At 35.2% G+C, this 144,179-nt stretch overlaps 1 pseudogene; it reads right to left on the bottom strand.

Moving 5' to 3' along the window:
- Positions 1-29,116: 29,116 nt before the first annotated feature.
- Positions 29,117-116,720, bottom strand: LOC149568240 (disease resistance RPP13-like protein 4; annotated as a pseudogene).
- Positions 116,721-144,179: the final 27,459 nt, after the last annotated feature.

Genomic DNA, 144,179 nt, shown 5'->3' on the forward strand with positions numbered 1-144,179 from the left:
TCTCCACCCTCTTCTCCATGTCCCCATGTCCCCTTTGTCCCCACCTCCCCTTTTCTCAGTTTCCACTCCCCCTCCATCCCCCTTGCCACTCTCTCTCTATCCTCCTCCTCCCTCCCTCATTTTCTCTTGGTCTCTCCCCCCTTCTCCATGTCCACATCTCTCCTTTGTCCCCTCCCTTCCCCCCCTTTTCTCCCTTGCCACTTTCTCTCTATCCCACTCCTCTTGCCTCCCTCATTTTCCCCCGGTCCCTCTCCCCTTTTCCATGTCTTCATCTCCCCTTGCCCCTCTCTCTCTCTCTCTCTCTCTCTCTCTCTCTCTCTCTCTCTCTCTCTATCCCACTCCTCCTCTCTCTATCATTTTTGCTCAGTCTCTCTCCCCTTCTCCATGTCCCCATGTCCCCTTTCTCCCCTCTCCTCCCCCCTTTTCTCCATTTCCACTCTCCCTCCACTCCCCCTCCCTATCCCTTGCCACTTTCTCTCTATCCCACTCCTCCTCCCTCCTTCATTTTCCCCCAATCTCTCTCCCCTTCTCCATGTCTTCATCTCCCCTTTGTCCCCTCCCCCCTTTTCTTCATTTCCACTCTTCCTCCACTCCCCCTCCCCTTTTCTCGATTTCCACTTACCCTCCATCCCCCTTGCCACTCTCTCTCTATCCCACTCCTCCTCCCCCCTCCATGTCCACATCTCTCCTTTGTCCCCTCCCTTCCCCCCCTTTTCTCCCTTGCCACTTTCTCTCTATCCCACTCCTCTTGCCTCCCTCATTTTCCCCCGGTCCCTCTCCCCTTTTCCATGTCTTCATCTCCCCTTGCCCCTCTCTCTCTCTCTCTCTCTCTCTCTCTCTCTCTCTCTCTCTCTCTCTCTCTCTATCCCACTCCTCCTCTCTCTATCATTTTTGCTCAGTCTCTCTCCCCTTCTCCATGTCCCCATGTCCCCTTTCTCCCCTCTCCTCCCCCCTTTTCTCCATTTCCACTCTCCCTCCACTCCCCCTCCCTATCCCTTGCCACTTTCTCTCTATCCCACTCCTCCTCCCTCCTTCATTTTCCCCCAATCTCTCTCCCCTTCTCCATGTCTTCATCTCCCCTTTGTCCCCTCCCCGCTTTTCTTCATTTCCACTCTTCCTCCACTCTCCCTCCCCTTTTCTCGATTTCCACTTACCCTCCATCCCCCTTGCCACTCTCTCTCTATCCCACTCTTCCTCCCCCCTCCCTCATTTTGGTCTCCCCCACTTCTCCATGTCCCTATCTCCCATTTGTCCTCCCCCTCCCCTTTTCTCGATTTCCACTCCCCCTCCATCCCCCTTGCCATTCTCTCTCTATCCTCCTCCTCCCTCCCTCATTTTCCCTCGATCTCTCTCCCCTTCTCCATGTCCCCATCTCCCCTTTGTCCCCTCCCTTCCCCCCCTTTTCTCCATTTCCACTCTCCTTCCCTCCCCTTGCCCCCACTCTTCTTCCACCCTCCCTAACTTTCCGTCTCTCTCTCCCCTTCTCCATGTTACCATTTCCCCTTTGTCCTTTCCCACTACTCCCCCTCCCCTTTTCTCGATTTCCACTTACCCTCCATCCCCCTTGCCACTCTCTCTCTATCCCACTCCTCCTCCCCCCTCCCTCATTTTGGTCTCCCCCACTTCTCCATGTCCCTATCTCCCATTTGTCCTCCCCCTCCCCTTTTCTCGATTTCCACTCCCCCTCCATCCCCCTTGCCATTCTCTCTCTATCCTCCTCCTCCCTCCCTCATTTTCCCTCGATCTCTCTCCCCTTCTCCATGTCCCCATCTCCCCTTTGTCCCCTCCCTTCCCCCCCTTTTCTCCATTTCCACTCTCCTTCCCTCCCCTTGCCCCCACTCTTCTTCCACCCTCCCTAACTTTTCGTCTCTCTCTCCCCTTCTCCATGTTACCATGTTACCATGTTACCATTTCCCCTTTGTCCTTTCCCACTACTCCCCCTCCCTCCCTTACTTTCCCTTGCTCTTTCTCCCCTTCTCAATGTTACCATCTCACCTTCTCTCTCTCTCTCTCTCTCCTCCCTCCCCTCCCCCTTTTCTTTTCCCTCTCCCACTGCTTCCCCTCCCTCCGTTACTTTCCCCTACTCTCTCTCCCCTTCTCCATGTCACCATCTCCCCTTTGTTCCCCGACCTTCTCTCTCTCTCTCCATTGTCCCCCTTGTTCTCTCGTCCTCTTTAATGTTCTACGTAGTCTTGTCCCCCTTGTCCTCCCCTTCCTCCCTATTCTCTCTTTTACTTTCTCTCTCCCCTATTCTCCCTCTCACAATGCTCTCCCTACCATTGTCCCCTTGTACTCCACCTTCTCTCCTCTCTTGTACTCTCTCTCTCTACTCTCTCTCCCACTTGCCCCCTCTCCCCTCCTCACCATCTTCTTACCTCACCCTCCCTCCACTCCTCTCTCCCCCTCTTGTGCACTAAGATATTTATACCTATCTTAGCTCTAAATATAGTAGTTGTACTAAATGAATACATAAATTTATTGTAAACATTTCATAACTATAATTAATATAAAATATATAAATTTCTTTTGGAGGGATAAAAATACCTCTCTACAAACTCTTAAATGATAGCACTCTTTGACTTTGTTCTTTTGTATAATGAAATGAACCCTACACATTTCATATGATAATCATCATATAAGTATTTTTCTATATTGACTTCAAACTTTAAGAAACTATATATATATAGAGAAGGTTAATTTTTTCTATATTGACTTCAAACTTCTCACTCCTTAGCATAAGTAAGGAAACCACGCATCAAATGACCGAACAACGCTTGGGCTGTGGAACACCTACCAAATTGCACTGTCAAATTCCAAGTTATCAGTTTCAAAGCAATTAATACAGAAAACCAAAATTGTTCCTGACTCTTTCAAATTCATTTAATTTTACCATACCAATGTATTCATTGGAAATTAAAAAGAGACAACTGGAGTTTTCATCTCAATCAAATTTGTACATTCACAAAGTTGTTACTATTTTTAACAATTAAGTTGCAGATTAAATCGCCATACAAAGGCTCTTGTCATTCGACAATACCCTTCAACGGTACATCTCATCAGACAATGCACTCAAAATGATGGCAAAGAAATACAATGTTATAATTCTTGAAAAGAAGCTATGCACTCTAAATTTAAACGATGCTTGACATCACTGGAAGGAGCAAAAAGTGGCGTTTGAAGATAAAGAATATAAAGATCCAAAGAAGGCAATGAGTTCAATGTGGAGGAGTAGAAATGTTGAAGTTAAATGACATACAAAAACAATTGAATGCAACGGAGATGAAATGGAGACAAATATAACAGTTCATAGCACGTAGAAAACTGAGAGTACTGGAGTTGATCTTGAAATGCAGACAAATCCAATAGATAAAAAAACAAAATTTGAAATGCAGAAAATTGAAAGCAATCAAGGCTAAATGCAAATTAGACTCTGTGAATAATCAGAAGGCAGAAAATTGAAGACCATGAAGCTGAAACACTAAAAATACAAGCTGGAATGGGGTATGAATTCAACATGCACCAGACTGAAGGAATATGAACCTGAATTTGAAACGTCCAAACTTCCAAAGGCACCAAAACATATAATGTCATAAATATTGAGACAGACTTGGTACAAAATCGAGCAAGGGAATCGAACCCTCCTAATCTAAGCACGGGATTACATGGTAAAACAAAATTTGAAACATTACCTAAGTGCTCGAATGGCAAAATATCACGTTACAGGATATATATATTTTTATGGGTTTCGTTATACAGATGCTCTTTACCTCTGGAGGCATTTGAATATCCACTCAACTCAAATTAGTAAATTACCAAACATTTTACAATACAGTAAATAAACTTTAGCGATTGAGACACTATAAGAGAATCGCACACCATTAAGTTGAGGATGCTTGCAGGAAGCAGCTGCCCAAAATTGTACACCTCAAGAGACACAACATTTTAAGAAATGTTTGCATGCCAGAGCTCTTCTCATCAGACGATGCCCTCAAAATGATGATGCCGAGTTTCTTAAATTTCGAAGGAGTAAATGAAGAAATAGCCTTCAATAGCACATCCAGAGCCATGGAATGGTCTCTGAGTAAGAAATGATTTATGAAGAGGTGAAGAAAGCGTCGAGAGGAGGCTGATGTGAAGTGCTATATTTAGGGAATTTGGGGAAACTATGCTATTGTGAAAGAGACATTAGGAAAGGAGCAGTGTATCAGAGGCACCCCTTCTCTCAAACTTCAAAGTATCCATCTGTCATGTAACCATGTTGCCATTGGTATGGGTATTTGAATTTCTATTTAATTTTAATTTTTGAATGTAATTTTTGGGTATGTAATATGTTACTATGTTGATGTTGGAGTTAATGTTCAAATGGTAGTCAATAATAATTGTTGCACATGTGACAAGCCTTGTTGAGCTGCTGGCAACACAAGTTTAGTTTAGGATTGAGTCAAAGAGTTTTAATTTGAATCAAGTTCTTATTGTAGATGTGTTGAGTTAGGTGTCCATAAGTTTTAGTCAGTGTCAAGTTTATGTGTGTTGTGTCAATCATTAAGTAGTTTGTTGTCAATCTAATTAGCAATCATTTAGGAATGTTGTTGAGTCAAGCTATCGTATAAATTGACATCTATTATTCAATAAAATTACAAGCTGAAAGTTCTTTCTTCTCTTCTTTTTTACTTCTTTTCTATTTTCCAATAGTTGAATGTCGGATGGTTCTAGTTCAAGTTGCAATTTTGCTATGTTTAAGTAATTTAATTTAGTATGCTCTATCGAAACATTATTCCATAACTAGCATTTCAAGTTCTATATGTATACTATACAACACTACTCTCTACTCCATCCCCCCTATCGTCATCCCCAAAATAAGGCCCATTTTCCCCGCATCCCAAAAACTTTTCCCGCTGTCCGATACACCCAGTACTGATATTACACTGAAAAGGAGTCACTTGCTATAAACTTTGAAGGAGTCCATGCTTGATCTACATTTCTACAATGGCCTTGACCCGAGAGATCCCTAGCTAGGCTGATGACTTGCAGGATCAAAGCATTTATGGAATTTGTTAACAGGGGCTCAAAAGAATATCTGAGCTGGTCTTGATTGCGAGGATTGGGGAAAAAGGCACTACTAGGGTTTCACACCACCTAAAGAGGCCAAGCTAAAGTTCCAAGTCAAAGCTGAGGGACAAAAGGATTACATATCCTATTAAGTTATCAAGTCTTTGAAAACCAAATTGCATTTATGGAAAATACTACACGAATTTTGTAATCAGTAAAATTGATCAATATTTTCCTCAACAAAGCCGATTAGAGTTGGACACCATCACTCTAAAACACTATGATTATATAATTTCTCCCTATGCACTGTCGTTTCATATTGCTACCCTTTGTCCTAGTGTTATAAGCTGGATTCCAAAATCAAAGATAGCCTCCCTCCTCTTCAGTCTGTAAACTATTATCAATCCATTACAAATGTATAATGTATCCGAAGTTCTATGAGTATAGTTCTCTAAGATGTCTTCACCAGATTTCTGTAACTTAAGAAGACTTATTGTAAGGTGCTATGGAGGGGAATTGTTGAAAAATTTAGTGGGTGCTGATAAGATGTTTTTGGATTATTTTAATATAGATGTCCTCTCAAATTTCTATTTTAGTTTATGCTTAATACTTTAAAGCTCCTAAATTATATCAGATGTTGCTCTTATGAATTGCATTATTTAGCATATTGAGTAATAAAAAAAAATCTAGTAATAATTGAAAAATTTGAGATGATTGACACGTGACAGACAAAAGTCTAAGTTGGTAGGACAATTTCTAACTCCCCACCTTTTTGACCCACATAAGTTTGCATACTAAAAAGTAGAGACTACTATCTTTTAAGAAAAGATTTTAATTAATCTTGTAGCATTTTATTTTTGTTCCTTCCATGTGACCTCATGGTTCTTAAAGTTAGATCCTAAAGCCCCTCCATAAGACTGCACCCTTAAGATCCCAGAGTTACGTAATAGCCTCCCTCCTTTTCAGTTTGTAAAAATCAGTTTATAATAGAGGAGACTGCAGGAACAAAACCCACATAATTGCAGATGTTGATGTTACTCAGATCTCCATAAGTTCCCCCACCTTTAGTCTCCAAAAGAGCACATTATTTTAAGCATCATCTTCTATAGAATCCAATTATAGATCTCTCAATATTTTGTTCAGCCTCTTAAGAAGCTATCCTCCTTAGGTGATGATCAGAGACCAGGGATCCCATTGATAAGCATTCAAACATTTTATATTGCATGTTTTTGTGCTGTAGTACTAATAAGCATTCAAGAATTCAATAGAGGAGATAATTGAAAAGTGATATGTAGGCAAGCAACTTTAATACTAATGAGTAATGTTCAGGAATTCAATAGAGGAGATAATTGAAAAGTGATATGTAGGCGAGCAACTTTAATAAAAATGAGCAATGGACTATGGATTCACAGTCAAAACTCCACAGACAAAGTGAATAAGAAAAGAAAACCAACTCTCTCATTATCATTCTAGTTATATTCCCTTCAACCACTCACTTGCATATCATTCTGGTTTTATTCTCTTCAACCACTCCCTTGCTCCCTTGCAATGTGTTGCATGTACCAAGAGGTTTTCCCCATCCTCATACCTACTCATTACCCTTCTCATTGAGCCTCTTCCCACATTCACTTTTCAACATTGAGTTTCCACTCAGCACCATATCAGGACAGTTGAGTACAAGGATATGGTTATGGCCCCATCACATCAATCTTTCAGGTTTGACTGAGCTCTACCCATTCATCCAACCTTGAAAAAAGTGTTCAGTAGGACTAGTCACTTCTATGACATCACTATCAGGATTTAACTGTGTAGTTTTGAGTCAAATTTATTGACCCATGTTTCATGAGTAGTCATACTCATAGTTTGATTTACCATAGAAATTATCTCTTCCTTATCACTAGTCACTCCAATTACCTCTGGAATCAGTTCTTTCAAGATTATATAGCTAATAAATTAATTGATTCACTCTACCTGCCAGTTCATTTCAAAAGAAAGTCCATGTTTAGTATTTTTTAATATACACTAATGGCCTTGATGAGTTTAGCAGTTTAGACTCGTGAGATGACTTGAAGGAACAAGAAACATAGAGGGAGGAAGAATAACAACCCCTTTACAGATCCATTAATATGATGAAAACACTCTCCCACCCCAGTCCGGAGTATAAAATTTTAACATATATAAGGTAAATGAGAATCAATTTAAGTCTTGATGATGACCTAAATACTACAATACCTTTCAATAATGGATCTTTTTTAACTTTATATTGCTAAACCAAATGTCATTGTAGACTGTGTGTCACTTACTGAAGTGTTTCTCTGATTATTTTATTCATTAAAAATGCCTATCCACACTTCCTATCCCTCTTGAGATAGGCCATTATGAATCTCAGACTCGAGTCTGCTTGAATACGTTCCCCTGTGAGTGTCTTCTCCTGATCATACGTGGATGAAATTTAAGGGATAGTGTTGTCAAAATGTTTTTGGATTCTTCTTCTATTCTGAACTCAATTTTAGCTTAGTTTTTGATGGAATTCATTAAGGAACAAGATGCTCTTTGACCTAATATTATATACCATGTTCAATTTGTTTTTTAGTCATTGGATTTCTATCTCATGAAAAAGTTCTATGGTACGGCAAATCTTAGAAGCTAACTGAGCTTTGCCAACTAAACTGCACTATGACTGTTGTAAGATGATTCAATTCAGTCATTTCTTGGACAGTTTATTTTATGTCATGTTAGGCAACACTTTATGGGATCCTTTTGCGGAAATAATTTTATTCTGTGGGACCTAATCCATGAAACTAATGAAGCTTCTAAAATAGAAAATGATACTGGAGAATAATTCTTCTCAGCTAAAGGTCACTAAAGAAGGTGGGCTCAAAAATTTGATGATACATAGGGAAAACCTCACACAATCAATTATAAAAATAAACTACACAAGTATTCCTTTTCAGCTTGGCGGATCTTGGTTAAAGTTATGGGTCCCTGTTTAAGTGGAGTAAGGTGAGCTTAGACCTGTGATAAATCTAACTTCTTCTGCGGTATGAGATCATGTGAATTTGAGAAGTCCTTCTATCTGAAATGTGAATTCAAAGAGATAAGGATAGACATGAATTAACATTCAAAAGTGATGCATGTGCCAACCCTTTTCTAACTGAAACTGGATCAACTAGGTGACTGAGAAACATCTTTTCTTAAAAAAATAGATTAGCCATCTTTGCCCTTTAATGTGCAATCAATTACCAAAGCACACAGATCAGACCGTGCAGAGGCAGATGTAAAGAATATGCCTCAACAGAATATTGGATGCCAAATTAAAAATAGTTTCTAATCTTGCAAATTTTGTAGATATAGATTTCTTGCAGAGATCCTCTTCCAAGCAGTGTCTATAAATCGAAGTTAACAAAAATGAATTGGATAAAATATAACAAACTAAATCTGCAGAGTTGGTGGACAAGGGAGTAAAGCTTAAATAATTCACACCAGCTCCAAGATTTTGCATAAACAGACCAGTCCATAACATGGAATGGAACAAGTATGAACATAAGTATGAACTGGGGAGGAATGCATGTCATGGCAGGGTTTTACACTATGAATTGGGGACGAAGTCAGACAATGGTAGGGTTTTATACCCTGTAGAGAGGCTTATTGATAAGCTAAAGGTGAGAGAAACAAATATTACATATTATATGCTAATGAATTTGTCTAATAAATTTGTATATCTGTTAATAGGGGCTGAAAACATACCCCTTGTTACCACTTATAATGACTCCATACTCTTAACCAGCCCGGCCCAGCTAATCAATGGAATGCTTAAATTGCATCATCCACAAATATACAGTCTTCGTAACTAAAATATCTTTTATAGACTATAGTCTTTGTTAATAACACGAAAGCTGATACATTGGTATGACAAGGACCTGAAGTGAAGAAATCTCCTAGTAGGACCTTTCTATATGTTTGGAAGCAGTTTCCATCTCAATAAGCTGTTGTGCTCGCCACTTGTGATTAAGCATTTCAGCTTTTGCTTCGCTCAGTAATGGCAACTCCCTCCCAGACCACATTCCATTAATCATCGAGAAATCAAGCCTCGTCGTGGCTCTCCAAGTGTTAGAAGAAGGCTCAACTTGTTTCTTTCTCGTAGTCACAATCTCTTTCTTGAAGCTGTACTTATTCTGCCCATTCTGCTCTGCTTTTTCCTCGTGATTAGTTGTTGCTACCATCTTTCCCTTCGGAGAAGCTCAGCTCAAATTCTCTCTAATGACCGCTTCATTGAATCTCACTGTGCTGAATGATCATCATCAGTAGACTCAGTAGATTCACTCTCCTCAGACGAATCATCCCCTTCTCCCCCATCATCATCATCATCATCATCGTCTCGCTCCTTCTCCTTCCCCTTCCCGTCACTTCTCTCATCTTCAGAGATATGAGCAATCTCCTCCTCCTCCTCCTCCTCCTCCCTCTTCTTCTTAGTCTTCATTACATCCACATTTTGCTGCCCTACCCCTTCTCCCTTTTCCTTGTGCTCCTTCCGAGCCATGTTCACCTCTTCTTCTTCTCTTCTTCGCTCCAGAACAATTAACTTATTATTATTATTATTATTATTCTTCCCAGCTCCTGCATCAGTAGCTCCCTCACTCGCTTTTTCTGTACCAGCCAACTCCTTGTCGTCTTCCTTATCTCCCCATATTTGGTGGGAGAAGCGCGCATTCTTAAACCCTACACAACCTAAATCTTTAATCTTATCCGTGGTCACTCTAAATCTATTCCGGAGACCCCTATACTTGGTATACAACTGCTCGTTACTGTGAGGAAGATTACTTGGTATAAAAACTTTATCTCTCCGTCTCTATGCAAACCTTTGCTCATTATGTTCCATGGACATTCTGTCAGACATCTTGGTGGATATCATGCCTATGGAGTTCAATGCGGCTGCTTTTATGGAGACTTCACCTCAAACCTCAGGTCATGCAATGATTTCTTTGTGATCCTTCCTTTGGGTCAGACAAAAATGGATTTAAAGCCCTCGCTTTAGCCTTTTAATGACATGGACATTTGGTTAGACAATTGGCATGAGTTTTCTATGTATTCCATTTTCTTGAGCCTAGGCCTGAACCAAAGCGCAAACTCTATTCTTTGATTGGCCGCATTTGAAAGTCACTTTGCTAGATCGAAGACCCTTCTACAACACATGCTTAGTGCATTGAAGATGTGGTGACTAAGCATCTTTCAAGTACATGCTTTCTCTTTCCACAGATGTGCAAGCCACATGTATATTAAATGGTGTGTCTATTACATAGAGTGCCGATGACATACTTTTTTTATTGGCCATGTCTATTACATAGAGTGCCAATGCCTCTTTCTTTATCAGGTGGCTCTATATGTCAAATACGACGAGGTTTCTTGCAACTGTATCGAGCCTCTTCGAAAGCTTTAACCTTCTTCATCACTTTCCAAGGCTTACCATTAATATCTTTAAAGCACTTGTTGGTCTTCATGATGTTCTCGGCATGTTAACATAATGTGTCGCTTTGATATTTGAGATTGCTGCGAGGTGAATTGAGTCGTTCCTTACTTCTTGAACCTATTATCCATGTGGCTTTAAATAGATAGTATAAGGTAACAGGCTCGAGAAGTAAGGAACGACTCAATTCACCTCGTGGCAATCTCAAATATCAAAGCGACACATTATGTTAACATGCCGAGAACATCATGAAGACCACCAAGTGCTTTAAAGATATTAATGGTAAGCCCTGAAAAGTGATGAAGAAGGTTAAAGCTTTTGAAGAGGCTCGATACGGTTGCAAGAAACCTCATCGTATTTGACATATAGAGTCACCTGATAAAGAAAGAGGCATCAACACTCTATGTAATAGATATGACCAATAAAAGGTGTGTCATCCGCACTCTATGAAATAGACACACCTTTTAATATACATGTGCCTTGCACATCTGCGGAAAGAGAAAATATGTACTTTAAAGATGCTCAGTCACCACATCTTCAATGCACTAAGCATGTGTTGTAGAAGGGTCTTCGATCTAGCAAAGTGACTTTCACATGTGGCCAATCAGAGAATAGAGTTTGCGCTTTGGTTCAGGCCTAGGCTCAAAGAAAATGGAATACATAGAAAACTCATGCCAATTGTCTGACTAAATGTCCATGTCATTAAAAGGCTAAACTGAGGGCTTTAAATCCATTTTGGTCTGACCCAAGGAAGGATCACAAAGAAATCATTGCATGACCAGAGGTTTGAGGTGAAGTCTCCATAAAAACATCGGCATTGAACTCCATAGGTATGATATTCACCAAGATGTCTGACAGAATGTCCATGGAACATAATGAGCAGAAGCTTGCATAGAGACGGAGAGATAGAATTTTTATACCAAGTAATCTTCCTCACAGTAATGAGCAGTTGTATACCAAGTATAGGGGTCTCCGGAATAGGTTAAGAGTGGCTATAGATAAGATTAAAGATTTAGATTGTGTTGGGTTTAAGAATGTGCACAAGGAAAATTTGTATAAATTCTCCCACCAAATATGGGGAGATAAGGAAGATGATGAAGAGTTGGTTGGTACAGAGAAAGCGGGCGAGGGAGCTGCTGATGCAGGAGTCGGGAAGAAGAAGAAGAAGAAGAAGAATAATAAGTTTGTTGTTCTGGAGCCAAGGAGAGAAGGAGAAGAGGTGAACATGGTTTGGAAGGAGCACAAGGAAAAGGGAGAAGGGGTAGGGCAGCAAAATGTGGATGTGATGAAGACTAAGAAGAAGAGGGAGGAGGAGGAGGAGATTGCTCATATCTCTGAAGATGAGAGAAGTGAGGGGAAGGGGAAGGAGAAGGAGCAAGATGATGATGATGATGATGATGATGGGGGAGAAGGGGATGATTCATCTGAGGAGAGTGAATCTACTGAGTCTATTGATGATGATCATTTAGCACAGCGAGATTCATTGAAGCGGTCCAATGTTAGAGAGAATTTGAGCTGACCTTCTCCGAAGGGAAAGATGGTAGCAACAACTAATCACGAGGAAAAAGCAGAGTAGAATGGGCAGAATGAGTACGGCTTCAAGAAAGAGATTGTGATTACGAGAAAGAGACAAGTTGAGCCTTCTTCTAACACTTGAAGAGTCACGATGGGGCTTGATTTCTCGATGATTAACGGAATGTGGTCTTGGAGGGAGTTGCCATCGCTGAACAAAGCAGAAGCTGAAATGCTTGATCACAAGTGGCGAGCACAACAGCGTATTGAGATAGAAGCTGCTTCTTCGTTAAAAAAAGGTATGAAAAATAATGTTGGTGCAGGTTTTATTTGTGTTTCAAAGACAATCTTCACCTGGAGGCAATGAAATATCCACTCTGCCTAGATCGGTAAATTTCCAAACGTTTTTCTTAGCTGCCAATACAGAGGTTGCCCAAAACTTGGGTTATGGAAGGGTAGAATCTAATTGTCTTGTCAAATTGCCATCAAAGACAGTGAAATAAACAGAATTTTGTAATTGAGAAAACAAAATGTGATACAAAACTATAAGAGGATCGCATACCTTTAAACTGACGATGCCTGCAGAGAGTAGCTGCCCAGAGATCTTCTCATCAGACAATGCCCTCAAAATGATGGCGCTGAAAAAATGCCTTCAACAGCACATCCAGAACATTCCTGGGCTGTGACAAAACATTATGGTGCAAAGACAGTATAAGAAATCGCACTAATTTGAGCTGAGCTTTACGCAAGGCCAAATCTCGTTTTGCAAATACAATAAACAATAACAGTACAAAACACAAAGTAAAAGAAATTCTCCCTACTAGGGATTTAAATATGCAAACCCAAAGTTCCAAGGCATAGGTGAGGGATAGAAAGATTACCTATCCTAGGAAACTTGCGGGAACAAAGCATATTTGTTCCTTCCAATTGTAAAGAGTCCGTCCTATCTGCACAGAGAAAATCTTGTAAAGACTCCTTCATATCTTGTTAACAGTCGAGTCGAACCGATCCTCTTTCTGAACTACTTAAACATCACACTTCCCATGCTCTTTCACAAGATTAATGCAATGCATCATCTCACAAATATAGCCGTTTGTTTTTTCTTTCCTTCCGTTGAACGGGCCTATTATTCGAATTTTGGAGCGGCCTCTATAGGAAGATTCGAATATTGGAAGAACTATGAAACTAAACAAAATAATTCAACGTAAGGAAATTTGAATATCTAACGGGTATAATATCTATTTTATTAGTCTATAATGCTCATTAGAAGTTGTGTTCATTAATTTTTTATAACATTAATTTTATAAAATATGATAAATTTATAATTTTCTAAAATATAATTATTAATATTATTACGGGGTTGCAAGAAAAGCGGGTTTAATCATGGGGAACTCTTTAGTTAAGTTGGAGTAGGAGTAGTATTGGGATGGGTGACTCCTGGGAAGTCTCAATGCTTCCCCTTTCAAAGCATCACCTTGATCCAATGAGTGCTAAGTGTTCCATTTATTCTCATGAGAGATGGATTCATGCGTGAATCACTACTCATGTTACATGGGTCAATGAATTTGACTCAAAAACTACACAATTATTAAATCTTGATAGCAATATCACAATATTATTATGGTTAATATCAATCTATTTCAAGCTTGTCTTTATGTATATCAATATTAGTCTATTTTGAACATTATCTTACACAAATTAATGTTTCAAGGTATTTTAAACAATTGCATTCTTATACATCACCAGAGAGAAAAACTAATAACCAACTAGATCATAAGAACTTACATTGAACCAATTCAAAGCTAAATTTTAAAGGTGAAATTTATGTGGTACAAAATTGATTTGAAACCATAAGATTGACCCACAAAGATTTCTAGCTTTGTGTAAAGATCAAGAACAATAAAAATAAAATTATGAATTAGTAATTATCATTCTTCGTCATAAGTTGAAGGGAAAAGTATTCCTTCCCTTTACATTTAATTTCCTAAAAGAAATTATTTACCAAACTTAGTATTCAATTTAATGATATTTTTATTGTACTTGTATATAATTAACTTAGATAGTTTGAACTAGAACAAATATTTTCATTTTGGGTAAACTTGTTAGATCTTACACCATCGTAGGGTTTTACTAAATATGGTATATGTTTTCATTAATTTGGGATTTTACATTTGCATTCTCACTAGGATTCACATTTATGCATCAATAGTTATTTCATTGTTATATATTTCTTTAAAAGGTTAGAGATACATTGTGAGACATCCATTTTTCCATTGTTCCCACCCTTGAATATCGTATATTTTTATCTCCCACAAGATACATTGTTTTATTTATGCCACAAGTTCTACTTGGAACCCTAAGATTTCTTTGACGAGTGCTTGTCTACAACCCCTTATGGATTGGACCACTCTAATGATATTGATGCATATATATATTTTTATGCTCATGTTGATAGTAACTTAGTTGATTCAATTATGATCATGATGCTCATGTTAAGGATTATAGTTATTAATATTGAGAATTTGACATATGTAGTAGACATGATTTATTACATGTTTACATACAAGCCACATGGGTTAGAGTTCTACATATTTTAGTACTAATATTTCTTTATCTACCTCTTTTCTTGGTGCATAAAATCATCTATCTTAATTCATAATTACATTCATTATTGTTTCTTCACATAGTAATACTCCATCCAAAACCATCGTTCCATCCCATAACATTAATCTTGATTCCATTATCGTAACATCACTTACTTTTTGAAATTTTTCTCATTATACTACTCTCATTGTACCTACATCCCACACAATTATCTACAACTTTACTCCTCTCTCATCCATGAACTTTCATATTCTGTCATTCTTCCTTAGCCACTAATCCCTACTGGATGCATTCCTATTTTCACATCTCCATCCATTCCCATGTTAACCCTTTATAAACCATAAAAATGTTATAAGTTAAAGAATGAAGAGAATGTGTGTGGCATATTGGGATAATGAAAGGTCCTTTTATAGTCCATGATACTAGCCATATATTTTTTGGTCTACAAATAATGACAACAATATGAGATTACAAGGAAAATACATAAATGAAATATTTGAAGTGTCGAAAGGCTTACATAAGAGGAATGGAAATAACAATAGTTACAAAGAATAGATACAAGGCACAAAAAATAAAGGTCATTTGATTGAGAAGAGTAGAAATATAGATGAAAGAAAAATAGACCATGTATATATATATATATATATATATACATATACACATACATATATACATATACATATACATGTATGTATGTATGTATGTATGTATGTATGTATGTATATATAGTGTCGAAAGGCTTACATAAGAGGAATGGAAATAACAATAGTTACAAAGAATAGATACAAGGCACAAAAAATATAGGTCATTTGATTGAGAAGAGTAGAAATATAGATGAAAGAAAAATAGACCATGTATATATATATATATACACATACATATATACATATACATATACATGTATGTATGTATGTATATATATATATATATATCTTTCAAGAAGAGGTTAAAGTGGGCCATGAATAGGACCATGATATACTATAGGGGGTTAGGTATTTATTCCTTATTTCCAACACACTACAGTGTCTCCTTTAAGGAGTATTTAGTAGTCCCATATTACTATCACCATATGTACATCCATAAAATGATGACAAATATTATGGACTATAAAAATATCATTTCCTTTTCTTCATTCTCTCATTTTGGGAATGATATTGGGAAGAAGTAAAAAATAAAAGGCTTCATAAAGAATTAAAGAGGCTTAGTATAGAATTGAAGAAAGTAGGCACAAAATTGGATTCCCTTGAGAGTGGAAAAAAAAGGATCTAAAATTGATGAGAAAATGTATGTGAGGGAGCCACAAGTAGATGATTAGATCTAGTATATGAGGAGTGTGAAGTTTAATGGCACAAACAGAGGATGTAATACTATCCTATGAAGGATATTAGAATTGGAATGAGCGTGAAGAAGTAAATATCTCTTGTGAGGTAGATATAAATAGAAAGGAATAACTTTCTCTTCAAAGAATCCACAACAAAAAGAAAATTTGAGAGAAGGCGTCTTGCAACCCTTTGGTAAGGGTTGAATGGAGGGATAAGTATTTGGGAGTAGTGTGTACAAGTAAAGAATCTAAATAGAAAGTAAATGTTGTGGGTTAAGTTAAAAATATGAAGAGTATTTGTAGAACAAATTCATCGACATTAGTGGTCCTAAGTTTGATAATAAGGTTGAAAAAAACCCATATGTAACCTTACTAAGGAAGAGATGAGGACAATCCAATATTTATTGGATGTTTTAAAGTTGAAAGGTTGATGGGGAAGAAGAACCTATTTACAAATAAAATATGGAGAAGAAGTCCCCATGCAAGATGACAAAAGTGTTAGTAATCAAAGTTCACAACTCACAACTAGGTGGGGTGGGGGTTGAATCAATTGTGTGTGATAACTATAAACTTCAAAATTCTTAAAATAATGACCAAAAATATGTATAATAATGCACAATAATATGAAGGATAACATTATAAAGAAGGGATTTTTGTTCTCAAGGAAAATCTTGTCAAGGAAAAAAACCCTGGTGGGGATGATACCCAAAAGACCACACATGAATACGAAAATATCCCTTTTAGAGGAATTGGACATATTAGGAGTTGATATAATACATTTTGTACATATGTCCCTATTAAACAACAAGTCCCTATCAAATGACATAACCCCTCTTAAAAGTTCCCAACCTTATTAGAAGTTGATGAAAACAAAAAAGATCATTGCCCCAACACACTTTCTAAAGAGAAGATTAAATCCACCTTCAAGAAGACTCACTATTTGAGATGTGAAGGATAAAGACACCTTCAAGGATTTATAACCAACAACAAGGCTTGCACACATAATCTCATTCCCATATCATTATATACATTACAAATGAGGAAATTACTTTCATTTATACAATTTATGACCAAGCAATTAGATCATCCTGTTAGGACCTCCAATGCACAAATAAATGAATAAACCCATGCCAAGACATACATAAGAAAATATAAATAATTATAATTGATAAGATTTATGCTAAAATTCATAATTAATTCTTTCCACATTAATTAAATTGCTACACCATCATGTCAGCTACCAAAAACAATGTTCCCCATGACACATACTAGAAATCAATTGATAATGAACAAAATGATCTAAAAATCCAAAGACACGCACCAATCCAAGTCTTCTATCATCCTCTATGCTCACAAACCTTAAGTCCATCTTGAAAACATGTCATCTACCCAAAATATAGTAACTAGCTCTGGTATAATTATCTATTAGTAGGATTTTACTAATCTTCACCAAATCAATTTTAACTCACTGAAATAAACACATAAAGAGATGCAACCATAGATATAAGGTTTAGATTCATCCTAAAATATAGATCAATGCTCACATACTCAAGACTTCCATGCACCATTCATACTACATTGATCAATAGTCTATAAAATATAGAACTTGAGTCCATCTAAGCTCATTTTGAACTATAGAACATATATTGACATCAATGACAAAAATTACGATCAAAGCATCATGCCAAAAACCACCACTAGTACATTTCCCCTTGTTCTTTTACCAAAAATTTTGACCAAAGGCCATATTGGCCTATGATTTCATCTTTTTTTTGTTTTTATCCCCGCATTGGTCAAAATTTTGACCAAAGTAGGGTTTTATGCCCGAGTTGGTCAAAACTTTGACCAAATTAGGGTTTCCCAAGTTGTTCAAAATTTTGACCAACTCGGGTTCATAACAAAAAAAGAAAAAAAGTTATGTTATTATATTTCACATCGATTGGAGGAGGTTTAGTTTGCATCGCCGCAGGAGCTTTTTGAGGTAAAATGTTTGAACACTTGAAATTCAATATAATTTACCCAAATTGATTGATAGAATGCCACATAATATATTTAAGTTTTTCTAGTGGTTGAGATTGAACAAGGTTTTTAAATTCAATATAGTTTACCCAAATTAAAGAACTTGCTTTGTTCTTCATAAGCGGCTAGATCAACGACATAAAATTGTAGTCAAAATCATTCACAGACAATCATCAGAGGTGGAGTTATATTGATTTAATTTTGCCGGATCTCCATTTAAAAAAAAAAATTATTTATCAAATTTAGGGTTTTATTCCCCTGAAACCTGTATAACATGAGTTCTTTCAAAGTTAGAATGTCTACAATGTTATATCTATAATTAATCCATATGAAAGTTAATGTAATGCCCCGCCCGGAGATCCTTGGAAACAAGGATTCAAATCAAGCCAAGATATTTTTTTTTTTACAAGTATGAGTGCACAAGACAACATCATACAGGGATCACAAAGATCACAACGAAAGACTTCAACGCAATTCCGACAACCAACGAATCTTCGAACGCCACTACCCAACTTACACACCCAAACAAAAGCCAACAACCACCACAACAAGATGAGGGCACAAGAAAAGACCACTCATCAACAAAACACCAAGCTGGGGTAAAATGCAGAATCCCAAAATTTGGCTAAGCCTGAAATCCTGAAGCTTTGAAAATTGGCTAAGTCTGGATTTCTGAAGCCCTGAAATTTCCTAGAATCCATAACTTATCTCTGAGAGATCTAAAAAGAAAGACGGGAAGGACGGATTCTACACGAATCCCAAAGCCAATAAAATCATACATCATGAAATCACTCAACCGGCCTCAATCTGAGAGTATGGATTCTACACGAATCCCAATGATGTAACAAGACCAAACATCATGAACTCACTCAATCGACCTCAATCCGAGAGTATGGATTCTACATGAATCCTAGCGTTCATGAAACAAAAGTAAAGGTCCAAAAGAAACCATAACAAGTATAAAATCACTTAACCGAACACGTCGGGAGTATGGATGCAATACGCATCCCAATGCAACATAAAAGTGCAATAGTGGTCTGACTGATATCCAAATGGATCATCTAGGTCCACGAACCATAATGTGCCAAAAAAAACTCTGAGAAAACAGGGCGGCACGCAAAACGAGGTAAAAATTCCAAATTTTGAAAAACTTTCAAAATTAAAACCCATTTGGCCTTTGGGTTCAAAAACTCCAAAAATTCAAAAATAAATGGAATCGGACACCATATGCAAAAACGGCCAGCATAACGGCGTAAAATCCCAAACCCTCATCCCAAAAAATAGGGAAATGTTCATACCCGCCCAACCGGGTAGAACTAGCATACAGAAACGGAGGGGAACACTAGTTCTCAGCCTCCAAACAAATGACTACCAAAAACAGAAGCAGAAACAATAAAACAGGAAAGCCCTACCTCACAGCCAAAAGGGCAAAACGGGAATCTGAACCATAAAATAAATATCTCGCAGAAGTAGCTGAAAATCGTGGCAATCCAAGGTTTCCCCGAGCTGGATCCAACGAGCCCAACCTTGCGACGATCCCACGCCCGTAGCTCCCACAACGAACAAAACAATTAATCCTCATGAAGAGGATTTTGGGTTTTACTCTCCAACTTTCCAATTTGAAAGTGAAAAGTGAGGAATTAAATTCTTCTTTGGATACTTATTCACTTTTCGGGTGAATAATCGATTAGGGCATTTAACCAACCAATCTAGTTAAACCCCGAATCGACTCAGACGAAAACAGGCTATTCCTATAAATATGAATTCATCTATGGAAAAGCTGCTAGAAATTAAAATAAATCAATTAAAAAGCCCGAAAACCCAAAAACACATAAAACTCCTTAAAACAACTTTCGTGACAATGCGAACCTCTAAATGCACAAACACGCTTACTGGTCTAATCACATAATGCAAATGAGTTCGGATTTAATAATCACCGAAAGGTTTAATTAAACATTTTAATAAAGGATACGTTGACCATATAAGGATGACATTGGTAAAATATGAATGGCTGAATCACTAACTCCATGTGCCACTGCCAGGGATATAATCCTGCACACTAAACAACACGATCAAGTGCAATTGCATATGATAACATAGCCGAAGCAATAAATGCATTAAATCACCTAATTTAACCATTTATTTAATTATATTAAAATAATCTATTTACATCACTCACGTTTGCATAAAGCATAACAACGTAGGAATGAAGTAAATAACCATAGCATTAAATCCATCACATAACATAATCAGAGGTATGTGCAAATACCAGATAACCAAATATCATCATAAAACACACTGTCATCTCAAAATGGCATCATCATGCAATATGATTAACTGAACAACATAGTAGTCTAAAATCTTATGATACTAGAATCAAGATGTAACATCGGACCCTCGAGTCCTCTGAAATGTAGAACATCACATAAGAACAGATATCTCTCATATCAAAATAAAACAAGGTAAATGTCCGCAGCACATAACCAAATAATCCAACAAGAACAATCCATTCTAATTACTTAAGCATTTAATAATGATTGATTACTCTACATTAAAAAGACATTTAAAACACATAAGCAAACATAGTCATAAACATGACTAACCACTGCTACAGGAACCTAGTCCAATGTAGGATGGTAAAAGAACATAGTGCAATCTCTACACACATCTCAGGGTAATCACAGAACAACCTCATGATACCACATTGATCCTGGTAACCACTGGCACAAACCTCAGTGAACCAAAAATCACATCATAATCTCAAAGATCAGTCAAAAGCATAAACAAAGCAACTGATACAGAAACATAAATCCAAACACCCCAATGGTGTAGACCACTCAGGGTCACAATCATGATCCATCACAACAAAAGATCATCAAAGTCGCATCCATCAGGACGACTTACAAAAGTCAAATGGGAGAGGCACTACATCATCCCCCCCAAAGACTAGGCTTACTCCTAGAAGCCTGCAATCCAAGAAAAGAAACCAAAACACACAAGAACCAAAATCAAAAGCGAGCAATAGGAATAACTCAACAACTCTCTACAAGTCAAACCCAAATCACTCCAACACTCTCAAACCATCACATTAACCCCCAAATAGGTTAACCACAAGAGAATGGGTGTCACACAGACACAAGGTCCTCCAACAAGGATCCTTCTATGCGCTAGGAAAAAGCCATCTAGCATAGAGTCAACAATACAAGGTAAGGAACAAGCCCCTCTACCTCATCTACAGGTGCCCAACAAAACATGCACCTACCAAGAGACCGCAAAACCAGGTCAAAACACTAAGCACTTCCAACAAAAGTTGGAATCATGGGGAATAACCATCCCAAACTTCCCAAGAATACTATCATGTCACACATGATCATTCTGGAATCCACGTAAACTCACCCTTAGAACAAAGAGGATGAAAGTTTACCAACAAAAGGACACACTCCAAAAGACTGCTCACCACCAAGCATAGGAGCACAACACCTCACCAAGGCACAAAAGCTCAACTATCACTAAGAACTAGGGTAACACAACCCAACCAAACAAGATATCACCTTCTCACAAGGTTCAAAGACTTTCATCAGTGGACACAATCATGAAATGTCAGCATACCAACTCACGAGATGGTAACATGTGTCCAATGATACCATGTCCCTCTAGCACCATGCTAGGAAAACTGCACCCAAACTACCGCTAAACTCAATCTCTAGCCTCCAGTCAACGGTTAATGAGAAAATTTGACCGAGACAATCCACATGAAGATATAAGCTTAGGGAGAAGGATACTACAGAGTATTAGGACTGAGAGGGAGTCTCTCTCAACCTCTACACTAAATCAGCCCAAGACGCGTTAGGGAACTCACAATTTCCCCAACCATCAACATACTCACAAGAGAACACTACTGAGCTAGTGGCATAACCACACTAGCCTACTCTCTCAAGAGAGAAAGAATATGGAGATGTGCCAAGATCAACATCCAGAAAGGAGAATGTAGACTCATCAAAGAACTGAGTCACTCCCAAACGATAAGGCAACATCATCCACAACAAGGAATGCTCACAAACCACACTACACCTCACAAGGGTGGGTCAGTGCAATAGGAAACACAAAAACCCAAGCACGAACCCCAACAGGTACCTAGTAGATTATGAAGACAAGATAACTCTTCCGTTATGAATAACATGAGGAGTTAAACTTCTCCAATAGCCATAAATACGATATGTCATGATTGAATTGGCCTCTACTTGAAAAGGTACTCAAAACATTGATCAACAACTCCAAAAGCCATAGCCTTCATGTCCGAACTCAGATTGAATCCATTTGAAAAGCGTCGAAAAGATATCAACAAGGACTACAACATGAAGAAGCTAAGAGAGACCTAAGACCTACGATTTGAGCCACCACTCAAATCAAACAAAAAAGACAAAACCAACAGCCTTGGTCACCAAGACAAGCAATGAACGAAATGTCAAAATCCACACAAGAGCACACATGCCCAAAACAACATAAGGCATGGAATGAAAGGTAAATCACACATTGAAACCATCATTACTTTTCTTTCATAAATTCATTAATTAAGCATAACATAAGCACTAATGCATAATGAACTAAAAGATTTTCAAGCAAGGGTCCAAGAGTCACTATAGAACTAGTACATACCTTTCAATTTCTTTCAAAAATAACATTAAGTTTAATCACCATTTAAACCATTCAGTTACAATAACAAATTTAGATCTAACAAAGACACACTAGCATGTTCTCCATGATATTATCCCTTGAACGTACTACCAGAGGTTCAAGATGAACATGATAGAGTCAGAACACACAACTAGGCAACAGTAAAACACATCCAGAATAGTCATCATGAAACAAAATAAAAAGCCCAAATGGGAGAATTGCCAATTCCAACAGTAAGTACCAAAAAGAGCTCATTTCAACAATAAGTCAAATGTGACAACTGCCACAAAGAGAGCGATAGATAAAATTTGATGACTACTCCAAGAGAGGAAAATACTAAAAACCAATGCTAGCCCAACAACATGAGGAAAGTACCTCCAGCCCAATAAAATAAGGCATCAAACAAATCACATTACAGGTGATGACTGAGTACAGTCACACAAGAGGGATAAATCACTAGACAATGCTAAGGAATACATCATCCTAGCAATGTTAGAGAACACACTCACACACATCAAATAGTATACCATCAGTAATCTCATGCATATGCAAAAAACAAAAATTTCCATGCAATGCAACATTTAGATATCCATCAAATTAATACAGTTTTACATAAGCTTAAGAAACAATCAGATTGGGGACTTAAGTCATTAACCCAAATATATAATGCAAAACTACAACTTTGCAATGATTCACAATAAACACTCATTTTCAATGAAAGGAACCATTTTATCACCCTAAAGATAAAACATAGAATCAAAAATAAGATTCATTCATCAACTTACAATCAGGAGAAAACAGGGAAACAATGCACCTAACCCCACAAGGAGAAACAAGAAGAGGCACACAAGCCAACACATGGAAAGCAATCAGTGGCTCCATCCAAAAAGGGTCACACACGCAACCAACCAAACAAGGCACAAAGATCTCGCCTACAAAGCCAGGAAGACTCACTTCCTTCTCCACACACTACTCTAGTTGCCTCTACTGGACAAGCAAGTCCATCGCGAGTAGATACCAAAGCAACAAAGATCACGAGTTCTCACCAAGACACTCGCACTCAACCAACACATCAACAACTACAAGGGCAACATAAAGACAGAGATCCCACTGTTTGAACATGGGCTTTGATACCAGATGTAATGCTCCACCTGGAGATCCTTGGAAACAAGGATTCAAATCAAGCCAAGATTTTTTTTTTTTTACAAGTATGAGTGCACAAGACAACATCATATAGGGATCACAAAGATTGCAACGGAAGACTTCAATGCAATCTCGGCAACCAACGAATCTCCGAACGCCACTACCCAACTGACACACCCAAACAAAAGCCAACAACCACCACAACAAGATGAGGGCACAAGAAAAGACCACTCATCAACAAAACACCAAGCTGGGGTAAAATGTAGAATCCCAAAATTTGGCTAAGCCTGAAATCCTGAAGCCCTAAAAATTGGCTAAGTCTGGATTTCTGAAGCCCTGAAATTTCCTAGAATCCATAACTTATCTCTGAGAGATCTGAAACCTATCTCAAATGATTTGTCGCATATATTAAAATATATCTTAAGTATAAGTTGACGTCAACTTATACTTAAACGATATATTTTAAACCCCAAGAGACTAAAACAGAAACATGAAAACTCGATTTCAAGAGAAACTGACAGAATTCAAAATGCAACAACATAGGGTCAAAGAACGCCCAAAAGGGTATCCAAAACCACTCTAAAAAAGATCGGATCACGAAGAAAATTTCTCGCTGATGGCACGCGCGGGTTTTTCACAAAAACCGTGTGACACTTTTTACTAAGGGAGGGCGATACTTCTCCTTAAGGTGTGCGACACTCTTCCAGTGTCGTACGACATTTCTCAAGAAGGCATGCCATACTTTTCAACATCGTACGACATTTCTCAAGAAGGCGTGCGAAACTCTTCCAGTGTCGTACGACATTTCTCAAGAAGGCATGCGATACTTTACAGTGTCGTATGACATAGTTTGCATGGGCGTGCGATACTTTTTAAAGTGTCGCACCATGCTGAACAAATGTTGCCCATAGAAACACGAAAACACTCCCAGAAGCAAAAAGGACCAAAATTAGAGCAAAGAACCTCCACACCAGGGAGTACCGGATCCATAAAGGCTCGAGGAATGAACACTCGAGTGCAAGAACAACACAGAAAGGAGAACATCCATCCATCTAAACTATAGCAGCAAAGAACACACTGAATAAAAAACATCGCAGAGAACAAAAGCAACATTGCAATGTACATAAATACATCTCAAGAAAAAAACAACCAAACTAAGTACGCGGTTCCTCCCAACCGTCAATAGCATCATAAGACCATCGTGGATAGCCATCCCTCGCGCGTAACATCCCAAGCCACCGACCAAATCGTCAGTACTGTCGTAATAGGGACGTCACTACTAAAACATGCATAATAACAGCATAAGAAAATCTAACATGCTAGTGATAACGCATAAGATAATCCTACAGTAGATAACATCACCTATCACATGCTAAATAGTAGTAAGCAACAGATATACTACTAAAGCAAATCACATCATCTAATCATATGCTAAACATCATAATAAGGGAATGCGTCAAATAAAATAACATCATCTAAACATGATATAAAAGCATCCCAAGGAAAGCATAAATCACAAGAAAGCATACTCCGGAACCCAAAGTACCAAGTGAAGACATCCAACAACGGTCGCACTAGGACAAAAGATCGTCTCTGTACACTGATCCCTAGCAGTGGTGAAGGTAGCTATGCCTCCCAACCACGTGGAACCCGTAGGTCCACACCTACTGTGCTGATGGAGATAATGATCCAACCACAAACACACATAAAGCACAACATCCAAGGCTAACACTCATGCTAGACAATATGATGGCTGAACCAAGAACCTAAGACAATGCAAGGAGTAAAGGTCCTGGTCAAACACTCAATAGGCTACTATGTAGGGGCTGACATCCTGGAGAGTTGCTTGGCATCAAAAAGCCCAAGCTCGAATCGTGTGTCCTTAAACTTAAACGGGTGCTCACACATTGTGTCCTCGAACTTAATCGGGTGCTCACACATTTTACTTATCTTAAGTTTTATTAACAATTGCACATTTTATTTAGTTATCACTTGCTTAAAACTTCTTATCCTCTGTCAACCTCCGACGCCATGAATGCCGAGCTGTGAGATAGAAGCCCCCTCCAAATGCTACCCTACCCTACCCATGCTCATCCTACAACAAGTGCCCATGGGCATGCATACTCCCATCCCAACCCCAATGATCATAACTTTCGACAAATCCACGAAAGATCGAGCCTCGCAAGTCACCCAACAAATGTACGTGCACGTACTCGTGTGTGGCGCACCACCATCACAAAGATCATAACACAAGGACAGGAATGAGAACACAATGGAAAGAAAACACCCAACTGAAAGCAACATGGGAAGGACAGATTCTACACAAATCCCAAAGCCAATAAAATCATACATCATGAAATCACTCAACTGACCTCAATCCGAGAGTATGGATTCTACACGAATCCCAATGATGTAACAAGACCAAACATCATGAACTCACTCAACCGACCTCAATCTGAGAGTATGGATTCTACATGAATCCTAGCGTTCACGAAGCAAAAGTAAAGGTCAAAAAGAAACCATAAAAAGTATAAAATCACTTAACCGAACACGTCGGGAGTACGGATGCAACACGCATCCCAATGCAACATAAAAGTGCAATAGTGGTTTGATTGATACCCAAAAAAATCATCCAGGTCCACGAACCACAATGTGCCAAAAAAAACCCTGAGAAAATAGGGCGGCACGCAAAATGAGGTAAAAATCCCAAATTTTGAAAAACTTTCAAAATTAAAACCCATTTGGCCTTTGGGTTCAAAAACCCTAAAAATTCAAAAATAAATGGAATCAGACACCGTATGCAAAAATGGCCAGCATAATGGCGTAAAATCCCAAACCCTCATCCCAAAAAATAGGGAAATGTTCATACCCGCCCAACCAGGTAGAACTAGCATACAGAAACGGAGGGGAACACTAGTTCTCAGCCTCCAAACAAACGGATACCAAAAACAAAAGCAGAAACAGAGCAGAAACAATAAAACAGGAAAGCCCTACCTCACAGCCAAAAGGGCAAAATGGGAATCTGAACCATAAAATAAATATCTCGCAGAAGTAGCTGAAAATCGCGGCAATCCAAAGTTTCCCCGAGCTGGATCAAACGAGCCCAACCTCGCGACGATCCCACGCCCGTAGCTCCCATAACAAACAAAACAGTAAATCCTCATGAAGAGGATTTTGGGTTTTACTCTCCAACTTTCCAATTTGAAAGTGAAAAGTGAGGAATTAAATTCCTCTTTGGATACTTATTCACTTTTCGGATGAATAATCGATTAGGACATTTAACCAGCCAATCTATTTAAATCCCGAATCGACCCAAACGAAAACAAACTATTCATATAAATAGGAATTCATCTATGGCAAAGCTGCCAAAAATTAAAATAAATCAATTAAAAAGCCCGAAAACCCAAAAACACATAAAACTCCTTAAACAACTTTCGTGACAATGCGAACCTCTAAATGCACAAACACACTTACTAGTCTAATCACATAATGCAAATGAGTTCGGATTTAATAATCACCGAAAGGTTTAATTAAACATTTTAATAAAGGATACGTCGACCATATAAGGACGACATTGGTAAAATATGAATGGCTAAATCACTAACTCCATGTGCCACTGCTAGGGATATAATCCTGCACACTAAACAACACGATCAAGTGCAATTGCATATGATAACATAGCCGAAGCAATAAATGCATTAAATCACCTAATTTAACCATTTATTTAATTATATTAAAATAATCTATTTACATCACTCACGTTCGCATAAAGCATAACAATGTAGGAATGAAGTAAATAACCATAGCATTAAATCCATCACATAACATAATCAGAGGTATGTCCAAATACCAGATAACCCGATATCATCATAAAACACACTGTCATCTCAAAATGGCATCATCATGCAATATGATTAACTGAACAACATAGTAGTCTAAAATCTTATGATACTAGAATCAAGATGTAGCATCTGACCCTCGAGTCCTCTCAAATGTAAAACATCACATAAGAACAGATATCTCTCAGATCAAAATAAAACAAGGTAAATGTCCGCAACACATAACCAAATAATCCAACAAGAACAATCCATTCTAATTACTTAAGCATTTAATAATGATTGATTACTCTGCATTAAAAAGGCATTTAAAACACATAAGCAAACACAGTCATAAACATGACTAACCATTGCTACAGGAACCTAGTCTAATGTAGCATGGTAAAAGAACATAGTGCAATCTCTGCACACATCTCAGGGTAATCACAGAACAACCTCATGATACCACATCGATCCTGGTAACCATTGGCACAAACCTCAGTGAACCAAAAATCACATCATAATCTCAAAGATCAGTCAAAAGCATAAACAAAGCAACTGATACAGAAACATAAATCCAAACACCTCAATGGTGTAGACCACTCAGGGTCACAATCATGATCCATCACAACAAAAGACCATCAAGGTCGCATCCATCAGGACGACTTACAAAAGTCAAATGGGAGAGGCACTATAGTTAATATCAAATTTATGAGAATGAAAACTACATTCTTTTTGATAGTTGATTTTGATTGGATAGATACTTATGAATTAAAAGAGTATTTTGAAATTTTGTACACCATGAAAAAAAAAATAGCATTCAATAGTTTTAAAACTAATAATATGTCATGTGTAAACTTAAGTGAAAACATTGGAGCCTTCCATAAAATTCTAAGATCAATCATAGAAATAGAAGTGAGAATTCCATTTAACATAAAAACTTTGTCATGTTTGGATATTTTACAAGACTACATTATTCATACTGACATGCTTAATAAACCATACAAATGGTAGTGAATGATCATTTACATTACAAAAGGAAATTAAAAAAATACACTCATCCTACATTTCACTATTTCATGATGTCACCTTTCATTTTGAGCATTGGGAATACTAACTTCTATTTTATTTTATAAATCCTCCCTTATCAAGAATATGGTTCATTGCCATATGGATGAAGTGAAATTTTTTCAGACTTTCAATGAGCTCAAATTCACATGGAACATTTTTCAGATTGTCATAGGAATTTAATTTTAGTATCTTAAGGTGTGGCATCACTACATCCTCTAATTTTGGCAACTCCTCTAACAGTGAAAAATTAAAAATAATGTAGCTGAGGAAATCTTGAAACTTTCCAAACCATTTTGGAAAATCCTCACTATTTGTATTGGTTATCATCTCTAACTTTATAAGTTAGGCATCATTTCTAGTGTAGGATATTGAGCACAATGGTACTTCTATAACTTCCATTGCATCAAATTTAGAAACCAGATATATCCAAATCGACACTACAACCTAAAGTAAGGAGAGGTATTCAAAACCCTTCATAGCTAACATTTTCTCTAATAGAGGTGGAAGATTTCCTTCATAAGAACAATTGTTATCTATTGTGAGAGCATGCATCTTCACCAATGCTTCAAGGATCCCATCTTCTATGCTTTTCAATTCAACCTTGTGTCAAATACTTATGTTCACTTTGCAAAGGTTGACCAAACTAAAATTCCCCAACCCAAAGAATTCATTCTCGTCCATTCATAGTTTGCAATACTAATCTAATTTTAGTACCTCCAAAGATACAGGCTTTGATATTCCTTTTGGTGGGGATTTCTCAGTCATTGTGCATATATATAGTTGTTCTAGGCAATGAAGTTCACCAATCCACTTAGGGAAGTGTTCTAGATTCCTACAATAAGAAATGGCAAGGAAGCAAAGATTTATTGCTTTTCACATAATTTGATACCATAGTAAAAATTTTCTTACCTTAATTCAAAATTCTAAAGATCTTCAAACTCCCAACACAATCTCACAATGATAGAATTATGGTGCCACTAAAGTCAAGTATGTGTAGTACTCTTGCACCATGAAGCAGGATTGTTGGAATATTTCAAATGTGTCTATTTTATGAAAATGATAAATAGTGTCAAGACATGATGTAGAATATAACATGTTTCTTGCCATTACATCTACATCATTATCACCTATGCTTCTCTTTCCCATAAAAAACCTATGGTACCTCCCACCCATTTGTGTAGTGAAACCTCTCTTCAAGGTTTCTTCCACACTAAATGCACATTGCCTTTCTTTTGCTATGTTATTGTTGGAATCAAGCAATAAATCATGTAATGTGAAAAATCTATGTATATGTTGATAACTGAAATCTACATCATACATATGATCTACTCTCTCTACCAAACATAAGCTATGAAGGTGAGAAATATAACTCCATCCAGTATCTTCTTGGTCCCCTCCTTGAGAAACATATCCTTCTACTAGTCACAGGTTTATTAGATATTGAACTCTATTACCTCATCTTCCAAAAAGAATAAAAAATACACAAATAAGGGAAGAGAATCATTACTCAGCTTGAGAATCTGCATAATTGGATCCTCAGTAGAATTTGTCACCCTTAGCTGCTCCAATTAAGACTCCCACTCCCTTGACAATGTCTTATTCGCCAGAGACACTGCCACTATTTTAACAGCCTGGGTAGGCTCCCACATTCCTCTTCAATTTGATGAAAAATCCATTCAAGCTGATTTGGTAGTTGATTTCAATGGAAAGTAAAGGAACAAAATAGGTTACAACTCTCTTCTTTTGACAAAGTTTGCAACTCATAAACACAAGCATTAATGTAGTTCCAAACATGTTTGCTTTATGTTGTGACCACAATTTTGCACTGGGGGTTACTCCCCCTAGAAAAGCCCAATGGTAATACAAATTTCTCATGATTGGCTTCCCTCCATGCATCATCCAACACAATGAGGAACCTTGTGCTTGCTAAACAACCATGAATCATCTCTACTACCTCCACCGCATCTACCCTCTTATTACAACCTCGTTAAAATATGGTTCCATGACCAAAGTAACCTATAAATTTTTAAAGGAGTAATTTTGAGAAATAGAAAACCATGCAAATCGCTCATATCTATTATTTATTCTAATGAAAAAAAATTGCATTAAAAATGCTTCTCTACATTGCCCATACCAATGACGCCAATGACAGGCATGTCAAGGTCATCAAGTAGGAGAATGACTTGTTCAACCTTGGACTCAATAGCCACTAGATGTGAACCACTCTCTATTATAGATGACCCCTTCTAGTTTAGATCTTGCACTATACTTATGGAAGGTTAGTCTAAATGAATTGTTAGATAATGACAACAATTGAAGAAAAGCAGAAAAAACAAGATTGTGAAAACAATCTTTTTTTCTATTTTAGAAAAAGAATAGTTTTTATCTTCAAAAGGAAACTTTTAGTTTTTGAGGAATAAATCAAGTTTTATTCTATGTTGAGAAGTTTTTCTCTTATCTTCAAGAGGTTATATCTTTCTTCTCCATGAAGGCATAAATATCAATATCTAAATAGAAATATTGTAGTAGCACAATGAAGTTGAAGATGTAATGAGCTTCTTCTAAGCAATAAGAATACCAATACTTGCCCAGTGGATGTTTCCTTGACATATTGTCAAGGTTTTACCATGTATATCTATGTATTGTCATTTCTCTTGTTATTGATATTTATTTCTCTTATTGTTTCTTTGCATCTAACTTGTGTTGTAAAGTATATTGTTTTTGGTTAATGCTTTCACTTCCATAACAAGTGGTATCAGAGCAATTTCTTTTTTATAGTAGTTGTGTTAGAAGTTTTGAGTTTTTGTAGCATCAAATGGAAAAGGTTTCAAATGCAAGATTTGAGGTGGAGAAATTTAATGGCAAAAACAACTTTGAGCTATGGAAGCTCATGACACGTGACTTGTTAGTTCAGTAGGGGTTGCATAAGGCATTAGCTAGAAAGTCAAAGAAACTGACAAATATGATAGAGGATGATTGAGAAAATTTGGATATGAGAGCTCTAAGCACAAATTGATTTTTTTTGGTAGATGAGGTTCTTTTTGATATTGTTGAAGAAGATACAACTATAGGTTTATGGAGTAGAATGGAGAGTCTTTATATGACAAAATCCCTGACAAATTGAATCTACTTGAAGAGGCAACTGTATAGCTTGCAAATGAAGGATGGTATAAAAATTATTGATCATTTAAATGTTTTCAATACTCAAATTTTTCAATTGGGTGGTATGGATGTAAAAATTGATGATGAAGACAAAGCAGTAACATTGTTATGTTCTTTGCTCGAATCCTGGAATCCCTTAGTTCTATTAGTTTTAGTACAATTGATTCCCTTGAATTTTATTCTATTGTGAGAGCTTTGTTTTCTAAAGAGTTGTGGAGGAAGTCTAATAAAGAAACCTCCACACCAGAAGCAATGGTGGCTAGAGGTTGTTCCATAGAAAAAGGGGAAGGTTTGAGAGATAAACCCAAATCCAAATCAAGAGGCAAAAAGAGTAAGGGAAAATGTTGTTATTGCAATAAAGTAGGACATCTCAAGAAAGATTGTTGGAAAAGAAAAGAAGAGAATGATGAATCGAAAAAGGAAGAGAGTCCAGTTGAGGAAAATTGAGGTACAGTTGGTGAAATGTTATCTGTCTATGATATCTTACAAAGTGAAGATGAATGGATTTTAGATTCTAATGCTTTTGATCACATGTGTCCACATAGGAGTTGGTTTTCTTCTTACCAACCTATTGATGGAGGTGTTGCTTTTATGGGAAATAATGCTTCTTGTACGACTGTTGGGATTGGGAGTATTAGAAACAAGATGTTTGATGGTATTGTAAAGAAACTAACAAGGGTAAGACATGTACCAGAACTAAAATAGAATTTAATTTCCTTGGGTGTTTTGGATTCTAGTGGTTATAAATTCTCTTGTCAAGGTGGAGTTCTTAAAGTGTCTAAGGGAATGTTAGTGGTGATGAAGGCTACAACATTTGGAAACCTTTATAAGCTAGAAGGAAGTATAGATGTAAATCATGTGATAGTGGTATTTAAGGAAAGTGACGAATCTACTCATTTATGGCATCAATGATTGGGTCATATGAGAGAGAAAGGGCTAAAGGTACTGGTAAATCATAAGTTGCTTCCAAATGTAAAATCTTTAAATTTTAATTTTTGCAAGCATTGTGTCTTTGGAAAGTAATGTAGATAGAAGTTTAAATTTGGTAGCCATACAAGCAAAGGTATTCTAGATTGTATTCATTTAGATGTTTGGGGTCCATCCCCCATAGTTTCTTTTAATGGAGCATCATATTTTGTGACATTTATAGATGACTACTCAAGAAAAGTATGGGTCTTTTTTATTAAAAGTAAAGCTGATGTGTTTGGTGTATTCAAACAATTTAGAGTTTTTGTTGAAAAGAGTACAAGAAGATCAATCAAGTATTTTAGAACAGATAATGGAGGTGAGTTCACATCTTTAGAGCTTGAGAACTATTGCAAAGAAGATGGGATCGTAAGGCATAAAACCACAATTTACACTCCTCAACAAAATGGTGTTGTTGAACTCATGAATAGGACTCTTCTAAAGAGAGCAAGAAGTATGTTCAGTAATGCCAAATTGCAACAAGAGTTGTGGACAGAAGTAGTTAATACAACATGCTATTTGGTAAATCGATCACCATCAATTGAAATAGATTGCAAGATTCCAAAAGAGGTATGTGCAAGTCATTCATGTGATTTTTCAAATCTGAAAATATTTGGTTGTGATGCTTATGCTCTTGTTTCTAAAAATTAGTGTTCTAAGTTAGACCCAAAATCCAAGAAATTATCCTTTGTTGGCTATGGTGATAGAATTAAGGGATATAGATTGTGGGGTCCTACTACCATGAAATCATCATTAGTAGAGATGTAGTATTTGATGAATCCTCTCTAACAAAATTAGATTTTGTAGAAAATAATTTGGAATAGGAAGAAGTACCACAATATCGACAAGTTTAGTTGGAAACTCATCCTTCTATAGAAGAAAAAGAGCAAGAAGATCTCTTTGAAGAAGAAGGTGCAGATTTAGAAAATATGTAGGAAACTATGGAAATACCACAACCATCTCTTAGAAGATCTACATGAGTTAAGAATCCTCCTAAAAGGTATGATGATTTCATTTCATTAGTTGCTTTGATTTCTAATGATGGGGAACCAAGTTGTTATCAGGTGCAATAAGAAATGCTAAATGGAAAATAGAAATGAAAGAAGAAATGGATGCCTTAGAGAAGAACAAGACATGGGACTTGGTAGAACTTCCAAAGGGTAGAAAGATTGTTGGCTGCAAGTGGGTCTACAAACTGAAGAAGGGTGTTGATGATAAAATTGAAAGGTACAAGGCAAGGCTGGTAGCAAAAGGATATTCTCAAAAAGAAGATATTAATTTTCATGAGGGTTTTTCACTAGTTTTTAAGCTTGTTTCTATTTTAATTGTATTAGCATTAGTTGCATTACTTAATCTTCAGTTAGAGCAACTAGACGTTAAAACAACATTTCTACATGGAGATTTGGATGAGGATATATATGTGGAAGAACCAAAAGGGTTTGTTCAAGATCACAATAGAAAATTTGTTTGCAAACTCAAGAAATCATTGTATGGCTTGAAGCAGTCAGCCAGGCAGTGGTACAAGAAGTTAAATTTTTTCATGGTGAGCCAAAACTTTGTAAGAAGTGAGTATGACCATTGTGTTTACTTTAAAAGTGTAGAAAATGGATTATTCATTATCTTGGTATTATATGTTGATGATATGCTTGTAGCAAGTAAAAGAATGGCTGAAATTAATAAGTTGAAGGCTTAGTTGGCTAGGACGTTTGATATGAAGGATCTAGGAGCAGAAAAACAAATTTTGGGTATAGAGATACATAGAGACAGGGAACATGGTAAGCTTTGGCTATCACAAAAGAAATATGTAGAGAAGATTCTCATAAGATTCAGTATGCAAAATGTGAAACCTATTAATATCCCTTTGGATTCCCATTTTAAGCTTTCTTCAATTTTATGTCCTAGTACTAAGGAAGAAAAGGATTATATGTCTCATGTACCTTATGCAAATGCAATAGGAAGTTTAATGTATGCGATGGTATGTACAAGACTAGATATTTCACATGTAGTGGGTGTTGTCAGTAGATATAAGGAAAATCTAGGTAAAGAGCATTGGGCAGTAGTGAAATGGGTGCTTCAGTATCTTAGAGGCACAAATGATTATTGTATCGCCTATAACAGTTATACTGATTTAATGTGTGGTTATGTTGATTTTGATTTTGCAGGTGATTTGGATAAAAGGAGATCTACATTAGGTTATGTCTTTACTCTTGCATGTGGAGCAATTAGTTGGATGTCAAAACTCCAAGCAACAGTTGCTCAATCTACAATTGAGGCAGACTATATGGCTAGCTCAAATGCATGTAAAGAGGAAATTTGGTTGAAGGGTTTTTTGGACAGGTTATTGAAGAAGGTGGATTATCTCTTGAAAAGGTCCATACACCTAAAAATTGTGTAGATATATTTACCATACCAATGCTGGTGGAGAAGCTAAAATGGAGTGTGGCTTCTCTTGGTTTGCAAAAGGGTTGATACATGGGCATGGACAAGTATTAGGTAAATTTTTGTCAAGGTGGAGATTGTTAGATAATGACAACAATTGAAGAAAAATAGAAAAAAACAAGATTGTGAAAATAATCTTTTTTTCTATTTTAGAAAAAGAATAGTTTTTATCTTCAAAAGGAAACTTTCAGTTTTTGAGGAATAAATCAAGTTTTATTCTATGTTGAGAATTTTTTCTCTTATCTTCAAGAGGTTATATATTTCTTCTCTGTGAAGACATAAATATCAATGTTTGAATATAAGAATACCAATACTTTCCCGGTGGATGTTTCCTTGACATATTGTCAAGGTTTTACCATGTATATCTATGTATTGTCATTTATCTTGCTATTGTTATTTATTTCTCTTATTGTTTCTATGCATCTAACTTGTGTTGTAAAGTATATTGTTTCTGCTTAATGCTTCCACTTCTACAACATGAATGACATCCCTATCAAGCTTCAACTCATTTCCATCTTCCATGGACTCATTCTATCTTTCAAGATTAATCCAACGTGCCATTTTGAGCAAAACACTAATTGAGACTAATTGAAAGCACTGACACAAGAGGATTGAGAGATTTCATTATCAGTACCTCTTGATTGAAGAGCACATTCATCCAATATATCCTCTGCACAGTAGACATCTTTTCATGGGTGCATAATGTGCACTCTGGATATTTGTATCTCTGAGAGAATCTTAAATTTGTGAGCTTTTTGCTCAGCCATTCACAGTCACTTCTAAAGTTACAGACAAGTAAAACTTACTTGTTTATGTCTTCTATCAACATCCTACCAAGCTTTTCAAGAACACCAACCACAATAGATGTCATAATTGACCTTTGCAACAATTGAGAGATTTAACCACTCTCAAATAGTACTATCAACTACACGGATAAAACTTGAAGCACTCTTAAAATTTGATGCCTCCTAAAAACTATGATCAATACTAAACTATAACAATGTGAGTAGAGCAGGTAAAATGAAGCTATTTCTAAGAGAATGGATAGCAAGGATTCTCAGACATCCAAGGGCCCAAGTTATTCAACTCACTTTTACTTTAACTATGTTGTTCTTTTCTTTCACGGTGACTATAATAACTTAAATTATTCCTCAACTTTGGCACTTTAATTATTTCCTTCATCTTTTAAATAATGCATATGATAACTCTGGACTTCAAAAATATTCCATCTTTTAATACTTTAAAAAACAAGGTAGACCCATCTTATTTGATTTATGAGGATGTTTTTTTCCTTTTTCTGAAACAATGAATAAAACCTGATCTCTTCTTATGACTACAAGTTTGAAGCAATGCACCTTGTCATAATATAGGACTATATATACATGTTTTTTCACTTAGCATTGCCCATAATCATACAAGAATGTTGTTTTTATTTGAAATCACAGAACCAGTATATGCTTTCTCCCAACAAATTTGTCTTGCAACAATCTTGAAGGTAAATTTGAATCTAGTGTGCACTGCTTAGAAATTTAGAGACTTACATGAGTAGATTAATATTTCTTTGCAATGCATAATACACGAGAATAATTGTCACAATTCTGAGTGAGTGAATGTGTAATCCATGGATGAAGAGGGAAGGGTTGAGGTTAATGGACAGGTGCTCTCTGAAAATTTTTACTATTTTTTTTGAAGAGTATTTTATTTCAAAATATTGTTCAACTTAGAAATTGATGTTTCTAAATCATGCAAAATTCATGGAATGAACTATAAATAAAAAGATAAAAATAAGTAAAGGGATATTTTTTGTGCATTTTTCCTTAACAGTAGTCTAAATAATAGAGAATTGATTTCTAGTTTGTAGATATCATGCTTTGATTTGCATCTGAATTATATTTCTAAAGTATTTTTTTTGGTTTTTAATGTTCAAGTAGTAAAATGTTTGAACACTTGAAATTCAATATAATTTACCCAAATGAATTTTTTGTAGTGATTCTTGTATTACGTGGCATTCTATCTAGGATTTTGGTTGATCAAACAACTATATCAATGTAAAGATCCAAATTTGAAGCATGTATGAGGAACCTTGATAGTACTTGGGAGAAATGAGTATTAGGAATATTTTCTAGTCCATCTAAGATAGGAACTTATAATTATTGATATCATGAGTTCATAACAAATGTTAGTTTTAATAGTAGAATTGGTCTTTAAGTAGAACATTTTGAATAGGGATCAACTTGGATTATTTGTACCATTATGCTGATTCATTAACTTTGAATTTATTCATTAGCACTCAACATGTGTCTTATCATTTTCCTCAACTTTCTTGCAAAAAATCCCTTAACAAGTGATGTGACATACTTTCTCATCCTCCATCTATATCTCATCTCTCTCACTTTCCTGTAGTAGCAACATCAGTTAATTGAGCTGTTCATTCATCTTAGCAAATTTTCTTTCAATTTATTTCAACACATAATTCCTTGACATTCTCCTACATTATATTGTAGCTTACATATGAACCCTTGTGATGAACATTAATCATTATCTTCACTCTTACTCTGTAAACTTTCCTTTTCAACTTGTGAGTAGCACTAAGCCTCTACAATAGCAATTTTGTTTCATTGTGTTATAAGTATCTCACCAATATTCTTTCCTCTCAACTTGAACTTTTGATAACATTGTCTTTCTCTTATGGAACCATTAAGCTTTCTCTACTCTATTAGGCTTATGCACTTTACTCATATCTGCAACCGTGGAGTTGCCTTAACAACTGTGACCTAACCTCCAACCTTAGATGGAAGTTGTTCTTCTCTCAATAATGCAACATCTACTATAAGGCTTACCACAATTTTTCCCCCTCTATCTATTGCTACCTGCATTTAATAAATTGTTTATTCAAAGTTAAATATAAATAATAAAGATCATGTTACTTGTTAAGTCTATAGATTTTCTCCCTCAAGAACTTTTGAGTTCTTTGCCTTCACTTTTGCAACCCTCTTTCTGCCACCAATCTTCTTTAGATGTCTTTCTCACTAGCAATACTTATGCAATGGGTGGATTTTAGATGTTAGGTACCATTGATATTGAAAAGAATTTAATTAAATTAATTTTTTTATAAAATCCAAAGCTAATGAATCAACATAATTTCTATTTGTCTTAAGTTCTATTATAATATCAACAATGGTAAAATAAAAAAAAATCACATAATTGATTTATTCATTAGATCTCTTTTTATTTTATTATACTTGAGTTAAATTTGGAGTTGTTTCTCTATTTAAGGTGATGTTCTTTTTTGTCAAAGAGCATAAAATAAGGGCAATTGTTGTGAAAAAATTTAATCCTCGCCAAGGATTTCATCAAGGCTTGCTTTTTTTCTCTTATAACGATTCAATGTTCATCATTGTAATCATCCAATCCAATCCCATTCAATACATAATCAGATTCTTGGTTGCATCAAATCAATTCTAAAAGTTGAATTGCATTATTTTCTTCCTGTCTCTCTTCATATGATGACTGTTTTGGTTACAAGTTATTTCTAGGAACTATGGGATTTAATAGTCAACACCAATATGATATCAAAGCACCAACATGTGACTTGTCCTTTGTTTATAGAGATTTTTATTTGAGGGGGAAAAATGGAGCATCATGGAGAAAAATAGACATCATCATTGCTTCTAGAAACCCAAAAAGCCTAAGATCATGATATTGCTGTCAAGTGAAGTGCACATGTGTACATGCTCTAGTGCAAAACTATCTTGAGTATCGTCTATTGGCTTAACCTACAAATTTGTAAATATGAAATATTGGTTTCAAATATAATGCATTATATCTAAGATGTGTTCTTGGTATATCGTAATGTGACATATAATTTATTCAACTTGCTTGTAGAAGCATATACATTTTAAGTGATAAATATCTTACTTGTCTATTAGGATTAAACCATGGATAGAAATAACAATTACATGCAAATATAACCAATAATAGAAAATAATAGATCACACAGAAAAGAACACAAGACACCAAGATTTAACGTGGTTCACCCAATCCCTGGGCTATGTCCACCAAACAGAAAGTTTGATATTTTTATGATCCAGTGATTACAACCCAATTACAATCCATAATCCCTTACAGCTCAATACCATTGCAATAACCAATTTCACATCACAACATCAAACAATGCCTAACCCTAAACCCTTTTATACAAGTATTAAACTACTTTAGGGTTATAATTAATAATTACAGGTCGGCCCAAAATCCTGATAAAATAGGGCCCAATTTTTTTTCCAAAGAATTTATGAAGTATGTACAGTACTTTCCTGATCAGTCACCATAATCTAACATTATCTTTTGCTATCAAGTAAAGTACCTGTGTGGGCATGCTCTACCCTCAAACTATCTCAAGTATCATTGACTGGCTTAACCTACAAATCCAAGTAAATATGAAATATTGATTCCAATTAGAATACATTGCATTGGATAACAACCTTATATTATCAATGATAAATATTACACCATTTCACTATTTTCAACTGAAGCACATGTGTGTACCTACTCTACTTTTGAGCTAAAAATATCACCCACTAACTCAACCTACAAAATTCATGTAAAAACAAAATATTGGTTTTATTTATGCAGAAACTATCAAAGGACTATAAGAGTCTGCTTTGAATTTTACAGTATAATTCAGATTAAAAATTACATACTTGTGTCATTATAGTTGGACATCGAGTACACAATATACATGTACACAAGATATTTTTTTGGTTTTAGACTCCCAAGGCATCCGTACATAGGTAAATACAGATGAATTCTATTGCAAATCAGTAGTGAGATCAACTGGTGTCCTTCCCTATAGTCAACATCACATATGATATATATAATACATCATTTGCATCTCCCACCAAACCACAATTAGCACAGTGGTGGGAGTTCCTTACATTTTATAGAGGTTTCAAATCTTAAGTTGCTGACTGTGCCCTTAACCAGTCACTGTCTACACCACACCAGTCACTCCTTGAAGTTCTCAGTAACAAAACAATACAAAAGATGACTTAACAAATAAAAATAAATACAAATAGATTTCTCACATCAACTAAACAAGAATCATGTTCTATATGATATTACCAAGTCACTATTGCCAGGATTGTTCCATGGGACAGTTAACTATAAGTATGCAGGGAATTTTATTTCTATTGATTGTTAGTATTACAAATTTGAATTAGTACAAAAAAAACCTCCCTCTCCTTCCACTCACATGGATCTCTCCAAAATAGACCTTGACTCTCCCAAAATACTGACTGAAACTACTAACTACCTTTCAACTATTTGATAACAGTCACCAAACTGACTATACTAACCAAATAAAGTTAGAATGTGCTGTCAAGTTGACAACTAAAGTTGTCAACTCGAAAAATCAACATCCAAGACCTATACCAAAGACTTCTAAAAAGGTTCTAATGACAACCTTTAACACCAAACTTAACTTATAATTCATACTAAACCCTATTAACGCTAATTAAGCCCTTGCTTAGCTTATATTGCCAATATAGGCAATTTAAAATATTATGCACTTCAATTTCTTTTGACATCATTTAAAACCATTATTATTCTTTTCCATCAACCCCTAACCTAAGATCAATGCATAACTCTACCTAGTGACCTGTAGGTACCTTATAGACTTAATAATGCCATTAAGGCTTACAATCAAAGTTTGATTACAATAAGATCAACTTATGATCAAAAAATTATTATATGACCATGAACATTCACTTTACATGTTTTAATGGCCTTTGAAGGCCATTTGACTTCCACTCCTCCCATGGATCCATTAGTGATCCTAGTTCTCTCCATGGCTAACATTGGTGCTCCTGCACCATACTCCCCAACTATGAAATTGTTCCAAGTCCTCTTGGAATGCTCTAAAAAATAAAAATTTCCAACTGAATCTTCCTGTCTTCTCATGTCCCTTACACATTTGTATTTTTTCACTGCATACTCCAAGCTTGCTTATTTTCTAGAATGCCTTGTGATTGAACCTTCTAGTTTTCTATGCTTATCCATGCTTATGCCTTGTTGTCCATACTATTTTTTTTTCATTTTGTGTGTGTGTGTGTGTGTGTGTGTGTGTGTGTGTGTGTGTGTGTGTGTGTGTGTGTGTATTTATTTTAGACCTTAGGAGGCCTTACTATGTGTGTTCTATGAAAATTGCACTTACAATCTTTTCAAAATGGTTTTATTTTTTTAGTGACACATCTTATAGGAATAATGGCTAATATATGTAACCTTATGTTTGCAAGAAGTTGGACAAGGTGGGAGTGTACTAACTCTAGACTTATTTGTTGATCACTTCTTCATCAGCCTGTAGTCACTGTATTCCAAGTTCTTGATTCTTTTCCTTGTTCTAAAAATGAAATATTCTATTTAAGATTCCTTATAAGTTTAAGATAGAGAAACATACTTTGAAAGACATATTGTAGTGAGAGTGATAATGGTAAATAAAAATAGGGTTAGGGATGAGCAAATTTCCATTCTCTGAAAGACATACTATGTTGTATTCCTTCACGTTTCATTTTTCTTTGACTAATTTTTGAGCATTTGGAGGTTCATTTGATAAGAAACATCCCTTTTCTCCATTCTACTTTATTCTTTCTAGTCCAGTGATGCCAATGAGCATAACTATTATAAAAAGATAGCATGAATCATGTAGGAACAAATTTTTCAAATTGCACTACAATGCTCCACCTCTTCTTTCATTTTTTACTCTTCTGACATCCATTATACCGAACCATTTATGGAGAAGACATTCTGCAAAATGTCTTCATCAAATTAAATACCTTTATGTCATGACTGGCTAGAAATGAAAATGTCAAGATGCATATTTATTAATTATTGATTGCATTCATGTAAGCCACTCTCTTGCTAGCATATAATTCCCCAAACTAGAATCCATTCTCTTTATCCTATCGGGCCACTATAGAGAAGTGGACTTAATTGTTGTGTCATAGGAGAAGAAAAAACTTGAATGTTCTGAATGCCTTTGATACAAAACAAAAAATATTGGCACTTCCAAAAACTGAGTATACATGTACACAAGGAAAGCCAAACAATTGCCAGAATGAATTAATCATATCGAACTATTGAAATAAATAGTCACAACTTTGATATGTGCATACTCTACACTAAATACAAACTTGCCCTATTAAATGAGCCCAAATCATGACAAACAAGGAGTAATGGAAAGGTTCAACAAATTTTTTTGAATTTATGTCAATGAAAGTTGATGATATTATAATATGGGTGAATTTGAGCGAGGTGAATAATTTTTTCTATCAAAACCATATGTGCAGATATAAACATTAAGTACATGTCCAATATTTTTGCAAATATTTACATTAGTTACACCAAATTTTTCTTTCAAAACCATGTGCAGATATAAACATTAAGAACAACATGTCCAATATTTTTGTAGATGTACACATTAGTTACGCCAAATTTTTGTTTCAAAACCATATATGCAGATATAAACATTAAGTACAACATGTCCAATATTTTTGCAGATATATTTTCCTATGAAGAAAGACCATGCCTGAGAATATGAACCCAAAACAAAATAATGATAAAATGGCTACATTGTGGTCTTGGTTCCAAAAAAAAATTGATAAATGTAATTATCCTTGCAAAAAGTGTAAGGCCTTAAAGAATCAAAGAATTTTAATCACAATAGCCCATCATTGTAGGCAACATGGTCTCATTGAAAGGGACCACAATTTTTGTTGATTGTTGAATGTGGATTTCCCATTGGAGGAACATGGAGGTGTGAATATCCAAACTGAGGATAACACTCCCATGGAAGAAGATGATAATGTTCCATAGGGCATGATTGAAGAAGATGGTATTGGTGCAGGTGATGAAGATGCTCACGATGATGGTACTAGTGCATTTGATAATGATGAAGATGGTCTTGATATACCTATGCTTGAGAAGGCACACGAGCCCCTATACGAAGGCTCCCAAAAACTTTTCTCTTTGCTATAGTGTTGTTGGTGAATTTGAAAGTTATGAATGGTTTATCCAATGTAGCAATGTCACATATGCTAAGGTATGCCATTTTTTCATCTTCAATGTTAGCATACCATTACTATTCATTATAATAATGATTTATATATGTTGTTGTTGGTTGATAGGTGAGTTTTTGTTACCACCATCAAACATTCAGCCTCGTTTGTACCAAGAATTATCTACCATTATGAATCAAATTGGAATGAAGTATTAGACAATACATGCATGTCTCAATAATCACATTTTATATCATAAACAACATGAATTTGCAACATAATGCCCTAATTGTCATATTAATAGATACTGGTTAGATCAAATAACAAAAAAGGTGCCTCACAAGGTTCTTCGGTACATTCCCATTACTCTACGTCTTCAACAATTATTTAGGTGCACTAGCTTGATACAATTTATGGATTACCATGCACACAATAGAAGTCAAGATGGCATTATAAAAATGCCTAAAAATGATTCCTCATTTAAAAAGATAGAAGAAACATGGCCACACTTTAAAGAAGAACCTTGTAATCTCAAACTTTCATTGGTAGCGGACGGTGTCAGTCCATTTGGAGATATGAGATATGTTTACTCAGTGTGGCTGGTTTTTGTTATTAACAATAACATTTCTCCTTGAATGTCCATAAAGAGGGAGCACATAATGTTGTAAATGATTCTACTAGGTATTTTTTCATTCAATAGTTATCTAAATTAATTTATAAATAGTGCATGAAAATAATCATAATATTTATGTAATATCTCTATTCATTCAATTACTAGGTAAGTACCAAGTTAAATATATGAACATGTATATTGAGACCTTCATTGAAGAGTTGTTGAAGTTATCAAATGGGGTCACTATGTATGACTTCTCTAGACTAATAGGACAAAGACAATTTCAATTTCATGCAATGCTTGTATGAATACTACATGATGCCCCTAGGCTATCATTTTTGCGGTATATTATATTGTTAAAGTCACCTATTTTTGGTCTATTATAGTGCTTACACATTATTGTTGTATGCTTAAGTTGTGCATGATAATTGTACATGATCTTTTAGGTCTTTAGACAAAAGAAAAATTTGCATGTCCAGTTTGTGGTCTAAAGATGAAATCTCATCATTCAAGAAGTTTAGGAAAGAAGGTGTTCAATGAGTTTAGGTACTTCCTCCACAATAATCATAAGTATCGAATTACTAGAAAACATCTTTTTAATGGGAAAGAAGAGACAACATCAAGGTCACGAAGAATGATACCTCATCTATGGAAGTTGGAATATGATCAACTAAATTTTCGAGGTAATGTCCAGTTTGTGGTCCAAAGTTTGAAATTTGTATTTTGATATTGTATTTTATTTAGTAATGACATAATTGATGCTTGTGAAGGTCGTTAAGGCATCAATGACCAAATTTCTAGAGGAATAAGAAGTTATCCTACTCAATTTAGTAGGTTACCGTACTACAAAGATCTCACAATCATGCATTTGTTTGATGCTATTCATATTGAAAAGAATGTAATTTAGGAACTATGGAAAATATTGGATGGAAGGCATGATAGAGAAAAAATTACCAAAATTTGTATTGACATTCATGAATCCAATCATGCACTCAAAGATTTCATTGAATCAAATAGGAATGGAGACTGCATAAATACTAGTGCCCTTCCTTACTTATTAACAGAGCAACAAAGTGATGCATTAAAAGAAGTCATATTAAAAAAAATTTCCTACAGGATTTTCTATAAATATAAGCACTCTTGTATCAAAGAAAGGTGATTTTGGGCCAAGGTTGAAAACACATGATTGGAATACCTTCATCAAGGTAAGACATGTTCTCTATTTACAATATATTTGTAAAATTGAATGTACAACCTATTGCATTAGTTTATAATATATTGAAATGATCATTTTTTAATGATTGTAGTACATCCTACCTCTATCCCTCCCACACCTATTTGAAAACAATATTAAACAAGCTATATATGTTCTTGGAAAATAAATAAAGTTATAAGTGTTATTTCTTAAATTTATTACATATATATTATATTTATGACTTGCTTTACTTTTTATGTAATCTATTATATAATTTTATCTAAAATCTCACTTATATGTTCTTGCATGCTGAATCTCTTTTAGGTGGTTATCATTTAAAGAAATTGATTAAAAAGATATAAAATATTGGAAGAGAAAAATTACATAGCTTATGTGTGAAATTCAAAAGTGTATAACTTTAACCTTTTTCAATGTTCAAAAATGCTACCTCATACAACAAGTTGAGGAGATTGAATTGTGTGGACCTATACAAACTAGGTCAATGTGGATGGTCGAGAGGTACTTGAAACTTATGAAGGGCTTGGTTTGAAAAAGAGCCTGTCCTAAGGGTTCTATAGTAGAGGGATATATGGTATACTAGACCATGGTGTACATTAGTGAATATCTTCCAAAGTTTGTAGCAAATATCCATGTAGATCACATTTGGGATCCCAACTCTATTCAAAAATTCAAAGGGGAGTACCTAACGGAGAAAGGTAGATTGAAGAGAGAGAGGTAATTATAAGTTGTTTTTTGTAGTTAATTAATTCTTATCCATCATCAATATAAGTTGTTTCTAACTAGTCTAGTTGTTTTCTTTATAGTTGGTCATGAGTGGAATGCACTACATTTGTATAGTTCAAACAATCTTGATTGGATGATGGTATGGATTCAAAAATCTCAAGAAAATGGTTGTTCACTAACATGGGATGATGTTTCATCATTGGTTAAAGAAGCTCATCATAATAGAGATCCCAATGTTATGCCAATGGTACTTGATCTGGTATATGGCCTAAGAAATAGAAAGGTACATAGAATATTACTAATCATGAGCCATAAGTTTAATATCAACTCATAGATTGATGCAAATAATCTTAACATGTTTGAATAATTGAAGATCAAACACCACAAAGCTATTTATTACCATGGTTATAAATTTTGCATTAAAAAGTTAGACAAAATAAAGAAAACTTGTCATTTTGAGATAAGTGTAGTCTTCATGGTCATCAATATTTCATCTAGAAATGACATACATTCTCAAAAATCTAAAAATTGATACTATGACATTTTGGATGATATACTTGAATGCAACTTTAATTCATTAAAAATAGTTCTATGTTTCGTCAAATGGTACAGGCTACGGCTGAATCAAAATGATCCTAATAGGACTATTATTGAACATGATAATGGATTTAAAATGATTAATACAAGGTCATTTGAGCCAGTTGGAGATGAGACCTATGTTCTTCCAAGCCAATGCAAGAAAGTGTTTTACTTTGGCGTTCCACACAAATTAGGTTGGTCATTTGTTGTGAGACATGATCCAAGAAGAAGGTCGGTAAAGTATAATGTGATGGAAGAAGAAGATACTGAAGAATCAAAAGATGAATTAAATGATGATCATGAACGATTGTTACACAATGATGTTGAAGAAGAAGAAGAAGAAGATGATGATGATGATTTTGGTCATGCTAACAATAATGGTGGTGATGACAATGACGATGATCATGATCATGATCATGTCGATGAAGATGGTGATGATGGTCATGATGATGATGGTCACGATAATGGTGATGATGATGATGGTGATAAAGATGGTGGTGGTGATGATGATGGTCACGATAATGGTGATATGATGATGGTGATAAAGATGGTGGTGGTGATGATGATGATCAAAGTGACAAGTATTATGATGGTGATGATGATGATGACATGGATGAACATGATGATCAATGATATAATCAATGAAATGTTTATCGAGGTACAATCAATGTCAAGTACGATGGGGTTATGATTTTTATTTATAGAAATTTGTTTGATTTTGATGGATGCATCATGTAATTTTGGTCTTCTACATAATTTGTAGTTTATAGAGTATTATAAGTAGACAACTTTTCATTGATTATAATATGGGTGAATTTGATGAGAAAGGTGACCAACTTTTTCTTTCAAAACCATATGTGTAGATATAAACATTAAGTACAACATGTCCAATATTTTTTTTAGATATACACATTAATTACACCAATTTTTTGGCTAACTTAAGATAAATGATTTACATATGCAGGCCATTCAATGCCTTTGACCAGGATCTTGCACAATCACATGGATTGATAGGTATATGTCAATAGACCCTATAGATACAATTTTTTATTTTCATATCTTCTCTTTACTGTCAACATCAACTTTTGTCCTAGTATGTCTCTCATTTTATGGATTGTAGGTATCACCAAATAGGTATTTGTCTAATCTTTCTTCCTTGAGTGAGGAAAATGCGAGAATAGAAGACAAAAGTGAGACATCTAATAGGTCTAAAATAGGAGATCAACTAGAGGTCAAAATACTAGAAGAAAATTCAACAAATGAATGCAAATTTTTCTTGCTAAGGGGGGGTCATGTTCTTATGATAATGAGAGTGAAGGTGATAGGAAGGTTCCCTTTAGGTACACACATCTTCAAATTGAATGGGTACTCAAGGAACTGCCTCCAGTTAACACCATTTTTTTGTTAATGAAAGGATATATCGTATAGCTCCATCTTCATTACATGGTTTGGGCCCATTTTCCATGGATGGCATAAAGGTATATTACAATAAAGTTGTTGAATTGATGGAGTATGTAGGACATTTTTACAATTACAACAATTGGATGCAGATTGTGCAATATAAAAAAAAGGATGCATAGGTGTGCATTGTCACCAAATTATATACAATGCAAAGAAAATGATCAAAGTAAAATGTTTGCTATGTATATTGATGGAAGGCCAAAAGAAATGGGGAATATTGCAGGATTTATAAATAGTTCTCAACCTATGTCAACTAATAAGTTGGTGAGTTGTATATTCAAGGCACACGAGGGAAATCATGTTTTTGTGTGTGCGTCAAATCAATAAGTGCAGGGGAAGAGCTTATGATGGATTACAATTTGAATCACATAGATACAAAAAGATTCCCTATTATGGGGTTGGTAAGTATAACATTTAAACCAATTACATCCAATTAATATTGACTCCAATATACAATCGATTTTATTATTATTAAATTTTTTTGGTAAGCCTATTACTTTCATTTCACTTTTGATTGCTAAGAATTACTAATCTTTTTCACAGGGTGACATGGATTGACCACCATCCATAAGTGGGGATGCACCATCTCACACACCTTCTTTAGCAAAGGTAAACCTTAATTATTGAAATTGTTCAAATTATATAGAAACAAATGTCATATTATTATGTTCTTTTCTTCATGGATTTGGAGTTATTTTGATGATATTTTACTAATATCAATGTCACAAATGATAGGGAAAAGCTAAAATGATTGCAAATCAAATGTGATATAAAATAAGAGCATCATTTCTATATGACATTGCCCTTAGTTTTGACCCTATGTTCATGGCCCAACAACTCAAACAAAGATACAGTGATGAAATTGTTAACATTATCATCGAGGGTGACACAAGCGAGGAGAAAGTGGCACTGAAAGAAGAATTGGCTCATAGTAGTAATTAATCTCAAGTAATAATAGAAGTTCAATAGAAGTTCATATTTTATAGTATCTTATGGATCATGATCTAAAATATTATGTGTTCTTCTACAACAATATGTGACACTTGTGACACCACATGGTGAACATGGTGAGGGTTGTAGCGCATTACCTTCGTGTAAGTAACACTTTATCTTTACAACATTACTAAAAATTACAATATTATTACACCGTTGAGTTTATTTAAGGAAATTACTTAGTGTTGAAATAGGATATCTAATGTTGAAAGTAAAATTGGTGCACCATTGTTTGTTTTCATCAACATTATAACACTTAACTTTTATTTTTGGATGCTTCTAGCTAGTATCCCATTTGATCTTCATCCATTGCAAATGTCTTTGCTAACAATATTGTATTCTTTAGGTCATGATGAAGTGCAGATGCCACCTTCAATCATCACTCTGATATTGCCGAGTGCATTGTTGGCTACAAGGAGCATGCAAACATCCTCGTCTATGCCAAGTAGAACTAGTAAAACCTTATTTTGCTATATTTTGTTGGGTGGGTTTTATAATCATTATCCTATTTTGTGCACTAATAGATAGACCTTTAGTTGATAGAGCAATAGAGACCGGTACTACTGAAGCTGATCCATTTCTTGGAGTAGTATGTGTGACTAGTACTGGTTCATTTGTGGGGACATTGTTGCTGAACAAGAAAACTATGTTTCTGTTAAAATTAAGAAAGCTTCCAGGTGCTTTAAAATTATTATTATTTATAGTGTAATTGTAGTTTACTTATACATAACTCATTTTGGACTGATAACCCCATGATGTTTTTGTAGGAAATAATGTTTTCTTTGATCATCTTTTTGATATGACATTGAGGCTATTTGGACCCACCATATGTAAAAGGTACGTAGTTTCATATCATTGCTAAAATATTTTTCTTTTCTTCCATTTATTGTATTATAAAAAGTTATTGATTGAGCAATTTTTTTTTTTTTTTTAAAAGGTGGAATGACCAGGGTCTTCAATTAAAAATTTAGCTCATTACGTCTTTTGAGGACCTTTTTAGAAAAAAACATTTTTAACACTACCCTGCTTCTCAAAAGAGCATTAAGACATATAAAGATTGTGAGGGACCAATATAGAAGGGGTCTAAAGGAGAACCCAAAGTATGATCATCCTCCTATGATTCCACCGATGGAGTGGAATGAAATAATAGAAGATGCAAAAGAGAAAAGACTATGTGATATTAAAGGAAATGAACCAGAACAAGGAAAAAGAAGGTATGTCATGATAGTATTAAGTAGAATGTAATCATGCACTACTCAGTGATCTTCATAAATATATAATCAAACATGTTTCAAATTGTTCATAGATTGAAGGACACATCAGTGGCTACAAAATCAAGACTAGAAAAGGTTGGCCAACACAAACTTGGCTCTGGTGGCTATATGAATCTTCAGTCTCGACTTGTAAGTAGTAGCAATGGAATTTCATATAATTTTTTTATATAATGTTACAAAATAAATTGTTTAATCAAACCACACATTCAAAACTGATGATATTAAGCAAAAAATATGGGGCATGGAATTCAATGTAGAGCTCATAGATGAAGATAAAAAAATTGCCTTGAAGGAAGGCTATAAAGTCATGGTTGCATGCTTACGCCAAGAACCTAAAAGCCATACCCAAGAATCTGGTGCATGAAATGAGACACTAGTAAATTGGTCAGATGAAAAGTAAATCAAATTGAATAGTTGAGAAATTTCTTTTTTGGTGTTAGTTTTGAACATAAATTGACTACACAACAATGCACATAACATTTTACTCCACCCTTCATATCCTATCACAGAACCTGGGCATGATGAAGGCCATGATGTGCATCATAGTAACAGAGGTATTAATTTATTATTGGAAATTAATTATGTAATTATGAATACAATTTAACATCTTTAATTACAATTTGATGTGTAACCTTTTTTTGAATATTTTAGAGCATGTTGAACATCACGGTGAAGGAGTGGAGCATGTTCTAAGTGTTCAGCATGTTAAGATGCTAGATGGAAATGGAAATTTAGTTGGGACTAGTAATCAAACAAGAGGTAATCTATTCTACCTAGATCTTATTGTAAATTCATGTTTCATATCTCAAGTAGAAGAAAATTGGTTATGACATAAAAAGTTGTGTCATGTAAATTTGGTTGATATGAGATTGTTTTGAAGTGAAGAACCTATAATAGAATAATCATTATTTTGTCATTGATGTTGAACCTATTACTTACTAGTAAGAAAATTGCTTAGTTTATTTAGTACTATCATTTGTTTGATTGATGAAGAGGATTTGATCAAATGAGATAACAAGAGCACCTAGAGGAAAGGTTGAGTTATGGTATGAAATAGGAATACAAAGATCATTTAAGACAATGATGATATAGTGTATTTTTTATCTACTCAAGCCTACAAAGGTTGGATATACTGATTAACTCTAGAAGAACATGTAAGAATAATTGTATCTGTCAAGCTTGATCGAGTGCATTGTAGATGCCGAGAAAAGTTAGTGCAAGCTGAGTAGAAAATCAGTTAGAGCCAAGAAAAGTGAAGATTCAGTGTATGTTGACTGAATATAGTTTAAGTTGCATAAACTTTAGTTGATACCGAGCATTAGTAAACTTTAGTGTTTTCCAAGTAAACTAGTGGAAGACAAGTGGAAGAACAGTATGGAAGCTGAGTGACATCATATTGGTGCTAAGTGCCAGTATTCATGTTAAAACATAGATTTGATGAATCTGAGCTAACAATTTTATTTTCTTGAATAATGTGAACCATGTGGAAGATAACTACGATGAGCCAATGGCACAAAGTTCAAGGTAAACCATTTTGTGGTGAATTCAAGGAAAATTGAAGAAGTTTCTAGAGGAACCAAATGGAAAGTAGGTAGATTCATTATATCCTACCTAATCCTACCTAACCCTAAAATGGATGATTGTGGTTAAGCAACAAAAGATCTTAAATCTCTCTATATAGAGAGAACTTAAGGAAGAAAATGAGTCTAGGGTATTGCTTCATTCAGTGGCCAAAAAAAAGAGACTATTATTGGAAAGCAAAGAAAGAACCTTAAGAGTATGAATTCTTGAAGGGTGAACAAGCTATCAGAGTTGAAGAGTGTGAAAGCAAAGCAGGATAGAGGACTGAAACAAAGATCTGTAATCTACAAGTGAGTTGCAATTTTTTATTAGATCAAGCTTTACTATTACTTTCTAATCATTGTATCAGTCTAGGGTAAATCTTTTGGATTAAGGTTAACCTAACAATAATTTGTAAATCCTTTAATTGGGTGAAATTCTAAGTGAATGATCTAAAGTCCTCTAACAAGCCTCACTCCTAACAGGGTGATTGAAATCCTCTAACCAGGTCACATTTAATGGTGTGTAGTGTAAATTTTAATAGGGTTGGCCTTTCACAAGGCATCACTTTAGAAGAGTGAGAATTAGTAGCATGTTACTAGTAGTTTTTCCCAAACTGGGTTTTCACATAAAATCCTTATGTCAAATGTGTTATTGAATCTTTTATATTTCATGTTTACATTTATATGAAGTTGTTTTTGTATATGAGCAATGTTAGTATGCTAATAGAAACCAAATTTAAATAAAGCTTCTACAAACTAAACAAAATTCATAAACTTCAAGATAGACTAAGATGAACTCTCAATTGAGAATATGAGCCATTAATGGGCTCTCTCAATGAGAAGCTCTCTTGTTGAGTAGCTTTGTTTAAATAGATAGGATGTATGCTCAATATGCTTCCAAAAGCTTCAATGGATGATTGTGGATTTTTGGTGTGGATATATGGCTTTAGTATGGATTTGGCTCTCAAAATAGCATTATAACTTTACTTCATGGATTGTGTTATTTTGTAAAGGGGAAGGATCCAATTTATAGGCAAGAGGCTTGAGAGATTGAGGGCTAAGATGCAAGGATGGGAAAAAGCTTATGGAAGGCTCAGATTGCATGAGAGGAGAGCACATGGATTGTGCTTCCTTATAGCCAATCAAGGAGTGACACATGTCACATGGTGAGAGGATGGAGGAAAGGGCAAGGATGAGTCAACAAAGGAGGCTCAAGAGATAAAATCTTCATAAAGACCCTCATAATGACTTGTAAGAGCAATAAGAGGGCTTGTAAGAGTCATTTATGGCCTAGTGGACTTCATAAAGTTTTATGGTTGAGATATTTTGAGGGTGATGAGAGAAAATTCGACTTGGACTTGATTAGGAAGGTTTTAAGCTTGCTTAGGCTTGTGCAAATGATTAGAGGATGGATTAGGATGGTTTAGGATTAGCTTAGGGATAGGCAAGTGGATGGCATTTAATGAGGGTGGGTGAAGGAGGAGATATTTGTTAACTTTGGCTTGGGTTAGTAAGTCTTAACCCATGTTTAGGGAATGTGACAAGGTTAGGAGGGGATTAGGATTAGGTTTAAAGACATCTTCTAGAAGAGTCTAGATTTTGGAGGAGGATAAAGACTTTCTAGAATAGTCTAGAATTTCCTAGGATGAGGATGAAGACTTTCTAGAAGAGTCTAGAACTTCTTAGGATGAGGATAAATTAGATTTTTAGGAAATAAATAAAGTTTTATTTATTTCAAGGGTTTGGGTTGAGGAGATATTTATTAAAACTTTTTTAATAAACATGAGGATTAATATTTAATTTTAATTAAATATTTTGAGTTGGGATTAAGGGTAGGAAATGATGGGATTAGCCTTTAATCAAAATTAAAGAAGGATTAGAAGATTTTGGAAGAGGTTATTGGTCATAAGGAAATTGGCCAACTTTTGGGAAAAAATAAATTTTTTATTTATTTTAGGATTTTTGGTCAATTTATTAATTAAATAATTAATAAATAAGGAAATAATGTTTAAATAAGATTTAAACATTTTTGGGAGGGATTCCTTAATTAAATATTTTTAATTAAGATAAAAGGATTTAATGGCATAAAAATTAATTAATTAATTAATTAAATAATTAATTAATTAATAAATGATGATGTCATCAGGAATTTTTCATAAAAATACTTTATTTTCTAAAGGATTTTTAGGTGTCTACATTTTGCCCCTCTTTGATGTGATGCCGCAAGTGGCATGACATCAAAGATAAGAAAATAAGATGCCCAAGGCTAGAGCAGAAGAGGAGAGAATGGACTATGAGATGCCCCCTCAAGAAGGCAGCGGGGAGAGAAAGCGAGGCTTGGTGGCTTCTTGAAAAATACAAGAATCTAGGAGGAGGAAGGAGACTCAAATTGGCAAAGAGAAGGGGCTGAATTAGCTCAAACTCTCACTATGGGAGAATGATAAAGGAGAATCAAATGCAGAAGAGGAAGCAAGCTTAAGACTTTAGGGATTGTAGAGGATGAAGGAGCGGAGCGCTATAAAAAAGAATCCAGGATAGGGAGATGGATGAGGGGATTATAAAGCTGATGCAACAGGATTTCAAAGAGTTAGATTGGCAGAAGATGGGTTTCGGAGATCCCTAGGACTAGGATTGTGGATCTCGAAAGATGAGGCTTGGTGGGTTGATTTGGATTGGTGGATCCCTAAGACTAGGATTGTGGATCAATAAAGCTAAGAGTGATGAGTGATTCAAAGAGATACTGATGCATCAGCTGGGGTAGGAGAGACGGATGCTGGATATGGATGGGGGATAATGGAGATGAAGGAAAACCATTGAAGCTTTTTGAGCGGGGGGATACTTCAAAGAGAAGTACCACCATGTAGTTGAGCACTAGATTTGCTATAGGACTATTGGTTAATTGCCAAGGTTACCAAGAACATCAAGGCCTTTTCACCAACCATCCAAAGGACTGACAAACTAACTCAAAACAAACACGCAAGGATTGCCCCAGTATCACACATGAATCCCAGAGGAAGCAGTGTGGAAACGACACTAGGTAACCCACAAGAAAAAAAGAAAACAAGCAAAAGACATGATCAAGACCTTATGCTCTAATTGCCCCATTCGCAGCATACCATGATATGGAAGATCATGGCAACCTTGAGGAGGGAACAAGGAGATTGCTTGGAAAAGATACTTCAAGACCCAAAAGGGAAGATCCCAAATCAAAAGAAAGTGAAAATCCAAAAGAGAACCGTTTGCCAACGAGATGGGTAGGACGAGGTACTAACGGACCAAGATCAGACATGAGGAAAGCTATATCCTACAAGGACCTATCGGAGAGCACCTAAGCTGGTGGATTTGGATGAGTGATGCGTCTGGCAAGCTGAACTAAGAAAGATAACACTTTGGTGATAGGAAATCTAGCTAAAGGATGCATTGGAATATCTAACCAAAGTGTGCGATGTGTGCAAGATGCTAATCAAGGAGGAACGAATACAAAAGTTGGATAGATACAACGGTACTAAGCTAAAGAGGATGTACAAGCTGACAGACCAAGATATTTACAAGCGGGCTAATCAAGATATGGTACAAGCTAACAGACCAATGATATGTATGATACAGATGGATAAAAGCTCAGGATGAGAGGATAGCGGGATGGTTCGATGTTGTGCAAGATGCGAAAGCTAAGGGTGGGATGATAGCAAAAGATATGGATTTGGCAGGATGCATCCAATGATGATGAGAGATTTTGTGACCAAGGATAGCTAGAGGAGCAAGATGAGATGGCTGGATAGGATGGTAGATAGCTAGGATTATGATGGATATAAAGAGACAACATTGGGTTTGCATGAGGATAGCCTAGAGCTAGATACCAATGACAAGGGAGGATGGACAAGAAAAGATCTCCAAGGAATATAGTGCCCCCAATCAAAAGATAACATGCAAAAGGAGGTCTTATGATGGATGTGATAGGATTGAAGCTAGGATGGAAAAAGTTGAAGGGGCTAGGGAGATGGATGATACCTGAGATGATTGGCTGAAGCTACATAAGATTAGTGGATGGTGTGAGATGGAAGCTGGAGGATGGATGATAGGTGGATAGATTGGAAGATGGAGGTGGATGTCAAGAGATGACCAAAAGCATAAGGGTGATAGGCTAAGCTAGGGATGGAAAGATTACGCATGATGCTTGTTTGCCAAGTTTTCATCATGGTACTTGTCCAAGGTGCTTGAATTGCCAAGTTTTCACCAGTGGACGCTTTATTTTTCTTTTCTTTTTTGACTTTTTGACTTTGGACTTAGCTGGAATGATTTTGGCTTTCTTCAGCTATTTTGGCTTTTTTGGGATTTTTCACTGGCTGTTGGAATGTTCAATTTTGTTGCTAGCTGTTGGTACACTGGATGTGTGATTTATGCAATAGATCGGATTAGATGGGATTGATGGTAGGAGATGGAGGGATGAAAATGTTGGAAAGGAGCATGAGATTGGGATGCTTGCAAGAGCAACATTGGCACATGTTGGAACAGGTGTGAAAAGAGCATATGGGCGATAGATGGTAGATGCGGGTGTGATGGAGGATTTGTGGAAGCATGCTTGGGGATATAGGCACCCAAGATGGAGTTAGGAGATGGGGGACATGAGTCACTAGATGGGGGATTAGCAATGGTAGATGCCATTATGCATTGGGTTTCAACTTTTTTCTTAGGGATCCACATGGTTTCGGATTTTATTTTCATAGGCTTTTGCATTGTTTTGAATTCTTTGATTGGATTTTGCCTTTTTGGAGTATGTCTTTTAGAATAGACATATGATTGCCTAGGATGTGGATTTTTAGCTTTATGCATTTTGAAGTTGGCATTCACATTGCTGTGGTAAGCTTTGGGAAGATGGTTAGGAGAAGCTTTGTGAGATGGAGAGGATATGAAAGAGCATATAGGGGGATGATGATGGATGATGTGCCCTAATATGTGCCTTTGTTGATCTTGCATAGGAATGGATGGAATAGGATTTTTATGATGGCTGATAGGAGGATGGTAGATTTTGGGACATAGGGACCCAAAATGGATTTAGCGGATGAAGGGGGGATATGGTAGGTTGTTTTGGGTTGCAAAGATGGTGGAGGGGGGATGACATAAGATTTCTTGAAGAAGTGATGGGAGGCTGGCATGGTGGGCTTGGAGATAGGCTTGGTTTGGGGGTGCGGTGTACCAACACCTTTAGATGGTGAGCCTTTGGATACATATCCAAGACCATGAAATCCTAGATTTTTTTGTGCAATAATAGGCTCTCTGATTCCTTGCTCTTGTGGTCCTAAACCTTGACCTTGATAATGCCATCGATTGAGCATTTGAACAAGCTGAGGAAACTTTTTGCTTGCAGAAAATGGTAGAAGTGATTTATTAGGTGTATTGCAATGGGGAGATACTGTTCTTAATTCTTCTGCTGAGAGAGGGCCACCATGGATGAATGTAAGTGAACCAAGAGGGTAGATTATAGATGGTGGAATAGCTTGGATAGGTGGTAAGATGGAAGCATGGAGTCTAGGAGATGGTAGGATAGGATCTTGATTTAGTTGATGGGATAAAAAGATACTTTTTAGTAGAGGAGGTATGGCTTGAGGTTTTGGAGATGGAGGGGATGGAGGGGATGGTGACTGCACTATGGATGGAAGACATGGTACGATGATATCTTCATTTATACTTTGGGGGATGTCAACATGCTTTTGGGCAGGATCTTGATAGGATTGGTTTGGAGTGGATGGTGCGATAGGAGGTGAAGGGATGGATTCTTCAAAGGCAGCGGATGGATAGATGGGAGATTCAGTAGTGGAGATGGGTGAGTAGAAGATGGATGCATAAGGGTCATTACAAGAGATTTGGGAAATGCTTGGAGGCGATGTGGATAAGATTTGGAGGGATTTGATAGGTGGTGGGATTTTGATGCTTACAGGAAGTGGAAGGATTTTAAGCAATTTGATGGATGGTATGGGGATGATAGCTATGGGAGATGGAGGTGATATTATAGATGGGGAAGCTTCATCACTGACTACTTCACATGGTTGGATTAGATGACATGGCTTATCGACTTTTGAAGGTAACTTTTCTTGTATTTCCTCTAGGAGATTCCTTGGAGACTCGTGTGTCGAAGGTGGAGGTGGATTGACAGGAATAGCTAGTGTGATGGGGGTGGAAGATTGGAAGCTTGGTTGATGGGGTGATGGAGGGGAAGCTAGAATATCGGATGGCATGACTAGATAGTTTGGAATAACTCTTGGATTTTGGGGGATTCTTGGGGGAGTGTTTCTAAGGCTTTCAATATACCCATCATAGTCAACAAGATTTTCATCATCATTGGAATAGGAGGTGGTGGGAGCAAGGACAATGCGACCAAACACATCATGATAGGATTGGTACTTCATGCTTTGATGATGAGTTTGATGGGGATGGGGTCTTGCATATGGATGAACACGGAAGCTCATGGTTGGATTTGGATTAAGCACAGATTTTGGATTGGCCGATGAAAGATTTCCTAGGGAGAGTCAAAGCTGTATGACAAACCTAAGGAGGATTGGTTGGAGATTTTTGGCTTTCTTGTGGGTGGAAGACTTAAAGGGTATGCTATCAAAAAGTGAGAGTTTTGCTTTCCTATGTGCTAGATTTGGTGGTGGCTATGTCAACTTGAGGATAGACTAATGATCCTATGGGCATGACACGAGATTGACCACTTGTGGATCCCAACCTTTAGCTCAAGGTGATGAGGGATACAAGTGACAAAGCTGGATTACCCTAGACAATTCTCTGTCAGAGGGATAACCTTGGTGAGATTGGTTGATTGGTAGGATTGATTGGATAGCAAACTCTAGCAGAGTAACAACAACTCTTTAAAGGCTTGGGTGATTTTGGATTGGGTTGCTAGCTGGCTGGGGGGATGATTTGGATGGACTTTGGATTTGGGATTGTTCTAAAGCAAGGAACTAGACAGATTTGGTTGCAGCGGGGGAGCTTGGATGATTTTCTGATGAGGCAGTGACTACGCTAAGTATGCCTTGAGCTGGGAGATTTTTGTTTTTTTGGGATTTTGACCAAAGTTGGAAAACATTCATTCAAAAGCTATGAACAAACAAGCAGACAAAAGTTTGGAGCAAGCACGTCAAACACACCAACATCCTAGGAAGCTTTCTACAAGGATGAAAGTTGGTTTAGCTAGAGAGTCCTCGATATACGCAAGGTACGTGAGGTCCAAATCCGTAGATGAAACCAAAAAGATGTCACACAGCCGAGAGGAGCAGTAACCCACTTCTCCTCTTTGACTTCTCAAGGGTATAAAGTTCCTTGAGGCTTAGCCCGAGTGACAAAATTTTGATTCCAAGAGAGGTGTCTTTGGATTCACCTCCCAATTTTTATACTCCGCCAGAACGCTGGAGTTGAGGTCGTCCCAAGGGGTGATGAAATCCCCAAGCAGGCCTCCTAAAAAGCTAAGACAAGATTTTGGATCCTAATCTTATGCACCCAAGATGGCCTTGAAAGACGACAAGGGGAGAGAAGACTTGGATGATCTTGGGCTAAAAAACAGAATTCTTTTCCAACTGACGCTTAAGTTTTTTGATCTAGACTTTGCAAGCACTCATGTTTAAGATACAATGTTTATTCCAACTTTGAAGCATCGACAAAAATAAAATCGATCGAAGAATGTGAACAAGAAGAAGAGTTAGGTTCAACAAGAAAATAAACTCGCACGCCCGGAGGCCCTCCACGTCAAGTATCGATTGATTTTTCTTTAAGGCATTCAAGATTGAGTGTGAGTTTATTTTAAGCCCAAAACAAAGGTGTGTGAGATTCGATTTCAAGTGCGCGCCCAGAGGCCCTCCACGTCAAGATTTGTCCAATTTTTATGCCCAAATAAAGTGTGAGCGAGATTAAGGTGCATTCAAGGAAAATTTGATTTTAATCCATGGCATTCAAGAGTGATTTTAGCAACATGCATTCAAAGACAAGTGATTAAACATTCAAGTTTTTTCTTTTGAGGATTCAAGATTGAGATTTTGTGTGTTGTTTTAAAAACTTTGAAGTGCTTTGTTTTAACCTTAGATCATTCAAGATTGTTTGGACTCAAAAGTGAAAATGACTCTTTGGACTTTGCTTTTCATTCAAGATTTTGTGTGCTAGTTTGCATGTTTTAAGCCCAAAAATGATATTCCTAGATTGTTTTGATGCATGAAAAACCTAAGAAACATTCAAGATTTTGCAACAAGACATTTGTTTGGAACAAATAACAAAGCTTTTTAGGACAATTTTGACAACCATTTAGGACTCTTAGTTTTCATGAGATTTTTTAAAAGAACTTTAGTGTGCACTTAGTGTTGATTTTGAACCTTTTGAAATGGAAACTTGAAGTTCTTTTTAAATTCCCAAAAATGAAGTGTTCCTAATTTTGCATGAATGCATCTAAAACCTTGATGTTGCAAGGATGCAAATGATTAGATTGGTTTAGTTTCACTTGTTAAAAGATTTTTTCTTTTTTACAAATTTTTAATTTTTCAATGGATTTAAGTATGATTTGGGGGTTCATTTTAAGCACTAAAAAGAAGTGTGTATGATTTTGCTTCCTTAAAAAAAAAAAATGGCCCAGATCTCCCACAAGAAGAAGAAGAAGAAGTAGATGGAATAAGAAGAATATAGACAAGAAGAGGAAGAATAATTCCAAGTGCTTTGTCCACCTATAAGCTTGTTAAATCTGCAAATACTATGAGATAGACTATGAGTTCCTTTGTCTTCTTCATGCTCATGTGGACCTACAAAACCAATTTATATAATCCTACCAATCACAAAAACAAGAAAAATTAGCCAAAATCAGCAAATGACATACAAAACTTGACTAAAAAAGCTAATGAAGATGACCCATGCGGGGTCCCACCGGGCGTGCCAAAATGTATATGAGCAATGTTAGTATGCTAATAGAAACCAAATTTAAATAAAGCTTCTACAAACTAAACAAAATTCATAAAATTCAAGATAGACTAAGATGAACTCTCAATTGAGAATATGAGCCATTAATGGGCTCTCTCAATGAGAAGCTCTCTTGTTGAGTAGCTTTGTCTAAATAGATAGGATGTATGCTCAATATGCTTCCAAAAGCTTCAATGGATGATTGTGGATTTTTGGTGTGGATATATGGCTTTAGTATGGATTTGGCTCTCAAAATAGCATTATAACTTTACTTCATGGATTGTGTTATTTTGTAAAGAGGAAGGATCCAATTTATAGGCAAGAGGCTTGAGAGATTGAGGGCTAAGATGCAAGGATGGGAAAAAGCTTATGGAAGGCTCAGATTGCATGAGAGGAGAGCACATGGATTGTGCTTCCTTATAGCCAATCAAGGAGTGACACATGTCACATGGTGAGAGGATGGAGGAAAGGGCAAGGATGAGTCAACAAAGGAGGCTCAAGAGATAAAATCTTCATAAAGACCCTCATAATGACTTGTAAGAGCAATAAAAGGGCTTGTAAGAGTCATTTATGGCCTAGTGGACTTCATAAAGTTTTATGGTTCAGATATTTTGAGGGTGATGAGAGAAAATTCGACTTGGACTTGATTAGGAAGGTTTTAAGCTTGCTTAGGCTTGTGCAAATGATTAGAGGATGGATTAGGATGGTTTAGGATTAGCTTAGGGATAGGCAAGTGGATGGCATTTAATGAGGGTGGGTGAAGGAGGAGATATTTGTTAACTTTGGCTTGGGTTAGTAAGTCTTAACCCATGTTTAGGGAATGTGACAAGGTTAGGAGGGGATTAGGATTAGGTTTAAAGACATCTTCTAGAAGAGTCTAGATTTTGGAGGAGGATAAAGACTTTCTAGAATAGTCTAGAATTTCCTAGGATGAGGATGAAGACTTTCTAGAAGAGTCTAGAACTTCTTAGGATGAGGATAAATTAGATTTTTAGGAAATAAATAAAGTTTTATTTATTTCAAGGGTTTGGGTTGAGGAGATATTTATTAAAACTTTTTTAATAAACATGAGGATTAATATTTAATTTTAATTAAATATTTTGAGTTGGGATTAAGGGTAGGAAATGATGGGATTAGCCTTTAATCAAAATTAAAGAAGGATTAGAAGATTTTGGAAGAGGTTATTGGTCATAAGGAAATTGGCCAACTTTTGGGAAAAAAATAAATTTTTTATTTATTTTAGGATTTTTGGTAAATTTATTAATTAAATAATTAATAAATAAGGAAATAATGTTTAAATAAGATTTAAACATTTTTGGGAGGGATTCCTTAATTAAATATTTTTAATTAAGATAAAAGGATTTAATGGCATAAAAATTAATTAATTAATTAATTAAATAATTAATTAATTAATAAATGATGATGTCATCGGGAATTTTTCATAAAAATACTTTATTTTCTAAAGGATTTTTAGGTGTCTACAGTTTTGACCTAGAATAGTAACCTACAAACTTTAAGTATTGTATGATCTAATGGATGCATGCATAATAAGGTTTTATGGATATATGTCTACTAAGAATTGAAAAGTTTTATTTGTACATCTAGACCTTGGATAATTGATTCACCCCCACCCTCTCAATTATTCTTAAGCATTCCAACAATTGGTATGAGAGCCATCTACTTAAGATGACTAGTTTGAAGGTACTAGAAGCAAAAGATCAAGATGTCAAAAAGAGAGGTACCCAAGCTTAACAAGGAAAATTTCCCTTCATGGAAATCTTTGATGAAGCTACACCTAAGAGGTCTTGGAGATCATGCACAATCTACCATTATCATTGAGCATGTCAATCTTATTGGAGCCCTAATTGGTGATGATCTGAAAAAGAAGAAAGAACACAATCAGGCAATGTTGGAGATTGCCTCTACCCTAAGTTATTCTAAGTTTGATAACATCAAGGGTTGTGATTCTACAAAGAAGGTGTGGGATGCTCTTCACACCATTTATGGAGGAGACACAAATGTATAGAGAACCAAATCTAAAAGTCTTAGAGGTAAGTTCGATGACAATGAGGATGGAAGAAGGTGATAATGTTGCTCAATATTACTCTAGAATAAAAGATGTTGTTAATGCTATAAGAGGAGCTACTGGTAAGATAGATAATTATAATGTATAATAAAAGTACTAAGAACATTGTTTCCCATCTATGCTATCAAAGTTTCTACCATACAAGAATTAAGATGTATATTGGGTTCTAATTTGACTCTAGAAGGTTTGGTAGGTAGGCTCACCACCTTTGAGCTCTCTAATTTTGATAATTTCAAACTTGAAAATGTTAAGTCTACTTTCAAAGCTAAGCTATCATTTAAGGAACCTAAAGAGAAGAAGAAAAAGGTCAAATATGTTTCTAGTGACAGTGATACAGATGAGGAAGATATAGAACAACTTGAACAATTTCTAGCAAGGAGATTTCATAGAGGCAAAGGAAAATTCAAAGGTAAGTTACCTATCATATGTTTTAATTGCAATGAGGTTGGTCATATTGCTATGTCTAGAGAAGAAGAACAATGGAAGTGGAGAAAAATACAGAAATAGAAGAGATGAGGACATGAAATATTACAAAGACAGGCAAGAAGTCTTGCTACATTGCAAATGAGGAAACCAGAGATGGATCTAATGACCATGATGATTAAATGGTGCATGCTGCAATGAAGGATGATTTTGATCAGGATGAGGCAACTGCACTAGATCTTATGTGAACACGAGTGACAAATGGATCATTGATAGTGGGTGTTCACATCACATGACTAGAGATAAAAGTAAGTTTATTACTCTAAATTATTATGATGGAAATAGTGTAAGGTTTGGTAATGATACACCCTATATGATAAAAAGAAAAGGATCTATCAAACTCATAGAAAATATTTTGTGTGACAATGCTTGTTATGTTGAAGGACTTAACCATAATTTTTTGAGTGTGTCACAATTGAATAGTTTAGGTTGCAAGGTTGAGTTTGATAAAAAGATAGTTAAGAATATGATATTGATGGGAAACTAATTGGGAAAGGTGATCAAACTAGAGGTAATCTAATTTATCTTGATATGAATGATGCTACTTGTCTTGTTGTAGAATTTGATGATGTGTGGTTATGACACAAGAGGTAATGTAATGTTAAATTTTATAGCTTAGTAAGTATTAGTAACATAAGAAGAGTAAGAAGTTTTCCTAAATTGAAGAAACCTAACAATATAATTTGCAAACAATATCAGTTAGGCAAGATGACAAAATCTAGTTTTAAAAGTAAGACTCACACCTCAAAAAAAATTCTAGAGATTGTTCATACTAATGTTTTTGGACCAATCAATGTGAAAAGCCACAAGGGTGATAAGTACATTATCCTATTTATTGATGATTATTTTATGATGATGACGGTTGTGTTTCTAAAATTTTTTTTGATGCTTTTCAAATGTTTAAGTGGTACTTAGCAAGAGTTGAGAAGGAGATAGGAAAAATCCTAAAATGTCTCAGATCTGACAGAGGTGGAGAATTTACATCAAATGAGTTTGAGATGTTCTACAATGACAGAGGAATCAAAAGATGGACATCTGCACCTAGGACCCCTCTAGAAAATGGAATAGCTGAAAAGGGGAACATATCTGTAATGGACTGTGCTAGGACATTCATGATGGAGAAGATTGTTACTTTGAAATACTAGTGAGAGGTTATAAGTGTCTATACCTTGAACCCTATGCAAGTCAAGAAAGGTACTCATTTGACACTTTTTGAATTATGGTATGGATACTCACCCAATGTAAAATATTTTAAGTTATTTGGAAGCAAGTGCTACATTCTTAAAGATTTTAGGAATGGTAAATTAGATGCTAAAAGTGAAGAAGGTATATTCCTTGGCTATTCCACAAGAAGTAAAGCTTATAAGTGCTTAAATACTAACACTAACAAAGTTGTGGAAAGCACAAATGTGAATTTTGATGAATATACAAATGAACATGAGGCTAAACCTATGAAGGAACTAGAGGAATACAAATATTTTGTATACTTCTATGAAGGTATGCCTTCTAATGAAGATGTTGTAAACAAAGTTGCAAATCAACAAGAAGTTTTAGTAACTATCGATTCACATATAATGAATGCCAAGTTGCATTTAGGAATCGAGCTGCAATCAGAAGCCAAGTTGTAGATAGAAGCTGAGACACATTCTAATTCTAAAATTAGTGTACATGAAAGAGATATTATATTACCTAATAGAGAAGTACATAGTGATTCAGAAATTGATAGACCTAACGAGGAAAGTAGAGCAAAACTAAGATTGTCAAAGTATTTCAAAAGACATCACCCTACTAAACAAATTATTGGAAACAAAAATACTAGACCAATGACAAGGAAAAAGATAAGAAATGATATATGTTTGCTAAGCATGCATGAACCTAAGTCAATGAAAGATGCCTTAGAATGTGGACTAGAGTAAAGCCATGAAAGAAGAGATTGAACAGATTGAGGAGAACAAGACATGGACTCTAGTTCCTAGACCAAAGGACAAGAATGTGATAGGAACCAAGTGGGTGCATAGAAACAAGTTAGATGAAAATGGTGAAGTCACAAGGAATAAGGCAAGATTAGTTTGCAAGAGGTATGCACAAGAAGAAGGAATTGACTATGGAGAAACACTTACCCCTGTTGCATGATTGGAAGGAGTAAGAACTCTACTTGCTTACTCTACATACAAAGGTTTTAAAGTTTATCAAATGGATGTGAAGTCAACATTTTTGAATGACATATTAGAAGAAAAGGTCTATATAGAATAGCTAGAAGGATTTGTTGATGCTAATAACAAGAAGATGGTATGTAGACTATACAAAGATTTATATGGTTTAAAGAAAGCCTAAGAGCATAATATGAAAGGATTCACAACTATCTTGTGAAGATTGGATTTGAGAAGACTAATGATAACAACAATATGTACTTGAAGGTAGAAGGAAGTAAAGGTATTTTACTAGCTGAAATTTTGTTGATGATACCATAATTGGAGATCAAGATGGATTATGTAAGGCATTTGCAAATGAAATGAAGAAATAATTTGAGATGTCTATGTTTGGAGAGATCAACTTCTTTTTTGGTTTGCAAGTATATTAGATAAAATATGGTACATACATCACTTAGTCTAAGTATGTGAAGGAAAGATTGAATTTTTTTGGACTAGAAGATTCAAAACTAGTTAGCACACCTATGGTGATAGGACACAAGTTGTCAAAGAATGATGATTCAACTGATGTGAATTAAACATTATATAGGTCTATGATTGGAAAATTGTAATATGTAGTACATAAAAGACCTGGCATTACATTATCTGTTGAGATTGTTGCAAGATTCTATGGTAATCCTAAGGAGAATCATTTGATGGCTGTTAAGATAATTATGAGATATTTGAAAGGAACAAAAGAATATGGTCTATACTACAAGAAAAATAAAAATTTTGATTTGAGAGCCTACATTGATGTTGATTAGGCTAGAAACATTGATGACAAAAAGAGGACTAGTGGAGGAACATTTTTATTAGGAAAGAGGTTGGTCACCTGGACCACCAAGAAACAAAATTGTTAGGATTAAACCACATATAGAAATAATAATTACATGCAAATATAACCAATAATAGAAAATAATAGATCACATAAAAAAGAACAAAAGACACCAAGATTTAATGTGGTTCACCCAAACTCTAGGCTACGTCCACCAAATAGCAAGTCCAATATTTTACGATCCAGTGATTACAACCTGATTACAATTCGTAATCCCTTACAGCTCAATACTGTCACAAGAACCAATTTTTGCATCATCATTATGAAATAATCCCTAACCCTAAGCCCCTTTATACAAGTATTTTTACCACTTTAGGGTTATAATTAATAATTACATGTCTGCCCAAAATCCTAATAAAATAGGGCCCAATTTTTTTTTCGGGGTGATGCCCTGAGCCCCAAAGAATTTATGAAGTATATATAGTACTTTCCTGATCAGTTGCCACAAATTAAAAAAAATTGTATATCTCAATCTATTACTATAGGTAAATATGTGGTTGCTGTAGTAAATTGTACAAACATTGTATGGATCAAACAATTGCACAAATGTATGAAGGAATAAATCACTAAACTTGTGATACTTTATCATGATAATACAAGTGATATAAATATATCAAAGAACCCTATGATGCACACAAAGAATAACCACATTGCAATCAAGTATCATTACTTGGGAGAGTTAGTCCATGACAAAGAAGTGAAGATGGAGTATGTGAGTACTAACGAGAAGATAGATGATATCTTCACAAAATCTTTACCTAAGGATGCTCATGAGTATCTAAGAGGTAAACTCAGGGTGATACCCTTATCCAAAGCTACTTAAAAGGCATGAGTAGTGCCATGCATCAACCAAGTTGAATGTTGTATCTTACAACTTGATGCAGTGGATATTACTTTAGGAGCTACCTAAAGTAATGATGGAGCTAAATTAGTTGATTTACAGTGACATTTAAGGTGACAGAGGGAGAAATTAAAATTGTTAACATCTGCATATTGACATGACAAGTCTTTGACATTATTTTCAAAGAGGGAGAAATAAGGAATACCAAATAGAGGGAGAAATACTTTAAATGGAGAAAGAAATATGAAATATTTACTCAGAGGAGGATAATGTACTTGATAGTTACTATTGAGGGAGAAATGACTAAAAGAAATACATCTACCTAGCAAGAGGAAGAAAGTGTCAAGGGAGAAATAAGTACATGGAGATTGATACCCTATAGGATGATAGATGAAGGGAGTCATAAGGAAGAGTTGATTGTCTATTAATCAGAACATAATTTTGTAGCCTATATAGAAGATGAACGTTGTTGATAGAGGGAGAGATTTCAATACAAGGAATTATTTTCTTTTTGGTATTATTGTTGATATTGTTTTTCCATGAATGTCAAAGAGGGAGATTATTGATATGAGATTGTTTTGAAGTGAAGAACCTATAATAGAACAATCATTGTTTTGTCACTAATGTCAATCCTGCTACTTACTAGTAAGACAATTTCTTAGTTGATTTGAGTACTATCATTTATTTGATTGATAAAGAGGATTTGATCAAATAACAAGAGCACCTAGAGGATAGGTTGTGTTATGGTATGAAATAAAAGTACAAATATCAGTTAAAACAATGATGATATAGTGTATTGTTTATCTACTTAAGGCTACAAAGTTTGGATACAGTGATTAAGTCTACAAGAACAAGTAAGAAGAATTATGTCTGCCAAGCTTTACCAAGTGCATAGTAGGTGCCGAGAAAAGTTAGTGCAAGCCAAGTAGAAAATTAGTTAGAGCCAAGAAAAGTGAAGATTCAATGTATGCAGAGTAAATATAGTTTAAGCCAAGTAAAGTTTAGTTGATGCCGAACATCGATAAACTTTAGTGTTCACTGAGTAAACTAGTGGAAAATGAGAAGAAGAATTGTATGGAAGCCTAGTGACAACATATAGGTTTCGAGTGCTAGTATTCATGTGAAATCATAGATTTGATGAATTCGAGATGACTATTTTTTTTTCTTGAATTATGTGAAGCATGTGGAAGATAACTATGATGAACTGGTGGCACAAAATTCAAGGTAAACCATTTTTGTGGTGAATTCAAGGAATATTGAAGAAGAAGTTTCTAGAGGAACCAAATAGAAAAGTGGGAAGATTCATTTTATCCTACCCAATCCTACCTAACCCTAAAATAGATGATTGTGGTTAAGCAACAAAAGATATTAGATCTCTATATATAGAGAGAGCTGATTAGAAGTAAAGGTTGTTATGTGCATGAACCCTAAGGAAGACAAGGAGTCTAGGGTATTACTTCATTTTGTGGTCGAACATAAGAGACTACTATTGGAAAGTAAAGAAATAAGGCTTAAGAGTATGAATGTTTGAACAGTGAACAAGCTATGAGAGCTTACGTGTGTGAAAGCCAAGAAGAATGGATTACTAAAACATAGATCTATAATTTGCAAGTGAGTTGTAATTTGTTATCAGATCAAGCCTTACTATTACTTTCTAATCATTTCATTAGTCTAGGGTAAATCCTTTAGATTAAGGTTGACTTAACAGTCATTTGTAAATCCTTTAACCAGGTGACATTCCAAGTGAATGATCTAAAGTTCTCTAACAAGGCTCACTCCTAATAGGGTGATTGAAATCCTTTAATCAGGTCACATTTAACAATGTGTATTGTAACCTTTATAGGGTTGCCCTTTCAGAAGGCATCACTTCAGAAGAGTAAGAATTAGTAGCACGTTACTAGTGGTTTTTCCCAAATTGGATTTCCACATAAAATCCTTGTGTGAAATGTGTTATTGAATCTGTTATGTTTCATGTTTACATATCTGCAAAGTTGTTTTGACCTAGGACAATAACCTACAAATTTTAAGTATTGCATGATCTAATGGATGCATGCATAATAAGGTTTTATGGATATGGGTCTATTAAGCATTGAAAATTTTCATTTGTACATCTAGACCTTGGATAATTGATTCACCCACCCTCTTAGTTATTCTTAAGAATTCCAACAATTTTTGATAACTTGGCCAACATAAGAAAGAATAAAAGGGTTAGAGGCATTCCAAGCCTAAAGAAACCTGACATGGGCATGTTCAAGAATTATCAAATTGGAAACATGGGAAAGACAAGTGTTAAAAGCAAGAACTATCATTCTAAAAAGTCTTGGAGCTAGTTCATACAGACCTTTGTGGACCTATTGGCATACAAAGCTACATTGGAGATAAGTGCTTTTTTTTTTTTTGGTTGATGATTATTTTAGGATGATGACAATTATGTATTTAAAGGATAAATCATAGGCTTTTCAAAAGTTCAAATCGTATCTGGTTAGCGTTCAAAATGGAGAAGTTTCAAGAAACAAGACAAGGTTAGTTCACAAGGGTTATGCTCAAGAAGAAGGTATTGATTTTGGAGAGACTTTTTCTCTTGTTGCTAAACTAGAAGGTGTTAGAACACTCCTTGCATATGTAACAAAAAAAGGATTCAAAGTACATTAGATGAATGTGTAATCAACATTCTTGAATGGAATCTTAGAAGAGGAAGTCTACATTGAGCAACTAGAAGGTTCCATTGATCCTAGCAAAAGGGACATGGTTTGAAGACTACACAAAGCTTTTTATGGTCTCTTATAAGCTCCTAGAGAATGGTATGAAAGGTTACACAATTATCTTATAAATATTGATTTTGAAACAACTAATGATAACAACAACCTATACATCAAAGAAAGACTGGATAAGAAGATTGTATTCACATAAATCTTTTTGGATGATATATTACTTAGTGGAAATGATGATTTGTTCAAATATTTTTCCATGGAAATGAGTAAGGAATTTGAAATGTCAATGTTTAGAGAGATCAAATTATTTGCTATCTTATGAATTCAATAGATGAAGGATGGTATCTATATTACTCAATTAAAATACATCAAGAAGATACTAAAGAAATTTGGAATGGAGGATTATAGACTAGTTCAAACACCTATGTCTTTAGACATAAGCTTTCCAAAAATGATGATTCCAAAGAGGTAGATCAGACTACATATAGATCAATGATTGGAAAACTTCAGCATGTAGTACATACAAGACCCAATATAGCATTAGTAGTTGGTATGGTGGCTAGATTCTTTGCTAATCCTAAAGAAAATCATATTATGGAAATCAAAAGAATCATGAGGTATATGAGAGGTACTGAAGAATATGGTTTGTGGTATAAGAAAGAAGGAAACTTTGAATTAAAGGAATTCACTAATGTAGATTGGGCATGAAGTATTGATGATAGGAAGAGCACTAGTGGTGGAGCACTTTTTCATGGAAGGAGGCTAGTATCTTGGACAAGTAAGAAGCATAACCATATCTCTTATTCTACAACAAAAGCATAATATGTTATTGCAATAGTCAATTATTCCAACATTGTATGGTTCAAGCAACTATTTTCAGGTATGGAGGAGGATATCAAGGACCCAATTGTTATCTTTTGTGATAACATAAGTGCAATCAACATATCCAAGAATCTAGTGATGCATACCAAGACCAAGCACATTGCAATAAAATATCATTTCTTGAGAGAATTGGTGCAAGACAAAGAGGCGAGATTGGAATATGTGAATACAAAAGAATAGATTGAAAATATATTCACCAAGCAATTGCCTAAGAATGCATTTTTGTATCTAAGAGGTAAGCTAGGGGTCATTCCCTATCTAAAGCTCACTAATCAAATTTTAGTGATGCATCAAACAAGCATGTTGAAGATCACAAAGTTGATGCAGTATTGTCAAAGAAGATTGCATATGCATATGTACATCAAGGTACATGGAAAGTACATTAATTGTTGTCTTTGGCATAAAATGTCAAAGATAGAGAAGTTTTCTTTCATATATCAGAGAATTTTTTCATATTTGAGATGTCAAAGAGGGAGAATTTTTTATATCAAAGAGAGAGAGAGAGTTTGATATTGTAGTAATTGCAATCACAGATTGATGATAGAGGGAGTTCACACTAATAAAGGGAGTTTTCATGGATGAGATCTAGAATAAAACTAAGCATATTATCCTTCTATTTTTCTATAAAATTTCTATGTATCATGACATATTGTGTTGCCATCAATGCCAAATAGGGAGATTTTTTTGATACAGTCATTTAATTGTATGTTGTCTTTGACGTTACACAAATGTCAAGTATATAGCAAGTAATTAGTGTATGTTGAGCTCACTCAAGAGTCAAAGGAAGTTGTAGTCTATGACAAGTGTTTCAATGTTAACCAAGTTCAGTGCTAGTGTTAATTGAGCTCACTCATCGACCAAAGAGAGTTTACAGAAACACAACATCTACCGAGCTCACTCGATTAACAAAGAAAAGTTGGCATGGAATGAGTATTATTTGAGCTCACTCAGTTACCAAAGAAAGTCTGAAGGAAGGCCATTTATGAGTTAGTGTTGACCAAGTTGGGTTGGCTAATGAAGGATTTTCTTGTATCAATTTTGTTGGTTAGTTCTAGTCGACTCATGGGATAAATTTCATTTGTTTGAAGTTGTATTCAAACTGACTTGACAAGGTAAAACATATAAGTATAAGGTCAAGTTGAGGATTTAATTGAGAAGAATAAGCATGTGATTGAAAAGATAAATCAAGCAAGTGAATTAGAAGATGACAAAGCTAAAAAGAACATTCTGATCAAGAAGGATCAAGTATTCAAGCTAGAACAGGGATATGAAATCAGAAAATATAGTTGCATTACCAATCAGATCATATCATTGTTACTCTTTAATATTTGTAGCAATAAATTAAATTTCCTAACAAAGTTAGCTTAGTAGCTATTTTTTAAATCCTCTAACAAGGTGACATTTCTAGATTGAAGTGTCTAAAGACCTCGAACAAGACCACTTTGAACAGGGAAAACTAAATCCTTTAACAGGGTCACACCTAACATTGTGTTTTGTAACCTTTAATAGTGTTGGCTCCTAATAGGGCTCACTTTAGAAGTGTGAAAAATAATAACTAGTTGCAATTGGTGGTTTTTCCCAAATTGGGTTTCCACGTTAAATCTCGGTGTCTCTTGTGTTCATGTTATTTGATTTATGATTCTAAAACTAAGCTAATTAAGGTTAATCATACTAGAAATCTTAAGAAACAATTATTTCATTATTTTTTGAGTAACAATAATTCTTAGTGTCAACTCAGAGTTCCTATGTTAACTGAGTTACAAGAGTATTTCAGTTTCAATAGAGTTTGATTTTGAATTATATTGACATCTTAAGGGATCTGGATTTGTTTTGGTGGTAATTGATTCACTTCCTCCCCTCTCAGTTACTACTCTTACATTTCCAACATTATATATATATATATTTGGTTAATATGTCAATATAACATTGAAAATTATCTATATTGTCATACACTTATAGGATCAAATGACATTAACCTTTTTAGAAGTTCAATTGCAATGTCATTAGTTATTTATACTAGATAAATTGAATTTGTTAGTTCTTCATATATGATTTTTTCTGTGTGGATGATGTGAATCAAAAGAGTTGGTTTACCAAAGGTCTTGTAGATCTTTGCAATCCATTGATACATATCTTTTGGCCTAAGTATTGTAGACTAACTAGAAAATAGACTGGTAGACTTAGTCAATACAAGTGTTGTCATTGTTAGAAACACTCATGAAGGAAGGTATACTAGTAGTAAGGTACAACTGCTAAGACACAACGGTGTCCATCCCTCACTCACACAAGTAGTTTGAGTATGGGAAGATATGTGAGCCTAAGAAAGGAAAACATAAAGGTGATCCACTTAGCCAAAGTATACTAAGTGAATTCCACATGTACAATAGGAAAGCAACTGGAAGGAACAATGTATAGATCAACAAGAAGATACAACATGGATACTATGATGGACATCAAGCAAGAAACTAATTACTACCTAGTCATGCAAAGGGTAAGAGTGAACCTAACATGGAATTCAATGGTAATGGGAAAAGATATCAAGAAACAACTTGAAGAATTTGAATTTGAATTCTTCCCACTAGAATGAACCATTGAAGGTACATGGCACTTGTGACCCCTATACAAACATGCTACATCTAATAGAAGTAGTGCACTACTGCAATGAGAAGATGAGCTAGTAGTAGGGGTTAATTCAAAATTTTAATTCAAAGACTGAGGCTTCTAAGTAAATTTGAAATAGTAGTATAAAAGAAGATAAAATGAAAAGGTGAAAGGTTAGATTGCCAAGTAATTACCCATAGAGCTGGAGTGAGCTGAGCTAAGTGGAATCTCAAAGAGGAGAAGAAGAGTAACAAGATAGGTAATTCTAAAAGAGCTATAGTGTCAAGGAAATATTTGGAGAAGCTTAAAAGACAAGTATCACAAGGTTATCATGTGCAAGTGCAAGGAGAGCCAAGTGCACCAGTGATCAAAATCTAAAAAATTCATATTGAAAAGAAAGCAGGGTACAATGGTAGACTAGTGAAGAGAGAAAACAAGAGGATCTACATCAAGCTAAGTTTAGTAGATAAATAGTTAGGTCACTTTTCTGTCATTTACTTACCTTTACAATAGTAAATCTCAACGAGGGTGAACCCTAATAGGTTTTTTGTATAAATCCTTTGACAAAGTGACACATTAACGTGTGTTCTAAAGCCCTTTAACCAGGCTAATCCTAACAAGGAAAGATCTTAATAGGTCTCATCCAAATCCCTTAATAGGGTGGCACCTCACAGTGTTGTTGTAATGTTCTAACAGAGATAATCTCTTATTAAGGCACTCTAGAAGATTGCAAATTTGTGAGGGTCGACTCACACACCGTGGTTTTTACCCTAGCTAAGTTTCCATTTGATAAATATTTTGATATGTGTTGCTAATTTCATTTGACAAATTTTTTTCTTTCCCCTTACTGATTGAGTTATATCTTCTATCTAGCAATAGATAGGTGTATAGTGTGATTTAGAAGAAAAGGTAGAAACTAGTAAGTATAATGATTCACCCCCACCCCCCTCCTTGTATAATGACCTATAGTTGGGACCAAAAATTGGCATCAAAGTCTAGGTCCTTAAGAGAAAATAAGTTTAATAGCTTGAGGAAAAGGTCAAGAATTTCAAAAGAGTGGCACCAAAGCTTTCTAAGGAAAACTATAACTCATGGTGTAGGAAGATGCACTTGCATCTAAAGACTCTTGGAGATTCTTGTTGGAGGCATATAGAGGTCAAATATGTTGAACCACAAGGTCAAATCTCTACTGATGATTTTAAAGAGAAGGACGTATACACAACCATGATGGATTTCCTAGAAATCACTCTTTTACATTTTGAATATAAAGATGCGGAGGAACTGAAAACAACCCATAAAATGTGGTAGAAACTAATGCTTGTCTATGGGGAAGACAAGCATGTCATGAGGGCTAAAGCTAAAAGCTATAATGAAACTTTGATGACATGAGAATGTAAGATGAAGAGGAGATCAAATCCTATGGAAAGTGAGTAAAAGATATCATGATATCCATTAGAGAATGTGGTGAAGTAATATCAAAATATAAATGTGTAATAAATATGTTGAGAACCTTGGCACCCAAGTATGCCATAAGGGTTTCATCCATTCAAGAGATGAGAACAATAGACAAGATGGATGTGTCACTTGATGTACTGATAGGAAAATTCACTATGTTTGAGCTTAGCAACTACACCAACAATCAATTGGCGAGAATTGAGATGAAATTCAAGGCCTCAATTTCTCCAACTATAACATTGAGGGAAAAAGGAGAACCAAGCATGTGTAGACACAGGAAGGAGATGGAAAGTCTGTATGATGAAGAAATGGAGCAAGTAGAACTAGAATATCTTTAAAAAAAATGTCAAAGGAAAAGGAAAGTACAAAGGTAAGCTTCCTTTCAAATGTTTCAACTATAAAAAGATGGGGCACTACATTGCTAGATGTCCTAAACTAGTCAAGAAAGAGACCAACGACTAGAGAGAAAATAACAACTATAAAGGATCCAACAAGAAGTGATCAAAGGAAAAAGAGAAGTGGTGTTACATCACTAGAGAGGGTGTGACTAATGAAGAGTCAATTAGTGGCAAGGAAGATGATAAGGATGAAGTGTCCCTTGTCACTATTGGAAAGGAAAGAGTGGAGACATCTATGATAAGTAGTACCAATATCCATAAGAACTAGATAATAAATAACACTTTCTTACACCACATGTTAGGTGATAGGAGAAAGTCCCACAAGGTCAAGGACTATAATGGAGGAATGGTAAAGTTTGGAAACAATTCACAATGCATTTTGATAGGAAAAGGTATTTTATTCGTGAATGACTCCACTACCTATGAAGATGTGTATCTAGTGCAAGGAGTAGAGTACAACTTGTTGAACATAGATTAGCTAATGGACAAATTCTATAGGTTTTAGTTCAATAAAGGTGTTATAATTCCTTAGAATAACTGAGAGGGGGGGGGGGGGGTGAATCAGTTATTCAAGGTCCAAATGCCCTAATAATACTTTTCCTACACTTTTAATAAATCCATACACTTTTCATCCATCCAAACTTAAATCAACCATATTAGCAAGTTACAGTAAATCAACATGCAGAGATGAAACATTCAAAATCAACACATCACACAATGATTTACGTGGAAACCCAATTTGGGAAAAACCACCAGTAACATGCTACTTGATTCTCACTCTTCTGAAGTGATGCCCTGTTAAAGGCTTACAACACACTGTTAAATGTGACCTTGTTAGAGGATTTCACCAAACTGTTAGGAATGGGTCTGGCTAAAGGACTTTAGAACATTCACTTGGAATGTCACCCTATTAAAGGATTTATCTCATGGCTATCAAACCAACCTAAGTCCATAGGATTTAAACTAACTGTTATAATTGCTAGAAAGTAATGATAATGGCCTTTTGATCTGATATAACTTACAACATACTTTGCAGATTTTAGATCACACTTTCAGTTCAATCCTATGCTTGGCTTCAGTCACTTTAGCTGTGATTGCTTGTATTCTTATCAAGCTTCGTCTCCTTGAGTCTTCTTACTCATCATGCCAATGCATCCATATTTGGGGTCTTCTTATTGAAACAGAGTAACTATGCTCTCTCTCCTCCTTAGCACCTCCTTCAACATTTTATGCTTTCATGCTTGACCGCTTCTCTCTATTTTCTTTATGGACTTATGACTCCTTAAATAGAAATCTGATTTTGCCTTTGCCACTTAATTCTTCTTCTCTAATTTTAGAGTTTCAAAATGGATTAGGTAGGATACAATGTATCTACCTCATATCTTGTTCTCATCTAGAAAATTTGTTAGTTGTATCCTTAAAAAAATTTTATATGGTGTTCTGTGCCACCAGCTCATCATTCTTATCTTCTATCTAATTTACAAACTTCTAGATAACAACCTTGTCGGCTTAGATCTGGCAAATCTTCGATTTTCAAAATAATGCAGCAACTCGACATTATTGTTTTTACTGGTGCTTGGCATCTCTGTGTTACTTGGCACTATTGGTTTTACCGGTGCTCAATATCTCTATGTTACTCGACACCTATATCTGCTCGGCACTTGAAGTTTACTCGACACTTGATATCACTCGGTATTTGAAGTTTACTCGACACTTGATATCACTCGACACTTGAAGTTTACTCGACACTTGATATCACTCAATATTTGAAGTTTACTCGGCACTTGATATTGATCTTGCTCAGATTCAACTAGGAATCTGCTCGGCTTCAACTAGCTTGCTCGGCTCCCTCTCTCTAATGAACTTTAGTTAGGCTTTACAGATGTCTTAGCTAAAACCTTACATCTTTGATATGTTTCTGTGTGCCCATTCTCTATGTCTTATAGTATGTCATCAACACACTTTTTCATCAATGGCTTAGCTGATCCTTGTACTTCATTACAACATCATAACTTCAACCTTTCTCTTGGTGTACTAGTTACATCTTATTGATTGCCTCCTCCTTGTCAATCAACTAATTAATAGTATTTGGATCACTAAAGCAATTGTCATTCCTGCAAGTAGCAAGTTTGACATCAATGACAAAACAATGATTGAGAACATTCTTTACCATTTCCATATATCATTCCAACAACTTTCCTCATGATCTTTTCAATCATTTCCGACAAAAGGATCTTGAAAATGTTTGAAAGACAAGGAAGCTACTGGCCACATGAGAGAAAAATAGAGTTAACCTCTTCTACCTTAATATTTTTGACAATACTTGTATGGTAGCTACGAATGACAATAGTTGGCAATGGCTTACAAGACTATGTCATGTAAATTTTGAATTCATCATCAAAGTAGGAAGGAAGAATTTTGTAAGGGGCTTACCCCCATTACTAAACTTAAAAAATGCCTTGTGCAAGGACTAACAACTAGGAAAATTGGCATGCTCAAGTTTCTCTAGTAACTCATTAACTAATGAACATGTATTAGATCTAGTCCACACTGACTTGTGTGGTCCAATGAGGGTGAAGAGTGTATTTGGGGACACATACTTTACATTGTTTATCGATGATGTTTTCTAGAATGATGTAGATTATTTACTTAAAGGAAAAATTAGAAGGCTTTCACATGTTCAAGGTCTATAGAGAAAAAGTGGAAAGAGAAATCGATAAAGCATTAAAATGCTTGATATCATACCAAGGAGGTGAATTCACCTCACAAGAATTGATAGCTACTACGAGGAGCACAAAATTAGGAGGAAAATGTCATCTCCTAGAACACCTCAATAGAACAGGGTCACAAAAAGAAGAATCATGAACCATCATAGACTATGTAATAGCATTAATGATTCAAAACAATGTTGCACAAATATATTGGAGAGAAGTTGTAAGAATAATAGTTTACACCTTAAACAAAGTTCACATAAAGAAAGGGACAAATAAGACTCCCTATGAACTATGTTTTGGTCACACACCATCTGTCAGCTACTTTAGGGTACTTGGAAGGAAGTGCTACATTAAGAGGTATGAATACCAAGGGAAGTTTAAGCCCAAGAGTGATGAGGGTTTCTTATTGGGATAATCTACTAAGAATAAAGATTAGTAGTGTTTGAGTCTTCAAACAGAAAAGATTGTTGAGTCTGCCAATATGAAGGTAGATGAATTCATAGAAACAAATGAAGAAGACTGAAAGAAAAAACTAGATGATTACAAAAAATTTGAGTACATCTCATTCAACAACACAGTGGAGAGAGTATTGGTAGAAGAGGAGCCTATGCAAGAGTTTATATTGACTCAAGATAAAGAATCTCAACAAGGAGAGCAGAGAGCTAAGATACCTGGGGGAGAACCAGTATTGGAAAAATATGTAAGGAAAAATCATTCAAAATATTAAATCATCGGTGACTAAGATGGAGTGATAACCAAAAGAAAGGTGAGGTAGATAGTTTTCCTGATATCATACATAGATCTTAGAGAAATAGTCAAGGATCCAAATTATGAAGATTGGAAAAAGGACATGGAAGAATAAATAGATCAGATAGTGAACAATGACACATAGACCTTGGTAGCCAGATTTAACAACAAGAATGTCATAGGAAGAAAATGGGTGTTCAAAGATTAGATGAATGAAGAAGGAAAAGTGGTTAGAAATAAGGCAAGACTTGTTTGCAAGGGATATGCATAAGAGGAAGGAATAGACTATAGAGAAAAATTTGTGCCAGTAGCTAGATTAAAAGGAATTAGAATAATCCTAGAATTCGTAGCACACAAGAACTTCAAGGTATACCAAATAGATGTGAAGTCAACATTCTTAAATGGAGTTTTGAAAGAAGTGTACATGGAACAACCTAAAGGGTTTGAAAATAAATAAGGAAGGAATCAAGTGTGTAGACTGAAGAAAACACTATATGGTCTCAAATAGGCACCAAGAGCATGGTGTGAGAGACTACATTCATATTTGATAAAAAAATAGGTTCATTATAACCAATAACAACTACAGTATGTGCATGAATCAAGAAAAAGAAAAAGGATTTTTGATTGCAGAGATCTTTGTGGATGATATCACCTTTAGAGGAGATGATAAGTTAAGTAATGATTTTATAGAAACCATGAAGGAGCTCAAAATGTCCATGATCGAAGAGATGTAAATTTTATTGGACTCCAAGTGTCACAACTAAAAGGAGAAATATTCATTGGACATACTAAGTACATAAAGGAGGTACTTAAGACATTCAGGATGGAGGAAGCAAGATCTATAGGAACACCAATGGTGATTGGATGGAAATTATTTAAAAAAAAAAGTCTCGAAGTGAAAAAGATACTTTATCGATCCATGGCTGGTAAACTATAGTACATAGTGCACAACATACCAGACATTACACAAACACTTGGAATTGTGGCTAGATTGTCAGCTAATCCAAGGGAATCACACACAGTTGCTGTAAAGCAAACCTTCAGATATCTAAAGGGCACTAAAGATATGGCCTATGGTATCCTCACAAAGGTAGTTTTGAACTAATTTCTTTTATTGATGTAGACTGGGTGGGGAATATAGATAACAGAAAGAGCACAATCAGTGGTGCATTCTTTCTTGGAGGAAGATTGGTAGCATGGACTAGAAAAAAGAAAATTGCATAGCACAGTCAACTACTAAAGTAGAGTATGTTTTTGTAGCAATGAATTGCACTTAGGTTATTTGGATCAAATAACAACTTGAAGGAATTCAAGAGAAAATGGAGGAACCAATAGTCATCAACTGTGACAACACCAGTGCAATCAACATATCCAAAAACCAAGTTATGCAGTCAAAGACTAAGCATATATCCATCAAGTACCATTTTTTAAGAGAGTAGGTGGAAGCAAAGGAGGTTAGGTTGGAATACAAACCAATAAAGGAACAACTAGTAGATATCTTCACAAATTATCTTCAAAGGATATGTTTTGTTGGAAATACAACAGAGAAAGTAAACACTAAGGGTGGTGGGGGGTGAATTAGTCCTTCAAAAATTTAACCATAATATAATTCATCACACATCCATCTCACAATTTTCATGTAAATTGAAATAGCTAGCTAAAAATATTCATCTATAGCATGAAAGAAAAATAACATTCAACACATATATGACACAAGATATTTGGTTACCCAGAAACCCTCCAATGAGAAGGTAAAACTAGGGTGGGGATGACACCCATAAATATTTAGTATTGCAGTATCAAATTGTATCCAATGAAGGTTATAATGTTTGATCATAAACTATGATCTACCTTACGAAAAGTCTGCCCTATTAAATTCTTACAAGATTGTTAGAGCTTACCTTGCTATAGGATTTCAACACCCTATTAGAAGTGTTCTTGATTAAAGGACTTAAAAAATTACAATGAAGTAAGCATCATGTTAAATTATTTACAATAACTTATTAGGACTACTCTGTTAAGAGATTTAATTGATTCACCTATTAGAATGTCTTAGCAATGATCCTATGGTTAACAATCTGCTACTAGATAACATATCACCTCTTTTCTATTGTGTACTTGATCCTCTCTGATTAAATGTATCAATTCCATCCTCTAACTCCTTTCCTTTACTCTCCTCTAACTGATTCTATAATGTATCTCAATTCACAACTCCTTAGCCACCATGAATGCTCTATTTGTGCATGTGAACTTCTCTCTCCACTCCTTCCACACTATTTTCTTTTAGGCTTTGTCCTCCTTAAGAAGACTTAGGTGACTTAGGGTTAGGTATGAATCAACGATTGTGATTCACCCATTTTTCCACTTAATCCATCCCTTCAAATGATTGGTTGTATGTACTATATAGGGATCTTCAATATTGATTCATCCTTATCATCTAGAATCACGAAAAAATCCTTAAGTCAGCTAAAAAATGGGAGTATCTAAGAAATGGTTAGGATTTTTACCCCAATCTAGCATAAACTAAAAGCATGAATTAGGTAGAAATCAATCCATATTCAAGCAATTGAAGAAATATAAAAGTGGTTTAATGAGTACACAAAACTACTCCAGAGGGGGAGCAGTCAAGCACACAGTGTTAGAAGCCTTTGGCATTTTTGTCAAAGGGGGAGAAGGTGAGGAGGTCAAGGAAAGAATAAGTTGTAGATGATCTAATGCATGAAAGTGCACTTAGGGGAAGATAAAGAAAAAAAAAATGAAGAACATAAGCATGTCCAATGGACTAAGTGTTGTCATCAATGCCAAATGGGGAGATTGTTGGAAAATGTGTTGCCGACTAATTGGAAAATGGATCAGTAGACTTAGTCAATACAAGCGTTGTCATTTTTGGCAACACTCATGAAGGAATGTGTATCAATACAAAGGAACAATCAGTGAGACACAACAATGTGCATCCCTCAGTCACACAAGTAGTATGAACATGAGAAGATATGTGAGCCTTATAAGAAAGTCAAAGATAAAGGTGATCCACTTAGCCAAAGGATGCTAAGTGAAGTATGCATGTGCAATAGGCAACCGAGCAGAAGGAACAATGGGAAGATCAACATAAAAATCCATCATGGACACCATAGTGGACATTAAGAAAGAAACCTCTAACTACTAGTCATCTAAAGGGTATGAGTGCACTCAACATCACATTTACTATTCATGGGAAAAGAGATCAAAAAATAGCTAGAAGAATTTGATTTGGAACTCTTCCCAACTAGAGTGAACCATCAAAGGCACATGGCACCTATGACCCATCTATGAAGATGCTACATCTGATAGAAGTGACGCACTACTACAATAGAAAGACAAATAGTAGGAGTGAATTCAAAATATAAATTCAAAGTCCGAGGCTTCCAAGTAAAGTTAAAAGGAAAGTATAAAATAATATAAAATAAAAGGTGAGTAATTAGCCACATAGCCAAAGTGAGTCAAGCTAAGTGGAATTGCAAATAGGAGAAGAAGAGTGACAAGTAACATCATTCTAAAAGAGTTATTGTGTCAAGGATCTTGGGAGAAGCTTCAAAAGATTTTTAGAACAACATTATCAAGTGAAAGTGCAAGGAGATCCAAGCACACCAATGATAAAAAGTTGAAGAATGCAGAGCATAATGGTAGACTAGTTAAGAGAGCCAACAAGAGGATCTACACCAAGCTAAGTTTAGTATCTAAATATTTAGATCACTTTTCTATTGTTTACTTACCTTCACAATAGTAAATCTTGATGAGGGTGGACCCTAGCAGGTTCTTTGTAAAAATCCTCTAACAAGGTGACACATTAACATGTGTTCTAAAGTCCTTTACCAAAGATGATCCCAACAAGTCAAGATCTCAACAAATCTCATCCAAATCCCCTAATAGGGTGGCACCTCATAGTGTCATTTTTATCCTAGTTGGGTTTCCATGGGATAAATAGTTTGTTATGTGTTGCTAATTTTATATGATGATTTTTTGCTTGCCCCTGACCAGTTGAGTTATAGCTTCCATTTACCAGTAGATAGGTATATAGTGTCATTTAGAACAAAAGGTAGGAAATTGTAAGTATAGTGATTCACTCCCCTTACCCCCATAGTTGGGACCAATAATATCAAATTCCTAAGTCACTATAATTAAACTAGATGGAAGCATAGGTAGATTCTAACCATGTATCTTACCTAATTGAAATAGATAATTTATCAATTAACTACTTAGGTCAAATTAATTTTTAACTCATTTTATCACACTTTATATCGATTATAGTGTTAACATATCCTTCTATAAAATGCAAGCCATATGTATACAAGTTTTTCAAACAAGAATAATGAAGAAGGAATATACTAATTTTTGTGTTGTATTGAAGCCACCAAAAATAGACAACCAAAATAATTTATGGAGATGGTAGTGAGTAACCAATATGATCTATTGTTATAAAAGGGACATGGCTAAGGAGGCACCCTATCAAAGAGTATAATGTGTGGTTGTTTGGTGAATTTGAAACACATATACATATTCTCCATTACTCTAACCTTGTTGGTGTAACAAATATTTAATTGATTAAGTATCATGCTAGGCCTCTTAATAAAAATTTATGGAAATTTTATGAATATGTCCATGAAGAAATACTTTACCGAAATAAGGGTTAGAGATGGTCTAGAAGATTTACTTGATTAATTTTGGGTTATCTACAAGAATAATTCTATAAAATGGTAGAATGATTTCAATAGTATGGTAATGAGATGATCTACATGCATATTCAAAGGGCAAATTTTATATAAATAAATAATCCAGTGAGTTGCCATGTGCCTATTTAAATGCCAACTTTTGTATATATGTATATTTATGAATTGATTTGTAAATATTGAGATGCCAATTATTTTTATTTTTATTTTGTGTATGTGTACTATGGGTAATGGGATGAATTCAATATTAATTAATTATTATTTTTGTTAAAATTATTTTTTAATATTCATTAAGTTTGGGTAGTTTCAAACCCAAGACATGATAGTTGAGAGGCTCACAATTTATTATTGTGTTCTAGGCTTTTTCCTCAAATTTTGTATATCTCAATCTAAACTATTTTGTATTATTGAATTTGTACAATGAAATCTTCAATTATTCTCTAATGAACTTATGTTACAAGGTATTTTTACATCAAGTCTCTTGAATATTTTGTTTTGATATATGATCTCATGTTTCTCTATATTGCTTATTTCTATTGGATTTCCATTTTATGTTAGATGATATTCTCTTGAATGAATTGTTGGTGTTTTTCCACTACCAAGCAAAAAAATACTTGATACCAAGATGGTAAAGATAAAAATAACCTAAGGATTATCTATTTCCCATAATTAGCTAGATGATCTTCAAATCTAGACCCAACTTCAACAAAACCATAAAATATTTTCTACTCTTTTGGCTCTGCAAAACCAAGGCGGGTGCACCTTAGGGATACAAGATTCAAAACTTGATACTACTTTCACATTTCATTCATTAAATGACATTTTATTATAATTCTCATTCCATAATTATGGGCAACAACAACTAACTACAACTCAAAGTTTAAATGTAAACAAGTATTAACCAACTATGACACTCTTTATAAATTTAAAGTAAAATTAATTTTGATGTTAATATTGTGCTTGATGCTTAGCCATGATTTATTCTTAGGCAAAATAAACTAATTGATCAGTGCCTCATCCATTGGGATTCAGAGTCTATCCAATTTCTTGACCTAATTGACTGCATTACAATCAATATCATCAAGAATTTTCCCTAAAACTCATTCTTATGCATATCTTTATTACTGCCTTGAAATCCTATCATATCATTGAAGCATTTACTTAACTCATTGAATTAAAAGCAATAGTGATTTGATATACAACCTATCCTAGTTGCATCAAATTGAACAAGCTTTGCCCATGCAATCTCAAAATAACTAGTAAATAACAATGAAGATAAGATTTAGAGAGAAAATATATGGTGACAGTTCATTTTTGTATTAATTCTCTTTGAAAATTATGTAACATTGAAATATAACTCAAAAAAACTCAAGACAAGACACCACGATCCTTGAAAATTAATGTATTCTTAGATTTGCAGAGAAAATACATGATAAAACTTGCATCAAGGACTGGATCAAATGAAACTTAACAAAATTAAAAGTTATAAAATGATTGGGGGCCCTTCTCTAGCCTAGGAATCTCACTTATATAATGTGAGATGCAACAAGCTTAAGGTCTAGAGAGTACTGACAGCTATCCTTAAGACAAATAGATATTTACAAAGTTCCTATCACAAAAGACACAAATTAGTGGAACAAAATTTCTTTCATCATGAATATTCTTTTGTGGGACCACTTCAACTGCACCTTTTTATTGCTGAGGAGTTTCATAATTGGCTCAAATGTTGTTATTGTTCCTCTAAGGGTGTAGCCGATGAACATGCCTGTGGTGGACCTAATTTTGAAATTTTTAGACTCACTTCAACTCGAGGCTCTCCATCCACATCATCATATATTGACAAGATAACAATTATATCTAATTCTTCTATTGCCAAGTCATTAGTTTGGGCTTCTGTGTTGGTTACTGCAATTGGTTTCTCTTCTATGTCCCTTTCTACTTTCACCAATGTGTTAATTATTTGCAAATCATCTTATTACATTTCATCATCATCGGCTTCACCATATTTCAATTGTTTTGCATACAAAATCTGCCATCTACTTGTCAAAAAGTGTTTCATTTGGCTAGTTACCATTTAGAATATCATGCTATTTCTTGATCACATATTCTCCCAATTGGTTAACCTCAATAAAATCTTCTCTCAAAGAATCATAAAATAATTGCACTTTTACAACTTCTTTAGTTGTAGCTACCCACCATGCATTTCCCTTTTCATTTATGACTCTATTCATCCAAAGACATAATAGGTCATTCAATTCTTGGGCCCATTCCTCTTTATTCTTCAACTTATCCTTTTTATCCAAGTCATGGTGAAAGGGTCCAAAACTTTTACTCTTATATTTTTTCAAGATAATTAATGATTCTCCTTTGTAATGTAGTTCTCTTATCACCACAATCAGAGAGATCATTAGTCAAGTCACAAGTCTTTTCTATATGTTCACAAGATAAAGTAATAATTAAAAAACCCAAAAGAGTGACATCTTTGTCTCTCTTGTTCCATTTATTTATAGTTGGCTTTAGAGCATCATCATTTACTTTTAGCTCATCTCATATGTTTATTAATTTTTCTAATTGTTCATAAAATGTTGGCCAACCAATTTTATCAACTTAATACATGATAGCTTTCCTCAATCTATCCTCATTCTGGATATCTAGCTCTAGATGCAATGCCCATAGTTTACTTTTTTCTTCTTCAAAATCCTCTACAGTGTAATACTGAGGTCTCTATGGTGTGTCTAGAATTTCAATAAGAGGAGTGGATTTAAAAGGATCCAATGGTGGATAAGGATAAGTGATTCTATGCCTATTAGATTGTCCTTGTTTCCCTATCAACTTATTCTCAAGTTCTATCCTCTTTTGTACCTCTTTATTATATGTTGCTAGAACCTTCTCATTATTTTTCTTGTAGCTCTAACCTTTCCCTTTTATCCCTTAGGGTAACTTGGCTAGGGTGAAGTTTTCTAATTCAACACCTAGCTCTATGACCTCTTCAATTGTAGTATCTTCTACCCTTTTCACAATTAAACTCCCTATCAAGCCAATATCATCAAGCTAGGAAGAGTTGGCTCTGGATCCTTTTCTTATTGATTGGATCACTAATACAACATGATCTTCACTAAATTTGGGACCTTTCAGTTCTTTCTTCACCTTTTCATTTGCATTTAATTTTTTGATGACAAAATTTAAAACCATTGCATTAGCAATGTCCCAATTTGGTAGCAAAAAAACCCCAGATGATTTTATCATTTTTATCCCCTCTTTAGGGGTCAAGCTCTTAAATTATTGCATCATTTCACCCTTTATTTGATCTTGTATGGAAGCCTCCTCCATCTTAGGATGCTCTATTTTCATCCTATTACATCTTTCCTCAAATATTTCAATGTTTTTTCTCCATGCAAACTAATAAAAGGCTCTAGATTTAACAAAACTATCATAAAAAATAAATTCATGGCTGACTGGTTCTACAACAGGGTCCAACTCCCTTCCTCTATCATCAGCAACAATTAACTCAAGGCTTGGCATGGGAGGTTCCTGAGGATTCCCATCTTCCAAATCTGAAATAGTGATGAAAACTCCCCCTTGGGATCCCAATTGTTCCATCTGCTCCATAGTGAGTTGTTCATTTCTTATATATAATGGGAACTGAGTGGGTGAGTACTCCTCTATTTGAGGCATCTATTTCTGTTCTATTTTTTTTCTCTTGGGCATGGGATCATCAGGCCTTTCTTCCAAAATAATACTAGGAGATCCAATGATAAAAATAATTAATAAATTCTAAAACCCTAGAGTAAGCTCTCCACTTTTCCTTTTTAATCTATTTCTCTTGAAGAGAGAATTCATTATTATGTCCTTAGGGAAGTAGAGTTGATAGTCCTTGGCACTAATCTTAGCTCTCCATTTGAATATATCAAAGAATCCCTCACTATCATTGAAACACACATAGGAGACAACCATTTTTTATTGGTTCAAGAATTTATACAAATACAACCAACCACCCTTGGTGATTATAAACTAGTGAGAAACTATGCAACTTGGGAAAATTGAGCCCCTAGGCTAACCAATCAATTATGCTTCCTCCAATCCACCTATCTACCATAGCATTTGAGCTATTCCCACCTCTAGAGGTACTTGGTAAGGAAGTACATGAGGAGTCCCTTGAAATCCATATGCTCTAAAAATTGTAGATATAGGGTAAGATATGATGTCTGCCTAATTGTGAGACACCTCCAAACTAGCAGGGTTGTCCATAGGCCTAATAAAATCTAGTAGGGCCTTAGGAATTCTAAGATTGTCCCTTAATATGAGGCTCCTCAACTTGGATGAGAAATACCTTTCAAATTTCATGAAGCTAGCCTTCTCTGCATCCCGAGTCATATCTGGATACCATAACTGGACTGACAGAGCTTCTCCCTCATATTCTCTATTTAAAACCATCTATTTTTCAAATTAAGTAACCCCTTTAGTTGAGAACATATGCATCAACAATGAATAATGTCCAAAAATTCTCTCAAATTTTCTCTTTGCAATCCTAGCTAAACCTAAGGGAATCTCCTATGCTAGATAAAATGCAAAATCAAAGATGATATCCACACCAAAAGAAGAGATTTGTGTCACCATTTACATGAACTTTATTGGCATAAATTTTTTTTCATCCTCACCAAAAACCATACATAAGGTCATGTAAATGCCTATGGCCCTAGTAATGAAAAATTGCTTCTTGAAAGTCTCCTTAGTTGATGCTATAAAAAAGGTCAAATTTCCAATTGTGGCAAGGTGACCTCTCAATGCACCTTGCCTGACTTGATCCTTTTTAGACAAATACTTCTTTTCCACTCCTTGAAAGTCAATGATCTCATGGTAATTTGTGACTGGCTCCAACCCAAAAACCTCTTGAATCTCTTCTGCATTGATTTGTATTAGACATTCCCCACCTACTCTTCTCACTATCCTAGCTACTAGATCATAATTTAGGGCTATGGCTTTAAGAAGGTCCGAATCCATGAAAACCCTACGAACTACTTACCCAAATCAAATTTCTAGATACTTCCATGGTGGGTAAAAATTTCCTTTCTAAGAACCATTTCTTGAACAACTAGAGCCTTGTTTTAGAGGTAATGGCATCCCTAGTCTAATTCCCTTTATCATATAAACCATATGCAATCTTGAGTCTAGGGTTCACAGGAATTAACTTTTGCATTTGGGCTGAGTTGTTTGTGGATTCAGTCAATGGTTCTAAGAAATCAACATGAATATTCCTACTAGCATATTCTACTTTCTCTGAAAAACCCTTCTTTGGAGGAGTATCTAATAAAAATACAAAATACTAGAATGCTTTGAACTATATTACAGACTGAGATACTTACTTGGCTCTCTGTTCTCTTCTTTCCAAATACTACAATGAATCAATGGTATAAAAAATTCTTCATGATTTAACCAAGAAAAAAATAACTCTTCAATAGGTTCTTAACTCTCAAAAAATTAGAAACATGTTTGTGTGAAGAAAATCTTTGAATCCTACACTATATCTCTAGTTTTACTTTGCATGGGGAGCCTTAATTCTCATAAATGGATTATAGAGAAAATAGGGTGGCAACACCTTTCAATTTTGAAAATAAGCTGTCAATTTTTGAAAAATTTGACAATTTAGGAATAAAATCTTTGATGACTCAGCTTCAACCCTCCAAGTTAGTGGTTAATCCAATTGATCCCTTCCACATAAGCCTTTCCTTTCATTGCTGGTGACTTAAATTGGACCCACTTGTGCCTTTGGACATGTGGCATGCTCTTGCTATGTCACCAAGAGTAAAAATTGAGCAACTCCCTTTGGCGACATAGAGACCATCATTGATGCCCCTTACATCGGATAGTAGAAATCAAATGGTAACTTCATTGTAAGAAAAGTGGGCCCATGGTATTTCCCTTTGGTTACTATATTGCTAGTGGTAAGGTTCATGCAACTTCTCATAGTGACAATGCGACAACCTTTCATTTTGAAGAGATTTGATAGTGTGGATCAACAAGCACATTTCCTTCAGTGCAAATCCTTAGTGGCATCTAACATCATACCATCCTAACATGCTAACAAGGCTATTAATAACATGTAACTTTTACAGTGCTACCTTTAGGTTTGGTCCCACAATATTTCTTTTTACAAGTGATTGCTATGTTGCCAAGGATAAAAACCTTATAGATTCCCATGGCAAAAAAGTGACCATCGTCGATCATAGGAAGATTTGATGGTTTGGGTCATTCACTTTAAAACATTGTTTAATTGGGTCCCACAGGTGAACCTTGCTTGGCCACTATGTTGCTAGCAATAAAAGACATGCAATTTCTTATAATGACATAGCGACCACCATCGATCTTGAGAAGATTCGATGGCTAGAAATTATTTTGGGAGCTTCAGGAAACAATGCAAACAACCTTTAAAAGGTTCCCAAAAATAAAAAGGGCTAAATTTTAAAATGATTTCTTCCACTCAATTTAATTTGAAAAGGCACATAACCCAAAAGTTTTTCTAGGGAAACATTTTAGTGAAACCAAATTTAGGGTTTTTCTAGGGTTAATAAAATTAAAAACACCAAACCCTAATTTTCACAAAAGGAACCTGGAACATTCACTTTGAGATATATTCAGATAGATATGAAGTGAAAACATGACCAACATGAATAAAGATATTATTGTCTTTACTTATTAATAAAAAATCAATTAAAATGATTATTTGTATTCTAATTGAAAATGCTAATAATGGCAATGACCTTTAACTCTTAGAAACCTTAAATGACCTATCAATTATAACCATGATTATTATAAACAAATACCTTGGTAGATACATAATCACAATTAAGAACTACTAATGTAGAGGTACATTTATATATAATAAATACAATATTCAAAGAACAAAGTTACACATATCATCATTGAAGTATTCTTAGATACACTACTTAGGCTTCTAGACCTAAAATTAATCCATGATCAACTAACATCTTAATATAGTGAGTACATACTATTTTTTTCTTGTGACTATTAACTACCAGAATTTGTGCTCAGTAATGAATTGTGAAAGTTTAGTAATTCTAGCATAACATGGGAATCACTTCAACATGGGACATGCAACTAAAGTGAGACCTCCAACTTCTAGGTAGGTTCCTATAAGATGTTTCACTAAAATCACAAAATTTTAGAGGGAACGGGAAAGAAGGATGACACAAAATAAATCTAAACCTATGGTGATGTTGTTAAAGTTTTTACAAAAATCAATAACTACTTGGATAACCCTCATATGTATTTAAAAATGACACTAACCAAAACTATTGAAATGAGATCATTGAAGTGAAGAAGATTGTTGAAACTATCATGGAACTATCATTATTTTGTCACTAATGTCAAAAATACAAATTTTTAGTGAGTAAATTGCTTACTTTGGTCTGAATGCTATCATTTGTTTGATTAATGAAGAGGATTTGGAAAGAAAGGATAACAAGAGAACCTAGAGAAAGGTTGAGTTATTTACTATATAAAAGGAGCACTAAGATGAAAAAAGACATTGATGATATAGTGTATTGTTTATCTACTTAAGTCTATAATGAAAGTATACCTAAGAATAGACTCGAAGGAGGCTAAGTAAAGAAAAATGTTTGCCAAGCCTGACCAAGAAAACAATGTATGCTGAGCAAACTTAGTTTAGGTTGAGCAAAATTCAACATGTGCTAAGTGTCAAAAAGTTAGTATGTGCTGAGTGTTAGAAAAATATAGTAAGTGCCAAGCATTAGGGAAATGATAGTAGTGACTAAGCAAGGAAGACTTAGTTGATGCCGAGAAACCCAATGTTGGCCGAGTATCAAAGGACTGCTATTGCCAGGTGAATAGTGTGGATGTTGAGTGATAGTAAAAAGAGTTTAATCAAAGATTTGAAAAATTTGAGTCAAAAAAGTTTATTTCTTGAATTTTTTGAAGCAATTGGAAGATTTCTATGATGATTTGGTGGTAGAGAATTCAAGTTAAACTATTTTGAGGAAAATTCAAAGAGGATTGTAGAAGAAGTTTCTAGAAGGGACTAAAATGGAAAAGTGTGTAGATTAATTGAATCTTACCTATCCCTAGAATGGATGATTGTGGTTAAGAAAAAAAAAGACCAAAATTCTCTATTTATAGAGACAGTAGGCTAGAAGCAATAATTGTCATATGCAAGAACCTAAGAAAGAAAAGAAGTCTAGGGTGTTGCTTCATATGGTGGCTGAATAGAAGAGTCTACAATTGGCATGCAAAGTAGAAAGGCTTAAGAGGTTGAAGGCTTGAAGGGTGAAAAATAAATCAGAGATAAAGGGTATGGATGCCAAGTAGAATGGAAGACTAAATGTGAGATTTGTAATTTGCATGTGAGTTGTGTTTTATTATCAGATCAAGTCCTACTGCTACTTTCTAATCATTATATTAGTTTGGATAAATCCTTTGGATTAAGGTTGACGTAAAAATCATTTATAAACCCTTTAACATGGTGAAATTATAATGGAATGTCTAAAGTCCTCTAACAAGGCTCACTACTAGTAGGGTGATTGAATCCTTTAACTAGGTCATGTTTAACAGTGCCCATTGTAACCTTTAATAGGTTTGGCTCCTCATAGAGCTCACTTAAAAGAGTGAAAATAGGTAACAAGTTATTGGTGGTTTTTCCCAAATTGGGTTTCCACATAAAATCCATGTGTTAGAATGTGTGATTGATTTTTTGGTTTGTATGTTTACATTTCTGCAAAGTTATTTTGACATAGGACAACAATATGCATATGTTTGACATATTGAATGGTCAATGCATGCATAAGGATAAGTTGTAGTAATGAAAAGTTTTATTTGTACATTTGGACCTTGGAAAATTAATTCACCCCCTCCCTCTCAATTATTCTAAAGTATTCTAGGAATTGGTATTAGAGCACCAAGATCTTGTGAAGAGAAAGTTTGAAGGTACTTAAAGCTAAAGATCAAGATGTATAGAAAGGAGGTGCCCAAGTTAAACAATGAAAACTTTCCTACATGGAAAAGCTTGATGAAGATACATCTAGGATGTCTTGGAGATTATGCACAATCAACTATCATCACTAATCATGTTAATCCAACTGGAGCCCCAACTGCTGGTCAATTGAAACAAAAGAACGAAAACAATAAGACAATATATTAGAGCTTGCATCTGTCCTAAGCTACTCAGAGTTTGATGACATTAAAGGATGTGATACTGCTAAGAAGATGTGGGATTCCCTACAAGTAATATATGGAGGAGACAAGAATGTGTCCAGAGCCAAAGCTAAAAGCCTTAGAGGAAAATTTGATGAAATGACAATGCAAGATGGTGAGACTATATTCCAATATTGTGCAAGGATCAAAGATGTTGTTAATTTTATTCGAAGATCTAATGGAAAGATTGAAGATGAGACTCTAATAAACAAAGTATTGAGAACCTTGCTTCCTTTTGTTGTGGTTTCAAAATGCACACCCCATTTGCTTAGAAATGGGGACCCCCTACTTGATTTTTTTAGCTTTCTGGATCCCTAGTCTAGGGTCTAAGTCTTTTTTAGGGGTTTTCCTATTCTTTGGCTGATTTGGGTCTCTACCCAGAAACCCAAATTCTATAAACCATCATCTAAGGGAGAAAGTCAAAATTTTAAAGGTTAGAGGCACACCTCACTAGGTGCGCTAGTGCACTAGCACATGGAAAACACTTCCCTCTTGGAAGTGCACAAAAATACAACTGTGTAGCTACGCACCTCAAAGAGGTGTGCTAAGCCCCAAGTTTATAAAACTTAGGACCCTCCACTACTCTTCACCTTCATTTTCTATTTCTAGCTCTATGCTCCCACACCTCCACAACTCTTGAGGTGCATAGTTCCATCTCCCCTTTGCCACCTATACAACACAAAAGAATCAACTTAAGTCATAATGTGTGCATTTTTTTTTCGATTAACTAAACTAATAAAACATTTAAAAGCTAAGCTAAGCCTTCACATCATATAAGGTGTGCAAATACACACTTATCTAAGGTGTGCCATTGTGCACCTTATAATTTAGTTCAGTGTTCCCTTTGCATGATAAGGGTGCACATTTAGTGCACCCCATGAGGTGTGCTAAATGCACACACTTTTGTTTGCACTTACCTATATGACATAACGGTGCATTGGGTGTGCACTTTTATTTTAAAAGTTTTCTTGAGGGAAAGAGCACACCTAGCGTACCTTTGAGGTGCAACAAGTGTGCCCTTTTTTGTTTTAGGGTTAGAAATATGCTTTTTAGATGATTTCTTATCAAATTAGGGCTTTTAGGTTTTTTCTATGTCATCATCAGGGTTTGTATTGATTAAGTTTTTTTCAAACTCTAGACTAATAGGTGTTGATTGTTCAGATTCAATGGCTTCTCCGTCATCCTTCCTCTCCACAAAGATGGTCCTAAAACTAGTGATTTTCAAGTTTTAGGGTGTTTCAAAAAAGTCACACTTCCAAGATGACTATTTAGAGATCTGGGACACTAAACTTGGTCATAAAGACCAGAACCTATTCCTAGTATGGTGCAACAAACCTACAAAGAGGTCCTTGATGATTATTGCTCTTATATGATCAAGACTAGTCAATGCAACATCACGCCCATTATTAGTATAGTCCTTGGAGTTGATCATGGCATTGGCACAAAACTATGTCTCTGAAGAAAGGGTCACCATGAGTATAACTGGAGAGATCATGCTAGATCTTTGACCAAGAACATAGAAAAGGTATTCCACCTCATAAGAGCAGATCAATTTATCAAATTGACCTATCACCAGGTGGACAGATGGTACAATGAACATGCAATGAAAGCATCTGAAATCATTTAATCCTCGTACCTCATTGAGAAGAATCCTCTTGGGCATAAAGTAGGCAAAGTAGACATGATAAGGGGCTATATGAAAGAGGATATCAAATACTCTATAATACTTTTGAGTAGAGTCATGGGGTTACCAACATTAGGACACTTGAACATATGGATGGTGCATTTCATTGAGATAATTAGAACAACAAAGATGTCAATTAATTGTGCTTAGATTCTTAGTGAGAAATTATATGAGTAGTTGATGGTAGTTAAGAACAACCTAAGTTCTATATGACATCTTATTTGGTGTACCCATTAGCTGCAAGGGCAACAGACTATCTAGAACTATTCAAAAAGGGAAACATGCCAGATGCAAATGCATGGCCCTATATAGGAAATCCCCAGTTGGTAAAGAAAAAGCTTCTTAAGCACAACAAGGAATACACAATAGTGAATGATGCTTTTATTTTTGCAATTATCCAATTCATTGAATAAACTCCTTCTTTGTCAAAAGGTAAATCTCCAATAGAACATATTCTGAGATGGTTGAGGAATGAGGTGATTAGAAATAAAAGGTGATGGTATGATACTAAGGAAGAGGGAATGAGATAATTGATTGAAGCTCTCAGGAAACCCGAGTCACCTCCAAAAGATGCACGAGAACTAGCCTTTGTGATGAGTGACTAGAATCAAGACTTGTTTTCTCATGTCACTATCCCTCCTCCTCATGTAGATATTGAGGAATTGACTCTGAAAGATTATCAAATCAGGGAGGTTGTGCTTGGGAAACCCTCAATGGATAGTGCCAAATTAATGGTGAAGATGAGAATCAAAGAATTGTTTAGGCACTTAGAACAAGATGAGATGGAATTGATTACACTTTGGAGGCAGAATGAGATCCTAAAGGGATACATGTTAACAAAGTAGTTGGTCCATTAGATCCTGAAAATCCCAAGGAAGCTTTAAATATGGTACTAGAGAAAAGGGATAAGGAGACTATGCAACTTGATCTATTTTTGAATGCTTGTCAACAATGGTGAGAAGGTTTTGAAGAAAAAGGTGTGTAGATTATATAAGGAAATCTTAAACTACTACACCATATGTAGGATATGTAGATAAGCTGGTGGCCATTTTGAGCCAGGATTTTGGGTTAATGGATGAAGTACATACCTGGGGCAAAGACCTACAAGCACTATAGTCAATCAAGGGTCAAAGATGTGAGATGTTAATGGAGGTATATGCAATAGAAGAGTTAGATAAAATTGATGATTGGATAGAGAAGATTAAAGATGATAATAAAGTAATGGAAACATTACATACAAATATTCATTAGCTCAAGGATCAAACCCAAGAGAAAATTTTGGAGGTAGAGAAACATTATACTGATGCATGCTTAGAAATTTTTGAAGATGATTCAAAGGAAAAATTGATGACTGTAGAAGCAATTGTTGTACAGTTTTGGGAGACTTTTAAAGAAGCTTCTAATGATAATGATATTAGACAAGTATTCAGGACTAAAGAAACATTACTAGACTTGGATGTGAAACTAGGAGATTTTGCAGAAACTTGCATCGAGGTAGGTAATTATAGGAAGAAAGTGAAGGACAAATACAAAGCTTTAGATTTTTTGGATGTAGCCCAAGTCACCGAGATTATTAAGAAATTCAAGAGCAAATACCCAGATATAGCTTTGGTATAAAGGAGAACAAAACCTAGAAACTAGAATTTTAGTTTTGACACTTCATGAATTTTTGCATTTTTTGAACTTGCTTCCAAGGTGCACAGGTGCACCAAGTGTGTTGCTTCTAAGGTGCTCTTTTTTAGGTGCAGCAATTTTTTTTGAAGAAGTTAGATTTGCACTGTTAGTTAACTGCTAGTTCTAAATTTAGAGCTTTCAATGCATCAGAAACACATTCTAATGACAATTTAACTCCTACAAACACCTAGTGAAGATGGAGCTTCTATTTTTGGCACTTCCAGTCACTCCTACATCATTTAAAGGCTTTCTTCTTCTTATTTTCTCATTCTTTCTTTGTTTCACAAAATGCAAAGGCTCATGCATCCATTTAATGATATAAATATGGATGGAGTTCTACTAAGCACCAGTTAGAGTGTCAGTTTGTACATAAATAGATTTGTTTTATTAGTTTAGAAGCATATGTTTGTATAAATATATCTCTCACTCTCAAAAAAATTGAGAAGATTCCTTATAAATTCAAAAATGTAACATGTATTCTGGGCCATTATTTTGATGCAATAATATATGCTTTTGGTGCTCACATTTGGAGTGTAGTGATTATTGCCTAATTGTGTTATATTTTGTGAATGTATGTTCATGAAATGTAATTGAGCCAATGGTTTTATTGCATTACTTTATTTTTGTGATCTTTTAATTCTGGTGTTTTCTATGGTTCTACAAATTATGCAGATGTACTTAGTTCGAAAAGAGGTCATCCATATTGTTTCTAGATAGCTTTTTGTCTCGCATGAGTGCACTTTCCATGGCCTTGCAATTTGATGAAAAGTGAAACATCTTATAGTTACTACATTCCCATTGATGATTGCATCAGTGGAATTAAGGAAGCATTGCTCCTATTTTCATTGGTTACCTATTGATCTTTTCAAAGGCTTAACTTGTAGATGTGTTGTTTCTATAGCTTATGTCCATTAGGAATTTACTTTTCAAGTCATTTGTTTAAACTTCTTGTTACCCTATCTTTATTATTTTCTTTACTAACCCTTGGTTAAATTAAGAACTCATATAGTTGCATTGTTAAATTGCATTCATTAAAAAATAGAAAAATGGATAGATATATTTTTCTTTTTGTGTGGTTATTCTTTTGAGATAGCCAAAAGATTCAAATCTTCTCTGAATTAGTCAAAAACAACATAGGCCTCTTCGTGAACAAATAAATTTATCTTTAACTGAGCAGATTCTAGTAGGTCACAAGATTGTCCAAAACCTTGGAGTTCATCCTAGATTAAGTTTTCAAGAGAGGAGTTCAAAAGGATTCCTGCCATTAAGCATCGTGCAAAATGACAACTCAACATAAGTGACACTAGAAGGAGGGCCTGCTAACATTTAGAATAGAAGAAAAAAACTTGCAATTTCAAAATTTTGTATATTTTCACAAGTTCAAAAATTTTTCTGAGCTTCCAAGCTTTCGAGCTTCTTAGGTGTGCATGGCGTGCTAGCTTCCAAGGTGTGCCATATTTTTGAGAAAGTGTACTTCTACAGATGTGCACTTCTTCTAGAATTGATGCAAACTAGAAGATCTTGATCCATCATCTCCATTTTAGTGAGCTTTAAGATCTTCACCCAATGCACATAATTTCCTTGAACTTAGCCATTTTCATAAGCCTTGCAATGACAAAGGATTCCCTTGAATTCTACCACTTCCATTCAACATTTCATCATCTTCTTTAGTTTTTCCTCGATAATAGCCACCTGTCATTCTACTAAACCCTCCAATGGCCTTTTTCACAAATGTTGTAGACTCATTGATCAACTTGATAGGTGTACTCAATGATCCCAAGATTCATCTATGGAGAGACAAGAACTGCTGAAGATTGGGATAACTTCAATTTTTTTTTTTTGGAATAATTCAAAAATTTCATCAACCCAGTTGTGATACATCAAAAATTTGTATCAATCAAAAGGGACCCAGCTGAGATGATTTCATGCTTCAACCGTCACTTTGATATGGCATACCGCAAGGTGGAAATGCCATACACTATACTAGTTGAAGCTACTATTCAAATTTATCTAAATGCTATGGACCATCTTACTACTATTTTTCTAAGAAGACTTCCTACAGAAAATATAGACTCATTAGACATAGTCTTTGCAGAAGCAATTACCTTTACTAAGCAAGCCAATCCTAATGGAGGAGGATTGATGCTTCTAGCTCAAGCTATTAAACAATGCAAACATATCCTGCCAGAGCACCTGTGATGCCTAGATAATTCATACCCATGAATCTAGTTCCATTATAGTAGGTACCCATTTACAAACCCTGACTATAACATATCCAAGATATGAACCTCCAAAAATTGCTTTCTTTGAGTAAAAGGCAACAACTTCCACTAAGGCAGACAACAGTTTTGCCTTCGAGTTTGGTTAGATGAAGAAGACCATGTCACAAATGAAAAATGAGCTAACTCACTTGAGGTTTTCACAAGGATAGAACAACAATTTTTAAAGAAACAATGCTAGTCCTTACAACAATAATAGTTATAGTTAGAACTACAATCAAAATTTTAATGGAAACAACAATACATGAAATAATAATGGAGGAAAAAGTTTTAACCCTCCTAATCATAACAATGGTTTCCAAAGACAAAATTGGCAATGGAACACTCATCCAAACAATGAGAGAATTCCTACAAATAACAACAACAATAATGTTTAGTATGTGGACATTAATTAGTATGACAATGACCAAAATGCATCTAACAATGATGGTTCATATTAAAATGGAAATAAGACATGAATTAGAATTCATAAGAAAATGACAATGTCCCTCCTATATAATTTAATGCTATGCTACTAGAATCTTATGATTCTACATAGAATACATAGGTGGAATAACTAGCCAATGGGGAATTCTCTTTTACATTCAGTTAGGAACCAGATATTCAACTAGAAGGGATGCTAGCTTTTCAAAACGACAATCAAAATACTTACAATTTGTGATGTTGAAAGGAACCTATGATAGATGGAATCCCTCTAGCATTACAACTAACTCCTCCTGATTTGAGAGTGAGTAACAATCTAGTACCAATTAGGCCCCTGTATAGAGGACAACAAAATCAAAATCAAGGAAATGTGCCAACAATCTTGACAAATCCCACTTGGTCTACTAAAAATTATATTTCGGTGGAAGATTTGAAATGAACAAAGGCCAACATGTCCATGTTTGACATGTTGCAAAACTATCCTCATCAATGAGATGCATTGATGAAAACTCTTTATCATACAAAGGTACCCCATAATACGAATACTATTCCTCAAAAGACAATATCTCAACAAGTCAATGCTTCAGAGGCAATCCAACTATGTTCAAAGACAAAGTTGAGGTACCCCCATTTTTTCTTAGCATTAGGATATATGGGAAGAATCTTCATAATTGCCTAATTAATTTAGGAGCCTCTTCTAATGTTATGCCACTATTGATAGCCCAAAGGTTGGAAGTCACTCCTTAGCCCTCTAATCAGATAATGATAAGATTAGATTAAACAAAGGTAAAAGTCATTAGTGTGTTGAAAGATGATTGGATAGAGTTGAAAATTGACCCTCAAATTGAAAACATCATCGACATACATGTGGTTGATATTCTTGAAATGTACAAACTGCTACTAAGTAGAGAATGGAAAAAAATGCCTAAGAGGATGGTTTTCTATGGATTTTACTCAATTATGGTTACCATGGAAAGGGTTGAATAATAAAATAAAGATAGATGCAGAGCCAAAGTTAAAAATAATGATTACAAAATATGATGCTCTAAATGAGGTAGCATTCTTACAATCATATTTGGGCTCTTGCAAAGTAATGTCTTTTGATACAACTTCAACCAAAAGAAAAAATGAGCAAAATGAAAGATCCAAGATTTCAATCCCAAAGTAGGAGATTGTAACATAGTTCATAGACAACATGGTGGCTAATTTATAATGTTTAGGAGAAGAAGCTAACCCTAGCATCCTACTTCTCTCAATATTTTACCAATTGGATAAAGTTAGTCATTCAGAGTTTGAATGTTCATCTTCCTAAGAAGTAGTTGCTAAGGTATTAACATAGATGATGGAAATAAAGGGTGGTAACATTACAAAAGATGAACCCATGGAAAGACAAAGTTCTACAAGTATATCTAAATTTATAGGAAAAGTTGAAGAGGAAATTGAAGATCTAAATGCATCATACAGTGATACCTCTTCAGATGGTAGAGGTTTGTCTTCTCTTCCACCAAGGATGATCAAAGTCCAAACAAAGAGATGATACATAAAATGTCAAGGGTGGACTTCAGTGGTCATCCATCCTAAACTCAAGATGGATGGAATTATAGAATTAACTGGAGAAATTTGGGAGAAACAAGAAAAACACACACTTCCTGTATCAAGGAGTAACAATGGAAAATCATCAAGTCCACCCCATGAAAGACTATAGTGGATTCCCAAGAAATAATCCTTTTAGGCCCAAGAAAAAGAAAAGCCAAGGATGAATAAGCATAAGGTTAGGAAGATCGAAGAAGATCCAATCTAGACACTTCACTTCAATGGCTCCAAATGCAAATTAGGAGCTGGTGCATGCATTGAGTTAATCAACCCAAAAAGTAAGTCTTTCTACATAGCATATCGATTAAAATTTAGATGTACTTATAATTCTATAGAGTATGAATCATTGATCTGAGGACTTCTTTTCACATTGGAGAAAGGAATCACAACTCTCATTGTTGAGGGAGATTCTCAATTGGTTATAAGACAAGTGAAATTGGTATATTCTTGCAATGACTTGCAATGATAAGAGGTTACTTTCTTACATGAAAAGAGTATGGGATCTAATGAATGATTTTGAAGCTTTGAACATAAAGTCCATTCCAAGGAGGAAGAAAATGGTAGTGGATGCCCTTGCTATTTCAGCTAGTACATTACAACCAATTGAGAGAATGAAATTGAAAAGATTTTTAGTAGAATTAATTACTGCAGAGATCTATCCTGGACAATATTAAAAACTCCCAAGTCTTTTAGGATGATCAACATATACTTGAGTTTATCATGTGCAATGATCACTTTAAAGGGCAAGAGATTGATGACACTCTGAACAACAAACCTAAAGATGATAAAATTAAAGATGAAAATGGGATCATGAACTGAAAAAAATAGCACTATTTCTAAGGGAATGATTGAGTTGGAGCACATTTTGATCGTGATGAATCAACACTTAACAAAAGAATGATCAAAGAAAAAGGGATTGAAGAATGCAATTCATATAATTTGGGTGCTGATGAAGATCCTAAAATGGTAAGGATTGGAAAGGTGTGCAATGCATAAGAAACAGAAGATATGCTCAAATTACTTACAGAGTGTAAGGATGTTATTGCTTGGAGTTATGAAGAGCTAAAAACATATGATCTTGAAAGAATTATGCATGAAATTCCTTTGAAACCTAGTTCCAAACCTTTTTTTCAAAGGCAAAGACCTATTAATCCTATTATTGAACCCTTGATAATGAAGGAAGTTAAGAAATTTCTTGATGCCAAGATTATCTTTCCCATTTACCATTCTACATGGGTGGCTAACTTGGTACCTATGTGGAAAAAGAATAGAGAGATTCATCTTTGTGTGGATTTTTGTAATTTGAACCTCACATCTCAAAATGACAATTACCCTTTGCCCTCATTGGATGAAGTCCTAAAAATTGTTAATTGTTCAAAGATAATGTCTTTCTTGGATAGATATTTGGGATATAATCAAGTATTGGTTGATGAAGAGGATAGGCTAAAGACAACCTTCATGACTAAATGAGAACTTTTGCTTATAAGAGAATTCCTTTTGGTCTAATTAATGTAGGGGCTACATTTGAATGAGCCATGGATGAAGCTTTTAAGGGATTGATAAGCAAGTGTATAGTCATCTACATGGATAACTTGATTATCTTTTCAAAGGATCGAAGCACTCACATTACTAATTTCTTTTAAGGGATTGGTAAGAAAGTGTATAGTCATCTACATGGATGACTAGATTATCTTTTCAAAGGATCAAAGTACTCACATTGCTGATTTAAGATAGGTATTCAACAAATGCCACAAATATGACATATCCACTCAATCCCAAGAAATGTTCATTTTGGTTTACTAAAGGAAAGCTCCTTGGCCCATATCATCTCTGAAGCTAGAATCTGCATTGATCCTAATAGAATTGAAGCCATTTTAAAGTTATCACCTCCTTACAGTTGAAAAGAACTTAAGTCATTTCAAAAATTCGTAAGTGGATTTGCAAAAATAGTTCGTCCCCTTAATGATTTACTCAAAAAGGGAGAAAAAATAGAATGGGTTCCAAAGACTAAGAAATAATTTGTGGATATCAAAGTGGCAATCTCCTTAGCCCTAGCACTAAAAAGTTTGGATTATGGACTACCTTTCAAAATATACTCTTTTGCCTAAGAACATTCATGTGTGGGGATTCTTGCATAGAAAAATGAAAAAGAAGATGAAAGACCCATTGCTTTTATGAGTTGCCCTCTAAAAAATGCCAAGTTAAATTATTCCAACCTTGATAAATAGTATTTTTTTTTAATCAAAGTGGTAAAGAAGTTCTACCATTATATACTTATGAGCAATGTATATGCAATTATGCCTAATCTAGCGGTTAAGACATTATTGATGCAAAATAAACTTGGTGAAAGATGAGGAAAATGGATGACAATCCTTCAAGCATTTGATTTAGAGATTTAACCCATAAAGTTAGTAAGAGCCCAAGGATTATCAAAAATGATAGTGGATAACCAAATTAGGGATGAATTTTTATATAGATTTGATGGTCAAGTAGATGTAGAAGATCAGAAGAAGATTATAGTATCTCAAGTTGATATTGACAAGGGTATAATAATAGATGTTTGGTACCAAGATATTGTTTACTATCTTTTACAAAATTAGTATCCCAATTGGATGAATAGTTCATAGTGTAGGGGACCCAAAATGAAGTGCAAATCTTACATGCTACATGATAGAAAATTGTATAAAAGGAACTATGAAGGGATTTACTTGAAGTGTTTAGGATGGGAGGAAGTAAAAGAGGTTTTAGAATAGTTTCATGATAAATATGGTATAGGGCATGGTTCAGAAGAAGCAACTGCTCATATAATTTTAAGATCAGGTTATTTTTGGCCTACAATCTTTAAAGATACTTTTGAACATGTGTGTAATTGTCACATTTGTCAGACTAGTGCTAATAGAGAAAGACATCCTGCAATGCCATTACAGCCGGTGTTTGAAGTACACCCCTTCGCAAAGTGGGGGCTAGATTTCATTAGTCTAGTGAACCCAACATCATCAATTGGACACACTTTGATTCTCACACCTACTAATTATTGTATGTGCTGGATAGAAGTAGAGACTTTTAGAAATTGCATGGCTAAGGTGGTTATAGACTTCTTGGAAGAACACATTGTTACTAGATTCAGGATATCCTTCTCCCTAGTGTAATAACAAATTACCTTTTGCATCAGTATTTCTTACTCAATGGGCACTGGAAAATTAGGTTATTAAAGAGTTCTCTTCAAATTATTATCCACAAGGAAATGGTGTGGCTGAATCTACAAACAAGAACTTGATCATGGTAATAAGACATTTGTTGAAGGAAAATTCTAGGGATTGGGACACTCAACTCAAACATGTGCTATGGACAAACTGAGTTAGGGTCAAGAATTTTTTGGGGACATTTCCATATTGGGGACATCTCAATATCTCCTTGTCTATGGACAAGAGCCAATATTCCCACTTAACCTCATGATTCTTATTTTGAAATTCATGAGTGGGTACGCTTAAGATGTTGATAGGTAATGAATCTTTTGGAGATGGATGAAAAATGGACAACTACTTTAGAGCATATGGAAAAACATCAAGCTATTTTCAAGAGGTGGTTTGACAAGAGGGCCACGTTAAAATATTTCAGAATATGTGACCTTATTCTACTCTAGGACAAGGCAAAAGAAAAGTTGGGCAACCACACTAAGTTTCAATGCTTGTGGATTGGTCCTTATCAAATCACAAAAATTCTAGGAGAAAATACTTATAGGCTAAGTTTTGTACAGGGAGAAATGGTTTTGTTGTTAGTCAATGGGTAATTCCCAAAACATTACTTTGAAGCCTAAAACTCGATAAAAAAAAATCATTTTTTGTAAGTGTGTTTATTTCTGCAAGTGTGTTCATTTTCAATTGTGTGTTTTTTCAAAGTTTCGTCAGTCTAGCGGTTAGGTGCACTCAAATATCTCATTAAATCAATTTTTGGTTTCGACTTTTGGGAAGAGGTATTTCTTTTGTCAAAACATTTTAATGATTTTGTTTCTTGTACCAACTGAGGAATGGATGTTACTTGTAGTAATAGGGGACTTTTAATATTGAATTCAAAATTCTAGATCGACAAGTTTTCAACACTTTGTAAATTTAAAGATCGACTATCTTAGGTGTTTTTGAATCAAGGTCAAAGGTAGCAAGGTACAATCCAAACCCCATTGGTTTAAACAAAAGGGTCTTCTCAAAGGAAATACTAAGATCATTGTTTGGTGTGAGAGTTTTCTAAAAGTTCTTAAAAGAGGAATGCAAGGGATTTTTACTAAAGATTTAATCTAAGAAATGACACCAATGTCTTGGCCACATAGTCTAAGTGTGGTCACAATACAGAAAGAAAATAAAAAAGAAAGGGTGTTGAGAATGAAAGATTCTACAAAATTTGAGAAAGGTAATCTCACTATAGGGATATGCACTCCAAATAAGCTATCCAATATCAAAACAATTGGTTCATTGAAGAATCAAATAGAGACATTGCAAGCTATGTGTAGAAAGTATTTAGAAGATTACCCAAGACATCAAATGAAAAGTAAACAACCTATTAAGATCCCTTAGAACTGATTCTCTCATCTAGTCAAACAACAGATTGATAAACAACTTTCATGAGGTTCCTAATGAATGGATCAGAAGGGGTGGAAGATTGTTTCCAAGCAGTCAAAAAATTTTGATATATTACATTCTAATATGTTGAAGGAAATGGATACATGTTGCCTAGATATGAGAAATAAATAGGTCTCCCTAGTTCTATTTCATAGATGTAAGATATGCAAGGATATGTTGAGCAGGGGGGAGGAAGGAGGATTTTGGGGCCCATCCCACCTACCTCTTCTCTAGATTAACAACCATCAGATGGCCTATCCCTGCCTAATACTCAACTTAATTGAACCAAACTCCCCACTAATATTTAGACAATAGAGCCCCTTGCTGTAGAATAGCAGGGCATTTGCCACTCCCTTAGCTCCAGGTAGCAACTAGAATACCCTGTTCACATCAATCCCATAGTCTAAAATAAGGAAAGGCCTATCCTCTACCTCTTCTTTTGTCCAACCTTCATTCACACCTATAGGGCCCATAGCCCTTACCCTTAACCTTACAATAATCTGTTTGGGGGCCCTTCCCCTTCCCCTTCCCCTTAAAATAGTGGGCCCCTTATAGATTATTCTCCTTTGCCTCCTTATTCTAGTTGAAAGAATAACTACTTCCATCTAGTTGATTGAACCTTCCTTCCATGGGGTCCTCACTCTTCTCACCATGGAGCTGTTGGAAAATGAAGATGGGATAACTGAGAGGGGAGGGGTGAATCAGTTACTACAAAAACATATTCAACAGTCCCAAAGATGTCTTAAACTTAATTGCTGCTGCTACTGGGTAAACACATAAATTACTGCTTAAAACTTGATAGATGTTTAGTTAATTTATTAAGCATTTACTGAAATAAGCGACCATGCAAAAGAAAGTAATCATGAACACAGTAGACACCAGATTTACGTGGAAACTCAATATGGGAAAAATCACCAGCAACTAGTCACCAATTTTCACTATTCTGAAGTGAGCCCTGTTAGGAGCCAACCCTGTTAAAGGTTACAAAACACACTGTTAGGTGTGACCCTGTTAGAGGATTTAATCACCCTGTTAGGAGTGGCCTTGTAAGAGGTCTTTAGAACAATTCAACTGAATTGCCACCCTGTTAAAGGATTTATGGAATGGCTGTTAAACCAACTCTGTTAGGAGATTTTGGAATCACTGTTACAATGGTTAGAAAGCAATAATGAATGATCTGAAAATACATGCAACTTATCTTGCTGAATATAGATCTCAGTTTAGCTCCACAAGATCCTTTCTGATTAAATATATCTTTGCAGCTCCAAGATTTCCTTCTGCTCAACTCTGCTTAGGCACACACAAGTCTCTTCCTTGCATTTCCTTGCACTATTTGTATATACTCTTTTTTTTCTCTCCCTTTTCCGCATCTTGAGCCTCTCTTTATATACTATACATGATACCAGGTCGGCCCAACCAACTTGACAAAACATATTCCAAAAGTCGGCTTGAACTAATAATCAAAACAAAATTCTTCACTGGCCGACTCTGCTAAAAAAAAAACTGCTTCCTGTGTTAACCGGTAGAACTCGGTAAAAACTACAGTTACTGAGGAATTCGGTAAACCTGCCACTTCTTTTGGAAACCAACTAGACTCGGTAAAAGCTATCTTCGATTATCGAGTGAGCTCAGTGAAAACTAAGCTTTCCTTAGCTTACCGTGTAAAATCGGTAAACACTAACCGTTCGCTACAAAATCCTTTGATACCTGAGTGATCTCGGTAAGAACTAAACTTTCCTTATCTTACCGTGTGAACTCAGTTATCACTAACTCACCGTGTGACATACAGGAACGCTCGGTATACACTACAAAAGGCTTTACTGACCAACTGAGCTCGGTAGACTCTGTAAACTGTTTTCCTGACCGATAGAACTCGGTAGACTCTGTCTGATAACTGATATGGCATTTGTGTAACATCAAAGACAATACACAATTACTTAATTGTATCCAAAAATCTCCCTCTTTGGCATTGATGGCAACACAACATGTCATAGCAGAAATGAAATTTGAAAGCAAGTCTATAGCAACACAACACAATTAACAATTCTCCCTCTAAGCTAGAGAACTCTCCCTCTTACAGTAATATCCCTCTGTGAAGAAATCAAATTTCAGAAAAGATATGACAGTAATACTCTCCCTCTTTGACAACACATGCCAAAGACAATCCAATTTCAATGAATTTCATTGTACCTTTAGTACTGATTCATATGCAATATTTCCTTGATTTGCTGCATCAACTGATGATTGTTCAATTTTGTAAGAGCTGATGCATCACTAAAACTTATTTTTAGTGAACTTCAGATAGGGGAATAACCCCTAACTTACCTCTGAGATACAAAAATGCATCCTTAGGTAAAGGCTTTGTGAATATGTCAGCAATTTTTTCCTTTGTATGGACATATTCCAATCTGATTTCCTTGTCCTGCACCAATTCTCTGACAAAGTGATACTTGATTGCAATGTGCTTAGTCTTAGAATGCATTACTGGATTTTTAGATATATTGATTGCACTTATATTATCACAAAACATGACGACTGGTTCCTTGATTTCCATCTTCATGTCTTGTAGCATTTGCTTGAACCAAACAATATTAGAACAGTTTACTACTGCAGCAACATACTCTGCCTCTGCTGTTGATTGAGCTGTACAATTTTGCTTTTTGCTTGTCCAAGAAACCAACCTCTTTCCAAGAAAGAATGCACCTCCACTTGTGCTTTTTCTGTCGTCAAGGTTTCCTGCCCAATCAGCATCAGTAAACACTTTTAAGTCTAGGTTTCCTCCAAATTTATACCATAATCCATAATCTTCAGTTCCTTTCAGATATCTCATTATTCTCTTGATTGCCATCATGTGATTTTCTCTTGATTTGGCTGAAAATCTTGCCACAATTCCAACTGCAAGAGCAATATCTGGCCTAGTATGAACTACATATTGTAACTTTCCAATCATAGATCTGTACAATGTCTGATCTATCTCCTTTGAATCATCTTCTTTGGTAAGTTTTAGTCCAGTACACATGGGAGTTCCAACTGGTTTACAGTCTTCCATACCAAACTTTTTCAATATCTCTTTGATGTATTTTGCTTGAGTGATGTAGATGCCATTCTTGTTCTGCTGAATTTGAAGTCCAACAAAGAATTTAATTTCACTGAACATTGACATTTCAAATTCCTTGCTCATTTGTTCTGAAAATTCTTTGCAAAGATCATCATTCCTTGTGAAAATAGTATCATCTACAAATATTTCTGCTAGGACAATCTTATTTTTTGGTCCTTCCTTGATATACAAACTACTGTTATCATTATTTCTTTGAAATTCAATTTGAATAAGATAGCTATGCAATCTTTCATAGCATGCTCTAGGGGCTTGTTTCAGACCATACAATGCCTTGTGCAATTTGCAAACCATGTTCTTTTTATCTGGATTTATAAAACCTTCAGGTTGTTCAATGTAGACCTCTTCATCCAGTATACCATTTAGAAATGCTGACTTGACATCCATCTGATGAACTTTAAATCCTTTGTAAGCAGCATATGCTAATAAGGTTCTAACACCTTCCAATCTAGCAATGGGAGCAAAAGTTTCTCCATAATCTATGCCTTCCTCTTGAGAATATCCTTTGCACACTAATCTAGCTTTGTTTCTTGATACTTTACCATTTTCATCCAACTTATTTCTGAAAACCCACTTTGTACCGATTACATTTTTGTCTTTAGGCCTGGGTACAAGAGTCCATGTTTTGTTTTTCTCTATCTGCTCTATTTCTTCTTTCATTGCTTCAATCCAATTATCATTTTCTAATGCATCTTTGACAGTTCTAGGTTCAAAATCAGCAAGTAAACAAGTACCTTTCAACTTACTTCTTGTGATGGTTCCTTCAGATTTATTTCCAATGATCTGATCTGCTGAATGATGTCTCCTGACATATTTGGCTAGAACAGGTTCTTTTCCTTTTGGATGAATCTTGTCGTTATCTTCTTGCATTTCTCCTTCATGCTCGGTTTGGTCTGGCTCGGTATCAACTGGCTCGATATGCACATGCTTGGTTACCTCTGGCTCGGTAATCTCTAACTCGGTATTTTTTGACTCGGTAGATGTTGGCTCGGTAGATGTTGGCTTGGTAGATGTTTCCTGCAACTCAGTTAGTGATGACTCGGTAGAAGAAGGTTTCTGATTCTCAGATGCAGTTGATATTATATCCGGATCACTGAAGACGAATCTTTTGTAATCTTCTGGTTCTTTTCTGCTTTCTTCTTCAGTCATTTCTGCAAACTCATCAACTTTCACATGTATACTTTCTATGACTTTGTGAGTAGATAAGTTCAAGCATCTATATGCTTTACTCTTGCATGAGTATCCAAGAAATATACCTTCATCACCTTTTACATCAAATTTACCTTTTCTAGATTCTTTCAAGATATAACATTTGCTCCCAAATACTTTCAGATAACTTACATTGGGTTTATAGCCATACCATATTTCATAGGGAGTTTTGAATGAGTCCTTTTTTAACTGTACTCGGTTTAAGGTATGAACTGCTATACTGATAGCCTCCTTTCAGTATTTGATAGCAACATTCTTTTCTATCATCAAGGTTCTTGCACAATCCATGATGGATCTGTTCCTTCTTTCAGCTATGCCATTTTGTTCAGGAGTACCTGGTGCTGAAACCTGTCTTTTGATTCCTCTTTCAATACAAAAGTTATTGAATTCATGTGAAATAAATTCACCACCTTTGTCTGACCTTAGGCATTTCAATCTTTTCCCTATTTTTTTTTTACTCTTTCCAAATACTATTTGAACTTTTCAAATGCTTCTGATTTGTTCCTTAGGTACATGACGGTCATCATTCTTGAATAATCATCAACAAAAAGAATAAAATATTTTTCACCAGTATAGCTTTCAGTTTCAATAGGTCCACATAAGTCAGTATGCACAATTTCTAATAATTCTTCAGACTGATAATTTTTGCTTTTGAAACTAGACTTACCCATCTTTCCAATTTGACAATTCTTGCATAAACCGACCTCTGGTTTCTTTAAATCAGGAATGCCTCTCACTTTATTGAATTTTCTTATCTTTACAAGATTGTCAAAATTCACATGACATAACCTTTTATTCCATAACCAACTCTCTTCTACTTGAGCAATAAAACATGAATGTTCATCAAGTTCAAGATAGAATAAGTTACCTTTAGTTTGAGTACTAGATCCAATCAGCTTTCCTTTACCGTTCAGCAGTCTTGCTTTGCCTTGGATGAATTCTACTTTGAGTCCATTGTTGAGTAACTGTGCCACACTCAACAAATTGTGCTTTAGGCCTTCTACCCAATAAGCATTATCACATACAAGTTCCTGGGTTAGAGTGATTCTTCCTTTTCCTTTGATGCAACAAGGTTCATTGTTTCCAAATCTTACACTGCCACCATCATACTCTTCAAATTGATCAAACTTTGTTTTATCTCTAGTCATATGATGTGAGCAGCCACTATCAATGATCCATGTATCATTCTTACTTATGTGAGAGATGAGTGCCATTTCTTCATTGACAGATTCATCTTTTACAACAATGTAAACAATCTCATCCTCTTCTTCATCATTAGAATCATTAGAATCTTTAGCCATAAAACATGATTTCTTACTTTTATCCTTAAATGATTTGAGATCTTTCTTACTGTTCCATTTATTATCTTTCTTTTCATCTTTATCTTTCTTGTTTGGACACCTTGCAGCAATATGACCGACTTCTTCACATGAAAAGCAGATTAGGGGTACTTTACCTCTATATTTACCTCTTCCTCTTGAATATTTCCTTGCAAGTAGAGCTTCAATTACTTCAAGGTCGCTGTCAAAACTCTGATCTGATTGATCTTCACTCTCTGACTGAGATTCCTTCTTCTTCTTGCCTTTGTCCTTGAGTGAAAGCTTGGCTTCAAATGTAGACTCAATGTTCTTTGCAGATGGAACATAATTATCAAAATTATCTAGTTCAAATGCTGTCAATCTTCCAACTATGGCATCTAGGTTTATCTTGTGATTGGCCTCACACCTTCTTTCTTGAATGGCTGATACCCTGATGGCATAAACTGGAAGTAGAGTTCTAAGAACTTTACTTATGACTGTTTCTTCACTGATACTTCCTCCAGAAGCTTTGATAGCACTGACACATGCTTTAATTCTTTCAACATATTTGGCAATGTTTTCATCTTCTTTCATTTTCATCTGATCGAACTGTCCTCTCAGACTTTCAGCTTTGGCTCTTCTGACATTGTCATCTCCACCATAGATCTCTTTCAGTCTTTCCCACATTTCATAGGCTGTAGTGCAGTCCTTGACATCATCAAACTCTTCATAACTCAAGGCAGATGCAATATCAATCATCATAATGTTATGAGTTTTCTTTATAGCAATGTCATTGACTGATAATGTACCTGATGGTTCTACATATTTCTCATCAAGATATTTCAGACCAGTGTCACCAATGGAAGCTAGGTGAAGTCTCATTAATCCTTGCCATGCTGAGAAGTTGTTTCGGTTAAGCCTTGGGATTTCCCTCTTGTAAGACATCTTGATCTTTGGCTTAGATCTTTGAAATCTCCTCCACAAGCACCAAAAGCTCTAATACCAATTGTTGGAAAATGAAGATGGGATAACTGAGAGGGGAGGGGTGAATCAGTTACCACAAAAACATATTCAACAGTCCCAAAGATGCCTTAAACTTAGTTGCTGCTGCTACTGGGTAAACACATAAATTACTGCTTAAAACTTGATAGATGTTTAGTTAATTTATTAAGCATTTACTGAAATAAGTGACCATGCAAAAGAAAGTAATCATGAACACAGTAGACACCAGATTTACGTGGAAACTCAATATGGGAAAAATCACCAGCAACTAGTCACCAATTTTCACTCTTCTGAAGTGAGCCCTGTTAGGAGCCAACCCTGTTAAAGGTTACAAAACACACTGTTAGGTGTGACCCTGTTAGAGGATTTAATCACCCTGTTAGGAGTGGCCTTGTAAGAGGTCTTTAGAACAATTCAACTGAATTGCCACCCTGTTAAAGGATTTATGGAATGGCTGTTAAACCAACTCTGTTAGGAGATTTTGGAATCACTATTACAATGGTTAGAAAGCAACAATGAATGATCTGAAAATACATGCAACTTATCTTGTTGAATACAGATCTCAGTTTAGCTCCACAAGATCCTTTCTGATTAAATATATCTTTGCAGTTCCAAGATTTCCTTCTGCTCAACTCTGCTTAGGCACACACAAGTCTCTTCCTTGCATTTCCTTGCACTATTTGTATATACTCTTTTTTTTCTCTCCCTTTTCCGCATCTTGAGCCTCTCTTTATATACTATACATGATACCAGGTCGGCCCAACCAACTTGACAAAACATATTCCAAAAGTCGGCTTGAACTAATAATCAAAACAAAATTCTTCACTGGCCGACTCTGCTAAAAAAAAAAAACTACTTCCTGTGTTAACCGGTAGAACTTAGTAAAAACTACAGTTACCGGGGAATTTGGTAAACCTACCACTTCTTTTGGAAATCGACTAGACTCGGTAAAAGCTGTCTTCGATTACCGAGTGAGCTCGGTGAAAACTAAGCTTTCCTTAGCTTACCGTGCGAACTCGGTAAACACTAACCGTTCGCTACAAAATCCTTTGATACCCGAGTGATCTTGATAAGAACTAAACTTTCCTTAGCTTACCGTGCGAACTCGGTTATCACTAACTCACCGTGTGACATGCAGGAATGCTCGGTATACACTGCAAAAGGCTTTACTGACCGACTGAGCTCGGTAGACTCTGTAAACTATTTTTCTGACCGATAGAACTTGGTAGACTCTGTCTGATAACTGATATGGCATTTGTGTAACATCAAAGACAATACACAATTACTTAATTGTATCCAATAGGAGCATCAAAATTCTATGGTGGTTAGATAGTACTCAACTGAATTGAACTAGACACCCCACCAATATTTAGGCAACAAATCCCCTTGCTATAGAATAGTAGGGCGTTTTCCACTCCCTTAGCTCTGGGTAGTAACTAGAATACCTTGTTCACATCAATTCCATAGTCTAAAATAAGGAAAGGTCAGAAAGGAGCTCGACTACCCATTATAGTTGGGAGGGAGTTTCTTATAGAACTATCCCTTGGTCCATGCATGAGGCCCTACTATTATAAAGGGATTGTTTCCCTTAGTCTAGCTGGCTAGCTAATTCACAACCAAACTAAACTGGGGTGATTAAGGTTATTTTCTAGGTATCGTCAAGTCCAATTTGTTCCCCAGAGATATGACAATGTTGAATTGATAAATCAATCTAGCTGCTTGGTAGCCTGCATATATAATAGGGGCCCTCCCACCAAGCACTAATATACCTACAAGGGGTGATATGGGCACCACCCTTTACTCCCCTTGTCTAGCTCTAGTTCAATCAGTAGGATCCAACTTGAGAAAAAAACTATGATAATGGAGATCTTGGTGGATAGTTTCCCTAAAGTTTGATAGAGGATGAAGTTGGTATTGTTTGGCTGGTGATGAAGCTGGTATTGTTATTAGACCATCCTTTCTTTGTTCCCATCCATCCATGTTACAAACATAACCTGGATGAAGAGGAAGATAAAGGTAGTGCTATAGCCCCAATGGAAAGCTTACCTGAAAGGGATAGTTGGGTATTCATGGAGAACTTCCACTAGGATCGACTAGACCAGAGCAATCAGAGCTTGGGAAGTACTAGCTTCATTGCTTTCTCCATCATTAGACCTAGTTGGTGAATCAAACATTGCCATTAGAATAGTAGGGGCCCATAGAATAGTAGGGGTCCACCCAATCTACATCTGTACTATAGTGTTGGGGCCCTTAGCCCTTATCCCTTATCCCTTAGCCCATTCAAATATAGGGTATGGTAGGCCCCACCTTTAGAATAGTAGGGAGATTATTGTAGGGTAGCAGTACGGGAGCCTTGCCTTGACTTAAAATAGTAGGGTAGGGTAGGGTAGGGTAGGGTAGGCCCTAAAATAGATTATTGTAGGGTAGGTCCTGCCTTTTGAATAGTATAGAGATTATTGTAGGGTAGGGGGCTAAACATCTATCTCAAATCTATCTAAAATAGAAGGCATCCCATGAGAATTGTAGGGACTTGAATGCCCTACTATTCTAAGGGCCCTATCCCTATAATTTAAGGGTGGGATTAAAAAAAAACTAAATTCCATTTCAAAGCAAAGGTTGGAGTGGCCCTATTCTCTCTACCAGTCTTTGATTGATGCTTTATGACATGGTGGTAGCAGCTAAAAATTGAGAAAACTAAAAGGAATACTGGGTCACATGAAAAGGAAATCCAAACAACTCAACTTATGCACTATCAGTTTATCACTATTGTCATTCCTTGGCATGACTAAGATCATAGAGATGTATAGTTGGGTCTGTAGACCATGGTTTAGAAAGAGAAATAATGAGAATCTAGTATCATAGTAGTCATCTCCTGCTTGGATTGCTCATTAAACCTAGTCACTTCTCCCATTACAAAAAAATCTATTGGAAATTATTAGAGGGAGGTACGATAGGCTTATCAATCCCTAAAGATCAATCAGAACAATCTAATCGCATCTACATCCCAAACCAAGTTGACTATAGCTAAAGAGAATTCCCAAACAAGGCATGATCAAATAGAGGTGTCAAGGCTTTGAACCCCTTCATCACTTATCTCAAACAAATATGGTCAAGAGTGGAAATATTGATCTCATAAATTCCTTACTCTATTTGAGTCAAGCAAGGTTCCTCTGCTTAAATTAATTCCATTTGAATCTTGGTTGGCTTCTTCTTGGCCGTAGGGCAGTCTATAATATGACAACTTGAGCCCCCAAACATTGAGAAGGGGGGGAAATGTAGAATTTCTTAATCTACAGTAACTACCAAAATAGGGAGGAAGAGTGGGAGCACTACACTTTGTAGCAATGCAGGGACAAGCAACCTCGAGTTGTGTGGGAACTATAGATCATAATGGAACCATCGCCCTAAAATTATATGGGTCCAATGAATGAAACTTGGGTTGGGTGGGAGTGCCTAATCTATATCCAAGTTTGGGAGAGAATCACAGTTCCTATGTAGGGTGGGGCCCCCCTACTATTCTAAAGTAGGGTGGGGGGTAGGGATAGAAAGGAAAGGAAGGGGGTATGTTACATAGAGAATCTTGCCCTATTATTCTATTATTCCCTACTATTCTAAAGGGGAGACCCATTGGATAGTAGGGGTTCATCTTGGCCCATAAAATTATAGGCCGGTGGGCCCCAAACTACTAATCTTTATTTCCAGATTCCCTATATAATGTGGGGTCCTATAAAATTGTAGGGCACCCTACTATTTATAAGGGTTAAGTCAAACTTACTTAATCACTAATCAAACCGCTAATCGCCCCATGGGCACAAGCATTATGGGAAAAATTGCTTGCCCTACTATTCTATGGGCCCTAGAGGTCCCAAGTTTAAGCTATTAAAAAGCTACATCTGAAGAGAATTTATTGTTGACTGGATAACCATCTTGTCTGGGTTCAATTGGAAGCTCGTAGGGGCCTCCTTGGAGCCAAAATGAGTTGACTTTCTCTTGGCTAGCCCTTGAGATAGTATTATTGTCCTGGAATATTAGGTGGGGTGACCAAGCAAGGGTTTTATTGTATGGAAGTCCCTACTCCATGTTTCTTTGAGATCTATGATGGATGACATAGTTCAATCAGATCCCTACCTTACCTTCCACAAGGTAGTTAATGGGTGGTACCCCAACATGAGCTGAGTGCACCACCCAACCTGATTTAGCCCTTACTAATGTAGAACGAGCTCACTTTGAATAACAGACTACTTAGTTACTCAGTCAAGTCAAGTTGGTTGTTCAAAGCAAGCTACTGCCCAAGAAAGGCCCACCAAGACTTATAATCAGCGGGGTAGCTAAGTTCATGCCATCAATATTTATAACGTCATCGAATGGATCATCTAAGATGGAAAGAGAAGGAAGCCCACCCATTAGCTATAATGAATATCATCTATTAGAGATTCAAAATGGAGGGGAAGGGGGAACAATGCCTAGATTATTACTAAACACACACTAAACTTGAAGATTCAAGATTCTAAGGTTTTGACTATAAAGTGACTCAAAATATGCTTGGAGCATTCAGGTTTTAGTTGGTGTTGGACACATATAAGAGGAATGTTTACTAATGAAGAAATGTCTTTTTTATTTCTTCCTTTTTGTTGAGGCTATTTGTTGTGGTTTCATAATGCACACCCCATTTTGCCTAGAAATGGGGACCCCCTACTTTATTTTTTAGCTTTCTAGATCCCTAGTCTGAGGTTTGAGTCTTTTTAGGGTTTTTCCTATTCTTTTCCTGATCTGGGTCTTTGCCTAGAAACTCAAAAATTGGAAACCATCATCTGAGGGAGCAAGTCATTTTTTAAAAAGTTAGTGGTGCACCTAGTACACCTCACTAGGTGCGCTAGTCCCCAACACAAGACAAACACTTCCCTCTTGCAAGTGTGCAACAATGTAGTTGCACACCTCCAAGAGGTGCGCTGTGCCACAGGTCTATAAAACCTGGGATCCCCCACCCCTCTTCACCTTCATTTCCTATATCTAGCTCCACACTCCCGCACCTCCACAACTCTTGAGGTGCACAACTCCATCTCCCTTCCAACACCTACACAACACAACAAAATCAACTTAAGTCATAAGGTGTGCACCTTGCACACCTCCCGAGGTGCGCAAGATACACACCTCCCGAGGTGCGCAAGATACACACCTTGTTTTCAATTAACTGAACTAATAAAACATTTAAAAGCTAAGCTAAGGCTTCACATCATATAAGGTGCACAACTATGCACCTTATACTTTGGTTCAATGTGCCGTTTGCATGATAAGGATGCACATTTAGTGCACCCCATCCTTTTGTTTGCACTTACCTATATGACATAAGGGTGCACACCTAGTGCACCCCATGAGGTGTGCTAAGTGTACACTTTTATTTTAAAAGTTTGCATAAGGGAAAGAGTGCACCTAGTGTACCTCTGAGGTGTGCCAAGTGTGCCCTTTTTTATTTTAGGGTTAGAAATATGCTTTTTAGATTTTTTTAAAGCAAATTAGGGTTTTTGGATTTTTTCATGTTATCATTAGGGTTTGTATTAATTAAATTTTTTCAAACTCTAGATTTTGTGCATATCTAATGGCTTCTTCATCATCCTCCCTCACTACAAAGATGGTCCTAAAACCAATTATTTTTAAGTTTCAGGGTGTTCTAGCAAAGTCATGCTTCCAAGATGACTATATCCAGAGATTTGAGACACCAAACTTGGTTATACAAACTAGAACACATTCCCCATATTGTGCAAAAAACCTATAGAGAGGTCACCGATGATATCTGCTCTTATCCAATCTAGACTAGTCAATGTAACATCACACCTAGTATTGATACAGTCCTCAGAGTTGATCATGACACTAGCAAAAAATTGTCTTTGAATATAGGGTTGTCAAGAGTATAACTAGAGAGATCGTGCTAGATCTCCAACCCAAGAACATAGAAAAGGTATTCCATCTTCCAAAAGTAGATCAATTTATTAGATTGACCTATCACTAACTAGTAAGATGGTATAGAGAACATGTAATAGAAGCATCTGCAATCATCCAATCCTCATACCTCATTAAGAATACTCCTCTTGGGTCTAAAGCAGGAAAAGTGGACATAACAAGGGGCTATATGAAAGAAGATATCAGATACTCTATAATACTTTTGAGTTGAGTCATGGGGTTAGCAACATTAGGAAACCTAAACATATGGATGGTGCATTTCATTGAGACCATCAGAAAAATGAAGATTCCAATTGATTGGGCTTAAATTCATAGTGAGAACTTGGATGAACAACTGGTGGTAGTTAAGAACAACCATAAGTTCAACATGACATCCTATTTTGTGTACCTATTAGTTGTAAGGGAAATAGACTATCCAATATTGTTCAAAAAGGGCAACATGCAAGATAAAAATGCATGGTCCTATATAGTATATCCCCAGTTGGTAAAGAAAAGGCTTCTTGAGCACAACAAGGAATACCAAATAGTGTATGATGCTTTTATTTTTGTAATTTTTGGTTCATTGAAGGGGATTAAATGTGAAAAGGATGTTAGATGAGGCAACGACCAAGATTTCAGAAGTTGGCACCTCTTACATCCTATTTAGGAAATTCACTTCTTTGAGGGTAGCGAGTTTGATTGTTAATCCCAAGAAGTTCCCTAGGTATCCAAGTGATAGACTTATATTGTTGGAGATCACTCAAAAACTCTTATTTGTATATGACATAGTAAGGAAGCAACATAAGATAACCTGGGTGTGGCCCATTACTATAGGACCATTTAGTGTGGTCCAGCGATAGGATATTCCATCTTTTGAGTTTGAGTAGGATAAATATCCTTTTGATGAATATAACTCTCCTGATCCTTATTTTGATAACATTGGAAGAATGTAGTACTTAGCAGGAAAAACATTCCAACATGAAGATGCAACTGAGGACCTTTGGATGAATGTAGTAGACAACTATGATATATGTATAAGGGATTATTGTAGGATGACTCTCTATTTGGAAAGTAGTGTTTTGAAGATAAAGCTTCCTTTAAAGGTAGTGCAACAAGATACCGAGGATGTCCTTGATCCATTGTATAATAGAGATAAGATTTTTGATCGACCTATTATGAATGCGAAGATTGATAAGGAAGAAACTTAGATATTAATCATAGGGCTAGGCACATCATCAAATTGACCAAGGATTGGATCAAAAGACCTTTCAAATTAGATTTGATTCCTCAAGTGGTAGTCTTCCATGCTACAACTTGCTCAACAAGAGTTAGAGGAGCCAAGATAACAGAGGAGCCAAGATAACAGTGCCCACTTTCACATCTCAATTCACAGTTAGGCTGAAAACTATGCACCAACTTGACAAAGAAGTTGGGTATTATAGGGATTAGAAGGGTAAAAGAAAGAGGAAAATAACTTTGCCTCAAAAATATGGGCCAAAAGAAGTAACAACTCAAGGACCACCACAATCAGGGGTAGAGAATGTACAAGGGGCAAAGAATGTACAAGGGGTAGAGAATGTAGAAGCTATGTAGACCCAAGATAATCCTTAAGTTACACAACTAGATCAAGGGCAAGGGTTTCCTCCTCAACAAGAAGTACAAGCCTACCCATTGGCTCCTAAGAGAGGAAAGATCAAAACTCTGGTCAAGAGGAGATGAAAGGTTATCCCAGAAGGAGAGGAAGAAGAGGATGATGAAGATGAAGAAGATAACTTTCCTTTGAGTCAAAGGACTTGTCTTGCTAGGGCCACATAGTTGGAGTGGGGAAGGAGATCCACCATTGCACCACCAATTCCCACTCAACCTATTCAGTCTACCACTTTTGAGGATGAGTTGTAACAATGGATTGATCAACAAGAAGATGAAGTGGATGATGTCTTTCAGATGTCATATTTTGATTTTATGCCAGTTGAGAATAAGTTGATGGGATATAAGATAAGGGATACTTTGACTAATTAACCTCAACAAGAGGATTGGAGTCAATTTTCATCTCAACCACAAGGACTCGAAGTAGCTCCACCATCACCAAATCAAGGTACATTTTGTGTTGATAAAGGTTTAGCTACTCCTCTCCATCCGAGCAATGAAGAAGAATAGGTTCAAGCAGAACATGAGGAAGAGCCACAAAAAATACCTACCAATGAAGTGTTAAAAGAAGGGAAAATATGTGAGAAGCCTCAACAAACTTCCCAAGACATAGAGGTGAGAAATGTGGACTCCACAGATATAGAGACTCCCAATCTGGATCTCTCACAAAAGGAGAAGACTCTGAAGAGGATTGATAAGGGAAAGAGCATAGGAGAACAAAATCCTTTTTCAAAAGGTAAATATCCAATGGAACATATTTGAAGATGGTTGAGGAAAAAGGTGATTAGAAATAAAAGTTAGCATTATGATACTGAGGAAGAGGGAATGAGAGAAGTGATTGAAGCTCTTAGGAAACTTGAGTTGCCTCCAAAAGATGCATGAGAATTAGCCCTTGTGATGAGCGACAAAAATCAAGACTTGTTTGATCATGGCACTATTCCTCCTTTGCATGCAAATATTTAGGAATTGACTTTGAAAGATTATCAAATCAGGGAGGTTGTGCTTCAGAAACCCACAATGGATATTGCCAAGTTAATGGTGACAATGGGAATCAAAGAAGTGTTTAGGTGCTTAGAATAGGATGAGACAGAATTGATGACACTTCAAAAGAAAAATGAGATCCTAAAGGGATAACTGAATGAAGTAGTTGGTCCATTAGATCCTAAAAATCCCAAGGAGACTTTAAATGTGACACTAGAGAAAATGGATAAGGAAACTATGCAAGTTGATTCATTTTTGAATGCTTGTCAGCAATGGTGAGAAATTTTTGAAGAAAAAGGTGTGCTTATTATATAGGGAAATCTTAAACTACTACACCATATGCAGGATAATACAGATAAGTTGGTGGCCATTTTGAGCTAGGATTTTGGGTTAATGGATGAAGTACATACTTAGGGCAAAGACCTGCAAGTACTACAATCAATCAAGGGTCAAAGATATCGTATGTTAATGGAGGTATATATAGCAGAAGAGTTAGATAAAATTTACAATTGGATAGAGAAGATTGTGAATGTAAATAAAGTAATGGAAACATTACATGTGGATATTCATAAGCTCAAGGATCACACCCAAGAGAAAATTTTGGAGGCAGAGAAACATTACGATCATGCATGCTTAGATATTTTTAAAGATGATTCATGAGAAAAATTGATGATTGTAGAAGTAGTTGTTGCCCTATTTTGGAAGACTTTTTTAGAAGCTTCATTCAGGACTGAAGAAGCATTACTAGACTTGGATGTGAAACTAGGAGATTTTGCAAAAACTCACATCAAGGTAGAAAATTATAGGCAGAAAGTGAAAGAAAAATATGAAGCTTTAGATTTGTTGGATGCAGCCCAAGTCACTAAGATTATTGAGAAATTCAAGAACAAATACCCAGATATAGCTCTGGTATAAAGGGGAACAAAACCTAGAAGCTAGAATTTTTGTTTCGACACTTGGTGAAATTTTGCATTTTTTGAACCTACTTATGAGGTGCGTAGGTGCACTACTTTTGAGGTGCATTTTTTTAGAGGTTTGCCAAATTTTTTTGAAGAAGTCAAAGGTGTACCAACAATTAACTACTAGTTCAAAATTTAGAGCTTTGCATGCATTAGAAATGCATTCTGACAACAGTTTAACTCCTACAAACACCTAGTGAAGATGAAGCTTTTATTTTTGGCACTTCTAGTCACTCCTACATCATCTAAATGACTTCTTATTCTTATTTTCTCATGCTTTCTTTGTTTCAAGACATGTAAAGGCTTGTGCACCCATTTAATGATATAAATATGGATGGAATCCTACTAAGCACCAGTTAGAGGGTTAGTTTGTACATAAATAATTTTTTTTTATTAGTTTAGAAGCATATGTTTGCATAAAGATATCTCTCACTCTCAACACAAATTGAGGAGAAGATTTCTTATAAATTCAAGAATATAACATGTATTCTAGGCCATTATTTTGATGCAATAATATATCCTTTTGGTGCTTGCATTTGGAGTGTAGTGATTCTTGCCAAAGGGTGTTATATTTTGTGAATGTATGTTCATGAAATGTAATTAAGCCAATAGTTTTATTGCATTATTTTGATTATGCAATCTTTAATTCTAGTGTTTTCTATGGTTCTACAACTTCTATTGATGTACTTATTTTGAAAAGAGATCATCCATATTATTCCCACATAGAATTTTGTCTCACATGAGCACACTTTATGTGGCCTCATGATTTGATGAAAAGTGAAACATCTTATGGTTACTGAACTCTCATCGATGATTGCATTAGTTAAATTAAGTAAGCACTACTCCTATTTTTATTGGTTACCTATTGATCTTTTCAAAGGCTTAACTTGTAGACATGTTGTTTTTGTAGCTTATTTCCATTAGGAATTTACTTTTCAAGTCATTTTTTAAAACTTCTTGTTACCTTATCTTTGTTATTTTCTTTACTAACCATTGGTTAAATTAAGAATTCATATAGTTGCATTATTAGATTGCATTCATTGAAAAAGAGAAAAATAGAATATTATATATTGTTTTTGTGTAGTTATTCTTTTGAGATAGCAAGTAGATTCTTATCTAAATTGATCAGAACCATCAAAGGTCCCCCTAAGAAATAATACATTTATCTTCAACTAAGTGGATTCTAGTAGGTCACAAGATCGCCTAGAACCTTGGAGTTGATCCCAGATTAACTTTTCAAGAGAGGAGTTTGAAAGAATTCATACTGTTAAACATCATGCAAAATTATAGCTCAACACCTTTCTATGCTATTAGAGTCTCCTCTATACAAGAACTGAGGTGTACCCCTGGTAGCAATTTGATCTATAAAGAACTGGTTGGTAAATACTGCTTTTGAACTTTAAAATTTTGATAATTTTAAATTTGAAAATGTTGAATCTTCCTTTAAAGCTAAGCTAACACTAAAAGATCCTAAAGATAACAAAAAGAAAAAGTCCAAACTTGATGCTAGTGATAGTCATACAGATGATGAAGCGCTAGAAGATCTAGAAGAATTGTTGGCTAGGAAGTTCCATAGAGGAAAAGGAACATACAAAGGTAAGTTACCTATCATATGATTTAATTGTCATGAGGTTGGTCATATTGCAACAAGATGTCCTAATAAGTAAAACAACAAGAATGAAGACAAATTTAGAGGTAGAAAAGATGACAATGACAAAGGCCACAAGAACAAGGGTACGAAGGCTTGTTACATTACTAAAGAAGAATCCAATGATGAATCTAAAGATCATGATGATGAAGTTGTCTATGTTGCTATGAAGGATGATTCTGATGAAGATAAAACAACTCCATTGTTATCTTATGTGAAAAAAAGTGATAGATGGATCATTGACAATGGATGTTGACATCACATGACAAGAGACAAAAGTAAGTTTATTACCCTTGAATATTACAATGGAATTAGTGTTAGATTTGATAATGAAGCACCCTATCCGATTAAAGGAAAATGATCAATAAGATTAATAGATAAGATAATGTGTGACAATGTTTACTATGTGGAAGGACTTAACTATAATCTGTTAAGTGTGTCACAACTAAATAGTTGAAGTTGTAAAGTTGAATTTGATAATCAAAAAGCTTAAGTTCTATGAGACTAAAGGAAAACTAATTAGAAGTGGAGATCACACTAGAGGTAATCTATTTTATCTTAATATGAATGATGCTACTTGTCTTGGTATACAATCTGATGATATGTGGCTATAGCACAAGAGGTTATGCCATGTAAATTTTGATAATTTAGTCAGTATTAGTAAGATGAAAAGAGTTAGAGGTTTTTCAAAATTGAAGAAACCTGATAATGTAATTTTCAAACAATGTCAGTTAGGAGAGATGACAAAGTCTAGTTTTAAAAGTAAGACTCATACTTCAAAATAAACTATTGAAATTAGTTCATACTGATTTATGTGGACCAATTGATGTGCAAAACTACAAAAGTGACAAGTACACTATCATATTTGTTGATGATTACTCAAGAATGATACATTAATGTTATTGAAAAAAAAATATGATGCTTTTCAATTGTTTAAGTGGTATCTAGGAAGCGTTGAAAAGGAAACTGACAAGAGCTTGAAATGTCTGAGATTTGATAGAGGTGGAGAGTTTACATCAAATGAGTTTGAAACTTCTATAATGATAGAGTAATCAAGAGACAAACTTCTACAGCTACGAGCCCTCCACAAAATGGGATTTCTAAAAAGAGGAACATATCTATAATGGATTGTGCTAGAACATTAATGATGGAGAAGAACGTTGCTTCAAAATACTAGAGAGAAGCTATTAGTACAACTATCTATACCTTAAACTGAGTACAAGTCAAGAAAGGTACAAATTCCACACCTTTTGAATTATGGTATTGATACTCACCTAATGTCAAATATTTTAATGTATTTGGAAGCAAGTACTACATTCTTAAGGACAACAAAAATGGTAAAATTGATGCTAAAAGTGAAGAAGTTATATTCCTAGGCTATTCCACAAGAAGTAAAACTTACAAGTGCTTAAATACTAACACTAAAAAAGTTGTGTAAAGTGCAAATGTTAAGTTTGATGAATATAAAAAAGTGCATGAAGATGAACCAAAGAAGGTGTTAATTTCATATTTGTTTTGACATATGAATGACAATGCACTTTAGTTATTTACTAGACATAACTTAGCTCATAACAAACAGGTAATGTATGCCAAGCATAAGTTGTCAGATAGTGTATGTTGAGTGAGATATATAGTACGTGCCAAGTAAATAGTAAGTGCTGAGTCACTCAAGTGCCAAATAGACAATCAATGCCAAATGATTCAGATCCCAATTTATTTAAAGGCCAAGTTACAACATTGAAGATATAATGGATGCTAAGCATCAGAGACTTCAAGTGCCAAATAAAATAGTTTTGGACATAATTGTTTTTAATGATACAAACTTCTATGTAAACCATTTTTTAGCCAACTTAAGGATTGTATTGTGATTCTAGATGATAAGAATTAATCTATATTGAGGATATCTATGTAGTACATGCAACCAATTAGCTAAATAGATGGATTAAGTAGTAAAATGGATGAATCAAAATAGTTGATTCATATCTAACCCTAAGTCACCTAGGTCTTCTTAAGGAAGGTAAACCCTAAAACATTGTATGTGTGAGGAGAGAAGTTTGCATGCACAAAAAAAGCATTCATGGTGGCTATGGAGTTGTGAATCAAGTTATGAATTGTAGAATCATTTAGAGGAGAATAAAGGAAAGAAGTTAGAGGACATAAGTGATACATATGATCAAAGAGGATCAAAGACACATGCAAAGAGGTGATCTATTATCTAGCAGTAGAGTGCTAACCGCAAGATCATTGATGAGATATTCTAACAAGAAAATTAGTTAAATATCTTAACAGAGTAGTCCTAATAGGCTATTATAAATATTTTACTAGGGTACTTAATTCATTATAAGTTTAAGTCCTTTAATTAGGAACACTACTAATAGGGTGTTGAAATCCTTTAATAGGGTAAGATTGAAAAATCTTATAATCCTTTAATAGGGAAAACCTTTCATAAGGTAGATCATAGTTCATGATCAAACATTATAACCTTCATTTGATACACTTTACAAGTACAATAGTGAAGAATTGTGGGTGTCATCCCCACCCCAATTATCTTCTCATTGAAGGGTTTCTAGGTAACCAAATATCTTGTGTCATATATATCTTGAACACTTATTTGACTTCATGCTATGGATGAACATGCTTAGTTTGATATTTCAGTTTACATGCAAATTGTGAGATTGATATGTGATGAATGTTTTAAGGGTTAAAGATTTGAAAGGACTGATTCACCCCCACACCCCTTGAAAATTTACTTTCCCCATAGTATTTCTAACAGTTGGTATCAAAGTCATGTTCTTTGGAAAAGAAAACTTTTCAAGTTTAGGGAAAAATCTTGAAATGGAAGTGTACAAGTTGGGAAAGATTATTTGAATCAAAAGACTAAAATCCAACTTACCCTACATCAACTAGATAAAGTAATAGATGATTTAAAGTGCTCATTAAAGAGAAGGAAAGAGATATCTATTGAGGAGAATGACATACATTACCAAGAGGAAGACACTACTGAATTGTTTGGAGATGGAAATCAAGTGAATTTGATACAATAGTTGTAGATCTGATGGAAAAGAATGGTGCCCTAATTGAAGAGGTCAAAAATCTTAAGATAGAGTAAGAAGTCTAATCATTATTGCTATGTAAGGAGATCAAGTAGAAAAATAAAGATGAGGAAGACAAAGTCATGATTGAAGATGACAAAAGGATACTGACCAACAAACTAGATGAGAAGACATCAAAGGTAAATAGGATTGCTCACATGAAGTTGGAAATAATGACCAAATGATGATTACCAATCATGAATTTAATGGAAAGGATATTGAGATCACTAACTTGAAATTTTAGAATGAAAAATTGAGTAATGATCTAAAAAGAGAATTTTTTTTTGGTAAAAGTTTCAACAAATCTAGTGAAGCCATCAAGTAATTTGAGAAACTGATGAGATCTCCTAGATTTAATGATGATATTCCTGGATTGGGATACACCAAGATTAAGGAAGGAGAATAATCTAAAAGTAGTGAATAAAGAAACAACAAAGGTAAGAAGTAAAAACCTACTTGTCACAATTATGGAAAGATAGGTCATACAAAAAATGTCTATAGTAGCAAAAATGTAAATCAAAACCCTAAGAAGAAATTCATGGGTAACTATCATAAGTGAAACAATCAAGGACATCAGACACATGAATGCAAGAACAAGACTACAAGCACATAAAGATTTGAAGGTTACTACTACAATTGTAAGAACTATGGACATAAAGCATATGAGTGTAGATCCAAGCCTAACTGGTCATCAAACAAGCAAGTTAAGGTAAACCATACTGACGGATCCTTCACTTGGGATTACAATACAAGGTATAGTTTTCACTATTGTCAAGAGTATGGACATGTTTCTAAGAATTGCATTAGAACACATTTTACAAGTGACTACAATAGATAGTTGAGTCAAACTACATGTTTTAGCTGTTTGAAGACTGGTCATATCAACAAAAAAAGTCCAACAAGGTCAAAAGAACCTAGCAGTGAATTCAATAAAAGAAAAGGAAAGGTTAGTGTTGAATAAGTCAAAGTGAACATGAATAAGACAAGGAAGAAAAAGGAAGACTACAACACATCAAGTTTAGATGGGATCACTTCATCCAATGGATCAAGTAATCATACCACCCCAACTAGGAAATCATGAGGTATGTGTGGGACTGATATTTCAAAGTTTAATTATACATCATTTTGAAGGATTTAGTTCTAAAAAGATAATATATGCATGAAGTAAGATGCAAAGTATTGGTTAGAACCTAGAAGAAATCTATAAGTTTTCATGTTACCGCCGAACATGCAAAGTTTCACTATTACTGCAAAGTAAAAATTTAGTTGATGTCAAGCTATCAAAGGTGATAGTGTTAGCCAAGCTCACTATGGTTTCTGAGCATGGTAGAAATTACATGGACTCCAAGTGAGTCAAAATTACTATTTTAGCCAAGCCTACAAATGTGTAAGCACTAAGCATTTATTGCAAAGTTTCAAGGGTTATATGGTCATTTTTTGACTCATTTGAAATCATTGAGATTGAAGAGAGCACGAAGAGCATAAGGTGAATTGGATAAATTGATTCAAGCATTTGCAAACTGGATTCAACTGCTCCTTGTCACCAAACATCATATTTTTCAAGGTATTTATTGTGTGTTGAGCTACGTTGTTTGAATTTATGCAAACCTAAATAGTTATAATGGCATCTAGCTCTTCTGCTACTATGGTTAAGGAAGGAAAATAAGTTTTAAATGTATAGTTGATTAGTAATGAGATTACACAACCATATTTTTGGGTATTACATACAAAGGAGACCTATCTAGTGCATTATCTATGATACCACCACAAGTTTTACTGATACAAGATGTAAGGTGTTACTACACATGTAAGGTAGGGAGTATAGGAGACATAGAAATCCAAGACTTGTATGAAAATGGAGTTCTAAAAGAGGAAAATAAAATTGTAGAGAGAAAAGGATTAACCCGCACCCTAGATTTTCCTAACATATTCAAGACAAGTGGATTAAGATAGTTCTCAATATAATGCATGACAAATTTGCATGGTTAGAAGAAGACCCTATCAAGATCACAAAGAGGATTATTCAAAGAGTAATAGGGTATCCTACCCTAGACAAATCAAAGACTATGAGGAGTGGTGCAAAAGAGGCAATTGAGAAGAATACAAGGGTAGTATGGAACAAGAAAGGGATGACCATATACATAATCATTAATCCCTTAGTTGTATTTGTAGTAAGAGTAATTACACATAAGTTCTTTCAATCTAGAAAATTGAACAATGTACCATGTATAGCTGTGGATTTAGACTATAAGATAGTGAAGAAGGACCATTCTTATGACGTTGCTGAATTACAACTCCAAGAATTATCAGAAAACTTGGGAGCCATAAGAAAGATAAAAATGTGCAGAATACTTTTCCCTCATTTGGGAAAGCTACTTGGAAGACCAATAGGTCTGTTGTAGTGCAAATTGGAGAATACATAGAGTGACTTGGAGATAATTTTTAGATTGTAATGATAAGTTATTTTGAATACTTTAAGAATTCAATGAAACAAAGACTGAGAACACTAGTATCACTAGTAGAGAAACATTACAATGATGTTTATTTTTTAGTTGATGTTGATTTCACTTATGTTCAAGCTATTGTTCCAAGAGTTAGATGGCTTAGGCCATTTCCTTATGAAATTAATGTGGATGAGGCATCTACAACCATCACTTCTTTATTGGTAGAGGAAGTAGATAAGAAGGTTGTTGCATTTAGAAACTATAATGTAGCCAAGTCTAAAACCATAATGGAATTGAAGACAACTTCTGTGATGAGGAAGAAGAAAAAATTGTGAAAAATCTCAAGGAACAATTTGGTGAAGAGGCAGAAGGAGATGAAGAATAAGAGGATAATGATGATGATGAAGGAGATACACCTTCAAAAGCACCACTTGCTCTCACATAGGGTTAAGTCAAGGATCAAGGAGAAGAAGAAGCATAATTTGATGAAAGTGTTGAAGGAGAAAAAGCCAATGAAGCACCTATTACTATAGAAAAGAGAAGGGAAAAGCAAAGAAGACAACAATAGGAAAACCAAAGAAAGTTGTGAAACCTTCACAATAAAAGCCTAAAATTCCTGTCACTAGGGATAGGACAAGAGCTATTGCTAAGAAGACTCAAGAAGTTGAAAAGCCTAAAGGAAAGAGATCTAGTACATCTACCAAGGAAGATGAACCAAAGTAGAGGGAAAGGAGGAAATATATAACTCTAGCTAAATCATATGAGGAGAGGACTAAGTTAGATGACAAAAAACAATTCAAAGTGGTAAGTCCCAGTCCCTCTTTTGATTTGGACAACACATGTTGAGTTTGATAAACTTGGGAAGGTAGAAATGAAAAAAGTAGAAGAATATATGTATGCCATGATGGAAACTTTTAAGACCACTCTAATTGAGATTTGCAACTCTTTATCAAAAATTCTATATGTTAGAGTTGAGTAAAAGTGGCAATACAGTCTCACAACTAAGAGGAATACCAGAGAGACTACTTTGGCAATAGTAATGCCAGACTTGGACAAGTCTGCAATGATAAAGGCCATTAATAAGAATAAGGGGAAATTTGCTCCCAAATACATAGCCTTTAACATTTTATAGAATATTATTGAATATTTTGTCCAAAAGACCACCCAATTGTGGGGTGACAATAGATGATTCCAACAAACAAACACTTGTGGAAGTAGGTGAAGACAAATTTGAACAAGAGGTAGTTGCGATAGCAAAGGATGAATATATAAGGGAAGGATATGAGGAAGGCACTATGAAATAAGATGATACAAAGGCTACAACTAAAGAAGAGAATCATCAAGATTAGAATGTACTAAAGGTACATATGCCAAGTGCTAGTCCCCCTCATGTGGATAAAGTGGATCAACAAGCAGAAATATTAAAGGTCAAGGATGTCTCTAACAACACCACTCAAAACATCAATCCCTTAACATAGGAGGATATGAAGAAGATATTGATTAATTCCACCACCAAGGAAAAACTATGTAGCCATCCTATATTGGTGAGTGTGGATGAGATTGAGAAGGTAGAATTAGCATCTGCAGGGGGAAAAACTCAAGAGTTATCCGTTGCTCCTCCCCCCACACCCCCCCCCAATCTAAAAAAGTGCAACCTACAATGCCTATTTTAGTATAACAAAGGAAGGACATGGTGACATCACATGTTAGCACATTGGTGCAAAATGTTTCAGTACAAGTAGTTTGAACAATTGAGAAAGATGAGACACCAATCCAAACAAGTCATGAAGCTAGTCCTACACCTACAACAAAAGCACAAGGTGGAACAAAGATAATAGAAAGGAGAACAATAGGAATGAATATTTAGTCTTGACTATGAAACTAGAGGAACAAATGACAATTTAGACACTAGTTACCCTACTAGATATTGTTAATCCTATTCCTAGTCAAGCACTTCATAGGTCGAGTGTAGAAGCTATACTGATGTAGTCATCAAGGCCTAGTCCTAGTACATCTAAGTTTGATGAGGTTACATCCTATGGTGATATCAAACTAGATGAGGTGATTGAACTTCCAAAGTTTGATCTTGCATCAATCACTATAGAGAAAATGAGCATATTGTAAGATGCTCTAGCCAGAAAGAAATACAAAGAACTACTCAGAAGGGAGCATAAGAAGAAAAAAGCACTACATGACATCAAGGATATATTTCTTGATACATTCAGCCTACTTGCACCAGGTAAAGAAAATCCAATTATTGAGTAGTTCACAAATATTGTGGAGAAGATAGATGATGAAGACCTAGACACAAATGTAAACTTATTAGAATGGTTTGAGAAAAAGTTTTAAACCAAGGTAAATGAAAAGATATCTAGTGCCATTGCACTAAGTTAGGTTGAGTTAGTAACCAAAATTGATGGTGTGAAGAAGATGTTGGAGAAAATTTTCTCTCCTTACACCAAGTTGTGTGATGTAACTTTGTTCACACAAGAAGTGTAGAGACATATTGACCACCTAGAGGGAGATTTGAAGTCAACAGGTAAAATCTTACAACAATCTCTTGGTCAAAGTTAGCCTCATTTTAGAAATTTTACGTCAGCACAAGGTCAGTTAGCAACATTACAAGCTCAAGATGCCACATTTGGGCTACACTAATCAACATCTAGTCCATGTTGACCCCTCACATGGAAGTGTTGCACTAGGAACTAGCCTTTGTAGAAACATTGACAAAGAAGGATCCTCATCTTTCTACTCATGAAGGCCTAGTTAACCTTGCTATTGAGTTAGATATTCAAATCAAATCTCTAGAGGTAGCATGTGACAACTGAGATGTAATACTAAAGATTATGATGGAGGTCCATAAGTCATTCTTGGACAAACACATTATTCATGTACCACCCATGACATAAGTGTTAAAAAGGTGGAGAATGAATAAGTTTTAAAAATCTCTAGAGGTAGCACGTGACAACTTGGATGCAACACTAAAGATTATAATGGAGGTTCATAAATCATTGTTGGACAAACACACTATTTGTGTACCACCTATGACATAAGTGTCAAAAAGAGGGAGAATGAATAAGTTTTGGGTGAGACCAAACTGAGGGGGAGTTAGTATAGAAAAAAACACAACAAATTTACTTGGTAGGAGTATTCAGATTTAGAAAAAGACAATCAACTTAGGGGGAGTTATACAATTTTGAGGTATGACTAATAAGTCACAAGTGCTGCAAAATTTTGAAGTTTCAAAATTTTGTATGTAAGCTGAGTACGATTATCTAAGTTATGCTCATAATTCAAGGTTATCTATTCATGACCAAGTGTTTTTTCCACTCATATCAAAGGGGGAGATTGTTAATCTCATATTGGTTTTGATATATGAGTAACAATAAACTTAAGTCATTTACTAGACAAAACTTAGTTCATGCCAAATGAGTAATATATGTCGAGCATAAGTTGTCAGATAGTGTATGCTGAGCAAGATATATAGTGAAATATAAGAGGAGTAACTGAGAGGGGAGGGGTGAATCAGTTACTATTAAAATAAATCCCAGATCCCTTGGATGTCAAATAAAATTTAGACTGATAAAACTAATTACTGCTGATACTTGGTAAGCATAGAGGAATTGTTGTAACTCAGTAAATATAGAGTGTGATTATCTTTAGTAGATATTAAGATGTTATTAGTAATTACTTGCAAGCATGAAAGTAATAAAATGACCACATGAGGCACCAGGATTTAACATGGAAACCCAATTTGGGAAAAACCACCAAATATAACTAGTTACTATTTTTCACTCTTCTGAAGTGAGCCCTGTTAGGAGCCAACCCTATTAAAGGTTACAAAACACACTGTTAGGTGTGACCCTATTAAAGGATTTAATCACCCTATTAGGAGTGGCCTTGTAAAAGGTATTGAAACAATTCAATGGATTTGCCACTTTGTTAGAGGATTTACAAATGGCTATTAAACCAACTTTGTTAAGAGATTTTAGATCACTGCTATAATAGTTAGAGAATAACAATGAAATGAATTGATTGTGATGCAACTAAATTAATGATTACAAATCTCTATTTTGGTTCATACTTGATCCTTCCTAATTAAATAGCACTTTTCTACTCCACAAGGATACCTACTTATCCTTCCAGTTCACTTCCTCTCTTCTTATCTCTTTTAACTCATTCAACTCGCATGTCACACTTTGAAATCACAACTTGAACTTTTACTTATGCCTTTCAAATTGTCAAGTTGGCTCAAATAAAAATTAGAATAACCAATATTAATCACCTCAGTTGGCTAGAATCAATTGGTAAAACAATTAAGCTATACATGCCAGAATAATAAAATCCTTTGGTAGTTGACATAGCTCGATAGAAACTAATTCTGAAATGATTTATTATGTTAACCAATAGAAGTTCAGTTAACACTACAAACTTACAAAATTCTTTTGGCAACTGAGTGAACTTGGTTAATACTAACTTAGTTCAACTTTTCCTTTGTTAATTGAGTGAGCTTGGTTAACACTCTTTTCTGCATAACTTCCTTCGTCACCTGAGTGAGCTTGGTAGATACTGCCTTCTGTACAGAGTAAACTCAAGAACGCTCAGTAGACTAGGAAAATTTCCCTTCACTGACCAAGTGAGCTCAACATGCACTTATTGTTAACTAATGTGACATTTTTGTAACATCAAGGATAACACACAATTAAACAATTGTATCCAGCATAGTATGTACCAAGTAAATAGTAAGTATGAAGTAGATAGTTGGTGCCGAGTGATTCAAATGCCAAGTGATCAATGGATGTTGAGTCATTTAGAGGTTGAGTTACAACACTGAAGATACAACGGATATTGAGAATCAAAGACTTCAAGTGCTAAGTAAAATAGTTTTGGACATAGTTGTTTGTAATAGCACAAACTTCTATCTAAACCTTTTTTGAGCCAACTTAAGGATTGTTTTGCAATTCTAGATGATAAGAACAAATCTATATTGAGGATCCCTATCTAGTACATGCAAACAATTAGTTAAAGGGATGGATTAAGTGGAAAAATGGATGAATCACAATTGTTGATTCATATCTAACCCTAAGTCACCTAGGTCTTTTTAAGGAAGGCAAACCCTAATATATTGTATGTGTGAAGAGAGAAGTTTGCATGCAAAAACATAGTATTCATGGTGGCTAAGGAGTTGTGAATCAAGTTATGAATTGCAAAGTCAAATAGAGGAGAAAAAAGGAAAGAAATTAGAGGAAAAAAGTATACATTTGATCAGAGAGGATCAAAGATATGTTCAAAGAGGTGATATATTATCTAGTAGTAGAGTGCTAACTACAGGATCATTGCTAAGACATTCTAATAGGTGAATCAATTTAATCTCTTAATAAATTAGTCCTAATAGGCTATTGTAAATCCTTTAATAGGGTGCTTGCTTCATTGTAAGTTAAAGTCCTTTAATCAAGCACACTTCTAACAAAGTGTTGAAATCCTTTAACAGGGTAAGATCTAACAATCTTGTAAGCCCTTAATAGGGTAGACCTTTCACAAGGTAGATCATAGTTTATGATCAAACATTGTAACCTTTATTGGATACACTTTACAAATGTAATAGTGAAAATTTGTGGGTGTCATCCCCACCCCAATTTTACCTTCTCATTAGAGGGTTTCTGGGTAACCAAATATCTTGTCATGTATTTGTTGAATGCTTATTTTATTTTATGTTATGGTTGAACATTCCTAGTTTGATATTTCATTTTACATGCAAATTGTGAGATGGATAAGTGGTGAATTTTTTAAGGGTTAAAGATTTGAAATGATTGATTCACCCCCCCTCTTAGAATTTACTTTCCCTATTGTATTTCTAATAGAAGGAACCTAAAAACTATAGAACCTTCATGTACTACTATGAAGACATGCCTGCTGATGATGATAATTTTGCAAACCAATTTTTAAATCAACAAGAATTAGTGACTGTTGACTTACATATAATGGATGTCGAGTTACAATCAGGAGTTGAGTTGCAGTTAGGTGCCAAATTACATTTAAGAGTTGAGTTGCAATTAGAAGTTCAGGTACATTTTGATACTAAGATTAGTGTACATAAAAGGAATGTTGAGTTACATAAAAGGAATGTTGAGTTACCTGATAGAGAAGTGTACAATGATTCTAAAATTGACACACCCATTGAAGAAAGAATAGTTGAACCAAGATTATCAAAGTAAGTCAGAAGACATCACCCTACTATATAAATTATTAGAGATAAAGAAGAAAGACCAATGACAAAGAATATATTAAAAAATGATACATGTTTGTTAAGTATGCATGAGCCTAAGTTAGTGAAGGATGCATTAAAGAATGAAGACTAAAATAAAGCCATGAAATAAGAGATTGATCCAATTGAGAAGAACAAAATATGGAATCTAGTGCCTAGACCAAAGAACAAAAATGTGATTGGAACCAACTGGGTATACAAAAACAAACTAGATGAGAATGGTGAAGTCAGAAGGAAGAAGGGAAGATTTGTTTGCAAGGGATATACACAAGAAGAAAGAATTGACTATGGAGAGACATTTTCCCTAGTTGCAAGATTAGGAGTGAAAACTCTGCTTGCTTACTCTGCATACAAAGGTTTTAAAGTTTATCAAATTGATGTGAAGCTAACATTTGTGAATGGTATACTAAAGAGGAGGTTTACATAGAACAACCAGAAGGATTTGTTGATCAAAACAACAATAACATTGTAAGTAGAATGCAAAAAGATTTATATGGTTTCAAGCAAGCTCCAAGAACATGGTATGAGAGGCTTCACAACTATCTTGCGAAAATTGGTTTTGAGAAGATTGATGATAAAAGCAATCTACACTTGAAGATAGAAGGAGGTAAAGGAATTTTACTAGCTGAAATATTTGTTGATTGTATCATATTTGGAGGACAATATGCATTTTGTAAGACATTTGCAAATGAAATGAAAAAAGGGTTTGAGATGTCTATGTTTGGAGAGATAAAGTTATTTATTGGATTGCAAGTATATCATATGAAATATGGTATTTAGATCACTCATTCCAAGTATACAAAGGAAATATTTACAACTTTTGGTATGGAGAATTCAAAACCTGTTAGTACTCCTAAGTTGACAAGACACAAACTATCCAAAATTGATGATTTCGTTGAAGTAAATCAAACATTGTACAAGTCCATGATTGGAAAATTGCAACATGTAGCTCATAGAAAACTTGACATTGCATTAGTTATTGGAATTGTTGCAAGGCTTTCTATAAATCCTAGGGAGGATCATTTAATGGTTGTTGAAAGGATCATGAGATACTTGAAAGGAATAGAATACTATGGTCTATACTAAAAGAAAAATGATAGGTTTGAATTGGGAGCCTATACTGATTCTAATTGGGCCTGAAACATTGATGACATAAAGAGTACAAGCGAAGGAGCTTTTTTCTTAGGAAAGAGATTGGTCACCTGGACTAGTAAGAAAAAAAAATGTATATCACAATCTACTATTGAAAATGAATATGTGGCTAATGCAGTGAATTACACAAATATGGTATGGATCAAATAGTTATTTAAAGGAACAAAGGAGGAAATTACTAAACCTATGGTACTTTATTGTGATAATATAAGTGTTATAAACATATCAAAGAACCTTGTGATACACACAAAGACAAAGAACATTGCAATGAAGTATCATTACTTGAGAGAGTTGGTTCAAGATGTTGGAATTACAAGAGGAAAGGTAAACTTCTAGGGGGAGGGCTGAATCAATAGTTTAAACTTGGATCCATAAAAATTTCACCATACATTCATCACATGCATTCAATAAGTAAACTAAATTAACATGTAAAGCATATACATCTAAATCATATAGCTATGTAAGCATTCACACACATAACACTAGATATGATTACCCAGAAACCCTCCAAGTGAGAAGGCAAAAATGGGGTAGGGATGAGACCCACAGACTTTCACCACCATAGTAATAAAGTATATCCAGTGAAGGTTACAATATTTTGACCATGAAACATGATCTACCTTGTGAAAGGTCTGCCCTGTTAAAGCTTACAAAGACTATTAGGTCCCACCTTGTTAGAGGATTTCAAAATCCTATTAGAAGTGTGCCTTGTTAGAGGACTTCAACTTAAAACTAAGTAAGCACCTTGTTAAAGGATTTCATACAGCCTGTTAGGACTACTCTATTAAGAGATTTGATTGAAATCACCTGTTAAAATGTCTTAGCATAGATCTCACAGTTGGCACTTGCTTGCCTGATAACAAATCACCTCTAAACAATGTCTTTTTGATCCTTCACAATTAGATGTCTTAATTTTGTATCCTTTTCTCTATCCTCTATTCTTCTCTAATTGATTCTACAATCCACTATTTCTTCATAACTTCTAAGTCACCTTGAATAATCTGCATGCAAACTATCTTATTCACTCCCTCAATTCCTTAAACATTCCATTCCATTTTCTCTTCTCTTCATAAAGAGTTTAGGGGTTCATCCTCCTTAAGAAGACTTAGGTGGCTTAGGGTTAGGTATGAATCTACAATTGAGATTCATCCATTATGCTGCTTAATCCTTCCCATTTTCTAATTGGCTGCATGTAGTTGCATAGGGAATCCAAATAGAGATTCATCCTTATCTTCAAAATATCAAAAGATAATCTTAAGTTAGCTTAAACATGGTTTACATAGTTGTTTGTACCATTACAAACAAATATGTCAAAACTGTGTCAGTTGGCATATGAAGTCTCTGATGCTCAACATGCATTGATCTTTATATTATGACTTGACAACTACATTGCTTGACATTCACTATTTACGCAGCTCCTAAATCACTTGACATGGTTTATCTGCTCGACACTTGAGTGACTTGACATTCATTGCAACTCGACATGGATTGAGTACACGACTTAAGTGTATTGACACTCACTTGTCAAAACCAATCTGAGATCAACAATCTCCCCCTTCAACATCAGTGTCAAAAACACTTATCTTAATTATCCTTAATCTCTTGAGCATAACATATCCATGATTTAGCTTATATACAAAATTTCAAAATATTGTACTAACTTGTATACCTCAAAATTTGATAACTCCCCTTAATATCTCTGTATTATATCCAAAATTCTGTGCTCCCTTTGAGTAGACATGTCTCTACTAATACACTTTGACTTTAATACGCTATGTTATTGATACTCTTTCATCTAATATGCTCTCTCTTAGCTGATATCTACCTCTTTTTACTCTTTCTCCCCCAAAAATATATATCTCCCCAATGATATATCTCCCCCTTTTTTTATTCTCCTCTATTTTATTCTCCCTACTACTATGCTTTCCCTTTCTTATTTCTCTCCCATAGTATTTTTCTCCCCCCCTTTTTGACACTTATGTCAAATGGGCTATACACCTATGGTGTGTTTGTCCAAAAAGGATTTATGGACATCCATTATTATCTTGAAGGTTGCATCCCAATTATCACATGCAACATCCAATGACTTAATTTGGATTGTAAGCTCAATAGCAAGGTGTACTAGACCATCTAAAGTAGAAAGATTGGGGTCTTTCTTCAATAGAGTTTCAACATATCCTAGCTCCTTGTGCAATATCTCCACATGTGGGGTGAGGGTAGCTTGTATGCTTGTCAGTTTGGCTCTATTGTTAGCGTTATCTACTGTTAAGACAACTAACTAAATTTTTGTTTGAAGAAATGTCCTAAAATGCTTCTCAATGTGAGCTGTATTTGTAGGTAGTCTTGCATCTGATGCAAATATTTGACTTTCCAAAATCAGAATGTGACTTCTAATCTCTTAAGTGAAGAGTGTAGGATTGCATAGTTTTGTGTATAATGAGAATATATTCTCAAGTACCTTCTTCACATCCTTAACCTTGGTTGCCAATGCAATTTGTTGTAGTGCTATCTCACTAGGTATTTCCTCATTTACCTTGCTTTGAAACTTCTAAATTCTGACCATTCTAATAGTTTTGCATTTGTATCAAGGTCCTCATTACGAACCTTCTCCACTATATAGATATTAGTTCTAATAGTGGCTTGGTCTCTTCAAAAGTTGGTAGACTAAATGCATCTAGAAAGATGTCCTTTATGTCTTGAAGTGCTTTCTTCTACCTATTTTCTCTCCTAAGTGTTTCTTGATGCTCTATAAAATGCTTGTTTGTTCCAATGTCATAGTATCATAATCATACTTTAGAATAAAAATTTCTTCATCAAGGCTTATATCTCCATAATGTATTACCTTTTCATCCTTTGACAAGCTTGGGCTTGGCACTAAGATCTGCAATGAAGTAGCATTTTTACTCGACTTTGGAAGAGTTTGTGTAGAAGGAATGTCAGATGATAGTAAAGCTACCAGTGCTTGGATGGCCACTTGTTCCTTCTCCTTTGGTTCTGTCTCTTTAGGCTTTCCCTGGTCTATCACTATGAATTGTCTTGCACCTTGTTCTTGTGTTGTATGTATAGATGAATCTATTTGTCCTATTTCCTTCTATTGTCCTACAGTGATGTCTTTCTCTTCTACTATTTTTTCTCAATTGTATCAACCTTGACAATTATATCAGATTTGGTAGATGTATCTACTATCGTTTGGATCAAAAGTTGCTCATTAGTAACTGAAGGTATGATGGAAGGTGGTTCTTGTGGATTCACCTTTTCTCTTATGACGTTAGTTACTGCCTTTTTAGTTCTTCTACACTAACCAAAATTGGATTGCAACATAGTTTGGCTTGTAATGTAGATTGATATAAGATCTTTAAATCTTATATAGTAAGAGGATTGATGCTATGAATTGATGGATCAAAGACATCCTTGATAGTTATAGTCAGTAGTTTCAGTTGTGTCATGGGGAGGACTATCACTCAACAATTGTGTGTCATGCACACTCTATTCTTCTTGCTGCTGCTCTGCTATTGCCTTGTCATCTTCTTTCTTTTTTGTCTCTCCTCCAATTGTGTTATCTTTGTCATCATCTTCCTTATCATCATCTTTACCTACTAAAGGGTTAGCTTCACCTTTCTTGACAGTGGTTAACCCATAAATGAGTTTCCATATTTGTGTTGATTTCTTAACATCTTTAATATTATTTTGTAGAATAGTAAATGCTCTATATTTAGGTGTGAACCTAACTACATATTTCTTTATTGCCTTAGCAATATGTCCCTTAGTCAACTCAGGCATTACTTGGGCTAGTGTTATCTCCCTAATTTGTCTTTCCAAATTTAGACGATAATGCCATTTTTTCTTAACTATACCATATAGACTTTTTGGTACTAAGTTGAAAAATTCTATTGATGTGGTCTTGAACTTTGACATCATGGCATATAATGCCTCTTCCACTTGAATTTTTTCTTCTTTACCCAATTTACCAAAATCAACATGACTAAAACTTGATAAATCAACATTGCTCTTAACATTTTCACATAGATTCTCAAGATCTAAGAGAGGATTGTGACTCATCATCTTGAATTGGTTGTTATCATCTGATTCTATCTTCTCTTTATCAAAATTTGGTTAAGCCACATACTTCCTTCTCTATCTTTTCTACTCCTATCCTCCTTGCTATGTGTGCTTTAACTTTTCTTTATCCTTTCATATTGTAGCATGTGTGCTAGCTCTAGTTGTAGGTGCAGTGAGCTCTAGCTGACTTGGTTTGACAAGTTTCTTTGTCATTTCCACTAGTTGTGCCTTTGCCTTTCTTTTCTTTTGCTTGACAGGAGTAAATTCTTCCTTAGCTTCATCTCCCTTAGCACCTTCAGTCTCCTCCTCTTCTTTATCTTCTCCCATGCCCTGTGCCAATGCTAGAGGTTCTTGAGCTTGAGTTGTTATCCCTCTTCATCCTCTTCTTCTTCTTCCTCTTCCTCCTCAACACCCTCTCCAAATTTTCATTTTGAATTCTTTACCAGGTTGTCCTTCTTGATTATAGAGGTAGTCTTCAATTCGATGGCAATCTTTGATTTTACCATCTCATAATTTCCAAAATCCTTTGTGGTCTTATCTACTTCTTTTGCAAGTAGAGTTGTTATGGCTATTAAGGCTTCATCTACATTTACCTCATACCCTAAGGGTCTCAACCATCTTACCCTTGGTGTGACAGCTTGTATAAATGTGTAGTCAGCATTAACTAGAAAGCATACATCATTATAATGTTTCTCAACTAAGGAAATTGGAATTCTAAGTCTTTGCTTCATTGAATTTTTAAGTCTTCAAAGTAACTAGTTATTAAGGATTCAAAAATTTCTCCTAGTTTCTCAATGTACTCTCTAATTTGTACTACAACTGATCTGTTATTCTTGCATCCTACTATTCCAAATGAGGGAAATGTGTTTTGTACATAAAAGAATATACAAACTAGTATGGAAACAAACTTGCATTGTGCACTCTTGGTTTTCCTTATTGCTCCAAGGTTTTCCATAAGTTGTTGCAATTTAAGTTCTGCAAGATCATAAGTATGATCTTTCTTAACAATTTTATAACCAACATCCACAACTATGTAGGGTACACTATTCAATCTACTAGATTGATAGAATTTATGTGAAATTACCCTTACAAAAATATTGATAAAGAGGATTTGTGATTGTATCTATAGTCATACCTCTTTTATTCTAGATTGCTCTAGTATTCTTCTTAATCATTTCCTTGGAATCACTTCTGAGTGTCTTAGGCCGATCTAGGGTTGGGTAGCCAGTAACCCAATGAATTATTCTCTTAGTTATTTTAATTGGTCCCCTTCTAGCCACAAGGAACCATTATGAATTTGGCTTAGCAGAATTCATATCCACTCTATTTTAAATACATTGGGAAAATCTAGGGCTTGTGTTGAACACTTTAACTCGACAATTTTGAATTCTTCTTTCAAAACACCATTTTCACACAACCTATTGTATGCACCTCTTATTTCCATGTCACCAATGCTTCCTATCTTGAAATTGTAGCATTTCCTCACATCTTGCACCATTATCACATTTGGCAGGATCATAGACAATACACTAGAAGGGTCTTATTTATAAGGGATTTCAAGAATGACTTTAAATAAAAGCTTCTTAACTTCATTACTAACTAGTTGAATGTTTAAAACTTCCATTCCTTCAATATTTTTTGAACTTGATGCCATTTTCTGAAGCTAGAGTTTATAAAAATTGAAACCACATAGCTCAGCTCTTGATAAATACCTTAGAAAATCTAATGAACTAGCAATGAATCATTGCACAAATCTTTTGTAATCGCTTCTGACAAATTTGAGGTCGTGTCTAGCTTTTATCACTCTTTATTGATTTTAAAATGATGAAAAATGAGCTCAAATCAATCATATACCCTTTGAAAACCTTACATTTAATGCTAAGTTCTTACATAGCTATAAGCTTGGCAATAACCAATTTTGGGTTCACTCAACATCCATTGATATTTCCATCACTCAACGGCTACTATGAGTTCGACATCAACTACCTATTCTGATAGCTTGGCATCAACTAACATTCCACTCAACACATATAGGAAACTTTTCATACTTAGCAACAACATGAAAAACTTAATTATTCATCTTAAATTTCTAATAACATCTTGCATCTTTATTCATGCTAATGTATTCTTTTTAGTGCTTTCTCCTTTTGGAACTAATGCATGATATAACCTTTAAATATCAGTCCCACATACCTCTTGTTTGCCTAGTTTGATGAGGTGTGATCAACTGACCCATTGGGTGAAGTGATCCCTTCTCCATTTGATGTATTGCAAACATCTTTCTTTTTCCATGCTTTGTTCATCTCATGTCTAATGTGTTCAACATCTACCTTGCCTTTACCTTTGTCAAGTTCACAACTTGGTGCCTTTGACTTAGTTGGACAATATTTATTGATGCGACTAGTCTTCAAATAGCTAAAACATGTAGTTTGACTTAACCATCTTTTGTAATTGTCACTGAAGTGTGTCCTAATACAATTCTCAAGAATATGTCCATATTCTTGACAATAATGACAACTACATCATATCCCTCAAATTAAAGGATGGGAACTCTCTCTATTTTTGAATTAGCTGGAATGCTGGAAGGTAAAAAATTGGTTTGGGAGAATCTCGTAGGAGGTACAGATCCAAGGGGAACCGTAGGGGGATCTGGAAAGAATGGTGAGATAGATTGTTGTCTTCTGGCCAATGTGGACATTGGTAAGTGTGGGGTCCGTGACCTTCCTTTGGATACTTTTGCTGCTTTGTCGAGGAAAGCTCTTGAGAAAGAGAAAATCCCTTTGGATGGTGAATCTATTATAGAAAATATCTCGAAAGGGTGGAAGGTATCAGGCCAAAGGTCTTGGTCCTCCCTATTTGGCAAAAAACTCAATGATAAATCATCTTTCCTATTGATGACTGCTAAATCTTGCTCGGAGAAAGGTTAGTTTCAAATCTTTATCCTAGATGCTTTAGTTGATTTTTTTGTGTCTTCCATGGATTTTACCTTGGTTGGGAAATTTTTAGGGGCAATACCAGATTTAGAGTCGCTAAGGAAAATGGTCAAATGAAAATGGGTTATTCAAGGAGAGGTAGATATAGCACCCATGTCGAATGGTTTCTTCTTGTTTATCTTCAACTATAATGAAGATTTGAATCTGGTTCTTAACAACTATAAGGAAGATTTGAAGATGGGAGCCTAATATGGATCTTTCATATTCTTTTTTCTTAACAACTCTGATCTAGGCTCATCTTCCTGGCCTCCCTTTGGAATTTTGGCATGAGGACATCTTTAAAGGTATTGCCAGTTCTTTTGGTGAACTGGTGGCTCTATATCATGCTAGGACTACTAGAACTAAACTTAAAAGTGGTAGACTTTATGTTAAAGTGGTTGATTTGAACCATCTTCCTGATAAGGTAGAACTAATTTCCAAGCTTGGTAAAAAAACCCAAGAAATTATTTTTGAAGATCTCCCAGACTCTTGCTATGCCTATAAAAAATAGGGACATCTAGTTAAAAATTGTCTTACCAAAAGTAAAAATTTCCCAAGCATTGAAAAGGAGGTGAAAAAGGCTAAAATCCAGCAAAAGAAAGTTTGGAAACCCAAAGTTTCTCATCCAAAAAAGTAAAAGAAAAATGTGGACTTAATAGCTCAACATGCTAAGGCGGAACAAGTTATTGAGAATATTCATGAGCAAGGGAATGTTTTAGATCTAGATACTGAGGGAGTTAATATTGAAAAAGATGGGAATGGATCTCAGTTTAAATCCATGGTGCCTGAACAAAGTATCGATGATCTGGCTGATTTAACAAAACAAATTGTTATTTACCAAAAGATGGAAGATCAGTGGGAACATGTAGATGAGAAGATCTTGCTTGAGGAGGGTGAAATCTTGGTTGAATCTAGAATCCAACTTGAGGAGGGAGATTTACATTGCTCCCTATCCAAGGAGATTCAGGTGTTTGACTCATTATGTTATTAGGATGATTTTGATACTTCTAGAGATAATCCTCTGATCCTAGAAGTTTCAAAGGAAAAGGGAGTAAACTCAAAGCTTAAACCAAATCAAAGGAAAAAGGCTGAAAAAAAGAGCAATACAATTGTGAAGGGGGTAGAGACTAGAAGCAATAAAATAGATCAACAAACCAAAGCAAAACCACAGACATCTACCCCAAAAAAATTTGGAAATAGAGTGGATCAACAACTCAAGGTGAAACTAGATGTTCGAACCCTAGGCCATCTTGGCAGAAGAACCTCTAAGAAAACCAGAGAGTTAGAGAGTATGCAAAATATTGCCGATGGTAGGCAAGCAACTATTCTGGATTTTACCCCTAAAAGATAGAAATGAAAATTATTTCCTAGAACATTAGGGGGCTGAATAGTGTCCATAAACAGGATATAGTTAGGAATTTTGTTAGAGAACAAAAGCCAGATTTCCTTCTTTTGCAAGAAAATAAGATGGATAAAGAGAAAGCTGAGTAGATTAAAGCCGTTAAAAATTATTCAATAAATGCTAGTAGTTCAAAGGGAGCTTCAAGAGGAACCTTGATGTTATGGAAGAAGAATTGTTAATTTGGAACAATTTTGTTTTCCAGTAAATATCTTATGATAG

Source organism: Cupressus sempervirens, chromosome 3 (genome assembly GCF_028749045.1).
Source record: "Cupressus sempervirens isolate cs-2001-9-10 chromosome 3, ASM2874904v1, whole genome shotgun sequence".
In the NCBI taxonomy this organism is placed as follows: Eukaryota; Viridiplantae; Streptophyta; class Pinopsida; order Cupressales; family Cupressaceae; genus Cupressus; species Cupressus sempervirens.